This window comes from Choloepus didactylus, chromosome 2 (genome assembly GCF_015220235.1).
Source record: "Choloepus didactylus isolate mChoDid1 chromosome 2, mChoDid1.pri, whole genome shotgun sequence".
NCBI classification, from domain to species: Eukaryota; Metazoa; Chordata; class Mammalia; order Pilosa; family Megalonychidae; genus Choloepus; species Choloepus didactylus.
The window spans coordinates 3522232-3662949 of NC_051308.1; the positions used below are offsets into that span (position 1 = coordinate 3522232).

Here is a 140718-nt window from a genome sequence, read left to right on the forward strand (position 1 = left end):
CAGAACCCATGAATCTCGAAGACAGTTGTATAAAAATGTAGCTTATGAGGGGTGACAATGGGATTGGGAAAGCCATAAGGACCACACTCCACTTTGTCTAGTTTATGGATGTATGAGTAGAAAAATAGGGGAAGGAAACAAACAGACAAAGGTACCCAGTGTTCTTTTTTACTTCAATTGCTCTTTTTCACTCTAATTATTATTCTTGTTATTTTTGTGTGTGTGCTAATGAAGGTGTCAGGGATTGATTTAGGTGATGAATGTACCACTATGTAATGGTACTGTAAACAATCGAAAGTACGATTTGTTTTGTATGACTGCGTGGTATGTGAATATATCTCAACAAAATGAAGATTAAAAAAAAAAAATTGAGGACACCAAAGAGCTTTTGTTTATATGATTATATTTACTGATATTTGAAATTATGATTGAAATTAAATGAGTAATTTAGCAAATATTTATTTAAATAATAAATACATGGCATGTTACCATAAGCAGCATTTTTAATGAAAAATAATATTTCCCAAAACAAAACAAATATAGTGAGAAGTGGCAGCTTTTTACATTTTTGCAAAACTCCTTAGAAAACAACTGGATTCTGCATTCACTCTGTTGTGATATGTTTTGGTTGAGTAGTGAAGAAAATCCAGCCTTACCTACATATATAGTTGGAAAGGGGAGGAATATTTTAATAATCTTTTCCAATAATTGTGGATATTGTTCTTTGATACTGCACTGAAACTCAACAAGTGGTAGTTTCTTAAAGCTTAGTTGCAAGATTTGAATTATACCAGTGAATGAACTTTTCCTACTTTATTACAAAAAAAGTGACTGGCCTATCTTGCATTTTGAATGGATCTTTCATCTAAGCATGCTTTTGAAACATCATCCATTGACCGTTGGGAAAATTTAGGCTGAGTTATGTTGACTCTCACAATGATAACACATTTTGTCAACAAAGTGAAAAAGGCAAATAGCATCTTAGAATTAGTATGAAACTATTTCGACCTCACAGAACCTTGAAAAGGTCTTGAGAACACACAGGGTCTGTGGACTCCACTTAGATAACCACTGTTCTTGGGAGGGCACTCCAGAGTCACTGTGGGGACTCAGAGAATCTGAATGACTAGGTCTGGGTAGAAGAACAAATATGCACTTTGAAATCATTCTCAGGTGATTCTGATGCTCATCCTTGCATGGTGAAGTACTTAGGGGGTGCACACTTTTAAAGGAACTATAAACTAAAACTTCCTGTAACATGAGAAGGTAGCTTTGTAAGTACTCAGCCAGATATACATGTGTTTTACAATTCTTATCTTTGTACATCGAACTTTGTTGAAGTGAGAATCAAAGTCATAGGATGCATACCTCATGCATGTGACCAGAGGATATGTCTTAAATACCAGCCTCTAACTTGGCTCCTGTACTATAAAAAAACTGCCCTAAATGTCTTGGACTGCCCACTCCTGGTGAGTGTTCTATGGCTCCCAACTCCATATTTTGGTGGCATATTAGCCCTGTAAAAGTGCTGAATCTGATTTCCCATCAATTCAAATTATTTAACAATAAAATTATAACTTACTTGATCATAAAAAAGGTTTGTAAAAGTGCTCTTGATCTAATGCTTAGAATGTTTACCATTTTTTTTTTCTCCCAGAAAAATGAAAATTTTCAATTCCCTTTCAGGTTTTAGGGTCATATTTGGAGACCCGAAGAGCATAGGTAGAAGTGATAAATGCCCTTTTATCAGGTACATTTTGAAATTTGTGGGGTAAGTCTCAAGTGGACCAGCAGTTCTTCCAAGCGCCCTAACAGTCTGGCATTTGCCCAACTCCTCAAAGTTACGACAGGGAAAATGAGTGGGTATAGAGAGGAAGCCCCAATTCCAAAGAGGCTGATCCTAACCAAGTTAACACCACATATCAGACACTTTAGAGGTTTCTTTCACTTTCTACCTCTATTTTAGTATCTTGTAAACTGGAGAAAGCACATCCCTTTGTTCAGGAACATGCAGAGGGTACTTGAAATCACAGGATTTCAAGATGAGTCTTTTTAGAGGTTTGGGGTAAACATATTTTTGTATTATTTTATGCAAATTATATATACTAAAAAAGTGAATTCTGGAGCACAGTGCCAAATTCACATTAATTCTTAAGACAAAAAAGAAACCGTCAAGAGTGGCAGCAGCTTTTATTCTATGACCTAAGACATGCCTAGGGCTTGTTCTCTGCAGCTGGAGTACACAGGTGGCAAAGCTTGTGGAGCACCAATCTATTTTACACCTTTGAAGAGAAGCTTTAAAACTGCAAGTAAGTGTTTGGCCTGCACAACAAAGTTTTAGGGATGGTTTATACACCACCCATTAATAGGCTTTTCCACTATTGGTTTTGGTGGCACTTAATACACATTATCCACCTGCAAATCATCTCTTGTCCTTTTGGACAATAGGACAATTTTGTTGGCTAGAAAATAAACTTACACAAACCACAAGTTTATTAAAGAACTGCCAGTTTAAAGGAATTTAGTATTAATGGTAAATTAATTTTTCTTTTCTGCAAATTAGGAAAGATTTTATCTAATGTTGGTGGAAGTCCTTGCCTGTTCATAGATTCCAGTCCAGAATGCAAGAGGACAATGCTACCTGCACATCTGATTTATTGTTGAGCCTGACCTTCTTCTTCATTGCTAGACAAGTCAAAATTGAAAATCCTAGCTCACATATGTGAAATTATAATCCCGTTGAAATAATATATATGTCTAGGTCGTATAAAATCACTTTCACGCAATCACCTTTTAACCTTTTCAAAACGTCCTGGATACACACCACGAGGGTTGTTATTCAGAATACAAAATAAAATTTACTTACTTTTAATTAACAATTAACAAATTAAGGATTAATTTTGTTTTGTGATAAATCAGAAAAACGATGATCAAAATGTCTCAGTTCTGATTTTCTATTAACATTTCAGCCTCTCAGACTAACATGTTCGTGACGTGTACACCCAGCTCCGGAGCACCGGCTCTGTCAGGATCGAGGTACGGCCGGGCAGCGGTTTTAAGTAAACCCGGACACCCCGGAGTTAAACGTGAGCCGGTTAACTCTGACCTTCTTTAGGCTTTCTTTTACTAAAAACAGTACACCTGGGAGAATGGATCGACTTGACACACTAACCGGGTCCGATGTGGGATGCAGCAGCGAATGAACAAAGAGGACAAGACAAGGGCGGCTGGGCAAAAAGCAGGGGCTATTTCCCGGAGTTGCAATTGAAGTTTGCGGAGTTGGGAGTCTTGCACTCGGGGCCGGAGGACTAACCAGAACCATCTCCCCTCTGCCCGTTCACTTCTTGCCAGCTCTGCAGCCCCTGCTTCCCTCTTCAATAGCCTCTTTCATTTACGACCAGCTAAAAGCGACGAAAGCATCGCTTCCCATGCATCTTCAGTACGATCAATTCTCTGCAACACTGCCTAAAAATTCCCGGTCTGGGCGTTTCGCGGCCCGGAGAAACCAGGTCCAACCCCGAGAAGCAACCTCCGCCCGAGCCCGCAGGACACACTGGCGGCGGGCGGGAGCGCTAGGCCCGGGTCGCAGCGGGAACCTGGAGGCCCAAGGCGTCCCGGCCCAACCGCCGCCCTGAGGGAGGGGGTAGCGGGGACAGGGTGGGGATCCGGAGGGGGGCCTGGAGAGGGGGCGGCGTCCACGAAACAGGGTCCCCAGGCATGGCCCCAGAGGGCCTAGGCAAGGAAAGCGAAAAGGGGAGGGAGGACAGGGAGTGGGTGAGGGGAGGAGCACTCAGCCCGGCCCCGCGCGCGCCCGCTTGAGATCCGCGGCGCCCAGCACAATGGCTACGCCCACGCCGAGTGCGCCGCGCCGGCGCCGGCGCCGGGGGGGCCTGCCGGGGGAGCGGGCGAGCGCGCGCGAGAGCCGCAGACAGCGCGAGAGCCGCGCTGCCGGAAGCGCGCGTGCGCGCCCCCGCCCGCGCGGGGAGGCGGAGCCGCAGCGGAGCGGCAGCAGCTGTGGGAGCCGCTGCCGCTGGGAGAAGCGCCAGGGAGGCCGGGCCTGCTCCGGTCCGACCGGATTCTCCCCTCCCCCCTCCCCTCCCCCAGCCCACTTCCGCAGCCCGCGGCCCGCGGCCCGCCGCCTGGGCGGCAGCGGCGAAGCAGCAGGGCGGCGGCGAGGCGCCGGAGGAGTACGCACCTGACTGGCCCGCCGCGCGGCCCCAGCGTGGGACACTCGCAGACCGCCGCCGATCGGATGCCTTCGCGGTGGCGGCGGGAAGGGAGGGACCGGCGGCGGGGAACGGACGCGGTCGCCCCCTCCCTCCTCCTCCTCCCCCCCCCCCCGCCTCACGGCCGCCGCCCGCCCTCTCGGCTTCCGTCCCCTCCCTCCGCAAAGCCCCGGATGGAGCCGCCGCCGGCCCGGGGATGGTTTTGTCGGGTGGCCAGGCCCGGCACCGCCGCCCCGCGGACCGCGCACCCTACAGCAGCTCCGCGGCCGGGCTGGCGGCAGCCCGCACCAGATCCCCATCGGGCCGCCGTAGGCTTTGTAGCCGGGGCCACCGAGGGCCCTGGCACCCCCGCCCCCCGCGCGGACGGGCCGGGGGCGGCACGTGGGCCCGGCCGGGGGCGGAGCAGCGCGCTTACCTGTCGCCGGTGCCCCGCGGCGGAGCCGTGGAGAGGCGCCGGGACGGCCTGCTGAGCTCCCTCCCGCTGCCGCCCCTGTTTCTCGCTGCTGCTGCTGCTGCTGCCGCCGCGGTCGGTGTCTCCGGCGCGGCGGCGGCGGCGGCGGGGCTTTTCCTGTCCGGTTACGTTAAGGTCACATGACCGAGAGAGCGGAGCGACTAGTGCAAAGAGGCTGCGAGCGGCTCCCGCCGGAGGGGGGGGGGAGGCGACGAGAGCCGTGGCGGCAGGCGCCCCCCCCCCTCGCCGCCTCCGCCTCCGCCTCCTGCTGCGCCGCCGCCGCCACCACCACCACCGCCGCCGCCGCCGTCCGCAGCGCTCCCTCTGCTGCGGCTCCCACCCAGGCTCTTGTCGGCCCCAGCCAAAGTTCTGCAAACCATGTGCAGCCGAGGCGAGGAAACTTCCTCCACTTATTGGGGCTGGAGGCTTGACTCGCAGGTTCCTTGTTTACATTAAAGTGTTTAGGTAGGACACCTTGGAGATGCTCAGGGGAGGGATGCACAGATTCTTCTGCAGGCTTCTCCTGGTTGGCTGCTCTTGGCCTTTGTCCCTTGGCTCCCCGTATGCACCTAGGTTGTGAGATGTGAAATTGAGTGGACTGTAGGTATTGTACATCACTAATAGTTTTCTGTCGCCACTGGTAATTGAAAGCCTTACTGAACCAGAAGTGCCTTTGTGTGCCATGCATAGAGGAGATGATCTTCCTTACAGGCTACTGGAGTGTGATGGAAGGTTTCTGTTAGGGTTGAATTTGATGCCTATTTTAGTAATTGGATTTTAATTGTGAAGCTGTGGTCCAAAACAAAATCTACAAAACGTTTGTTGTTTAAGAGTAACTGACTCTCTGTTTTGGTCTTTGAGGTGCTGTTAGGTTGGATTTCAAAGTTGGCTATTCTTGCTAGATGTGGTGATCCTTAAACAGTAGCTATGGCAGGGGAGTTAGAATTCTTGATGGTAATTTTTAACATTTTAAGTTTATTGTTGCCATTTTGCTAGAATTTTATTTACATCTTTTCTTTAGAGGTAGAGTCTACTTCGTCAAGGTCTGGAGTTTAATAATGTCTTGATTTTATATATCTAGGATTTTGATGACTTAAGATTTCTAAGGAAAAGGAGATGGCAATTTTCAGGCTACCCTGGTTTTAAAGCATGCTCAATCATCCTTGATTTGTTGTCTAACCCATTTTGGTTTCCCCAGCCAGACCCTACCACAGTACCTGGTATATAGTTCTCAAAACATTTAAGGCAAGCTACTATCTTAAAACAATTTAATATATAGAAATGTCCCTCTTAAAAATAAGAGTTTGACTTAGCAGTCCAGTTATAACTGAGGCTACTGATGACTAATTCCTTTTTCTTTGAAGGCAAGATAAGCAGCTGTGCAACTTTGTGGCCCCAAAATGTGTAATAGATTTATTATATACCTGCCTTGAACTTTCTTGTTCTTTGATCAGCTAGATAAATGACTTGTCTAGTGGATAAATGTCTGCAAAACCGAATTCTGACCCTGATCTGAATATTCTAGTGCACTATGATAAAAACATCAAAGTCAGCCTTCATACTGGGGGATGGTGGGCCAGATTCCTTGGATTGGCTCTAGAGTTGAGATTTCTTTCATCTCACATCTTACTAGGAAATGAATGTGATTTTGATTGCTTGATAGAGAATCAGATCTTTAGGCTCTTAATTCTTTTGGACCTTGCTTCTGAAAACTTTCAAGTTTATCATACCGATGGAGTGCTCATGTGGAATGTAAACAGATTTAAAAGAAACTAATGGGAAAAGTGGGCCAAATTCATGCTAAAGTTTTAGGTTGAAGCCATGGGGCAGGAACTTGCCTGTATGTCTAGAGTAATTGGCCTTGAGTCAAAGTAGCTACGCTTATTCTTAGGATCAGTGAATAGTTTCTCGGAACTTGACTCTTTGTTTTTAGAAGTAGTCTCAGAGTTAAGCCCTGAAACTCTGAATCGGAGTCCTAGAGAAAGTGCTGTCAATGGCATCCTGTTCTTCCCTTCAGGAACTCTTGCAAGGCATGGGCAACCATATGTGGATTTTGCCAAGCATGCCTGTTATTTTCATTTTTAGTCATCATCATCAAGTAATAGCATTTTAAAGAGAGCTATATTGACTTTATTTGCATTCTACATATTGTTGAAGTAGAAACATTGATATGAATAAGTATGTAACGGTTGAGGAGAAAACAATAGCTCTTGTAGAGAAGGGAGGATAGTTTGGAAATGTGGCTCTCGGTAGGGCTGGGGAATCCATCAGTTCTTAAAATCTGGTTGTAGGAGAGCCACAAATGCCCTGTTTTGAGTAATAAGAAAAATATATTAAATCATTTGTTTAGTGTTTATGTACTGATTTATTTTAGAATTTTGGAAACAAATGTAGCCACAAATCAGGAGTTCAAAAATAGTTTTACACATTTTACTTAAAAGAAAATCACAGCACAAGCCATTAATCTGAGTGGATTCATCAAAAGTAAAGTTATGCATAAATCTTCAAAGTCTTGTGCTGCTGAAAATTCTGATTTGTGTAATGCTGAGCTGGTTTCAGTGAGACTTGGACACTGTGCTGCAAACGGCTTACTATTACTATATTTAACTTTTTTTGGGGGGGGTAGGGCTTAGTTTTTGTGAAATTTAGTTTTAGATTTTGTAAAAAATTGTGAGGGTGAATGCTTAGGTTGAGGATGGAATTTCCATTAACATTGATAAGAAAAGTAATGGGAGGAGGAGGTAATAAATGTGGGTAGAGCCACAAAGCAGCTTTTTCACTAAGCAGTTTTATGAAGGCTTTCCTGTTGGGTAACCTCTCCAGTGAGGTAAATGACATGCTTTTACTTGCTAGACTCCTTAGTTTGATGGTTCCTTGCCTTCTGTGTTTTGTATCAAGCTTAACATATAAATCAGGAAGGATATAGTTTGAGTGTCTTATGTTGCATTGGTGTTACCATAAAGTTTATAAGAAAATGCTTGTTTTTATAGAGTTGGTTGTTATTTAGACCATATTCCCATAAGGAATTCCCTAGACTTTAGGGAATTTTTTGTTTTAAATCTGGTCTAGAGCTGTGGAGTGCAAACTGGTTTTTGACTGTAATTCTAAAATACATTTCACGTTGCTACCTTGGACATACATACACATAAAACTGAAACAGTTTCCACTTACATAAAAAAGTTATCAAATATTTTGTTGTTACTGTTTTTTTCCTAGTTTTTTTTTTTTTTTTTTAAAGACTGATCGTGTTGCCTTAAGTTTATTTCATCAATTGCTAGTCAGAGTATTAGTTCTCTGTTAAAAATTATCCGAAACTTAATAGCTTAAAACAACGAATATTTGTTATCTCATACAGTTTCTGTTCTGGGTCTGGCTCTTTCAAGAGGTCACAGTCAGGATGTTGGCCAGGGCAGCGGTCTCTGAGACTTAACTGGCTCACACTTCTGACAAGTTAGTGTGGGCTCTTGGCAGACGGCCTCAGTTCCTCTCCATTGGACTGCTTGAGTATCCCATCAACCTGGTGGTGGCTGGCTTCCCCCAGAGCCAGTGATCCAAGTGAGAGCATGGAGGAAGCCACAGTGCCAGTAACTAGTCTCAGAAGTCACACACTGTCACTTCTGTCATAATTTGGGGCTTTTTTTTTTTTTTTTTACACTTTAAAAAAAAAATAATTTCAGATTTATAGGACCGTTGCAAAAATAATGCAAAAACAACGCAGAGAACTCCAGTATATCGTCCACCCAAATACCTAGATTTACCAACTGTTAAATTTTGCCTCATTTGTTATTTTATTTTATCTGTCTGTTGTGCTCTGTTTTCTAAATATTTGAGAAGGTTGCATACACCTTGCTCCTTAAATAGTTAGTACTCCAACATATGTTTTCTAAGAACAGGGATACTCATTTATGAAACCATGTATGTACACATTAAGTAGTTACCAAGTTTAAGACATTTGACATTGATATAAAGCATACAGTCTGTATTCCAAGCTATTTTTTTCTATTTCCCAATAATATCTTTTTGGGCATTTTCTCCTCCATTGTTAGATCCAGTCTAGGATCATGTATTGCGTTTAATTGTCATTGTCTCTTTTAAAAAAAATATAGTGCTAACATATATACAACATAAAATTTCCCATCTCGGACACTCCCAAGCATACCATTCAGTGGAATTAATCACATTCACCATGTTGTGCTACCCTCATCACCAACTAATATCAAAACTTTTCCATCACTCCAAGTAGAACCCTGCACCCTTTAAGCATTTACTCTCTATTTCCCCTCCATCCTTGACCCCTTGATCCTGGTAACCTGTACTCTATTTTCAGTTTCTGTGAATTTGCATATTCTAGTTAATTCATGTAAGTGGAATCATACAATATCTGTTCTTTGTATCTGACTTACATACTGAACATGATACCCTCAAGGTTCATTCATGTTGTAGCATGTTTTAGCACTTCTTTCCTCTTTATGGCTGAAAAATATGCCATTGTGTGGATATACCACATTTTGTCCATTCATCTGTTGATGGACACTTGGGTTGCCAAACTGATTTTTAGAGGAAACAGAAAATGTACTTAATAAATGACTCCATACTACTTTCTTTGCTGTTAGTTCCAGATGTGGCCTGTATACTCACCGAGAGGTTGTACTGTGCAAATTATTCCAGCTAGCACATATCCAGGAGCTCAAGGAGGATGCATGATTTAAAGACCATCACATGTAGAGAAAACCACATCATTTCTTTCTGCTCTGAACTTTCATGGAAAACTCTGGATCTGGAAGGATTAGTTCTAAGATGAGTTTTGGCTTATCTAAAGATACCAAGGAGCGGTATGAGACCCTGCTTGGTAATGTGAGTAAAGGCAGGATAAATGTTTAAGGCCTCGGTCTGTTGTTTGTTTTTCTTTCCTTTCTTTCTTTCTTTCTTTTTTTTTTTTTTAAATCCATTTGGCTTTTCTGAGTAGTAGGTGGGGATACAGTAAATTATCTTGTATTTTTGGGTATTATAGAGTAGGCAAATGGCTTTTTTCTTAACTGCTTCCTCTTAATACCAGGGTTTCTGACAGTTACTCTTCTGACCCGAAGCACTTGTTTGCACCCATTTATTTTGATTGCTCTACCTGTTACTTGTCTACCTATATATTGTATGCCCCATCCCCATTGTAAGCTCTTTGGTGTCAGTGACTTCTTTTATGTATATTGGTGGTATGCAAATGCTTGGAGACTTGAGTTTAATTTGTAGTTGAAAGGCCTAACATGATAATCTAGTGGGGACACTAGAACGGAATGAAAAATGCTTTATTTTTCTATGTCTCTGGAATAGGTGGTAGGTGCTAGTTGTGGATAAGAATGATCTCTGCTCTTAGTTGCTTCCAGTCCAGTGGGGGAGAAACCATAGATACTTAATAGACATATTGTTCTGTACTACAGATGTGCAGATTGCTGGGGTAGTATAGATGACGCTGATACTGAAGCTGAAGGGTGAGTAGGTGGTTCAAAGGTAGACTTAGCTTTGTGACATATTATAATGGTTTGTATTTCTCAGCTTCAATCCTTCATTATACATCTACCTTGAATTGTCTTTCTTTTATTGTTCAGTAGTTGCCACCATAATTTGGTAAGTCGCTTCTTTCTGTGGTGTATATGTTCTTTTTATATTCCTCTAGAACTATGCTGCCCAGTCTAGTAGTTATTAGCTACGTGTGGCTTTGTAAATATAAATTAATTAAAATGAAATTAAGTTATTTAAGAGTTCCTCAGTCATATTAGCTGCGTGCACTCAATAGCCGCATGGGCTAGAAGCTACCATTTTGGACAGTGCAAACGGTCGTAGAACACCTCTGTTGTCACAGAAAATTCTGTTGTACAGCGCTGCACTAGAATCGTGTTTTGTTTTTCTGCACAAATAATTTTCATATTATTTGTAGTGTGTTTCCTTGAGTTAGGAAATGGAATTGGGAAACAATAGCTTCCTGACATCATTTGGAGAAACAGAATGCTCTGTGGTTGGTATTTAGGAACAGAGGGGAGGGAGCATAATATAGTATACTGTACTATAGTGGTTAAGAATTTAAGAATGTGTTGTTTGGAGTCAGATCTAGGTTGGAATTCTGCTCTACCTCTTACTAGTTGCATGGCTTTGGGCTTGTTATTTAATAACCGCCGATCCTCATTTTTTTGTTTTACTCAGATAGGGATAATATTTATCTCATAGGGTTGTGTGAGTGTAAAATAAGGTAGTGTATGTAAGGGGGCTTAGCACAGTTGGATCATGAGTATATTTTTGGGATGTACGCTGCTTTTTAAATTTTTTATTATTAGAATTAAACAGTAAAATTGCTGTTTTTTCATTTGTACAATTCTATGAATTTTAACACAGGTATGTATTTCTGTAACCATCACGATCGTTTCAATAATTCCTCATGTGTCTTTATAGACACACACTCCTCCACTCCTAACCCGGTGTAACCACTGATCTGTTTTTTTATCATACATTTTGTCTTTTCTAGAATGTTATATAAATGGAATCATTACAGTATGTAACCTTCTGAGACTAGCTTCTTTAACACAGCCTGATGCCTTTGAGATTCATCCAAGTTGTTGCCTGTATCAGTAGTTCACATCTGATTTTTTTTTAACATATATTTATTTTGATTTCAGTGCATTATTTCTTAAAGGAAAAAAAAAAGAAATTGGAATCCGAATGCCTACTTATAGTTCTTCAGGTTGTGTTTGACTCTTGGGATTTATATGTTTAAAAGTAAAATAAATGATGACGCTTACAGGGAAAAAAAACTTCCTGCTTGATGATAACTGTGTATGTGTGTGTGTATGTATATGAACTTCCTGTGTTTTTCTTTATTAAGAAGATTTATTGTTGGTTTGGGGGAGTTTCTAATTTTTAGTAGTTTATCCAATGTTAAAGATCTTCAGAGTTTCAGCAAAGTCTTGCATTTAAAAAGGGGGCTGTTGAACTACATGATTTTAATCATCATTCTTTTCTAAAATGTGGTTTGAAAATAAGGTGACCAACTGCCCTGGTTTGCCCAGGACTGTCCCGGTTTTGATGCTAAAAGTTTGACCCCCAGGAACCACCTCAGACCCAGGCACACCAGGATAGTTGGTCACCGTATCTGAGGAGAGCATATTGGAGTTAGAGGATTCTAGTTCATTGGATTTGTTATAGATAGTGAATGGTTGGACAAGTATTTTGACTGATCTTAATTGCCATCAGGGTGCTCAGAGTCAGAGTCACTAAGATAACCAGAGCCCAGACCACATGAGACTTTTTAGATTAAAATCAACACCTTGAGTTTAAAGACTTGTGGCAGAGTTTAGATTTGACTGGAGTTATTACAATACCATGAATGTTTGTTAGTTTGCTGCCCTGCAGAAGTCTTCATTGGATAAGCCCATATTTTTATATTAGCAACATTTAAAAAAATTGTTAGACTGAGCACATTCCCAGTTGGTAAAACACACACACACACACACACACACACACACACACACACAACCTTATGTGTAGACCCTAAATTAAAACCTGTATTTATACATATCCAGGATCTTTTCTGTTTTGAGTTTTTCACTTTAAATAGCGATGTCTAAACCTCAAGTAAATTTTAAGTTCTTTATTTTATTGGACTATTTCTGTGCCCCTTCTATGACTTTTCATACCCCTTCTTCCTCACTTCTGTGGTTTTCTTTATAGCACATCTGTATCCAGCAGATAATTTAGAGAGTCAATGGTTTATTGGTTTTTCTCCTGCCTTCCTTAGGGTGTAAGCTTCATGAAAGCATGGGCCTTTTTTGTCTTGTTTATCACTGTGTGTTGGAGTGTGGAGTAGCACCTGGTAATTTCTGAAAAAATAATTGAATTGGATGAAAGAATGAATATCTATGAGTAGGATTTACAATACTGCATACTTTCCAGCTTATTTTATTGTAACAGTCTAGAGATGGTGAAACATACTGTTTGTTTGCTTTTAAAGAAACATTTAATTTCATGTTTTGTTTCAAATTGTGCAGAGGGAGCGAAAATGTGGCCTTAAAAAAAATAAACCCTGTTATGTTAATCCTCTGTGAGGAAAGCTACTTTGAGGAGAGGGAATTTAGAATAGTGACCTTAAATTTTCTTTTTAAATGGCAGTTCATAACCAGTAGAGCTGAAAGTAAATAGATTTGGATCAGAGGTATTCAGAAAAATTCCCTCTACTTCTCAGCTCCTTCATCACCTTTGCAGACACACACGCATTAATTTCAAAAAAATTTTTTTTATTGACATGGTTCACATACCATACAATTTTCCAAAAATCCAAAGTGTACAATCAGTTACCCACGGTACCATCATACAGCTGTGCATCCATCACCACACTTAATTTTTTTTTCAATTTTTAGAACATTTTCATTATTCCAGAAAAGAAATAAGATAAAAAAAAGGAAACTCAAATCCTCCCATACCCCTAACCATCCCCCTCCATTATTGACTCGTAGTATTGGTATAGTACATTTGTTACTGTTGTTGAAGAAAGTTAAAATACTGCTAACTATAGTATATAGTTTGTAATAGGTATATTTTTTCCCTATATGCCCCTCTACTATTAACTTCTAGTTATAGCGTCAGACATTTTTTCTAGTTCATGAAAGAGATGTCTAATATTTGTACAGTTAATCATGGACATTGCCCACCTCAGGATTCACTGTTTTATACATTCCCGTCTTTTAACCTCCAGCTTTCCTTCTGGTGATACACGTGACTCTGAGCTTCCCCTTTCCACCATATTCACACACTATTCAGCACTGTTAGTTATTCCTGCAGTGTGCTCCGTCACCTCTGTCTGTTTCCAAACACTTAAATTCAACCTAGTTGAACATTCTGCTCATAATAAGCAACCGCTCCCCATTCTTTAGCCTCGTTCTATATCCTGGTAACTTTTATTTCATGTCTATGAGTTTACATATTATAATTAGTTCATGTCAATGAGACTATACAATATTTGTCCTTATTTGTCTGATTATTTCACTCTGTATAGTGTCCTCAAGGTTTCTTCATCAACCAATTTTTGTATAGGTGGTTGTGTTCACCCACCATACATTCCATCCTAAGTAAACAATCGATGGTTCCCTGTATAGTCATGTATTTATGTATTCACCACCCTCACCACTATTTAAGGATATCTCCGTTTCTTCCACAAAGCAGGAGGAAGAGTCAAAGAAGGTAGAGAGATAAAAGAAAAAAAAAAAAAAAAAAGAGAAAAAAATAAACATGATAGCTAGGAAGCAACAAAAGGAAAGATAGAATTAAACTAAAGTTGAATAAAGAGTCAGACAACATCACTAATACCAAGAGTCCCATACCCCTCCCTTATGTCCCCCTCTTATATGCATTTAGCTTTGGTATATTGCCTTTGTTACATTACAGGGAGCATAGTACAATGTTTCTGTTAACTGTAGTCTCTAGTTTGCATTGATTGTATTTTTCCCCCAATACCACCCTATTTTTAATGCCTTGCTAGGTTGACATTCGTTTTACCTCATGTCAAAACATATTTGTACATTCTGTCACAATTGTTGAGCGTTCTGGGTTTCGCTGAGTTATATAGTCCCAGTCTTTTATCTTTCCTCTTTCTTTCTGCTGCCCTGCATGTTCCTAACCTTCCTCTTCCAACCATATTCACAGTTATCTTTGTTCAGTGTATTTACCTTACTGTGCTACCATCACCCAAAATTGTGTTCCAAACTTCTCACTCCTGTCTTTTCCTGTCTGTCTGTAGTGCTTCCTGTAGTATTTCCTGTGGAGCAGGTATCTTGTTCACAAACTCACTCATTGTCTGTTTGTCAGAGAATATTTTAAACTCTCCCTCATATTTGAAGGACAGTTTTGCTGGATATAGGATTCTTGGTTGGTGGATTTTCTCTTTCAGTATCTTAAATATATCACACCACTTCCTTCTTGTCTCCATGGTTTCTACTGAGAAATCTGCACATAGTCTTATCAAGCTTCCTTTGTATGTGATGGATTGCTTTTCTCTTGCTGCTTTCAGGATTCTCTCTTTGTCTTTGACGGTTGATAATCTGATTATTAAGTGTCTTTGCCTGTTCAGATCTATTCTGTTTGGGGTATGCTGCGCTTCTTGGATCTGTAATTTTATGTCCTTCATAAGAGATGGGAAATTTTTGTTGATTATTTCCTTTATTATTTCTTCTGCCCCTTTTCCCTTCTCTTCTCCTTCTGGGACACCCATGACATGTACATTTATGCGTTTCATGTTGTCATTTAGTTACCTGAGACGTTGCTCATATTTTTTCATTCTTTTCCCTGTCTGTTCTTCTGTGTGTAGGATTTCAGGTGTCTTGTTCTCCAGTTCCTGAGTGTTTTCTTCTGCTTCTTGAGATCTGCTATTGTATGTCTCCATTGTGTCTGTCTTTCGTCTCTTGTATAGAGCCTTTCATTTCCTTAGATTCTGCCAGTTGTTTTTTTGAACTTTTGATTTCTACCTTATATTCGCCCAGTGTTTTCATTATATGCTTCATCTCTTTTGCCATATCTTCCCTAAACTTTTTGAATTGATTTAGCATTAGTTGTTTCAATTCCTGTATCTCGGTTGAAGTGTAAGTTTGTTCCTTTGGGCCATAACTTCATTTTTCTAAGTGTAGATTGTAGTTTTCTGTTGTCTAAGCATCTGTTTTCCTTGGTTACCCAGTCAGGTTTTCCTAGACTAGAACAGGCTAAGATCTCAGAAGGGGGCAATATTCAGTATCAGGTTTCCCTGAGGGTGTGCCTTAGAAGATTGACACACCCTGTGAGGCCTGTAGCTGCTGTGATTTTCCTAACCTGCCCAGCAGGTGGCGCCTGTCAGCCTGTCCCTCCTGACTGGTGTAAGGAGGTGTGGCCTGCAGTTTCTGATTTGGCTGTTTTCCCCCAGGCTCTGGGGTCTGGTTTTGAAGGGAAAGCTGGACCCCACCTCCTTCCTCTTAGGGAAGATGCACCCCTTAGGGAGTTAACATCTGCATTTAAATAGGTTTTTTTGTCTTTCTGACTCTGCTATCTCCCTTGTCTGGGTCAGAGCACTGGGAACTGAAAATGGCTGAGGCTTTCTCCACTGAGCCACTCAACTGAGCCACTCAGGTTAAGAGAGAGAAAAAGGGACAGAAAGCCCCCTTTCAGGGTCAGTCCATGACCCCCAATTTCACTCGTCGGCCAGAGGTAACACCTGGTCTTCTGGCTTCCCCCTCCTGGGACAGATGAGTCCTCTGGTTCTTTAAGGTCAGTTGTAACTAAAAACCTCTGTTGGGAATTGGTAGCTTGTATTGAGCAATCCACATTTGTTAATTAAAACCCCAGTTGGAGCTGGGCTGAGGTATCGCTTGTTCAGAGAGGGCTGCTCTCTATCACAGCGAGGCTTTGCAGTTCAGGCTGCCATAGGGGGAGGGGGCTCCTAGCTTTGAGTTTGAAGTTTCTACTCCCAGATTCCACACTGCGATCTCAGGCGTTCCTCCCAATCCAGGTTGGTGCACAATGTGTGGACAGTCACGGTTGTCCCCCAGTGGATCATTTACTAGTTGTTCCTGGTTGTTAGTTGCTCCAGGGGGACTAGCTTAACTTCCATTCCTCTCTATGCCACCATCTTCTTCCGTCTCCAAACACATTAATTTTTAAAAATGGGGAGAGGAGGGAATGAGGAGATTGGGTTAGGGGAAGAAAGAGGAGAATTGAGTCACTTGAGGACATTTAGTACTTAGTACATGAAATGGAACGGGGGAGTGCTAATGAATTATTTAAAATCTATCTATAAATTAAGTACAAACCAATAAATAAGTTTTAAGTTATGGTTCTCAGAGTTTAGTGAGCCTAAGAATCTCCTGCAGAGATCTGGCTGTAGCCCTGAGCTTCTGATTGAGTGTGATGTGGAACACGGGAATCAGGTACCATTAATGGACCCCCAGTGTTTGCAGATGTGGTTGGTTTGACTACTGGTAGCCACACCTTGGAACAACTACTCCAGGTGCTAGAAAGAAAGGATGATAATAAAAATAGTTGAATATGGCTTGTTTTGTTAAAGCACGATAAAATATAAACTAATCCTTTAAGTAATATTTTGATTTTGTCTGTATTTAAAAATCCCAGTTTCTGACCATGTGATTATTCAGGAAAGAACCCAGAAAACCCTTGGCAACTGTCTGATACACATAAAATGTATGGTTGTTTAAAACCATTTTAGGCTTGCACTGAAAAGCCAACGCACTTAAAACAGTGGAAATGGTGCTTTATATGTTAATGAAGCACTCGATTCTTTAAGATAGAGGTTTCGCTACCCTTTAAGTCTCAGTCATGGTGTTTCTTAACTTTGGATTCAAGGGGAAATCTTGGGTATTTGTTTCAGCTTATAATCATTTAAGGATGGACTTCCCCATATGAATTGTAGTAGTAGTAACACTCATAGCTTCACTTACATTAATTCCATTAATTCTTATGGCAGCCTTTGGAGGTAGTTACAGATGATGCACAGAGCCAGGAGATCCAGCCAGTAAGCAGTGGTGGAACAAAAATTTAAATCCAGATGGTCTTCACCACTGAGGTCTCCAGAGTGGTAGAAATTCGGTATCACATTGAAGAGGGCTTTGGGATGCAATAGTGAACATAGTTACTTTTTAGGCATTTTTCAATATCCTGGTATAATTTCTTGGCCATTTTTGTTTTTCTTGGAGTTGTTGATAAATCTGTATAGAATGCCTCTTACTGCAAGTTGCTTTTTGACACCACCTTACGTTTATGTATGTTACTTTAGGAAAAAAACTGGGGAAAAAGCTAAAAATAAATGTTTTGGATGGGGGTGGTATTCATATATGGCCTGTGTAATTACCGTATTGCATGAGTGTAAACAGTGCCTGGCACCAGAACTAAATACCAGACAAGGAAGGTGGCCAGCTCCCCCCAGGCCTGTGGCTACAGTCCCATCCTGTCGTCTCACTTCCTGTTTCTCTTCTGTTGACTAAAGGTAACTTTTCTATACTGTTAACATCAGTTAAAGGGTTGGCCTGTAGCTTTCACTGCTTGCTATGTATTTATTGATGTAATGAATTATTTAAACTTCAGCATTAATTTGCTAAGGCTTGAGCTTAAAATTTGAAGGTTAAAAATGAGCTTAATATGAACATGAGCTTGTGTTTTTTGGGTGAAGGATCCTGAAATCTATAAGCATTTCTTAATCTTAGAATGCTAGATTCTTCAGTTCCAGCAGTCTGTGTACTACATGCATGGGAGAACATTTTCCTGAACATGTCAGAGAAAACTTCAGAACGTGGGAAGTTACGCAGTAATGTAGGATCCTGGTTAGGCTGGTTAGGCTGGTTAGATCTGCCTTTATTAGTGGTCTTGAGCAAGTAAGTTAGTACAGGACAGAAATACCTATCATAAGTTTGTCGAGGACTAAATGAGATACCACACATAGAGCTGATATCAGGGCACATTATTGAAGGACCAAAAAAGTCACTGAGTCAAGGAAAAGAGACTGGTCAACCAAGGGGAGTGGGGCAGTATTTGTCAATACAGCAGACTTCTAGTAAGGCCAACTGCTTGCTTATTAGTAAAATTTGACAGTATTTTTGTTGTTGTTAAATCCCTAAATTCTGTTTTCCTTCTGTAAGTAAAATGGTTATCTATTAGTCTTAACTTTCAGAATATTAATAAATACAGTCAATTTAGGCAACTTTGCCATATTTGACCCAAGCTAGGAGGAGAAATTTTGTTGACTATTTACATACAGTCTTCTGATATAATACTCTAAAAACCCAAACAATTACTCTGACATAGGATTGGTGAAAACTGATTTTCAGCTTACAGACAAGACGTTCATCATGAAATGTAATTTGCTTCATTCTGATTGACAGTATCTCAATCATTGTGACAGGGAATAGGAATAGTGGCTTCTGGGGCAGGTTCCCCTGTTGTCTCTTGTCTTTCACATGGCATAGCATGATTATTGTTTATAGGCAGGAACATATTCAGAGGTAATTACTGTATAGTTTGTGTTTCTCTCAAAAGATCATTTTTTTTTTTCCTAAAAAGGTAAAACATGCATCAGACATTTAAAAATCTGAGTTTTTTTTCCTTTATTTTAAATGCCAAACCAAAGTTCAACATAATCATTGGACAGTTGCCTCTCTGGACTTCATTTACTGTGTCTTTTAAAATGGAAAGAAATTAGGAGTTGACTAGATTTTTTGATATTTCTCTCAACTCAATACTACAGGAGAGTTCTCTGCGTTCGGTTTTCTTATCTATGAATTAACTGTTCTCCTGGTGTTCTTTAACCAGAATTTTAAGTAACACATTTTATCTTAAAATAAATATAATTGGTCAGTTTGGTCAGATCATTGGGCAGTTCACAAGTAACTTACGGCCTCTCAAAAAGATTACTCTAATATGAATATATTATATCACAAATGTACCTGTAAATGTCTTTGAATTCTGGCTGTCACCCAAGCAGTTTTTGTGATAACCTTAAAATATGCAAAACATGGCTGAGGATCCTTAAGTTAGGGTTCAGGCACAAGTAAAGAACAAAGCCCAGTTTTTTTAGTTAAGGAGTAATTGCTTTTAAAATTAATAAAACATAAAATTCTCTTCAGGAAATGCACAGTCGCCACCTTTCAGAATTCAGGTGAGAACTGTTTGGCCTCTGACCCCCAAAAAAGGTTCACCTTTTGCAGAGTGTGAAAATTAGTCTTTCAGGAGATAAAGGGAAATTGTAACATCTTCTCAAGTATGTTTAACATTGTCACTTTGCTCAGTGAGAACACGGTGCCCTCTGGGGAGTCACACGTGACTGCAGTCTGCACTTGTCAGGGGACTTCCTTTTGAATTGTTGGTGATTTCAGAAGGATTTTGAAGCGAACAGTTATGGACAGTAGTTTTAACAGCCAATTAATTAGTAGCCAACCAACAATGTAACTGTAGAGTGGTTTGGCAAAAACTGCCAGTGTATTTTTAAGTGCGTTTTTTGGGATGTGTGATATATTTTTTTCCTTCAGTTTTTAAAAAATAATTTTAAAAATTTTGAGATAATTGTAAATTCATGTGCAGTTGTGAAAAATAATACAGAGAGACTCTGTGTACCTTTTACCCAGTCTTCCCTAACGGTAACATCTTGCAAAACTGTAGTACGGTATCACAACCAGGATGTTGACTTTTACATTGGCACAGTCAAGACACCAAAGGGTTCAAGGCTCCCTTGTGGTTGAGGTTTAAGGTATGTGTACTTGGGATAGCACATATTTATTGAGCACTAGATGCACGGGTTACTGTTCTAAGCAATTTATGTGTTACCTATTCTTTGACTAATCTTACGAGATTGGAACAAGAGGTCCAGAATCCCTTATTTACAATTTGGAAATCGTAGAAACTGGTAACAGGTACCATTTCGATAGAAAATTTTGCCTGAACTTAGTGTGAATGTTTGTAAGTTTTCCTTTAGAAATAGGAGTATGTTTGATCATATCTCCATTTTATAAAAGATGAGAAAACTGAGGTGTGACGCTTTCGGACACTATGTTTAGCTTCAATCTATAGAGTCTATATAGTCAAATATAGGCTTTCAAAATCTTAGATTAGATGTGATACATACCTGGATCTCCCTATATGATGTCAATTAAGTATGAGGAAAAACCATCCAACTCAAGCAGCTGTCTACAGTAACCCAGATAAAGTGCTAATGGACAACAAATTTTACTTTTTAATTATTGTTTTATTCAGTCAACAAATATGAGTGTTTAGTACATTGTAGCAGCTGTGTTAGGGACAAGCATATGACAAGGAATGACACAATCCCCACCTTCCAGAATTCAGTCTGTAAAAGTAGTTTTTATGCTAAGGATAAAATTAAACTTTGGGGGGAGCAGGTTTTCCTCAGATGTAGGCCGAGGAAGGTTAGAAGGTAAAGGTGTTAAATGTAGAAAAAAGCAAACCAGGGGTAATCAGTAATAGCTATTTAATAATTAAACGGTAGATTTTGTCTCTTTTTTTTTGTTTTAAATTGAATAACTGTGTGCTGCCTTACTTTCATGAATTCATTCAATCTTCAGTGTCCTTGCTGGGTAAAAGTTCCTCTGTTGTACAGACGAAGAAATTGAGTATCAGAGATTGCTTAATGTGTTACTTGATGTAACATAGCTAGGGAGAGCCAGGATTTCCATTGAAGCCTTTAAAACCCTTGTTTTTTAAGAGACCAGGGGTATGTACCCGTTCTTAGACCATAGTGTAATAAGTATTTTAACACCCCCATTACTATCCTGAAATGAAATTCAGTTATTAAAACCAACATATTTATAATTTAAACATACAATGCCCACCTGTATTGTAAAGGAAAAGTTAAGGATATTTTATAATATAATACATATTTCAATATGTAAATATTCTGGCACTGACTGTTATTAAAGATTCCAGGGATGTCACAGCTACAAAAGCAGTCAAGTATTTCAGAGTTGGTTACTTAAACATGGTGAACAGTGCTGCCTCTGGTGATGTGATTTAGAGAATGGTGGAACGGTTACTAATAGAAAAACTTCAACACAATTATCCCTCACTATCTGAATCTATTTTGATTTGCGAATTGGGATAGTAATATTTTGGATGGTGTTATCCACACTTGTTGGCCTCTTGAGTTTGGCTACTGAGGGATCACTCAACCTTTGTTCATGTGTGTTTTGGTCCTGAGTTAGTTGGATAGTGAGGGCACCTGTGCAGTCTTCTTTGCTTTATGTGGTCTTTTCAAACTTGGAAAATCCAGGGTATAATAAAACAGTACAGAACATACTTAATGTGTTTATATGTAAAGTGGAATTAGATCCTAGGGTGCTAGTTAGAAATAGGATTATCTTACGTCATGTGGGCTGTGGGGTGACTTTATTGGCTGGGACTGTCTAGCACATGGTAGGATGTCCAGCATCTCTGGCCCTTACCCACTTGGTGGGTAAGGGGAGAAAAGGGAATCGTTGTGTCAATCCAGGTTGCTCTCACAGCTTTCCAAAATGCTCAGCTGGTTGAGAAACACTGCATTATACCATCTTTTTCCTACAGATGTTAGCTGTTATCCCATAGGGCAGTAACAGAAAGGTAGACTCAGTTCAAAGGAGATGGCACCGTGCCTTCATATATGTGTGTGTGTGTATGTATGTATGTATGTATATATATAGGTCTTCACTATTTTAAAATGTGCATATATATGCACACAAAAACTCTTAAAAATGTTTATAGAAGATTTTTAACCATGGTTTTTGATCTGCATGCCAGGATTATAAGGGATTTTTTCCTTTTTTTGTCTCTGTATTTTCATGTTTCTATAATGAACCTGGATTATTTCCGTAATAAAATATCTACATTAAAAAGGGCTTTTTCTATTGGTTTCATCACCATTGCATCACACACACATGAAAAAAAGAGATGGCAAGGTTCAGGTTGAAATGAGGTTAGGTATAAGAGAATTTCTACCTGACAGAAATGCACAGACTCTAATACCATGTGGCCTAGGTTGGGATCGTGGCCAAGTAATTTAGTCTTTATCTTACAGGGTGATTGTGAGGAAGGAATAAGTTGGGGGTAATGCATATAGAGTGCTCAGAGCAGACTTGTTGCATAGTAAGTAGTAAAGAATGGATTACCTAGAAATATTGGAAAGGCCCATTCCTAACAAGCCAGCAGTTTCTAGAGCAATTTTGCCCCCAATGGATAGTTAGCTGGAGACAGTTTTGATGGGGAGGTGCTCCTGGCATCTAGTGGGTAGAGGCCAGGGTTGCTACTAAATGTCTTACATACACAGGACAGTCCCCCAAAGCAGATGACATAGTCCAAACGTCAGGAGTGGAAAGGCTGAGAAACTGTTGTAGAGAAGTGGTGGTCTTGAAACTGTTTTGCTTGTGTTATGCCTAAAATAATTTTTCAAAGTCTTCCATAACATAAGTTGAAGATTTCATCATAAATAGTTGAAAAAGATGTAATTTCCAATGTATTGTAAATACTGATATTTTAAAATAAACTTTCAATTTCAATGTATCTGATGGAATGTAATACCATAATTTGATGTCTACCATAATCTATTTAAACTTAACTATTCAAATTTTACATTGTTCTCTTTCTCTTGGAAGTTGTATTCGTTATTTCCCCCATTATTTTATCCTAATAAATTTTTATGCTTGAAAGTCTTTTGTTCATCCTTTTGTTCTTTGTAACATAGTTTTACATATGTACAAATACACAAATTGAAATGTTAAATTTTAACTTGCCATGACCATACAGCACTGTGTTTATGTTTTTTTCTGGATTGAATTGTTAAGTTATTACTATTAATATACAAGTGATCAAACAACAAATTGTACACACTGTTGAGTAAATCTGGAGTAACATTTTATTGGAACTGCACCTCTTAATGGACAGAGGACAGGAGGTTGATCTCGATTAAAGGAGGCTTCACTGTTGAGTATTTCAACTTGTTCTTGTGTTTGGCTTCCCGAAGGTTTTGAAACATTGGGGTGGTGGACCAAAATAAGATTCAGGACTGGTGAGCTGCCTTTCTTTTGCAACGTGTGAGAAGGGGGTGGGAAGGGAAAGACAGGCTTGATAACTCTGTGCAAGTGCTGATGTGGAAAAAGAGGGTCTTGAATGTTCCATGCCCAAGTGGTCCTTGGAAAGTGAGGGACATTGTATGGTCCTTCAGAGGGAGACTGCTACTCATGAAGAACTCTTTGCTGTAGGCTGGAAAAGATCAGGATGTTCACCATAGAATTATCTTACCAAATATATATGTGTGTGTGTAAATCAGTAGGCTACAGAAAAAAAAAATTCTCTTGGTGGAATACTATGTAGTAGTAAAACAAGTTCCTGAATGATAGAATTCCCATTTCAGAACAAAATATTATGTGTGGGTATACGTATAAAAGAAAAAGAACGTACCGTTAAGTTCATCCAGATGTGGAGGGTAGTGGAGTGAGTGGGCTCACACATAGAAATCTGGCAACTCAACATAAATGGGACTTTGCTTTTAAAAAGGTGCTAATTCAAGATGTTAAGTATCTACAAGTTTGTACTTGATATGTTTTAATGTCTCTAAAGTACATGCAAAACTGAAAAAATCTGCATAGAAGTATATTTTGACTGACTTAATGGTGAAAAGATGGAGAGTACTGGTTGATAAAGGGAAAGTGTTAGTGAGGAGTCAAATTCTGCCTTCCAAAAACTGTATAAAATTCATTTCTGCCATCAAAAGCCTGACTTCTTGCTTTATGTATTTGTTTCAACATTCCTGAGTTCCCTTATGGTTCTGTCTTAGCCAGGGCCATGACTGGGAATTCCCTGGAGATAGATTAAGGAGTAGTGTCTAAAATCTAATATGCATTTTTGGCTTTAAGAGTCATATCTTTGCATAGATTTTCTGGGTGCTAAGGTTATCCAAGGTTTTTAATCTGAAATAAACATTTTCCTTTTGAACTGTCAAGAGATTCTTCATAATTTTTATTCAAGCAGCAATATATTTAGGAGCTGAAAAAAGATCATTATAACAATTTCTTGGTTTTAAAAATTAAATACCCATAGATCACCCAATAGTGAACATCTATTTTGATTGTAGAACTTGAATGTACCTTGCAGTGGCACTTTCCTTTGAGTATCATCACTTGATCAGAAAAAGACTCGCCCCATCTCAAACATGACCTTAGGGTAATAAAAAGTGAAAGTTATTCATTTCACAGCAAATTATTGGTACCAACTAAAATGACTTTTCTGAGATGGTAATTGATGAAAAATGCTCCCAAAGTAAAAGTCAATATTTGCCCTTCCCACTTGGTGAGCTACAAGTCTGAGACCTGAGTACTTGAAGGTGGGCTACACATTTCAGCTGGGCCTTTTTCCAAATGCTATCTTGAAAAACCTGGAACCTTTTCCAACATTACATTTAATGCATTTGCAAGATATTCCCACTGTCACTTGTGACTTAGCTCATTTCTAAAAGACTGTTTAGTATTAGAACAAAGCCATCTGTCTCCGGCTACATTTTCTATCTTACTTGATCATTCTCATAGCATCCAATTGGCAGGCAGCCCGGCTCACCTCTATGGTGATGAGGACTACAATCATCCACTCGAGGCGCAGCGCCCGCTTCTCATTCAGATGGTTTCGCATTAGGTCTGTCAGCTCCATGCAGTGCTGAAGCTTCTCGTTCATGACCTGCATGAAAAGATGCTTAAAAAGCAGCCTGTATTTATGTTTGAAAGTTTAAATTGATTTAAAAAAATAAGTTAGATGCTTCAAAATTCTCCTGGTTTTAAATCAGTAGGAAGTGGGAAGGAATCCCTTCAACTCTTAACCCTGGCCCTCTTCCCAAAGGCCACCAGCCACTGGTATTAATTTCTGTGAATCCCTCCAGAGACATTATATAGCGTACAGATTTAACTGCAAAAAAACCAAAAACAACAAAAAAAAAACCTTTGCATATTAAAGCTCTTGTATTTGTAAGATTTTGATTAAAGAGCTAAGAATAAGGTTTGGGGTCCTAGTTTTTGGTAGCTGCCCTTGGAGTTTCAAGGAGTTAAAAAGGCACACTTGAAAATGTGACATGATTCTCTTAGCATGGCCTGAAGATGACAAAAGCAGCCATTACCTTCTGCAAAAGAAGGGTTCAAGTCTCACTGCCCCCAAACCCACACACGTAGCCTTGCTGCCCTCTCACCACTAGATGGTACTGCCTTTGACTCTGAACTGCAAAGGTTCTGGGTTCTGGTGCCTCAGAACATGCTAGTTGACGGGGTTCTAGAAATAGAATCTCTGAATGTAAGATTTAATTTGACTACTGGCAATTTATACCTCCTTAATCTTTCTATAGAAACTGGAACGTCTGGAAATATACATGTTTTAAATAGTTTGGTTCCCCCTTGGTTACTTCTGGGGTATGTAAAGGTTCAGGCTCAGTGAAAACTGGAGTGACTTAGTGAACTTAGCGAAAACAAATCAGAGGCTGCTCGCATTACAGGGGCACAGGGTGATGGAAATGTGTTAATGTACCACGTTCACTGGGATTCTGCACAGAGCGCTCAACTGCTTTACTAATGAGGGATGGCACTTCGAGCCACATTGATAACTTAATTTCCAGACTTCATGATCACCCAGTAGTTCTCTCATCTGTATAAATGCTTAGAACAGTGCCTCTTTCCTTCCTTCCTCTCCTTTCCCCCTCCATTCTCTCCCTCCCTTTTTCTGCTTCTCTTGCCTGCTCGATCTTCATATATGAACATGCTCACCCTTAAGCTTGCTTCTCTCTTCAAACCACTGAAGCAATCCTCTCCCATTCACTTTCAACCTTGACTAAAGGACAGACAATTTCCTCATCACCCAGCTTATTCCTTAACCCTTTAGAAGTTGTATATATTACCACAATTCTGGAGCTTCTAAAAACCTAGTTATTAAATCTAATGACTTTGCTTACTTCTAAATCTCAGTTTACCCAAGCAGTCAACAGTATCTTGAAGTGCATGCTTCCTTTGGCTTTTCCTCTCCTAAGAACTAAGCTTTCCCTTTACTGCCATCATTCTTTCTGAGTCTACTCTTCCTCCTTGTGCCATTAGTTGACACGTCCCCAAATCTGACCTTGTGTCCCTGGCATGATCGCAGCCTCTTTGGTCATTTGCCTCCAGTCATCACTAATCTCTGTGACATACGCATGCCCGCTGTAGTTAACGTCATTTCCAGAAGACTTTACTTAGAAATGTTTATTTTTAAAGGAAACAGCTTTAAGTGCAGAACCAGTATGAGGGAGTGTTGCCTGTTGCAGCCAAGCCCGGCCCTTTAAACTGGGGGATCAGCCAGCATTAAAGGGCAGGTCAAGAGTCACCATCGCCAAACCAAGCATTTCTCTTTGACAGTAACCAGAAATGTTACTTGCTTAAATGTTAGTTAATTGAGGGTGCATGTGTCACCTAAATACATTCCCTGTATAACTCTACCTGTGTATCCCACGTTTGGGGAAAGACTGATTTAAACTATGCCCTCTTCTGATAAGTCCCAAATATAAACACCTAGTCCTGATTTCTCCACTGACTGAATTTCTAACTTCCCATAAAATATCTTGTTATGGGTTTCCTGCCAACACCCCAAATTCAGCATTTCTCCAACTAAAATTGACATCCTGTAGTCAAACCTATCCCTTTCTTTGTCTAAATCAAGTCACACTGTCTTCTCAGTCACGCAGGAAAGAAACCTTTGTTACTCCGATCTCCCCTCGCTGCCACTTCAGTTATCCTCTGCTCTGAAAAGTCTTGAATCTATTCCCTTCTTATCATTTCTTAAAAAGTACCTGGCAGACCTTCACCAGCTACTTCCATTACCTCCAAAAATGGTCAGTCTGGTGGTTTTGTTTTCTTTTGGGTCTCCAAACCTCTTTTGTTTTTGCACTGGCATACAGAGTTCTCATCCTGAACAAAGGCTGGCTCCTAACACTCCCCTCTTCCAACTCTTTAAATACCTTACCATTAAATAAAGTCCTAAGACTCAGATCATTTAATCCCATCACCCTTCAGATGTTGGCATCCTCTTTGACCTTTGTGAGACCTGTCTCAGCCACCTGCTCTTTCCTCAGTGCTCCTGGGCACTGTTCAGCCCTTACTTCACTCTGCCTGAAGACTCTTCATCTTTTGTCTGCCCAGCACCCTTCCCTCCTGCCCCAGTTCTTGTGGTGTGTTCCTTTTCCACTATTTCCAACCCTGTGATGCTGCCAATCATGATACCAACACCCCCCTGACCCACCTAGCCCAATGGTAGAAGACCCTGGCTTGGCCAACCATCATGCCAAATTCCCTCATCACGACGACTGGTCAGAACTTGGGCACATGTCCAAGTGGACATGGCAACTGGAGTCCCGGCCTCAGCTGAAGTCAGGATCTCTTTATCCTTTTAAGTTGCCAGGGTGAGATAGAAGCTTGGCTCTCCCCTCTTCCCACACCCTTTTCTCCCCACTCCACAGAGAACACCATGGAGAAGGAAAAGGTGCGGCCAGAGCACCGAAGATGCCAAGGAGAGAGAAATGGCCCTGATGACCTGTTAGGCCTTCTCTGAGCACATTCCACCACTCTTCTCAGGCACGTGAGCCAGTAAGAAGTGACAAACAATACTGTTGAAATTGTTCTTCTATCATGTGTGCGTGAGCATGCTTCCCAAAGCATGCTCTATATTGTTTAGCTCTAAGAGTCCTGAAGTAGGACTCCACTCTAGGTGAGGAAGCAAGGAAAGACAGGGAATGGTTCACAGGGGTGGTGAAGGTGAATCAGGCTTTACCTAGGCAGTTGCCAGGAAGAAAAGGTGGGTGGGACGAGGACAGGAAGTGGGGAGAGCATTTCAAGCAGAGGAAACAGCATGGAGGCAAGGAGAGCTGGCTTATGGAAAACTCGGAAGGACGTGCTTGGAAGTGAAGTTAAGGGTCAGTTCGTATCAGATTGTGAGAGGTGCTACATTCCAGTATGGTGGGCAGAATAATGGCCCCCAAAGACGTCCAGGGCCTGATCCCTGGAACCTGTGAATATGCTGGGTTACATGGCAAAGGGGAATTAAGGTGCCGATCAGCTGACCTCAAGACACGGAGATAATCCTAGGTTATCCGGGTGGGCCCAGTGTAATCACTGGTGTCCTGAAGTGGAAGAGGGAGGCAGAACAGGTCAGCCTATGGCAATGTGAGGAGGAGTCAACTTGCCCTTGCTAGATGGAGGAAGGGGCTATGGCCAAGGCATGCAGGTGGTCTCTAGAAACAAGAAAAGGTAAGGAAACAGATCCTTCCCAGAGCCTACAAAAAGGAACACAGCCCTGCAGACACCTTGATTTTAGCCTGATGAGAACCATGTCAGACTTGCAACCTACAGAACTACACGATAAATTCACGGTCTTTAAGTCACTAAATTTATAGTAATTTGTTACAGCAGCATTATGCTCGTGCTAATGTTACAGCATTAGAAAACCAACACATCATTCTATAATGTTTGAACTTTATTCTGCAGTTAATGGGGAGTACTTTGTTCAGACATCAAAGATTTAATCATGACTCTACCGCCGTGGGGGAGGAGACAGAACGGTGAACAATACAGATCCGTCGCCACCTCCCAGCCCAAGGGAGCAGGAGGGACTGGAGAAGGGTCTGGCCAGGGGGCTGGAAGATAGTGAAGAAGATGGAAGAAGAGCCCAGGTGAGGGAAGATGAGTGGCAGTGGGGGCTCGAAGGCAGCTGTCAGCAGAGGATCCCTCCCTGTTTCACCAGGGTCTAATGTAAAGGCTTTCAACAAACACCTGTCAATGAATGAATGCCACATGGTGGAAAATGAAAAGATTGTACAAATGACTGGATGTGGAGGGTGAAGGCAAAGAGGACCCCAAAATGTCTCAGTTTTCCGATTGGATGACCAGGTGGGAGAGGCTGGGTGGTTGAGCTGTTGATGGAAGTAGGGAACAGAGGCAGGTCCATCCAATGCTCTGTGGGAGAGTATAATGAGCTTCATTTTGGAACCTCAGTCACTGGTTAATTCTACAATATTTATGAGCTCGTGCCATCTGTGAACCTTTGCCAGGAACAGAGACCACAGTAGGAAAGAATAATCTCGGCCTCTGATCTCACGGAGCTTACATTCTTATGGGAAGGGACATGCAGAAGTCATTCTAAAAAGGATGCTACAACGTATGTAAACTGGGAGGATCTGTGAGACTTAGTAAACAACTGGAAGCATCTGGATGGCCAATGAGATTGCGGTTCAAGGTGCCTATTTGAAAATCATCAGGATCACAATGGGGATAGATGTCATGGAAGTGAACAAGGCTGCACGTGGAGTAGGCAGCACGAGGGAGGAGAGAAGGACCCAGGGAAGACTCTCGGCATGTCCCAGCTCAAGAAGCTGGAGCAAGGGCTCACTGCACTCCTGGAACTGCTCTCTGAATCCTCATCAATGACACAACCTTACCTCAGTCCTCATTTTTTTTTTTTTTTTTTTGACTACTTTGCAGCACATCTCATGCCTAATCACTCCTATTTTTCTCAAGACTCTACTCTCTCTTCTGAGAAAAACAAACAAACAAAAAAATAAGAAACAATTTTCTTCCAGTGCTGCCAGCCCTCTTCCTTTGTCCTACATGTCTTCTTGTAAGGTTGCAGGGCTGTGGAAGGAGGGGCCAGATCTCATTTTTCTTTTCTGTGACTGATAGTATCAGCATGGTGCTGAGCACAGGGAGGCAAAAATCCACTACCCGCCTAGATAGCACTCACATGATCCAACTGGTCTTAACGGCCTTTGAGATGCTAAGGACACACTTGGAGAAAAGCAGTTTGGGAACTTTTAGGTATGCTTCATAACTCATGAAGGATTTAATCCCAAAGAGGGGTGTCTGTTAGGGTGAGTCTGGGGAATAAAACGAAGGACAAATGGTTGTAGTGACGGGCCGAGGGGATGACAATGGTAATGAGATCAGGGCATCTCTGACATTGGGAGGACAACTGCAATGGAAAGTTGAGGGGAGTTCCATGAAATTTGTCAGATGCCAGAGGAATTTTAACAAGCATAATTTTTAGTTGTTTCCTAATGGCAGTGTTTCAGAAACAGATTTTGCGAATATGTTATGTAAAATGAAATGCAGTTTAATCCCACGTGGCCATCATGCTAAGGCGCCCGGGCATTCATCTATCATTCATCTATCCCAAATCCACACACCTCATGCTCCAGGCCCTTGAGCCAAACCATTCCCATGCCTCTGGTGTAGTCCATCATCTATTTAGGAGAGAGACATCTTCTATCATTCTAACAATTGCTTCAGGGAAGAAGAGTGGATTCCCAAGGGCGCAGTGCCAGTTTCAGAGAAATCCCTCTCTTCCCTAATATACTGCTATTTCTACTTTTGGCTAGCCTGCCCCAGTTCCTAACATAGAGTCAAAAGAATGTGGTGGAAATAATATGTGATTTGTAACGGTAATTTAAACGAATCTTGAAGAATTAAAGTGGATTTTCAGGGACTGTTAGATATTCCTCAAGTGTTGGAGGTACACATGGTAAATCAGATTTAGTTTAAAACCTATAGTGTAAGGGGACCATCTTCAGGGAGGGTGTTTGTTTCCCGGGGTTGCTGTAACACGTTACCAGAAGTGGTGGCTTAAAGCAATGGTTTTAAACTATTGCTCCTCCCACAGTTTCTGTAAGCCACAAGTCCAAAACCAAGGTGTCAGCAGGGCCGTGCTCTCTCCGAAGGCTCTGGGGACAATCCTTCCTTGTCTCTTCCAGCTTCTGGTGGCTTCAGGTGTTCCTTGGCTTGTTGCTGCATAGCTCCTACTTCAGCCTCTGTCTTCCCATTACTTTCTCCTCCTCTGTGTCTTGTCCTCTTCTTTAAGGACACTTGTCATTGTATTTAGGGCCCACCAGGTAATCCACGATGGTTTCCTCTTGAAATCCTTAACTACATTTGCAAAGACCCCTTTTCCAAATAAGGACACATTCACAGATTCCAGGGGACTTGGATTTTGGGGAGTCACCATTCACCCCTTGTTCTGGTTTGCTAATGCTGCCATTATGCAAAACACTGGAAATGGACTGGCTCTTATAAATGTGGTTTATCTGGTTACACCATGTTCTAGTTTGCTAATGCTGCCAGAATGCAAAACACCAGAGATGGATTGGCTTTTATAAAAGGGGGTTTATTTGGTTACACAGCTACAGTCTTAAGGCCATAAAGTGTCCAAGGTAACAACACATCAGCAGTTAGGTACCTTCACTGGAGGATGGCCAGTGGTGTCCGGAAAACCTCTGTCAGCTGGGAAGGCATGTGGCTGGCGTCTGCTCCAAAGTTCTGGTTTCAAAACAGCTTTCTCCCAGGACATTCCTCTCTAGGCTGCAGTTCCTCAAAAATGTCACTCTTAGTTGCACTTGGGATATTTATCCTCTCTCAGCTTCTCCGGAGCAAGAGTCTGCTTTCAACGGCCATCTTCAAACTGTCTCTCTTCTGCAGCTCCTGTGCTTTCTTCAAAGTGTCCCTCTTGGCTGTAGCTCCTCTTCAAAACATCACTTACAGCTGCACTGAGTTCCCTCTGCCTGTCAGCTCATTTATATAGCTCCAGTGATTTAATTTAGACCCACCCTGAATGGGTGGGGCCACACCTCCATGGAAATTATCCAGTCAGAGTCATTACCCACAGCTGGGTGGGGCACATCTCCAAAGAAACACTCAAAGAAATCTGATCAACACTGATAATGTCTGCCCACACAAGATTACATCAAAGATAATGGCATTTGGGGGGACATAATACATTCAAACTGGCACACACCATTACAGTCTTAAGGCCATAAAGTATCCAAGTAAGGCATCAACAATTGGGTACCTTCACTGGAGAAAGGCCACTGGCATCCAGAAAACCTCTGTTAGCTTGGAAGGCACGTGGCTGGCATCTGCTTGTTCCCAGGTTGTGTTTCAAAATGGCGTGCTCCAAAATGTTGCTCTTGGGGTGTTTTGTCCTCTTAGCTGCAGCTCTCTTCAAAATGTCGCTCTCAGTTGCTCTGAGGTCCTTCTGTCTGTGAATTCCTTTATAGACTCCAGTGATCCAATTAACACCCACCCTGCATGGGTTGGGGTAACACCTCCATGGAAATTATCCAATCAAACTTTTCACTCACAGTTGACTGAGTCACATCTCCATGGAAACACTCAATCAAAGGATTCCAATCTAATCAACCAATACATCTGCCTCCACAAGACTGCATCAAAGAATGTGGCTTTTTCTGGGGGACATAATCTATACAAACTGGTACACCCCTCTACGGGGCTAAGTGGCTACTGAATTTCTCTTTCCATGACTACAAAAAAATCCATTATTAATTAAAAAGAAATTCAAGGTCAGTTTTTAGAGCATCCTTTAGAGCTTTTAGATGTCTCATGACATGATATGGCTGTCTCTTGGTTAGGTGTAATTTTTACATAAACCTTTTTTAAGAAATAAAAATAGAGGTTTTAAGTATCCCAAAACTTGAGCATATATCTGACAACAAGGAACCTGTTAGTGGTGGCAGTTATCTTTAAGGCTGCCTCTAAATTATCTGACCAATCTGGGATCTCTGCAGGGCAGGAGGGCAATCACCTAGCATCTTAGAAGTAGAGGGGGCAGGGGCTTGGATAGCGCTCTTATTCTCATTGGTGTCCTCATGCTTGCACTTGATCTTTGCCATGAAATGATGGATCATTTGGCTGTTAAGGTATTGTTTACCCAAGTGGATGTCTTTCATTGTAGACCTGACCTCAGCAACTTCATCTTGAGGAGTGAGGATGGACACAGAAGAAATGCCACATCGCAGGTCAAAGAGCAGAATGTTTCTTTTGGCACCACGTGGCTGTGGCATTTGGTTCATGGATGATTCTGAAGTCAGCGAGGCCAGCAATGGTTCCATTATCTTTGCTGGCCAGAAGCTGGGAATCAGTCAAGGAATCTGAATGATTAGAGGGTGTGTGGATTAGTGTTCACAAAGGAGGTTTCTAACATTTTCTCCATTTTCAGAACCACTGAGGTAGGCGGGCTTCAAAGATGCCTCCCTATGATCCTCACCTGCTGGTATTCAGGCTCTTACAGGATCCCATCTCCCCTGAATGTGAGCTGGACCTAGTGACTGGCTTCTAATGAACAGAGTAAGGCAAAATGATGGGATGCTACTTCTGTGTTTAGGTTTCAAAACACTGTGACTTCCATCTTGCTAGCACTCTTGTTTGTTATGTTGAAGCTGGCTGCCATGTTGTGAGATGCTCTACGGAAAGGTCTATGTGGCCAGGAACAGAGGATGGCCTGTGGCTAACAGCTCATGAGGAACTGAGGCCTCCATCCTAACAGGCTAAGAGGAACTGAATCCTGCCAGCAGCTATGTAAGTGAGCTAGAGGTAGATCCTTCCCAGTTGATCCCTAAGGGGACTGCAGCCTTACAAGAGACCCAATGCTGGAGGAGCCAGTTATGCCAGACCCAAATTCCTGACCCACAAAAACTGTGAGGTAAGTATTATTTTAAGCCACGAAGTTTTGAGTAATTTGTTACACAGCAATAGCTAATACAACCATAAGAGATACCCCCTTATGTATAGAAGCTCTTAGTATCACCTTTTTCACATCCCCCTGTATTTTGCCCTGTGTGCACAGTCCACAATCACAAAAGCACAATGCTTCATGTCTGACCAGACAAATGGATTGTCTAGTCGGTGGTATCTAAAGCTGTGTTGATGGAGTCGCTGAAATTTAATTCTTTGCAACATCACTGTTCAATCTATCTCTGTCAAAGGCAACATAGCTTGGGATTCATTCCTTTCCTCATTCCCTGACCACTGCTGATAGATACCTTCGACATGGTTATTCATGGGGAAAGAGTCTGGCTTGGAGAACAAATGTATTTATCAGAGTTGCCATTGCAGTCAGTGAGCCATGGTGCATTCCTGAATGTGTTAATTTTTATGGGGCACAGGGTGAATGTTGGGATGTGGGGGCAAATGAGATTGAAATGGGGACAGAATATGAAGGGTCTTGTATGTCTAGGAAAAATACTTGAACATTATGCTTTAGGCAATGAGGAAAATGGAAGTATTAAAATTTAGAGGGAATTAGAAAAGATAATCTACAGATGCCAACACTGAGATAAATCAGATGTTGGGATTATCTAACAAGGATTTTAAAGGAATCATCATAAAATGCTTCAATAAACAATTATGAACATGCCAGAAACAAATTAAAAAAAAAAGTCTCGTTAAAGAAATAAAAGATGTAAAGGAGAACCAAGTGGAAATTTTAGGACTGAAAAATATAATTAAATAAAAAACTCAATGGATGGGCTCAACAGCAGCAAGGAAGAATCAGAAAACTTGAAGACAGAAAAATATAAATTACCCAATATGAACAACAGGGAGAAAATAAGACTGAAAAAATAAACAAAACCTCAGGGGCCTGTGGGACCAGAACAAAAGATCCAACATTCATATTACTGGAGACCCAGAAGGAGAGGAGAAAGCCTGCAAAGTATTCAAAGAAATAATATTTGAAAACATTCTCAAATTTCACAAAAGACATAAACTTACAGATTCAAGAAGGTGAACGAGCTCCAACAGGATAAATGCAAAGAAATCCACGCTAAGATACATCATAATCAAACTTCTTAAAACTAAGAACAAAGAAAAGATCTTGAAAGCATTGAGAGAAATGAGAGAAAAGCAATTTTAATGTCAGTGGATTTCTCATCAGAAACCATGGAGGCCAGAAGGAAGTGGAACAGCAGATTTCAAGTGCTTAGAGAAAAGAACTGTCAAGCAGAATCATGTATCTAGTGAAAATATCCTTCAGGAATACAGGGGAGGAAAATCTAAGAAATCACTGCCCAACACAAGGTCCTGAAGATGCTTCTCTATGTTTTCTTCTAGGAGTTTTATAGTTCTGGTTCTTATATTTAGGTCTTGGATCCATTTTGAGTTGATTTTTGTATATGGTGAAGGTAGGGATCCACCTTCATTCTTTTTATAAATGGACATCCAGTTTTCCCAGCACTATTTGTTGAACAGACTATTCTTTCCCAATTGAATGGACTTGGCACCACTGTCAAAAATCAGCTGGCCATAAAAGATTTAGGTGTTCTTTTTTGCTTTTTATTTTGGAGTAAGGAAAAGGTTCAAAAATTGATTCTGGTGATGAACACACAACTGTATGATGGTGCTGTGAATAACTGGTTGTACACTGTAGATGATGGTAGAGTGTGTGAATATATCTCGATTAAACCGTATTTTTTAAAAAAAGTAAATGGACAATGCGGGGAGGAGGGGAATGGGATGTTTTGGATATTCTTTTTTACTTTAATTTTCATTTTATTTTTTGGAGTAATGAAAATGTTCAAAGTTTGGTGATAAAAGCACAACTATATGATGATACTGTGAGCAACTGACTGTACACTTTGAATGATTGTATGTTATGTGATTATATCTCAAAATTGAATAAAAAATCAGCTGGCCATAAATGTGAGAGTTGATTTCTGAACTCTCTTTTTAATTCTACTGATCTATATGTCTGTCCTTGTGCCAGAACCACAATGTTTTGATTCCTGTGGCTTTGTAATAAGTTTTAAGATCAGGAAGTATGAGTCCTCCAACTTTGTTCTTTTTCAAGAAGGCTTTGGCTTACCATATAAATTTACATCCACAGCACAAACAACAAGAGAAAAAAACTGATAAATGGGACCTCATCAAAATTCTAAATTTATGCATCAAAGGACTTTATCATGAAACTAATATGACAAAGGACTTTATCATGAAACTAATATGACAACCTACCCAAAGGGAGAAAATATTTGGAAACCACATATCTGATAAAGGTTTAATAACCAGAATATATAAAGATATAAATGATATAAATAAATCCTACAACTCAGCAATAAAAAGACAAATATCCCAATGCAAAAATGTGCAATAGACTTGAATAGACACATCTCCAAAGAAGATCTACAAATGGCCAAAAAGCACATGAAAAGATGCTTACCATTAGCCATTAAGGAAATGCAAATCAAAGCCATGAGATACCATCTCCCACCCACTAAAATGGTTACTATTAAAAACTGAAAGTAACAATTGTTGGAGAGGATGTGGAGAAACAGAAACACTTGTTCGTTGTTGGTGGGAAAGTAAAATGGTGGGGCTGCTATGGAAGATGGTTTGGCAGTTCCTCTGCAAGTTAAGCACAGAATTACCACATGACCCAGCAATCCCGCTATGTATATACCCACAAGAACTAAAAGCAGGGACTGGGACAGATATTTGCACACTGATGTTAACAGCAGCATTACTCAAAATTGCCAAAAGAAAGAAGCAACCCAAGTGTCCATCAACTAATGAATGGATAAATAAAATGTGGTACACACATACAATGAAGTATTACTTGGCCATAAAAAGGTACGAAGTTCTGATACATGCAGTAAGATGGATGAACCCTGAAGACATCATGTTGAGTGACATAAGTCAGACATAAAAGGACAAATATTATACGATCTCACTTATACGAAAAAACTGGAATAAGCCAACTCATACAGTAAGAAATTAGAATACAGATACTAGGGGCCATGGTGGGGGTGAGGAATGGTGAGTTAATGCTTAAATTATTTGGGGTAATGGAAAAATTTTGGTAAGAGATGGTGCTGAGGATAGCACAACATTGTGAACTTAACAGCACTGAATTTTATATTTGAATGTGGTTAAAAGGGGAAATTTTAGGTTTGTCTATATGTAGCTAGAAAAAAAACAACATAGGACTATATAACACCAACAGTAAACTCTAATGTAAATCATGGACTATAGTTAATAGCACAATTATAAAAATATTCTTTCACCGACTGTAACAAATGTATCACACTAATGCAAGGAGTTAACAATAGGGTTTGTATAGTAACTCTATTTTATGCATCGTTTTTCTGTAAAACCTGCAACTTCTCTAAAAAAAACTATAGAGAGAAGATGACAAAAAAAAAAAAAACCTATACTCCAATGCATCTAGAAAACAAACTCTAATAAAAAGCAATAATTGACTTAAAGGGGGAAAAATAATATAGGGGAAATCTAGAGATTCTCAGGTGAAGGAAAACTAAAGAGAATGGGTAACCAGCAGACTTACCCTAAAAGAATGCCTAGAAGAAATTCTTGAAACAGGAAAGAAATGATAAAGTAAGGAATCTTGGCACACTGGGAAGGAAGACAGAATAACAGAAAGAGTAAAAATACAGGTTAAGACTTTCCTTATCAAACTCTTGCGTTTTCTCCATTTTCTAAATTTGGCGGTTGAAGCAAAACTTACAACTGTCTGATGTAGTTCTCAATGTCCACAGAGGGAACAGTTAAGACAGTTATATTTTAAATGGGAGAAGGTAAAGGGGCATAGAGAGAGGTAAGATTTCTATACTTCACTGAATCTGGTAACATGACAACACCAGTAGACAATGATGAGTTATGTATGTATAAATGGAACACCCAGAGCGACCACTAAAAAAAAACTATACAAGGAGATATCCTCAAAAACGCTACAGATAAATCAAAAAGGGATTCTAAAGAATGTTCAGGAAACCCACAGGAAGGCAAGAACTTCGATGTATCTCAAGGGCATATGCTGAGCAAAAAAAGTCAATCTCAAAAGTCACATATACATTCCACTTATATGACATTCTCAAGATGACAAAATTATAGAGATGGAGAATAGATTACTGGTTGCTAGGGGTTTGGGATGGCTGGAGGAAGGGGGTGGGTATGACTATAAAGGGGAAGCACGAGAGGAATCTTTTGGTGATGTAATAGTTCAATAAACACAAATACGTGATGAGTTGTATCATGAGCTCTGGAATGTTGACTGTGGGATGGATACTTGAACCTACAGGTGTGATATGATGACATAGAACTATACACATGCATCGTACCAAATCAATTTCCCAGTTTTGATATTCTTAAGAGAGTTATGTAAATGTAACCATTGGGAAAAACTAGGTGAAGGATCAGAACTTCTCTATACTATTTTTTTTTTTTGCAATTTCTTGTAAATCTGTATCTCAAAATTAAAAGTTAAAAAAATGAGTTGAAGGGATGTTGTGATATTGTAGGCAAGAGATGGTGAGGATTTGCCATTCTTTATGTAGAAGCCAGAGGGAACTTTTTAAGACAGATGTTACTCCCTGACTTAAAATTCTCAAAGGCTTTCCATTCTACTTCAATTTAGAATCCAAAGTTCTTAAAATGCCCTACAAAGTCCTTTATAAACTTGCCTTTTACACCCTTTCCTGGCTCCAATGATAGTTGTCTTTGTTACTATGCCTTCTTTTCAGTTTCTCATTGGCACCAAACCCTGTTCTTGAAGGGCCTTCCAAATGAAACACTTCCCTACTTTGCACCTGGATAAATCCTACTCACTTCTCAGTTAAACATCAACTGAAAACTCCCTTCTTCAAAGAGGCCTTCCTTAATTCTTCCAAAATACGCAGCTCCCCCCTACCCCGATCACTAGCTTATACAGCATTCACAAGAATCTGTCACCATGCATTTGTGTTCACTGAATGTCCCTCTCTCCCATTTTACTGGAAATTCTATGAGGGCAGGCCAGTGTCTGTTTTTTTGTTACTATTTCCCCAGAACCTAACACAGATATGTATTTAGTGAGTGGGTGAAAATGCACAGGCAGAGAATCTAGAATATGAAGAGCAGATTCTAGACCTATTTAGGAGGTAGAATATACAGGACATGAGATATAACAGGTTGTGGGGTGAAGATGAGGAAGATTTAAGAATGATGCAGAGGTTTCTGGCATGGGCAACTGCATAGACAGTAGCTTTATTAAGTAAGACAGGGAAGATAGGAGGAGCAGGTCTGGGGTATCTTTAGAATATCAGGTGAGAGATATCCAAGAGGGAGACAGGCATATGCGTGAGATCAAATCCCTGCAGAGTGCAGTGGCTGTTACAAGTGGAGATGCCCCACGTGATCCATAAAGCCCATCCTCCCTTGCTTACTCAAAAGACACTGCAGCACCACATTTTTCCTCTCTGTGTCAATGCCATGAGGATATAAATATGCCATAACTTCTCCAAAAGTAAAATAAAGAGGAAAACCTCTTGATCCCACACCTTTCTCCTGCCCATTTCTCAGCTCCACATTACAGCAGCACCACTCAGAAGGGCTATCTGTGCCTGCTCTACTTCCTCACCTCCCATTCGCACGGAAGCCCACTCCTGGCAGGTTTTCACTCCCACCATGGGGCCGGAACTGCTCTAGTCCAGATGACCACGGTCTTACAAAACCCAAAGGGCAGTTCTCAGTCCTCATCTTCTTGACCTATTGGCAGCACACCTGAACACTGGGCCCTCACTCTCCTGGTGTGGTAGGGAGTGTTTCCAGAGAGCGCTGCAACATCATCTCCCAGCCCACATGCTCTTTTGCAAAAGGCGGGGACTGTCTGCCCTCCCCTTGAACCTGGGCTGGCCCTGTGAGGGCTCTGACGAATGTGATGATGTGGCAGAAGTTACCTTCCGGAATTCTGAGCCTGGCAGCTTCTGTTGTTGTGCTCTTGGGGAAGCCAGCTGCCATGTAAGGATGCCAACTCTCCGGAGACCCCTATGCTGTGAGAAGGCCCAAGCTAGCCATGTGGAGAGGCCACGTGGAGAGAGTGAGCCAGCCATCCCCACTGAGGTGGCACACACGTGGCTTATGAAGCCAGCTCAGATGTCCCACCCCTAGCAGACACCATGTAGAGCAGAGCTGAGCTGTCCCCACTGAGTCCTGCCCCAATTACAGAATCATGAGTGAATGAATTTGTGGTTGTTTTAAGCCACATCTTGGTTTGTTAGATGGGATTGTTTGTTAGGTAACAATAAACAGCAAACTTTTTTTTTTCACTTGGCTTCCAAGACAGCACCCACTTGGTTTTTCCCTCTAGCCTCTTTGGCTGCTGCTTCTCAATCTCCTTTTCTGGCTCTTCTTTACATCTCCAAACTCTAAATGCTGGCATCGTGCCCACTGCTTAGAACCTGGACTTTTGTATCTACACTTACTTCCCTGGTGATTTCACGCAGTCTCATCCCTTAAAAAACTTATTATATGTTGTTATGCATCCCCGCCCTGCAAGATTATACCTCCAGCCCAATATCTCCCCTGGAACTCCAGCCTCATACCTCATTGGCTCCTTGACATCACTGTCTAGAAAAATCTCAAACCCAGCGTTTCCAAAAACAAACTCCTGTTCTTTCCCCCCACACCAGCTCCTAACACCCCCTACCTCCACCCTGGAAATCACAGCTGCTCAGGCTGAACACTCAGCCTCGACTTCCTTCTTTCCCATGTAAGAATACATTTATCAGCAATTCTGTAATCTAAACCTGAGAAATATATCCAGAATCTGACCCCATCCTACCACTTTTCCACTGTTACCCCGGTCTCAGCTTGTCCCACTCTCACCCAAGACAGCCCTCTATCTGGCTGCCTGGATCAAGACATCATTTATCAACAATGTTTAGAAATCTAATTCAAATTGTTTCCCGTCTTTGTTCAAAACCCTCCAATCCAGAGGCTAGGCCTGCCTATAATTGTGCCTAAGAGCCTCCTCCTGAATGCCTCTTTGTTGCTCAGATGTGGCCCTCTCTCTCTAGCTAAGCCAACTTGGCAGGTGAAATCACTGCCCTCCCCCCTACGTGGGATCAGACACCCAGGGGAGTGAATTTCCTTGGCAACGTGGAATATGACTCCCGGGGAGGAATCTAGACCCGGCACTGTGGGATGGAGAAAATCCTCTTGACTAAAAGGGGGAAGTGAAAGGAAATGAAATAAGCTTCAGTGGCAGAGAGATTCCAAAAGGAGCCGAGAAGTCACTCTTACGCATACAATACAGACAAGCCTTTTTAAGGTTCTAATGACTTGGAATAGGTAGCAGTAAACACCTGAAACTATCAAACTACAACCCAGAACCCATGAATCTTGAAGATGATTGTATAAAAATGTAGCTTATGAGGGGTGACAATGTGATTGGAAAGCCATATGGACCAACTCCCCTTTGTTCAGTATATGGAAGGATGAGTAGAAAAATGGGGGCAAAAAAAAAAAAAAGGCACCCAGTGTTCTTTTTTACTTTAATTATTCTTTTTCACTTTAATTTTTATTAGTATTATTTTTGTGTGTGTGGTAATGAAAATGTCAAAAATTAATTTTGGTGATGAATGCACAACTATATAATGGTACTGTGAACAACTGAATGTACGCTTTGTATGACTGCATGGTGAATATATCTCAATAAGAATGAATTAAAAAACAAACAAACAAACAAACAAAACCCTCCAATCAGCTTCCCACATCAATCAGAGTAATGGCTGAAGTTTTACAATGGCTTGAAGCCCAACCCCCCTTTCCCACCCCCATCTTTTGGCCACATCAGCATTTGGGCCTTACCTCCCCCGACTGCCCCTGGTGCTCTCTGCTCCACCACTCTGGCCGCCCCACTGCTGCTTGAACCAGGGCCTTTGCATGGCCATTTCCTCTCTAGAACACTCTTTAGCTCTTCCTCTGATCTCCACTTGATTGCTCCTTCCTTCTGGACTTCAATGTCCCGCCTTCTCAGGGAGACCTCCCCTGAGTATGCTTTTTGCAACTGCAACCTGCTTCTACTCCATATCTACTTTTTATTTCCCAACAGCATTTAAAACTTCCAGCTTCTTCATGGGCTGCTTAGCTCTGCTAAAACAACAATGGTAAGTGCAGTGGCAGTGGCCACTCCCTTTCCTGGCCATGCCACCACACTGACAAACAGCCCCCTCTTTTCTTTCTTCCATAACAACAATTTTTTTTTAAAAGCCTGTACTGACTACCTCTATGCTTTTAAAAACCAGCACGCACCACTTGATTATCATCCATTAGTCCCTTGCAATGTTTATTTCCCTAATAGCACCTAGAAAGCGTTCTCAAAGATCACCGACGGAGTCTTAACCACCAAATCCAACAGCGCTTCCATCAGTTACAATCGCTCTGTGGCATCAGGCACTGCTGAGCACCCCTCTTTAAAAGTGACCCCTTATTTTGTGTAATGCTGTACTCTCCTACCTTTCTGCGATTCCTCCCTGCCTCTCTCCCAGGCCCCTCCCTGCTCCTGCCCTGCAGACCCTGTTCTGGGGCCTCTGCTGTGTGCTCCTGCTCAAGTTCTTTACCCACGTGAACTTATCCACCTCCATCCTCAGCTGCACACAGATGTCTCGCTCTCAGCTTGGCGTCCAAACCTCCTTTGGATGTCTTGCTGCTACCCTGATGTCAACAGGTCTTTAATGGGCTGCCTTCCCCCTTTCTTCCAGCCCTACGTGGGCCACCTCTCCACGTGTCGCCTAGAGGCTAAACAGCAGCCGTTCTTACCCATCTCTCTCCCTGGCCTTCCGGAGGCCACCCCTTGATTCATCTCTTAGCTGTCTCTCTTCAACCCAATTCCATTCTCACTGTCACTACGACAGTTCAGGATCCCCTTAAGACTTGTCAAGAACTTCCTAATGGACCACTGGGCTTCTGAACACTCGCCAATCTTATCCTGTCCACAGAGCAGATATAAAAAAGAACCTTTGACATGAAAAGTTGAAAATGATCTGTATATAGGACAAGAAGGGGAAAGGGAAATCTAAAGCCACCCGAATAGAAATCAAACAAGGTATTTCCCCTAAAGCAGTTAACTCATTTCCTTAATTTAAATTAAAAAAAAAATTCTCTCCACACAGTCGTACAAATTATGAGCAACAACACATCTTTCTCCTTCAGGAAAAGTGCAAAATACATACCTTAACTCTCCGAGCAATGCTAAGGAACTGACACATTTTATCATAAAGTTCTTCCAGGTTTTCTCTGTCCCAGTAGAAATCAGGGGTGATCAAGAAGTCCGAACTCAAGTTTATACGGTGTCTTAAACAAAGGTGAGAATTATCAGTGTTTTTAATTTTTTTTAGGTTGAATTTAAAAATCATCTCTATTACATTTGATATTTACATGATGCTTTATGAAAACTTATTCTTTAATTGTGACCTTTGTAATACTTCTGAGAAACATGTTAATAAAAACATTTATAAAAAATCTCAAAATTTTCAACTAAAGTAGTTCAATCTTTAATACTAGTATTATTTATGAGGTAGACAGAAAAAAATCCCTTCCACTTTGTGTTCAACTTCTAAGTCTGTTTCTTTCTCATGAAATCATTAAAAAAGTATACAAGTTCACATATTTCGGCTAGGTAGTATATACACACGGTTCAAAAGTAAAAAAGAAGCAAAAAAAAGATAAAACTGATAAACCTCACTTCTGTTCGTCTCCCCTCTCCACACCCTCTAGATAACTAATGTTTACTAGTTTCTTCTGCCTCCTTTCATTGTTTCCTTATACAAATACCAGACAAGCAAATACACACATGCATACAAACACATTCTTGATTTTTACTTTTTTTTATGGTAGAAAAAAATTTAATTAAATGAAAATTTAAGTTATAAAAGAAACATTAAAAAAAAAGGTAACACATGAATAGCATTCATTGTAAGGAACATAAAACACAAACAGTGGAAAAGGATATGGAAAACCAGTGGTGGGCCCTCCCACCCTCCACCAACTCTAATCCCTTACTCTCCCCAAGGCAGGCCCTGTGAACAGCTTGACTTGTCTTTCAGATGTTTTTCTATGCATATCTGTGACATACGCATGTGAATATTTATTTTGGTATGTTTACACAAATATATCATAACCTGTGACAACTTTTTACCATTATAACTTGTCATGTTACTATTCATGGTTACCATGTTCCTTTTAACAGCATACATATATTCTTATTATAAAGGTAAAGAAAAACTAGGGATAGAAAAAGTAGGCCTTAGAGAAACTAGTCACCAAATTAAGCCTAGTCTGAATTTTGAGTATTATAACTCGCTATATGTCAGTCTGCTTGAATTACCCAGAAGAGAGCGGGATCTCTGTATCCTACTTCTCAGAGAGCTCAGGCTTTCATTTCTTTGAAAGGAAAAACTGTGGGATGCCCCTGATGAATGATGGCTTTTTATTTTTGTTAGTGCCCTGAATTAGGGCCCCTGAGCTATGAGAAATGCAGAGATGCATAAAACTTTTCCTACCCAGACAAAGGAGAGGAAAGGAGAATGTGGAAAAAGAGCTCTTAGTTAAACTCTGTTGGCAACTAACTCTAGTAACTATTCCACACACTAGAAGAGAGGGAACACTGGACACTGCTGCCCAGTGAGAATGACAACAATATTCAGGACGTTTCATTCCATAAAAATTACTAGAATAAAATACGCTGAAAACCTTTTCAGGTATTTATTTTTTAAAGATGCATCACTGTATTTCATCAATTCTAAGACACAATTCTTTACATTTTAGCATCTCTGAGAAGGGAAGGCATGAACACATTGGTGGTGTCTTAAAGGTGGCAAATGTGACTGAACTGTCATTGCCTAAAACCATTTATTTCCCTTATGCTCTCCTTTTTTATATATGCCTAAGAGGGAACAAGACAGGATCTACATCTAAATAAGACTAAAAGAGCAATTTCCACAAGAGTAAACTTAAAATTCTCTGATAAAAAAGCATTATATCCTGGTTTAATTGGCAGCACTTTTCCTTTCTTGTGGTATTTTATGGTATCTCAGATTCAATTAAATATTGTACATAACTTTTCTGTGGCAATTAGGGTCTACATAGCATTTGATGCAGCCATATATTTTTACTGAGAATTCCCATTACCCAAATTCTAGAACATATCTTTCTACCTTCAAAAAACATCTGTGCTCCCTGATGTGAATTTAATGTAGATTAATTATGACCTCTTGCAAATGCAGAATTTCTTCCAATAGAGTATTAATAAAGCCCAATTCTGTCAGCTTATAATCAATGAAATGAAAATATAAGTCACATAAAGGTATAAATGTTTGCTCTTGCTACAGAACTACAGGAATGTTTTCTTGAGATTACTAAATTTATGAAATATTTTATTTGTAGAGAAATTTTTACCTTAGGGCAAAGAGTTCACCCATTTTCTGCATAACTTCTTCATGAGATAGTTTCACTTTCTTCCCAGCTTTTAAAGCCTATTAAAAAAATGTTTAATAATCCAATAGAATTCTAAAGCAGCATACTTTTGATTCCATGTAAATAATACTCTTGGATGTCTACCTCTCGGATGCATTTCTTACTCGTCCTGATATTTCAATATTTTATCAGGCAAAAATTTTATATTCCCTTTTTCATTTCCCTTCTCTTCTGCATTTCCTTTGATACACATTCCTAATCTCTTATTGGAAAAGCAGGGCCTCTCTTCCCAAGTATAATTAGAATATTCAACATAGTAAAAACAATAGTAATTACAGTAAAAATTATTTTTAATATATTTTGAAATTTCAATATAACTATATGTATTTTTCAGGACAGTATTTTTCTCATAATTTAGCAAAACACTCTTTTTAGCCAAGAAAGGTGATAATTTCCTTCCTAACAGAAGAAACATTTCACTTTTTTCCTTTAATTTGATTATATTAAAAATATTGCACTATTAGAGAAAAATAGATGGTTGAAATTTAAGTTTCTAAACATCAAAAGAATCAATATGAAACAGAATACTATTTTAAATGTAATTGGAGGTTCTTTTTGCTTTAATTCAGTGTAGCTTTCCTAGAATACACTCTTATTCTATTGTACTCCTAAACATATTGTTATATTGGGAAATTTGTATTTTTCCCCAATAGAAATCAATCCTTGAAAATGAGTGTAACATTGATATACTTACCTCTGGAATAGACTGAATAGATTCAATAAATTTATCCAACGATGCTTCCCAAATAGCTAGTTTCACTGGGGGTGAAAAAGTAACAATGGAAATTTCTTTATTATCATCATATTGATATTTATATAAAAATTCAGAATTGCAGAGTGTTTTCACTGCCATTTGAACAAGAGTGTAAGAAGCGAAGCAAATGTGCTAAAAATTTTAAACTGAAATTTTACAATAATTTATTATTATTATAAAGGATAGCACCAAAGTATAAAAAAAAAATTGAGGAAATTGAGTAGATTTCCAAGCCATGCTATAGCTCAGAGCATGTCTGGTGGAATTCCTAATTTTCTAATTTTACTTTCCTCTGTAGACCAAGCAAGAATGGGACTTTTGGCCGTGCTCTCTGTGGGGCTGTGAGGCGGCTCAGGATCTCTGTTGCCCTGTAGTTTGGTGTGGGGGAGGGGGTGGGGAATGAAGGGTGGGGGGGCCCTGCATCACATCCCACTGCAGAGTGGCAGCACATGGGAAGTGTGTGATCAGAGACCTGGAGGTGCCCCCCACCTGCTTTATTCAGATGCATGGTTCTTTCAGGAAGAACCTGGGGCAGCTGTGACTCTGTCCCAGGCCTGCAAAAGACCACAATCTGTTTTCCTCTTTTGCAGAGGCCTGTGCCTAAGCATACAGTCAGGACTACAGACTACCTACAAATAAGAATCACCCAGGGATCTGTTAATTTCTGATGGGTATGGTAGGAACAAGTTCACAGAAATGTTGCTATATTAGGTTATTTTCTCGGGGTAAAGTAGGAACATGTTAGAAGTAAAGTAGTTATCTTAGGTTAGTTGTCTTTTTCTTACTCCCTTGTTATGGTTTGTTTGAAATGTTTTTTTTAATTGCATGTTTTTTTAAATTTTTTTTTTTTTGATAGTTGATTTAAAAAAAGTTAATTAAAAAAAAAAAAAGGAAAAAAAAAATCACCCAGGGAGAAAAGGAGACATAAAAGAAAGGTGACAATAATAAAAAAAATATTTTTGGAGAGAGTAATGCTTTAGCAATACAATTAATAAGGAATGAGTAACTTTACCAAAGATACTATTTTTTTATACCATATACTACATTTTTTCTCTTAGAAGAAAAAAAAAAACAAAAAGGAAAATGAGTGCTAAGGCTTTGTTGAGCATCCTGTAAAAAAATGGCATAACCATTACTAAATATTTAAACTTCCCTTGATGAAATGAAAGTTGTGTAATACTGTCTGATAGAAGTGGTTAACTTACCTGAAAGGCAAAGAGCATTTGAGAAAGCAAATTTCTCTAGAATGGCGTCATCTAAATCTAGCTCTGAATTTAACTTGATTTCCCCTCTGTGAAGTTTTGACTGCCCTCTGTAAAAAGGAAAAAAAAAATCTTCTAAATTTTAAAGAACACTTTAATTTTTTCTTTTGAAAAAGTCACCTGATAATCATTCCAGAGGTTATATGGGCAATTTGTATCCAGGTCTTATACATGTTCTCATACCCTTTGATCCAAATAATTCTATTTCTAGAAATTTATCCTAAGGAAATAATCAGGTGCAAAAGAAGTATCTTCAAAAGACATTTTATGGTCACATGTTTAATAGTAAAAATATTAGGAAAAAACTAAATGTTTACTAGGATATTGGCTCAATGATGGCATTTCCACACAACAAAATTTAAAAAGCATGATTTAGAAGGATATTTAACAGAAAGGGAAGATGCTGGCAATAAGTCAATAAGTGAAAAAAATGCTGAGAATACAGGTCTATAAGCAGTGTAACCTAAATCACACTGATGAGGTGGGCATGAGGAGGGAGGCTGGAAGTTATCAAAAACTAAGGCATACACGAAGAGAATTGAGAAGGGACTGGAGCGAAGAGGGGGAAGGGAGGGTTTGTGAATATAAATGGCACATATAAATGGAAAAAAATATAGATTAAAAGAACTGTACAGGGTAAAAATATAAGAAGATGGACAAGGAGGCCTGACTGGGGAGTTTGCTGAGAGGCAGAATCTGCTCTGACAAGCTCAGGTGGAGAACAAAGAAGAGAACAGAAAGGAGAGCAGAGTTGACAAGATGCTTTATGGATGAGCCTGGCCCATAGCCCAGAGCTGGGAGAGACAGCAGATGCCTGGAACCACAAGCAGGACTCAGAAAACCCCACGCCCCTCATGGGACAAGGGGGCAGCCGTGCTGTCTTTTTGATGAGAAACCAAATAGCTGACCCTGGGACCTAGAGTTGAGGACTGTATTCCTCCACAGACTTTTGGGTAGTGTGTGTTTATCTGAGTGCCTATTAAGCAATAGCTTCATCTGGAAGGAGAGTGAAGTAGAGAAGGGGAATTTATGGGAACAAAGCTGAGTGTTAATAAGATTAATACAATTCCATTAGCTCCTCACTTCCTGCCTCTCCAAGGCTCACATCCCTGCTTTCTACTTGCCACCACTACAAGTCCAGGCTGTCACTTACTAGCCACATGCCTTTGGGCAAGGCATTACATCTCTGAACCTCATCTGAAAACCAGAACTCTGGTGAGGATGAACTGAAACAACGATGGAAGCCACTAGATGGCCTGGGTACAAATTAGCATTGGCCATGGTCACTTACCTCCTAGCCCAAATGGTCTTTCTAGGGCTAGTGTTTCTTCCAAGTTTTCTTTTTTTTTTCCCTTTAAACTCTTCCAAGTTTTCTTAAAGCTCTGCTTTCATCATTTCCCTTCTTAAGAACTTACAAAGACATTTCTATTTTTACTGGATAGAAAAGAGCCCTTTCTATCTTGTTCATACTGCCTCTCTCTCCATTGCAACATCTCTCTTCATTTTCCTCCCCTGCTGACACACATTAAAGGGGAAGCCAGCTGGTCTACAGCCTACCCATATATCTTCCCCCAGAATGGTGCATCTGGCCCCACTTCTCGCAGGTGCCCTACATGTACAAGTGGCTCCCTAAGACAACTCCTGAGGCCCTCCTAGTTTATTATTCCAAGTGCTCTTTTCATAGATTTGGTAAAAAGCTGCTCACTCTGTTTTTATGTAGTTAAGCTCTTCATTTTCCCAGTGTACCAACGCGATTTCATAGGGCTGGATTTCGTGTTTCTCTAGAACTTGCATCACATGCTTCATCTAGAAGAAAAGGAGATTCAACCAGTAATTAGAATGGACGCCTCAGTACAAGCAGGCCATGGTGCTAATGTTCATAACATTTTCCACTACATTTAATGATCTCTCTTCTGTTGCTTAGTTTTTAAGGAATAGTCAATTTCACTGTCATATTACACATACAATTTAAATATTGCAACTTAAACACTGCACTATAAAACTAATCAGGATGACATACTCATTTGTATGTAAATTTGAAAAACACAGATGAACATGAAGATAAAAATCACCATTATCCCACAAACCAAAAATCACCAGTAATATTTTGGTTTGCAATCTTCAAATATTACCAAAAAAAAAAAGTTTAAGTACCATACTGCTCTCCAAAATAGTTTTTTCCAATTTTGGAAGCCAAACACCATTTATGAGTGCCCTCTTAAAAACCATTGGATACTAGCCATTTAAATCTTTGCCACGTCAAACAATTTGCATTTTTTTAGTAGTAAAGTTAGATAAATTTTTCTTATATTTATCAGTCATTTATATTTCTTCTTCTTCAAGATTTTCCCTGTGTGTGTATGTGTGTACATGCTGTGTATTTCCTTTTAGTAAAACTTGGATTACATGATTTTAAACCTACACTGGTACAATACTGGTTATATTTTGTAACCTACTCTTTTAATTTAACTGTTTCATATACACAGGCAATTTTCTAGGAATAAATCTTTTTCACATGATTTTTCAGATTATAGGATATTCTATCTTATGGATTTATTTAATAAACTTTCCATTGCTGCATATTGGGTTATTTCTAATTTTTCTTATTGTTAAGTAATGCTTGGATGAGAACATAACTCATAATGCATAACTGTGATTATTTCCTTTGGATAACTTTCCAGGTGTAAAACTGCTCAGTTGAATATAAAGCTTTTGATTCATCCTCTAAAGAGGTTGTATCAAACAAATTCTTATTCGAGTACTGAAGAAACTTTTCCCCATGAGTAAAACAGTTCTAGAAACTTGATTTAAAAGAAGACTCAGCACAATGAGCTCCAAGTAACTGTGGGTACATTTTTCTTTCGTAGATTATCAAATGCAAAGTATATTTCTGTTTGCACTGTAGCTAGGATGAGGTTCTGAGCCCCATAAATTAGTATGGGCCCACCGAATGGAAAATGTAGGAAACTTAAAAATAAGACAAAATACTTTGGAAGCTGAAATTGCTAAGATAAATATCATGTAATGCAGAGCAAATAAATTATGGAGTATCTGTTAATTTATCTCCCAATAGCTCCGATTGTTGACAGCTAACTATTTTACTTTTAACAATGTGCAATTTACTCTTAGAACACTGAATTTTTATACTTTATTTATACTTACAGTTTTGTCTTTCACATTCCAAAATACAGCAGCTCCTTCCCTGATTTAAAAGAATGAAAGAAATCAACTAAGTCAAAGGCAGAATGTTATTTAGGGTCACATATAAAGCCATGCTTAGGTAATTTCTCGACTCTATTCAGAAGGCAATTAAAAACTCTGCAATTTATTAATTTGACATTGATTAATTAATGATGGATTTGCTAAAATAAGTGCTACTTTTTTGACTCTTGACAAAAGCTGACCTCTCCAACATTCATGACTTCTCATGTGGTGTGCAGAATAAATAACTATATTGTCATAGTGTATAACTTCATATATATAGACTGTTTCCTACCTGATTCAATTCTGATGAACAGAAGGAAATCAGAATAAGGAAATTCTGAGACCCCCCTCTTAGCTCTCATTAGGCAGACTCTGCCATGGGAAAAGAATAGAAGACCAGGCTTGTCATCACTGTGGAGTGAAGAGATGGGGACGAAGTGCAGCCTCAGCAGGCTGGAAGCACCACAGAGCAATGCCACCCACCCTTTGTGCTCAGAGCAGAAACGGCCTGAAGCCCCAGGCATCTGATATTGGCTTGGACAGAATTTAAGATCTAAAAACCGTAACCCAACAGGTTTTGTCTGATTTCTGAAGTTGGACATGTTAAGCTGTTTTGAGTAGTAAATAAAAAGAGGAGTTATGGCTGTGGGCTACTGCACTGGAGGAAGGAGTGGTGGAGATGGAAGGCACAACTCAGTGGCCCCACACCCTTCTTTAAACACTCTTGAGTAAAGTGCACAGTGTGTGCCTGGGTCTGCACTCAGTATTTGGAAGACAAAGGTGAGCACGGTCTACTTCCTGTCCTCCAGGAGCTCCCAATCTAGAAGAGACTGGCCCTTACCTCACCGATTATAATAGAGCGTAATGAGTGCTATGACAGTTATGCCGAGTATACTATGGGATGTGCATGGGAGCGACACCCACTATACTATGGGATGTGCATGGGAGTGTGATACCTACCCCAAAGCAGCAGAGTTCCCAACGAGGAGAAGAAAGGAGGCAGCACAGCAGAGCATGCATGTGAGCCTATAGCCTGGGCTCAGGGAGGGAATGCAAGGGGGCCAGGCCAGGCCTTGGAAGAGCTGTGGACATGGGCAAGGAGTAGGCACCAAGGTTAGCGGGGCAGGCAGGAGCCAACCCCTGCAGGAATGTGATAAGGAGTTCAGTCAAAATCCACAGAATTTTAAGCAGGAGAGATGAAGTGAAAAATGACACTGCTTACAACAGACAGACTGTCAGCAGGTCAGAAGGCAGGCAGGGAGACCAGTGAGCAGATATATAGTCCATAGAGGGCCCAAGGGTAAGGAGTTGGAGGTATTTAAAGCCACAGCCAGAGCACTGGTGCAGGGAGGCACTTCCAGGCAGAACAGAGGTCTAGTGAGCTGTGCACCCTGTGGTCTAGAGCTGCTCTGTGCAATGTGGGACCCAGAAGCTGCATGTGATGACTGAGCAAGTGAAATGTGCCTTGTACAAGCTGAGATGAGCTGTAGGGTAAGGAATACAAAAGATTTCAGAGACTTAGCATGAAAAGAACGTAAGACACCTCATTACTTACATGTTTTATATTCTTACATGCTGAAATGATAGCATTTTGGATATGCTGGGTTAAATGCATTATTGAAATTAACTTCAGACAACCTGCAATATTATTATTCATGTTCAAAAGTAACTTCACCTGTCTTTTAAAAAAATTAAAAAAAAATTTTAAATACAGCTATTAGAACATACGGAGTCTTGCATTTGTGGCTGACATATTTCTACTGGACAAGGCTGGTCTGGAGATCCTCAGAAATCCAGGTTTCTAACTTGGGTCAAGGGGTATGCCATTGTTCTATTTGGAGTAAACGTTAACATCTTGATTATCTCCAAAGTTAGGGTCAAAGGAAGGTGCAGCATTGACAGGGAAGAAGAGACGGCTTCCAGTCATCACTGAGTGTGGCTTCTCACGGAAGACCCGCATGGTCCCGTTCTGCCTGTCCCTGCCACATGACCGTGGGTAATCCACTTAATTCCTCTGACCCTCGGTTTCCTTGGCTGCGCTGCGAGAGTAATATCATCGTGAGGGTACTATGAGATTATTTAAAATAAACAATGGCTTCTCTCATCGTCGTCATTCCAAGTCAGCTGCTCTGCAGTACTTGGTATTAAAATCCTTCAAATAAAAAGAGCATGTGTGTATGAGTCAGGGTCCTAGTCTGGAGTCTCTGGGGAGGGAACTTTAGATAAAGAGCTACTGAAGGAGAAGAAAGAGAAGGAAGGAAATGGCAAGGAAGCGAAGACAGCAAGGGAGGTGGCAGGAGTCGGATGAAGGGCACTGTGCCAGTTTGAATGTATTGTGTCCCCCAAAACACCATTATCTTTGATGCAATCTTGTGTGGGCAGATGTGTTAGTGTTGATTAGATTGTAATTCTCTGAGTGTTTCCATGGAGATGTGACTCACCCAACTGTAGGTGATAACTCTGATTGGATGATTTCCATGGAGGAGTGGCCCCACCCATTCAGCATGGCCCTTGATTAGTTTACTGGAGCACTATATAAGCTCAGACAGAAGGGGCAAGCTTGCTACAGCCAAGAGGGACACTTTGAGGAATGCACAGGAGTTGAGAGAGGAGCTGCAGATGAGAGACAGTTTGAAGCAGACTCTTGCTCTGGAGAAGCTAAGAGAGGACAAACGCCCCAAGAGCAACTGAGAGTGACATTTTGAAGAGGAGCTGCAGCCTAGAGAGGAATGTCTTGGGAGAAAGCCATTTTGAAACCAGAACTTGGAGCAGACGCCAGCCACGTGCCTTCCCAGCTAACAGAGGTTTTCCGATGCCATTGGCCATCCTCCAGTGAAGGTACCTGATTGCTGCTGCGTTACCTCGGACACTTTATGGCCTTAAGACTGTAACTGTGTAACCAAATAAACCCCCTTTATAAAAGCCAATCCATTTCTGGTATTTTGCAAAAAGGAGGAATTAGCAAACTGGAACAGGCATTGAAGATGCTTTACATAAACTCAGTGAATGAAAATCCAGATTCACAAATAAAGACACACAAGAGAAGATTCTTTACTTGTTTTAATAATTCTTTATAAGTAAAGAATTAGGATTTACCAAAAAAATTCCTAAAACTGGCAAACTCTCCTAGGTCAAATAAGAATTGAATGACAAAACTTCAAACCACAAACAATATTTTGAACCTCTTTCCTGTTAAAAGAGGTATGTCTTTTCCTTTACGTACCAGCTACCTGACCATGAAAGTGCTTCTTTTCTGTCTTACCTGAAAAAGAATATTGTTCCAGGATCACCTTCTTTTGCAGAATTTTCTACACCCATCACCAAAATATTTGCTGCATCTGCAATTTAAAACCAATGAAAGAAAGGCTAGGTCCCAAGGTGACGAAGGTATAAGTCACCAATAAAAATTTTAATAAAGTATTTATGAACATTTCTCTATGAGCTATTAAGAGCTTTCTAACACAAGGTCTATCATTCTGCTAAGGTGTCTGAAATTATTTAAAATAAGAAAATGAAAAGACCCTAAGATATCACCTTCACAAAACATTCACACAACCTGTTCCTTCAGTAATCACTAGCCCAATTAATAAAGTCTGAATTTCCATATAACCAAGGCTCAAGAATTAACTTATTTCTACAAAAGTAACTTAAAATAAAAATATAAGAAACATCAGTATATACTCTCCCTTTAAAGACCATTTTATTCATAATATAATTTTAATAAAGCTTCTTAGATTACTCATTCTGCTGTATTTTAAAGTATATTGCATGAAGTTTGGCGCAATATGCAGAAATAAAGACACTGACCATTTCAAAACATCTGATTTCAAGGTTACTCATGAGAACTGCCACTGTAGTCATCTATAACTACTTACATATTTTAACAATTTAAATATAAAATGCTTAGAAGTACATGTATCAGATATTCATCAATAAGTACTTAATATACAGAAATATAATATAGCATTATATAATTAAATTAAACACAATATGTTACTATAGCAATATTAATATGTTAAAAAAGTTATACATAATTTTTTTTAATTCAATTTTAAACCTAAAATTAGGATCCTCAAAGCTTAAGAATTCTTGGTAGAGGTTGGGAGGTGGGGGATAGGGGATCCAAATGAAGACCAAATCCTAAACTACCTTCTGATGGTGAACTCTCACTTCCCTTAGTACTACATTCTATACAAGACAGAGCTCATCTATGTAGCCAAAAAGCAACATAAAATGTAATGAAAAGACCCTGGGCTGTGAAAACGGTACACGATAGCCCCTGAATGGGTAAATCCCGTGGCCATTCTGACGAAAGCCTTTGGTATCCAGAAAGGAAACCCCTGATCAAATTTTCATCTTAGAGGCTCTGGACATAGCTCTGTATTTCCACTGACTTTGTTTCGTTTTGCCACCAAATAGCAAAAATAGTCTGTTCGGATCATCAAGTCTGAAGAAGCACAACGATATCTCGACTGTATCTGTGGGTCAGTGGGGTCTGTAGCAGGGAGGTTTTCACCCTACTTGTGCTAATTTGAAGTAATTTCATAAATTTTTTAGGTATTGGGCAATTCAGCTATACAGTTTCACTATAAAATTGTCTTCTATCGAAGTGTTTCAAGTTATTTATTTATTAATGTAAAGCAGGCTTTCTCAAAAATCCTTCTGAATCTGATCCTGAAATTCTCAATTATTTTAATTTTCTTCTCAATATTCATTGTACTCATTTCTTATTTGAATTAATTTTGCTAGTTTTATAGTATAGATTTTACCGGTAATTTTTTTTAAAGGCTCTACTCAACATTTCTACCAATTCCACGATTCTTCTGTAATGCTAAAATAATCTTGTAATGTGACAGACATGAAGTGACATGGCTTTTGATCACCCAAGCAACAGTGATCCTATAAATAAAGTGTAAAAAATCATATTGATTTTAACCCATGAGAGGCAAGTTCTCTGTGAATACATTAAATCTTAACAGTGTATGTCATTTGCATAAAGAGATTCAACACCACTTTTATGATATATTACAATTCTTCAACTAAAAAATTAGGTGAAAACAAATGTATTTAAGGCAGTATCATAAGAAAATTATCCCCTAACACATGTTAACATACTTGGCCCCAGGTTCAAGAAGACGTACCTCGAGGCAAACCTGTTACTTCGATATAACCATGGTTGGCCAAATCTTGAGAGAGCGTTCCAAGGTGATACTCGTCTGCCGTTGCAAACGCTGTGCAGTGCATCAGGTCCTGTTTCAGTGAGATGGGCACACATGGGTTAGCAAAAGGCTATTGGGTCCATGCAGCTGGTAGTCACTTGACAGAACTCAATTTTGCAAAGAGAGACTTTTCAAGCATCTCAAAGGCTGATGAAACAAGGGATAAGATAATAAGGGAGACAGATTTCAGCTCAATCTACGGAAGAAATTCCTACTGCTAGTGAAAAGGATGCAATGAGCTGTGCTGAAAGGGAAGCCATTCCCCAGTTGGTGTGTTTAGAGCACAGGCTGAACAAAAGTTGTAGAGAGGATTAAGGCATCCTTCTGGGGCCTGGAGGAAGTGGTATTTCAAGTCTCTCCAACACTGAGTTTCCATGATCCTATGAAGAATAAAGTTTAAAACTAAGGAGCTTTTTCACAGTGACATTATTCTTTGAGGTCATCTTATAATTTGTCACTAGCTTCTCCATGCAAAATTACTTAAAATCTATAAAGAGATTCCGTGTTTTTACTTTAGCCAATGTTAAATAAAAATGTCTGCAGACCTGAGGATGTGGGTTAGGGCTTTGGCTGATTGCTACAATACATACACAGTACATAGTAGGGTGCAGAGCTGTGGTTTTTCCAAACTACAGGTCCTGCCCATCAGTGAGTCCTGATGTCCATATGGTTGACCAAAAGCAGCTTTTCCTTTTTTAATTAAATAAAACAGAAAAACCTTACAGTGTATTACTTATAGTAACGGTAAATGCTATTTTAGAAAAGTTCTGTGTCACTTAGATGTGTCTTTGTATATATGGATACCAGGTGTCAGAATGTAAAACCTATTTCTCACTATGGGCTGTGGTCAAGAAAGTTTGAAAACTATTGGTGCAGCAGTTAACAGTTCAGACAGAGAATCTGAATAAAAAAATTCTTAAAAGTCAGAACAGTAATGTCAACTTTACAAGGTTGTTGTGAAGTCTGAACAAGCTGAGAAAAGCAAAGTACTCAGGACTGACGCTGGCATAAATGTTCAACATTTGCTAGATTATAGTCATTATCAGTGCATTTCCATGTATGTTTTAAACCACCCAAATTTATGGGGGATTAAAAGGTTTATTAGAAGTCATTTACATCTGAATATTCGTAAGTTCACATTTTTGTATTTTAACACCCACTGGTCAGAACATCATGATCCTACTGTCTTTTGACAGACACAGTGTCCTGGTCTACCACTGGTCAGAAGAAGCTTATGAGTCACTAAAATGAACAACTGTTCCTCAGACTTACCATCTCAATGCCCAAATCCTTTCCCTTTCTGTTGCATCCTTGTCTGAAATTCTGGAGAAGCAGTACATGAATTCCTTACTTCTTCCTACTTCTATTACCTGACTCCTGGCTCTATTTCAAGAAATGGGCTAACCTTGTTCTGTCTTTTTATCAATCTTTATGCTATTTTAATGTATGGATTCTAGAACAGCAGAGGAATAAACAAAGGACATAAGAGGACACAGACCAACTGAAAAAATCTGAAATTAATCAAATGTCCACTCATAAGCAAATGATTTTAATTAGGAAAAAAAATCAAGATAAAAGCCAGACAAGTTGACACTGTTGGAGAACGTGAGAATAAAATGGAGGTTGTACCCTCCTCTTGCAGACATCTGACAGCTAATTCCCATAGTCACACATGAAGGTAAGAACACACCAAGATGCAAAGCACATGGACTGGTAAAGTCCAAGCACAGTTGGTTCTTGGAGTATAGGAATCTGTGAGGTGCTTAAGATTTAGAAGTGCTGGCATTATCTAGTATTTTAAGGTTCCATGGAGTTCAAGGAGCTGACATGATATGAGTGGAGAGATTCCACTGGCTGAAAGGAAAGAGTCCTGTTAAAAGCACCAGGGAAGGCCATAGCAGGCAGGCTCTACCTGAGAGACCACACAAATGTGCTGAAGCTTGCTACGGAGAATCACAATATACGAGGCTGCAAGTCAGAACTACTCTAGAAGTGGCTGCTATAGCCAACATGCTTAGTTTGGGCTGGAGTGGAAAGAGCAGGAGGCACAAAAAGAAGACAGATGAGGAGGAGGTTCAAAGCTAGTCCAGCGGAGGATCTTCCCACAACTGTACTGAAAATGGCAGAGGCCGTCTCGGTCTCGACTCAGCCCAGAGAACTCTCCAAATCGAGAGGTGACCTGTACAGGGTTTTTAAAATCTGAGTTAACTGTAAACAATATATTGAGAGATTTTGTGCTACCCCCAGATGGCCACCGTCTTTTGACCCACTGGAAGATCAGACAGTGATGGACTAGGAGTAAGTGGGGGTGCAGGTTCTTGAGCCCACGCAGTCCCAGGCCCTCCCTCACTCCTCACTCGTGGCCACCTGCCCTACCAACATTCATGTTACTGGCCAGCCAGCCCCATGAAGGTTTTTGAGTTTGTGGCTCTGCTCTAAGAATTTAAACTATTTTGAACACTCAGGGATGGGACAAGGCAAGGCATTAAATCACAGCTTCTATGAGAAAATGCATTCTGAACTCCACAGTCAGATTATGAATAAATTTTAAACACAATCTGCTTTTATTTGGCCATTCCAAGGATCTTATTGGCAGATTTTCTGAAGACTGTCGCATTTCCTTCTCTCAACATCGCTTTAGTTTGGCTCAAAATGCTATCCAACATCACAGAGCGTAGATGGCTTGCTACACCACTTTCTGTCCTCCTTGAAAATTTTGGATCTTTGTCTCTGTTCAATTTACATCTTTTTTTATCAATAAGAGTCACAGAGTCTTTTAATTTGATTGATTAGACATACCTTCTTTTGATTTTATTTCCTTTGCTTTTAAATGTCAAGTTCTAATTTAAGCCCATTTGGGAAGAGAACCATGGAGTATCTTGTCTTTGCATTTTTTTCCCTATTAATTAAAGACACTGGTCCTTTGTGAGAAGCGTCCATTGTCATTTACGTCTTTTTCTGGATTTTTATAGCAAATCATTATATAATAAGCATTAATTATTTTGTGATAGCAAATTTCTGGTTTTAAGATGGGAATCAACACCTTGTCTTTAAACAGACATGCCAAACTAACCTAAAATAGTTACTGAACTGATGGCCGCAATTTAAACCTATTTAAAAATCTTAAAAAAAAAAAAGACAACAACAAAACCACTGTGTTTCAGTATGTTTCATTTTTCTAGCCACAAAAAACATGTTCCAGCAGATGGGGCTAGAAATCTATGGAAAAGGGGAAACAAGAAAGCATTTTATTATATATGATTCTTGCTTCGGTAGCATCACACACTCTGACAGAACACTTTTCATTAAAAAAAAAGTTTATTTTTATTCAGTCTCTTTTGCTGAAGAAAATTAGTGTATACGGCAATGTTGCTTCTATACTACTAAGGGGAAAAATGTATTTCTTTCCTGCTAGGTACTGGTTGTAGATAAAAGGTATAGATCACTGACACACTGTATATTACTGATATAATGCATTAGCTTTCAAGCTTTTCTTGAGGACAACTTGTGGTAAGAAATCATTTTATATACACAGTACAATACACACATACATGGAAAACAGGTCAATAACCAAAACAAAGCTCCATAAAACACTATTTACCTTTACCATGAGCAATGTGTTCTGATATATTTTCTATTCTATTTCATTTTTTAAAATACTATGAGCAATGGGATAGTATGCCATGGTCCATCCCCTGCTGACCATCCTGCATCGTCCGTCTCCCTGCTGCCCAGACCTGGCACGAGCCTCCTTCAGCAGCCCTGAGGGACAGCATGTCACCAGCAAGAAGCACAGCTGCTGGTCTTATAAATTATGGTCAATGGGATGCGGGTGACTTTTCAGTAGGTTTTGATCTCTGTGAATGAAATTCCAACAGAGAAGACAATTTACGCCTCATTCAGCCAATTCCAAGGGCACGTTGGTTGGCAGAGGGAGAAGGATGAGCCCAGAGTAAGTGGGCGGACTGTATAAAGTGCACACACTTTCTGATAGGGTAGAGCCCTTTCACTGTTTCAGTCAAGAGTGGTAAAAAGGGGATTAGGCTATCACAAAGGATTCAGGAGGACCATGTGAAAATGGAGTGGTCCTCAATTTGGGGCAAACGAAAGGCTGTCTTCAACTCTGGGGATATATTGACTAGTCAGACCTCAAGACTGTTTTTTCCTACAAAATGAAAGATCATCAAAAAATAATGTTCCATGCTAAGCCCTCTGTCTTGGGGTTTGCCCCTATGAAGCCTGTTACTGCAAACGAGAGGCTAAACCTGCTTATAATTGTGTCTAAGAGTCTCCCCGAGTGCCTCTTTGTTGCTCAGATGTGGCTTCTCTAATTAAGCCACCTTGGCAGGTGATCTCACTGCCCTCCCCACTGTGTGGGTCCTGACTCCCAGGGGTATAAATCTCCATGGCAGCGCAGGATATGACTCCCGGGGATGAATCTGGATCTGGCATCGTGGGATTGACAACATCTTCTTGACCAAAAGGGGGATGTGAAATGAAACAAAATAAAGCTTCAGTGGCTGAGAGATTTCAAATGGAGTTGAGAGGTCACTGTGGTGGACATTCTTACGTACTATATAGATAATCCTTTTTAGGTTTTAATGTATTGGAATAGCTAGAAGTAAATACTTGAAACTACCAAACTCCAACCCAGTAGCCTTGACTCTTGAAGATAATCATATAACAATGTAGATTACAAGGGGTGACAGTGTGATTGTGAAAACCTTGTGGCTCACACTCCCTTTATCCATGGATGGATGAGTAGAAAAATGGGGACAAAATCTAAATGAAAAATAGGGTGTGATGGGGTGGATGATTTGGGTGTTCTTTTTAATTTTTATTGTTTATTTTTATTCTGATTCTTTCTGGTATAAGGAAAATGTTCAAAAATAGATCAGGGTGATGAATGCACAACTACATGATGGTACTATGAACAGCTAATTATACACCATGGATGACTGTATGGTATGTGAATATATCTCAATAAAACTGAATTAAAAAAAAATGTTCCAAAATGATATCATCTCAGATAACTTTTGGAATGCTTTCACAAACATAAGATTTCATATTATTTTCCTGGGCTTTTATAGAGACAGCATACTGTTTCTGTTTTCTGCAAAATCCCAACTGAAATCACTGCCTATAATGCTACAAAATATCTCCCAGCTAAGGACCCATGAAATAAATGACCCCTTAAATTTAGCACTGGAAAAAGTTACTTCTCTTAAGACATTTATGTTTTTCTTTTTATTCTCCTGTCAGATGAGAAATGTACAACCAATTTTTAAATTATTGGGCTTCTCAGAATTAAGTGCTCAGCTAGATTCATTACACATAGCAGGTACATGATCACGTTTATTTCTGTTCCTGTCAATCGTTTGCTATCTTAAATGTGAATGCTTCTATTATTTCATATTGTATTGAATTTTGAAAATTTACTTCAAATCTTTTCTCTGAAGGAGGCAGAAAAGTAATCCTAAAGGAAAAAAACACACACACACAACCACCACCAGAATTCAGGAAAACTGCTTCCAAGACTAAGGACAGCCCAAAGAAACAATGTCTTTTTGATACATTTACAATCAATAACCACCAAAAAGAGACTTCTCTGACCATATCAGTGTCTGTATAAGAATCCTGATTATTCACTGTGCTGCTGGCAATAACACAGGAAAAAATGAGTTGATCTTTCTTCTCTTTGGATCTACCATGAGTCAGGTACTTACACTTAATTTCATGTTAGCCACTTGAAAACTGAGTTTCCCAGACTACCACAGAGCTGAACAATACAATTAAAAAATAAGGAGCTAGGAAGAAGAAAAGGGTGAGATGGTACATGCACGACACTTCTGCCCTTTACATCCTTGGATTCAGAGAAACCATACGAGAATTCCAGCAAAGCTGGAATCCAAAATAAAAATCATCAATTAACTCCTACCTTCATAATCCGAAGCTTAGTAATGAAGGACTGTATACCTTTTCAAAGAAGTCAACTGCACTGCAAAAAAGCAGCCAAATTAAATATTTTTAGGGTCCATATCTCAGAATCGGATCTTAAAAAGATTACCTGTGTTCTGACAGATTCAGAAGGCCTAATCAAGTTTTAAATAGCCTGCATTACTATTTCTAATGTTGACGACTGTAAACATCAGTGGTCTCTTTGTCTCCTTTCTATCCTTTCCCACCTTTTAGCCTTCCAATTCAATAAACATTTATTAAGCACAACACAAAAGTGAAGAAGGCTTGGTCCTAACTCCTCAAATTGTTGATCACTTAGAGGGGAAATGCAATTTATAGATGGGGAATTCCCATAAACCTCTTAACAGTGAATAAAAATACCCCCTCCAACCTTCCAAGGATAAAAGAACAAAAATCCCCTGCTTTTTTATTATACCTTGAGCTGTCAATTCATCATCCCATCCCATGTCCAGTTACCACAAGCCAATCAATATTTACTGCCTGTAAAGTGTTTAAAAACAATTTCTACAGTTTGATTTGTTTTTTTAAAAAGTATTTTTTTTTTACAGCACCATTCCTAGATGGGACTTAACACTAGTCTTCAAAGTTTCCTTAAGCCAATAACTAATTAATCCTTCATAAACCCTATTCTCTATATTTTATTGCCTATATTAAGTCTTGGTCTGTATCACTAATTTTTTTAAAATTAAGATTCTGATTCCTTTGCACATACATTTTCCTATTAAGCTTCAAAGATTCTGATGAAAACAATTTTGAGTTAATCGCCAGTTCTCTATGTTAGTGATAGGCTGGGGTGCAATGCCCGCTAGCTTAGAGAGTGAGTGATGATTACCAAACAGAAGTGCAACAATCACACGTACTTTTACCTCATCAACAGACAGAACCGGAAGGTTGGTCCTGGATGGCTGCTTGGTCCTGGATGGTTTCAGTGGTCTCTTGATTTGTGGAAAGTCATGTTTTGGAACCAGAGTTTCAGCTGGTATAGATGAGTAATGCTTTTTTAGTATTTTTATAAACCACTTGGAGCCCAACAGATTTGGTTTGTGAGTCACTTTCCTGTGCATACCAAAAGACTTCATAGTTGGGAGGTGTGCTTTTTCATCTCGGCAATGCAGGACATTTAATGGAGACAATATACGTGTACTTGATATTTTCTGGTTCATTTGCAGGATCTGAGATTTATACAAACCACCGGCTGCTGGAAAGAACAAATCCAAGTTTTGATTTATTGTCAGAGTGCTGCATGCTGTATTTTCAAATTCGTTAAGCGGTTTTAATGTTAGATGAACAAGTCTTTGGTACAGATGTGCAGTAGATAAAATACAGTGAGATCCGGCCAGCACTCTGAGAAGTCTGATTGGCATCACCACATTCCAAGCTGAAAGAAAAGAATGCAAAGTTCAAGTTTTTGTTGCTGCTGCTAATGCTTTAAAATATAATATTCCCCCTAGGTAATAGGCATTCAGTAAATATTTGCAAGACACCTATCTCTTAAGCCTAGTAAAAAAATGAGGTTAAAAAAATAAATGAGTGCTTCTTCTACTTTTCTACTACTTTTCTTTTAAAAGTCAACCTTTAGCCTTCTTTATGGAAGAGTGTAAAGTTGTTGACAGGACAAGGACATTAAAACATAAACATAGTGTTGGGGTCTCTTCATTTACTTTATCGGCATATCAACTATTTTTAGAATCTGTACTAAGTTATTACAGATTTTAATAGTTAATTTAATAATTATTAAATTATTCAATATTTATTCAGCTTTATAATGAGCTAAGCAAGGAGCTAGGGCCAGGTGTGCATCCATGAAAGGACGGGGACAGTCCCTGCGATCTGGGTGCAAGTTCCAGTGGAGCAGGCAGGCATTCAACTGCTCCTTCTAGCCCAGCGCAAGCGGCCTTGCACAGAGCTCTAGAACAGATGCTGAGGAAGCACACAGGGAGCTTGCCCTGTTCTGAATGACCCTTCTTGAAGGGGAAGGTGTTTGCAGGTTGGGGCTGGGCATAGGCGTGGGGGTAAGAGACATCTCACACACACACAAGTACGCACACACACATTCTGGACAAAGGAAACAATCTTTATAGATAATTTCCCCCTTATTTACAGTACGAAACACTTGTTATTTAATAGTAGGTTTACAGATCACTGCCACCTCCTTCTTCTGACACTCCTGGTGCTGCTGTGTGCTAATTCAATGTAGATTTGATACCTCTTTTGTGAAGCGGCTCTTGCCTTGGCTGGTGAAAAACACAAAGAAGGAGCCAAGATTGAGAACAATGATCATATTAACTTGTGGGTGGAGGGGCAGGATAGTTCTGTGGTGCAGTTTAAGAATAACAGGAATATACCACTTAGTAAACTAAGGAGAGCCCACTGTGAACAACAGGGTTTGTCCATGGAGCAGATCAGATTCCAATTTACTTGCCAGGCAGTCAATCAATGACACAGATACATCTGTACAGTTGGAAATGGAGGAAGAAGATACAGTTGATGTGTTCCAGCTGCAGTCCAGAGGTGTCTACTAAAAAGGAAGCTTGCTACTTCACTCCAGAACTCTGTTCCTACGGACCAGGAATACATTTCCAATCAGTAAAACCGCAGTTTGGTTCCACTGCATCCTGACTACTACAGTATAGTTTTTCTCTATTCTTTCATTGTCCTCTTTCCCATTCCTTTATGTAACTGATGTAGGTGCACAAGCACATTGTTTTGTTTTGTTTTTTTAATTAAATTCAGTTTTATTGAGATATATTCACATACCATACAATCATCCATGGTGTACAATCAACTGTTCACAGTACCATCATATAGTTGTACATTCATCACCCCAATCTATTTTTGAACATTTTCCTTACACCAGAAAGAATGAGAATCAGAGTAAAAAATAAAAGTAAAAAAGAACACCCAAATCATCCCTCCATCCTATTTTTCACTTAGTTTTTGTCCCATTTTTCTACTCATCCATCCATACACTGGATAAAGGGAGTGAGATCCACAAGGTTTTTACAATCACACTGTCACCCCTTGTAATCTAAATTGTTATACAATCGTCTTCAGGAGTCCAGACTACTGGGTTGGAATTTGATAGTTTCAGGTATTTACTTCTAGCTATTCCAATACATTAAAACCTAAGAGGTGTTATCTATGTAGTACATAAGAATGTCCACCAGAGTGGCCAACATCAACTGGAGATGAGATTGGGGAAAATGCTGGTTCTATAAAAGTAACCCTTTTCTCCACAAGAGGCAGGCTCATTCAGCTCTTAGCTTTATAAGCCAGTATGTTATTTTGCTCTCACTGTTTAACAAAACCAACAACATAAAAAATCCTTCCATACTTTGTTTGATTGGAGAATTTTATATCACTATAAAATTAAGGGCAATTTTACAACGTTTTTTGTATGTAGCTAGCTGTTACAATCTTTAAGCAGGACTAATTATCCTAAAAGAAATGAATCCTAGATAGTCTTCCCTTCAAGTCGAGCATCATATTGTTCAAACAAACTTCTTGTTTAAAACGGAAACAAAAAGAGTAGGTTTATATAACCACAGTAATTTTTTTTTTTAAGTAGGCAATCAATAATAATAATTCTTAAAAAAATGTGTTCAGTGCTGGAGATACAAGTATGAACTGATGATCTCAGAGTCTACAATCTAGCAGGGAAATAGAATAATGTGATAAATACCAAAACAGAGACATATACAAATTGCTCTGGAGCCCAGTGAAGGGAACCTGTGGGTGTGAGGGGTGGGTGGGGCCCATTCACAGAGGAGACATTTAAACTGAGTCTTGAAAAGGCAGAGGGATCGGCAAACAGCCCAGGCATGTATTATTATTTATCTGACAAACCAGGTGCAACTTTGGGGTGGTAGGAGTGAGTTGCAGGAGCAAAAGACTGCAAAGGAGCCAGGGGCAGATCACCAAAAGGTCTGTGAACCACACTAAAGAGTCTCTAGAGGTAGGTGGAGACAGTAAGTAACATCTTAGTCTCTCAGTCTCTCCTCCATGTTGTCACCAAAGCCAAATTTCTTAAATATACATTTGATCTCGTCTCACACTTAAAAGCTTCTGAGTGTCTTCGACACAGCAAGTGCTGTGCTTCACCTCACAATAACCCTGCCAGGCAGTTTACAGATGAGGAAACTGAGGCTTACAGAGCCTAATTGCTCAGTTAGCAAGTTGTAGAGATGTAACCTGAACCCAGGCTTTTTCAAATTCCAAAGACCATAGGGGTAATCTTACTCACTCACTATATTGCCTTCCTTAAGAACCCAAAGGACAAGGATGAGTGGCCCAGGTACTTTAGGGGGTAGAACCTGCTGTTGCTTGCTATCAAAGTATCTTCAAAAGCTTTTATTCTGTATCTGGTTCTAATCCAATTAGCTATTTAGTTTCCCTTTAATGAGAACCATTCCTTGCCAGTTAAACCAGTGGGTTTTACTTGTAAAGATTTTTAGGAATTTGTGAACGCAGACCTGATTCTTTCATTCTCTTCTAGGAAATTCTTTGTCTCCAACTCTAAAGACTGCCTTAATGTGGAGCTACAAGAAGCATTATTACTAAGAATATAAAAGCCATGGGAAAAGCAAGAATGCGTCTTTTTTCTCTCTTGGCTGAGAAAGAAGACTGAGGTGTAGCACTTACGGTGTCCAACACATGCAAAATCTCTTTAGGCTTTGTTACAAACCAGAACACATTACAGAAAAGTAAAATTTTAATGAGACCAAGTAAACTTAAAGGTAAAAAGTATAACAGATTTTGAATTACCCCAACAGCATTATGTAACATTTCTGGCACTGACTTTCCATACTCCCCACATTATCTTTGTTGCAATTTTTGATGGTTTCTATATTCATGTAGATCGGTGGTGGATGATCTTCCAATACCTTGGTCTCCTAAATTTCTTAACCCTCTTTCCCCCATGGATCTCTCCATAGTCATTTGCTCCGAACTGTACAACGCAATAGCCACCAGCCACATATGGCTACTGAGCACTTGCAATGTGGCTAGTGAAATCGAGTGTGCTGGTTTGAATGTATTATGTCCCCCAGAAAAAGCCATATTCTTTGATGCAATCTTGTGGGGCAGACATATTAGTGGGGATTAAGTTGGAACATTTGGATTGGGTTGTTTGCATGGAGATGCGCCCCACCCAACTGTGGGTGATGACTCTAATTGGATAATTTCCATGATGGTGTTACCCCACCCATTCAAGGCGGGTCTACATTAAATCACTGGAGCCATATAAATGAGCTGACAAACAAGAAATTCAGTGCAGCTGAGAGTGACATTCTGAAGAGGAGCTACAGCCAAGAGGGACACTTTGAAGAATGCACAGAAGCTGAGAAAGTAGCTGCAGATGAGAGACAGTTTGAAGACGACCGCTGAAAGCAGACTCTTGCTCCAGAGAAGCTAAGAGAGGACAAACACCCCAAGAGCAACTAAGAGTGACATTTTTGAGGAACTGCAGCCTAGAGAGGAATGTCCTGGGAGAAAGCCATTTTGAAACCAGAACTTTGGAGCAGACACAAGACACGTGCCTTCCCAGCAAATAGAGGTTTTCCAGACACCATTGGCCATCCTCCAGTGAAGGTACTTGATTGCTGATGTGTTTCCTTGGACACTTTATGGCCTAAGACTATAACTGTGTAACCAAATAAACCCCCTTTATAAAAGCAGATCCATCTCTGGTGTTTTGCATTCTGGCAGCATTAGCAAACTAGAACACCGAGTTTTAAGAATTAACAAATAATTGCCAGCCTTGACATATGTTAGCCTTTTGAAGTAGCCACACTTACACATTTCCAATTGAACATATCAATTACTGTCCCCCAATGTCCCAATGTCACTATCACCGCCTCCCTTTGTTTGAATTTCATAAAAATCCAAAGTTTCCCCAATTCAGCAGGGAAAGATCTGTGGTATTAACCTCGTGTTTCTCCTTGTCTTGTGCAACTGCAATAAAGGCTCTTTCTTTCTTTGAAATACTGGTGTACCAGGGTTGATCACTGACCACATCAGACATCTTATCCTAGTGCAAACTGAGACTTAGGAGACACACACACACACACAAAAATGTAAAATATCTCAATAATTCTTTATTGATTACTCCTTGATATGATAATTTTTTGGACATATAAGTTAAATAAAATACATTATATTCAGACTAATTTCACCTATTTGGCTTCTAGAACATTTAAAATTACGTATGTGGCTTTACATTAAGTTTCCATTGCATAGTTGTGCTCTACACCTTGTCATCACCAATTACTGCCAGCCCTCATAACCTCAATTTCAAGCATTTTCCCCACTCACCTATCTTTTCAGCTCACTCCTTCTACTGCCCGATTCCAACAATTCTTCAACCCCAACAGGACTCACAATTCACTGATCCAACTACCCTTTCACTCTCCCTTCCCTTACTCCCTCTGTTTTATACCCCTCTCTCTTCTAGATACCCATTTACCAAAACCTCAGCCATAATATATTTATTATAACTTGGCCTGATTTGTGCCTGTACTCCTGTGGGTGAACATGGCTAGAGAAGACTGACCAACTAACCATGCTGTCTGGTCTCACTTTATTGTCATGACTACCAATCTCAGGTGGGCCTTTTGTGCTGCTCAACACGCTTACTACATTTTCCTACTACATTCTACTCTCTCTCCCTTCTCAAACCTTCAATGCCTCCTCCTTTCTCGTTCTCAATGACTTTGCTTCCTCTGTCACTGTAAAATAGAAACAATCAGAAGAGAATTCTCACAAGCTGTCACCACCAGCTAGCTGCTCACCCATTGTGTCTGTGCCCATGCACTTTGCCATCCTTCTGCTACTACAGATGAGCTGTCCATGATCCTATCTGGAACGAAGTCTTCTATCTATACACCGAATCTCATACCCCCTGCCTACCACAGGAACAGACTGAGCTATTCTCTCTCCCATGCCATTTATTTTTCCCTTTTTACTGGAACATCCTTATTGGCATACAGTATGCTATAACTTCTTCCATCTTAAAAAAAAAAAAAATTTTCTCCTGACCCCATTTTCTCTTCATATGCCACACCTTTTTCTCTGAGCGCCTTTCCAATAAAACTTTTTTAAAAGGAGTTTTACTCACTGTTTGCAATTATTCTCCAATTTCTTTCTAACCTGCTTTAATCAGGCTTCTATCCCTAACATTTCACAAAAACCCACTAGTCAAGGTCAGTAATAACCTGCAAATTTCTCAGTCTTCATCTTACTTGACACGAGATACAGTGTTAATCATGCTACTCTCCCTGAAACACCTTCACTTGGCTTCTAGGGTTAACACACTGCTCAGTTTCCTCCTATCTCATTGGTTGCACCTGCTGTCTTTTGGTTGACTCCCTATCCTAGTAAGAATGGAGAATACCAGGGCTTAGTCTTTGGACCTCTTTTCTGCTCTATTCTCAGGTTCCTGGTGATCTCATCCAACCTCATGGTTTTACATATCACCTACACAGTGATGAATATCAAATATTTATCATTAAACCACTCTAATAGCACATAAGTGTAACACGCTCAGAACAAAACTTCTGAATTCTTCCTACAAAAACCTAGTCTTCCCTGTTCATAAAATAGCAATTATATCCTTATATCTGGTAAAGCCAAAAAACTAGTCAGCCTTGACTCTTCATTCCTCAAGCTGCCAGCAAATACCATTGGCTTTATTCTGACTAATTGTGCAGATTTGAATCTATTATGTCCCCCACAAAACCCATGTTCTTTATGCAATCTTGTGGAGGCAGACCTATTAGTGTTTTGATTAGGATGGGACCTTTTGATTAGGTTGCTTCCAAGGAGATGTGACCCACCCAAGTGTAGCTGAGATCTTCTGATTAGATCATTTCCATGGCGGTGTGACCCTACCCATTCTGGGTGGGTCTTAAGTAGATCACTGGAGTCCTATAAGAGAGCTCACGGAGAGAAGGAACTCAGAGAAGCAGAGAGAGACATTTCAGAAATAAGCTAAGATAGGTAATCCAGAGGTTGCCCCTGGCAGAAGCTAAGACTGGACACAGACTCAGATGCTTGGAGATGCATCTGACAGAAAGACGTTTGGAGATGCTAAGCTAAGAGATGAAGCCCAGAGTTTGTCCCGGAGAAGCTAAAAGAAGACCCACAGATGCTTATAGAGAAACATCCTGGGATAATAAGCAAGGACGCAAAGGAACTGAGAGAGAGAAGCTAAGAGAATCAGAAGCCCAGAGACATTTAGGAGAAAGCCATTTTGAACAGAACTGGGGAGCCAAGGTACAGCAGATGCCAGCTGACAGAGGTGTTCCACACGCCGTCAGTCTTCCTTCAGTAAAGGTATCCTCTTGTTGATGCCTTAGAACTGTGAATTTGTAGCCTAATAAAACCCCTTTATAAAAGCCAATCCATTTCCAATATTTTACATAACAGCAGCTTTAGCAAACGGGAGCCCTAGTCCTCACTGCCAATACTGCTACCTCCCTTGTCCATGTCACTACCTTTCGCAGGGATTACTGGAGTAGCCTCCTAACTGGTCTCCCTGCTTCTCTGCTTGGCCTCCAACAGATTCTTTCCAACACAGCCACTAAAATGATCCTGTAAAAATTTAAGTCAGATCACATCTTTCCTCTACTCAAAACTTAACAATGGTCCCAAATCTCACAAAAAAAGCTAAAGCTCTTAGCAACCTCCTACATGGCCCTACCATATCTGGCCTTTTATTAACACTGACATCCCCCAAAGCTCGCTCTCTCTTGATCATTTGCTCCAGCCACTCTGGCCTCTGGATCTCTGCACTTACTGAGTCTCATGCTCTTCTCTCAGGTGTCTGTAAAGCTCACTCTGTCTCACTTCCTTCAGGTCTTTGTGCCAATGTCTCCTACATAGTGAATCTTCCACAACCACTTCAATTAAACTGCACAACCGGCACTCACTCTCTTCCTTCTTCCACTCTATATTTCTCCACTGCATTTAGCATCACTCGCCCACCTTGTATTTTTGATTTATTAACATATACAACAAATACCACCTGAGTTCCCAATGTGTGCTAAAGAGGCACTGTCCTAGTTGCAGGTGAAAATAAAAAACATGAAAATTCCTCTCTTTTGAGCCTAAAATTATATTGGGGGTGACAGACAATAAACATGGTAAATAAGTAAAATGTATATTGGACGATGACAAATGATAAGGGGGAAAAAAATGAAAAGGACAGAATAGAGATTTTTGTCTCTCTCCCCCGCTGGAATGTAAGATCATTCAAGACTGGGATTTTTGGTCTGTTTTGTTCCGTTGACTCTAATAGCGCCTAGCACAGAGGTAAACACTTAATTGATATTTTTTGAATGAAAGACAAGGCACCTGCCCAGCAATTGGCACATGTTCAACTTACAAAGAACAAAAATACTGATGAAGAAAATGTTATTAACTAGGCAAGGATTCAATGGATAAGTGGTATTCATATTTAGGAGCATGCTATCAAGTTCCTTAAACTCATAACTATTTTATTTAAATTTGCAATTACCGCTAGACCCTGGCTCGAAAAAGGGTTCAATGAGCGTTTACTGAGTAGGTGCTTTTTGCTTCCAGCTAAGTCGACCAAAGATCAGTGGAAGAGGAAGGGGTCAGAGAAATCCCGGAGACACCTGCGACGCGAGAGGGTGAGGGCAGCCGGGATCCAAGGCGGAGAGCTCTGGCCGAGACCAAACAAGTGGCTAGAGAAAGGTAGCGCACTAACCTCTTCGCCGGGAGAGAAGATGGAAGCGCAGTGCCCGCAGCCGAGGCGCAGCACAGCCGCCCACAACCTGAGCCAAGACCACGCCCACAAGCGCGCCCTCCCAGCGCCCGCCGTCGCGCAGGCGCAAAGAAGTGCCGACCCCGCGGAGAGCGAGCCGCCCCGGCCACGTGACCTCCAGGCCACGTGACGCTCGCCGCCGCGACCTCTTCCGTTCCGGAGTCCCTGAGACCTAGAGGTCCGCGCCTGCTACGCCTTCCGTGCACTGCCAGGTTCCGCCTTCGTCCCCGGAAGTCTCCGCCTTCTCGGGTTCGCCGTTGTCCGGTTTCCTAGGGCGCAGAATAAAGTTTCTTCATTCAAGATTTTTTTTTTTTTTTTTTTTAACTTTCTCGGCTCCTCCTACATATTAGGACCGCCACTCTGGCTGCGGCTGGCGAGCCCAGCGTGGTGGGGTCGGGAGCGCGGAAAGATGGCGGGGCTCCCGAAGTCTCTCTCAGGCCAGGACGTAGGGTTCGTCTGCTCTTCCACTCCAGTCACTCCTAGGTCGTACGGGGCCTGTCGGTAACCTATGGGGATGCGCCCCGCCGGCCGCCCGGTTCCCAGGGCCGCCCCTCGGGTTCGCGGATGCCGGTGGAGGCGAGAGCGAGGCCCCGGGCAGTGTGTGAGCTCCGCGGCCGCGGCTTGGTCTGGACTCACCAGCTGGCGGCGACCCCTGGGCTTCTGCCCCGACTGCACCGCAACGGACTGCCAAACCCTCCACTTATCCGGTTCCGGCGTTATAAAGGGCTTAAATAGGAATCTGTATTGGACCGCATGCCTTTCTTGAGACTTTATCCCCCTTCCTTCCCCTTACGGGCTGTTGCACAGCATGGCTTTCGTAATATTTTATTTACTTGCCTTAAACGCATTTGGGGTGTGTGGGTGGTAAATTCTCAGTAAAAGAAGTTGGGAATCTCAGATATATCGAGGAAATGTTTAATTTATTGAATTCATAGTCTCACAGTTAAAAAATTAGTTTTTTGGAGTTTTTTAAGACATCATGTTAAAGAGTTCAGGTCAAGTTGTGGTTGACCGTAAAATTAACATAACATCCATTTGCATGAATGGCCAAATTTATATTTGAGATAGGTCCTTACTCCCAAATATTCCCAAAATAAGGACACTTCAAAGAAATGTCCTTACTGGGCCACAACTAGGGTGAGGCGAGAGAGGCGCCTAGGACCCAAAATTTAAGGAGGCACTCACTCTCCTAGTGGTGCGAATGCAGAGAACCTCTAAATTTTGTGCTCTAAGTTATTCTTCTACCACATCTTAGTCCTGGCTCTGGACCTTATTCCATAGATGCAGACTTCTGGCTGAGGAAATTTACAAGTTAAAAATTAGTAATAATTTCCAATTCAAGTCCAAACCGCAAAGGATTGTCACCTCTGGATCTGGTGCCTTGGAAAATTTGAATGTCAATTGGTTTAAATTCTTCCCTTCCTCAACCTTCAAGGATAGTGCCCTTGCTCCCAAGAGAATTAGTAGTGATTATTTAAAAAATTGAATTTGTTCAGAGTAGTTATTATGCATATTAAAATCTAATAACTATTTTAGGATACTTAAAGCACTACAAAATCAGATGTTTGCTTTTGTAATTTTGTTTCTTAAATTTTTATAGCTGTCATTTGAGGAAACCTTTTGAGGAAATACTGTAAAACCCAATATTTTAAAAATTGGAATTTTTAGAAACATGATGACCAAAAATTAAAGTTATAAGAAGTGATTTGGGCAGAGCTATTCTTTTTCAAAATTATTTTTTCAGCTTTCTTGGTTTTACTTTTTTCTGACTATCTGAAGATACAAATGAATGGATCAACTAAGTTCTGTGCTCTATATTTAAAAACTGCAGAATTTCACCACCTAATGAAACTTATTTATTCCCTAACTGAATCAAATGTATGCATTTCCTTAAAAATCTAATTCATTATATAAAATGATCATCTGTAAATATTGGTTTTTGTAGGTCTAAAATCAAGAAGATTGTTATTTTTTAGGCAAGTGAAATCATTTTTTTTCTCTTCATTCTTTGATGTTTTTAGAAAATCTCTAATTTTTTGGTTGGGAGATTGAGATACCATGCATTCATTTTTTGTGGGGCAGAATAGGATGGCAGGCATCACTGAACAGGTAGAGAAGGCAAAATTTTTGAAAATTAAGATTGAATAAGAATTAAGATGTAGACAGAAAAAAGAAAAATGAGTTCAAAGTATTTTCAATTCTTTGTGTTCTTCTAGCATATGAATGTTTTTAAGGCAGTTTTACATTTATTGCCTCATTTACCTCTAAGTAGGTGAAGTCACTTTAGTAAATAATTAGTAGTGCTTACTTACTAGACCTTGGACTAGAGCCTGATTTGATTTCTAAGCTAGTCCTTTTTCTATCCTGTCACATTGTAGTTTCTGATTCAGGGAAAAAAAAATTATATGTAATGGGGAACATAACAATGACTAAATAGACTAGGGGATAATTTAGGGTTAGAGGCACAAAGACTGCTTAGCTTCGATGATACCAGAGAAGTTTTCAGATGTCCCCAAGTCTTAATATAATAATGGACATTTACTGGTCTCTTACAAATCATATGAAAGGAATTTAAATTTAAATTATATTTAATTTCTAGAAACTAAAAGATGGTACTCTTCTAGTGTTAATGCTACTAATACACTGTGTGTGACTCTCTTCTAGATCATTTGCATATCTTACGATTAAAGACAGAATACCACAGATCTTAACTAAGGTTATTGATACATTGCATCGACACAAAAGTGAATTTTTTGAGAAACATGGTGAGGTAAGAGTTGTGTTTTAACTAATTTTTGTTAACTCCTTAATAGAAGCACAATAAGCTATTTTATTGAAGGTTTTCATTTTCATGTTAAAATGAATACATATTTATCTATTTTGCATGTAATGTATTGAAATGAGAAGTACAATCATGCAGTAGTAAAGGGTGGAACAGCCAGTCTCCAATTTACAAAAGAATTGGGTTCCAACAATTTATCCTGTCAGTTATTTGGACCTCAAGGACACATTTTCTAATATATACAATGTTAATAAATTGTGATTAGGCTGTGGACTTGCTTAGGAAAAACTTCTTAAATTTCAAATTTAGCTGAATTGCCATATTTATTACTAATTTGAGGTCTGAGTGCTGGAGGCTCAGGCTGCTTTGCACGATTCAAAGATGAAGACTGATGTGAATGATGATTGGCACATTATGCTGATTTAAAGATTTGAAAGACTCCCTAGGTCTTAGAGCAGAAAAGGACCTTAGAAATCACTTGGTGCATTCATTCAATTAAGAAATGAGGAAAAATCCTGAGAACTATTGTAAATACAGACCTTCAAACTTCCAAATCCAGTAATCTTTCTGTTACACATTTCACTGTAAAAAACCATGCATACACCAGCTCATGTTAACACTTTACAACAAATATTTAGAGAAATGGTGGTCATTTGTTCTTAGCTAAATTGAAATAGAGCAAGGCAGCACATGGGCAATTTGAGCTCAATGTCTTATTTCCTTCACTTCTTTTATAATAACATCTTTGACACAAATCCTGACATAATACAGGTGTCTCTTATTGGTCTTCATTCCTGAGGTGCAGCTTATCCTGGACCTTGACACTTGTGTTGATGAATGTTCCATTGTTCGTCACACAGACATGCTTTTGCATTGATGAATGCACGCATTTATCACACAAGCATCATTTGGCAAAATGTGGGTAGTTAACTTGAGCATTTGGTCACACACATTTCAACAAATTGCGTTAATACTTCTGAATATTGACTGGAGAATTCCAAAATTTAGTAATGAATCAAGTCTTACTGTATTGCTTCTTCACCTACATGGTCTTCGTCACGTCAACATGATTATGTCCAGTCATAGGCAAGAGTGAGAATAAAAAGGGTCTGTTGTCCCCCCACCCTGCTCACTCCATTTCATACTCTCCAAGCCTAATAAAACGTTGATGTAAGTAAAGTCTCCCTTTGGTACCCTTTCTCTTTCCTTTTTTTCTGCCTCTTGTACCTGAGGCCCCATGTGCTCTTGTACTTGGGTTCAGTAAATGTTTGAATTTAATCGAAGCAAGTTAACAAGCTGACACTGACATAAATGTGAGTCCATTAGCCCTCATAGGTATTTGCTTCTTTAACAGAGAATGCTTATACTCCCAAATAAATCTCAGTTTTTGTAATTTATAGTTAAATAATCAGTTGAGGTTAAATAATTCAAGGTAGGGATTTGTGGTGGGGAAAGTACTGACTCGAGAGTCATCTATGTTAGGAGTCTCTTCTCGGGCTTAGCACCTATAACTTTTTAATAACTTTTTCCCCTTTATTTCTGAACCTACGGAATATCTAAACTTCAGCCTTTCATTTTAGCATCAAAAGAGATTCCACTTAAAAAGCAAAAATTGAAAGGGACTAAATTCCCTAGTACCAATATTGTAATGATGATTAAATGTTCAGTTAGGCTTAATGTTTATTTCCTGTATCGTATTCTATATGTGTCTTAATAGGCTTAATTTTTCTTTTGTTTTTTTTTTTTTAAATGGAGCAAGACTCTTGGTGGTGTAAAACCAAAGGGACAGTGTCATTTTCGCTTTATTCTGACCCCATATCATTTGTCCGTCTCCAACTGGCCTGTTAGGTGAGATGACACTGTAGCACCTTAACTGTTAGGGCATCTCATCTACCTGACACTCCGTGGAGAAAAAGGAATTGCAAACATCCTCTAAGCTGCCAAGAGAAACCTCAGGAAGGCCAGAATTCCTTTTCGGGTAGTGTCCATGGTAAAAGATTGATACAGTTGGAAGCAAGAAAGACATGGAGATCTGGTGGGTTGTTCCTTTCTCTTAGCAGTAGCGGTCATCTCACCTGAGGATAGGAAAGGCAAGAATTCTCACTCATAAGATGAAACTTTAAAAAAAAGGGGGGTAGGGGGTGTAGATAAGGCAGGATCTTTGATTTTCAACTTTAGAATTCTAAATTTAACTGTTTATGAAAGTTTGTGAAAGACATAAAATATAGTTTTAAACCATGGTATTTTTTTTTTCCTTCTTCAGTTTAGGTCCATAAAAAAAATGTGTCACCTAGAGGAATTATTTAGATGTTTATAATTTTTTTTCATATTTCCCCAGAAAGGCCTGGAAGCTGAAAAGAAAGCTATTTCTCTTCTTTCTAAATTACGGAATGAATTACAAACAGATAAACCAATTATCCCCTTGGTTGAGAAATTTGTTGATACTGACATATGGAATCAGTACCTAGAATATCAGCAGAGTCTTTTAAATGAAAGGGATGGAAAACCAAGGTGGTTTCTCTCACCATGGTTGTTTGTAGAATGCTACATGTATCGTAGAATTCATGAAGCAGTTATCCAGAGGTAAGTCTATAACCATCAAATAGCTAATATTTAGATAATTTATGCTTATTGTATAAACAACCAGTGGAAGACTGAATTCAGGTCAGTTCAGCAAATACTAAGGGCACAGTTGGACATTTTGGCAAATCTTATCAATATAGCAGATACTTGGCAATTAAAACCTACTTGCCTAGATAAACATAAGATTGAAATCTGAAGTATGAACTAGTTACAAATTATTTTAAAGGCTTAATAGCTTATTTTTCTTCTATAGTAAAATGAACTTACTGAGCAAAAATGTTAATTTGAAATAATTACATATATAAAAAATCAAGATGGAACAAAGTAAGCATGTTTTATTTATCAAAATAGATAATATATCAGAATTGGGCATAAAGATCATCAGAGTAGTGAATCATTGTATTGTTCTATGCATTATCTTAATGAAGGTTTAACCTTTTTTTAAATGACTAGATTAGAAAAAGACTCTAAAAGTTAAACATGGGTTCCAAAATAACTTTCTATAGGCTTGTTTATATTAGTTTGCTTTTTCCTTAAATACTGGTATAGAACTGGATTTATACAGCAAAAGAAAAGGTAAAGTATATTGTCCTTTTAGCTTACATGTTCCAAAAATATAGGTTTGCTGAGTAAGAGCTATCCTTTGGTGTCTGTTTCTAAACATAGGATAGAATAACCTAAAGTGATCAATCAACCAGTCCAAAAAATAAAATAAAAAAATTATTTGGGAAAACATGCATAACATTGAACCTATTTATTCGTGAACTTTTTCTGTCTTAATCTTTAGAAGCTGGAGAGCCAGAATTGGAGCCCTGGTCTGTGTTAACCCAGATCAGAGCCCTCATCAGCCTACCCACAAGTAGGAGTTAGATTTGGGTGCCTGTCAAGGACTTAAGAGCAGTCAGACATTCTGGGTGATGGGTTCATAATTTTGGAAAGTACCTGTGGTATTATTCAAAGCTGCTGAAGGGTTGAAGGACTGGGTGGCACCCTGATCAGGTTTGTAATTTGAAAGTTTGGAAGTGGGTGAGGCAAAAGGAATGCTGTTTCTAAGGTGGATTTTCAAAGTGAAGTTGGGTTCACATAATAAAAATCCAGGGTGGAACTTCACAAACCTGGCTACACAGGAACAGCCCGGTTGGGAAAAGGGTGAGTTTTTTTTTTTTTTAAAATACAACTTTAAAAATATCTTAAAATAAATACTGATCATTTTAATCAGTCTGGAGGGTGGAATCTGGGCATCAGTTTTTCTTTAGGTGCCTCAGGCAGATTCTACTTTGCAGCCTGGATTAAATCCACTGGTCCAGAGAACTGGTTGTTCAGAGGAACAGAGGCAAAGCTTAGCTTGAAGTTCAAAGGGCTGGGAGGCTAGAATGTCAGGCATGGATGTGGATCCCTCCCAAATTGATTTTTGTGGCAGTTATTTGGAGTTCTGGGGATTTGTTTGTTTGTTTTAAATTCAGTTTTATTGCGATGTATTCATGTCATACAATCCATGGTGTACCATCAACTGTTCACAGTACCGTCATATAGTTGTGTATTCATCACCCCAATCTATTTTTTGAACATGTTCAATCAGTTGGATTTAATACAATCTTGAAGACTTTTAAGGGAGAAGAAAGAATATTCATTTATTCTTGGGCTAGCTAGCCTTTCCTGGGTAGTTCACTGAGGACCTTCATTGGAGTTTCCAGTCATGGCCTGCCCTATGGAATTTGGACTCATTCATTCCCACAGTTGTGTGGGAATCTCATATTTAGAGATACCTCCTTTTGGTTCTCTTTCCCTAGAGAACCCTGACTAACACACCTCCCACCCTAGAAACTTCCTTCTGTCCTTGGGGAGTTGCAAGGGATCACAGATTCTGTTCTCTTGATCCCTCTTGATACAGGCAGTCAGCCCAGAGCTCATCCTGATCTGCCCATGTCTCACACAGAGATGAGTGCTGTATACAGGGAAGGAGGCTTCATGGAGGCATTGACTGGGGATTTGTTTTCTCTTATACTAAAACTCAGGTAGGTTTTAGATCAGTAAAGGGAAGAGCTATCCTATAGTGGGAGCATTGGTGAAGTCATTTTTAAATGTCCAATTTGTCAGGGTCCTTGTAGGGGGTTTCTAACCTCTTTAAAGTGAACAAGCAAGGGTCTTCCTACTTTTACAGGATCCTCAAGCACACATTAGCTTTAAGACATGTTATGGTGATTTTGCTTCCTATTCTGAGACATAATGCTAATTTTCTTTGTCAGGATATTTGTTTTGTTTTTTTATAGAATTAAACAGTTGAATAGTTTACAAGTTTAAATGTTTTAGCCATATGTGAAATTTAAATATATTAAGTAAATATATTTCAGATATTAAAAATTAAGAGTACAGAGAAAATAGCAGACTTGTAAAACATTTTATGAAAGTGTAATATACATATAGAGAAATGCATATGTCTTAAGTGTACAGTTGAATACAGTTTTACAAGAACACACTCATGTTACCCGGTGCCCAGATCCAGAAGCAGAAAATCACTGGTGCCTCAGAAGCCCCCCTTATGTCCCAATCCAGTCACCACCATCACCACCCTTCAAGGATAGTCACTATCCTGACTTGTATTAGCTTTACTGACTTTAAACTTTAGTTTAAATGAAATTATACAGTATCTAGTTTTGTGCCTGACTTCTTTCACTCAACATTATGTTAGTGAGATGTGTCCGTACCAAAGCATATAATTATACATCATTTGTTTTCATTGCATTGTACGAGTATTTCACAGTCTAATTTACCTATTGCATTATTGATGGATATTTTAGTAGTTTCCAATTTGTAGTTATAAAGAGCACTGCTGTAAACATTCTAACACATGGTTCACCACATGGTTTTGGTGAACATATGTGGATGCCCACATATATTTTGGGGATATATGCCTAGGAAAGAATCACTGGGTTGTAGTAGATGCACATTATACAGCTTAGATTCTAAAATAGCAAACATTTTTAAATCAGAAATGGTATATGTAGTTACGTGAATTTACTCTTAAGTTTGAGGAATAAAGGTTCTCCCTTAATATGAGGTGTGACTTTAAACTAATGACTGACTTGTTATTAAAACACCAGAACAGGAGTCAGCAAATTTTTTCTGTAAGGGGCCAGATAGTAAATATTTTAGGTTTTACGGACCAGTCGTCTCTGTCACAATTTCTCAGCTCTGCTGCCGTTGCACGAAAGACGCCACAGACAGCACCTAAACGAATGAGCATCGCTGTGTTCCAATCAGAGTTCATGGAGGGACACTGAAATTTGAATTTCCCGTCACAAAATACTCCTTTTGATTTGATTTCAACTATTGAAAAATGTAAAAACTACTCTTAGGTTGTGGTGATGGGTGGAATCAGGTCCCTGAGCTACACTGGAACCTATGCACCTGATTAATTTTTGCCCTTTTAAGGCACCTTGAGAGACGGACTCGCTTCAGCAGTGCTGCCATTGCTAAAAAACATCTGTGAATTCTTTCAGAGCCAGTTTACAAGCCTCTAAAAGAAAATTGTGCTCATTGTTTTTCAATCATTCCTCATTTTTGCCCAAAATGTTTTAGTCAATTTGATCACACCCCTCATTCAACTGAAAAGGCCCTGAGTGACTTTGGGCTGTTTCCAAAAATAAATTAACTCCAAAGGAGGAAGATAGGCTACTACTGAGGACTGTCAGTAATGTGCCGCAGGCTCTGAAGAGAGTTCCAAAAGAGGAATTTCAGAGCACTTTGTGCAATGGCAGCATCCATGGAAAATGAGGAGAGGGTAGCTTCCCAAGGTGACTGAAGGGGGTAGCAATCATTTGGAGCTATACATTCTGGTATTTTGTTGTTTTTTAAAATAAATCCCATTACTTCAGTATTATATAGTTTTTTACTTTAATGTAGGTGGCCCATTGGAAGAGTAGCTAATTTGGAAGATCCGATCACTTGAATGTCTTTTATATTTGATTCTGTAAAAGACCATTATATTAGTATTTATACCTTCTTGGTAATGCATGAAGATGTAGCCATGGCACATGTTTTACCTGTGGTCTGAGTCAATCTGGGATTAAAAATTGACCAAAAAAAAAAAAAAGTACACGTAATTCTTCTAAATTTGTCACTATAATAAAATTAACACTCATGTCGTCTGAATTATTTCAAATTCTTGTTGTGTTCCCATAATACTCTATGTTTGATGGTTAGCATTTTCTGCATTGCATTGCAATATTCTTTTTATATCCATGTGTTTATTACTTGGAACCCTGCCACATTAAGTGCTCAAAAAATGTTTGTTGAACTAAAGCATTTATCTTGAAATTTTGTTTCTCCTTCCCCTTCTTTTGCCCTGGAAGGTTTACGTGGACATAGTCACAATAGTTACTTAATTCTTTCAGTAAAATATTTGATTAGGGAATGTTTGACAAATAATTCAGATGAGTTTGGAGGATTTATTCTTGTGTAATTTGACTATCATGCTAGCATGTTTAGTGGTATGTTTATTGTCCATAACCATTAAATATTGAGACTGGATGGTATTGTTCTCTTTCCTTTAAATTACAGTTACCAAAATATATAAGTACAGGGTTATATCAGCACTTCAATTACATTTTTCTCTTATGTTTTCATTTATTTTTTTCTCCTACTTTAGTCCACCAATCGATGACTTTGATGTATTTAAAGAATCAAAAGACCAAAGTTTCTTTGAGTCACAGGAATCTATCATTGCTTTGTGTACTTACCTGCAAGAATTGTTGAGCACTCTTGAAGACCTAGATGAAAATCAACTGAAAAATGAGTTTTTAAAACTTCTGCAGGTAAATATGACTATCTGAAGAGTATATATATTTGTTTATTTAAACAGTTTTTTGGAAACTGGGCACACAGTTAACAACAAAATGTGTGTATTGTCATTTAGGTTATAACTGATTCTTTTTTTTTATCTTTTTAGTAGTGGTGTTACTTGAGATGAAAATTCATTTATCTTTAAAAACCAGTTTTGAAATCTATTCTAGTCCAACTGGAAATGATTTTATTTTTATTTTTTTATTTTATTTTTATTTTTATTTTTATTTTTTCCATTTTAAGGACCTTTTAGTAATCAATTGAGAATGAATGGAGGAAGATTAAATTATGCTTCTAATGTTTAGGTGTGTTATATAACATACATCTTCATTCTTAATCCAAAACCTGTACTGAAAATAAGCACTGTCATTTTTGTGATACACATGTGGTTCAGAACCTTGAAATAATTTGTCAAGGACATTCTTCAATTCTCACATTAATCATCACTTAGTCAATAAAAGCTTTTACTTGTCTCTTGGAGCTGATCTGCAATTCTAAATATTAAATTCTTTCTAATAAGGAATCTGTCCTCAGTAGACTGGTAAGTTCCATGAGGTCAGGAGTCCTGTCTTGTTCACCACTTTATCTTCAGTGTGGAACTCATTAATATCAGTGGTCTTGAGTTGCAAACTTCAGTTGGGTAGTCAGAGTGTTTTCCACCAGCCAAGCTGTCTCACTGGCGGACAGCTGCTCCTTTTTTAGTAGGAATTCTCTTTCCCTTATCTTCAGTATGTCTTATCACTACTTACACCCCTTCAGGCTTCTCTGTCCTTTCCTTCACGTCTCTGTCTTTCCCTCTTCCATAGTGCTGTAGCCCTTTCCCAATCTAATGCATCATCTCTTACCAATGTCCTCCTTCCTGAAGAAAGGCTGCTGGTGATCCTTACCTCCTCTGCCACATGGTAAGGCGCATGGCAGTGTCTGCTGGTCTCTCCCTTCTCACCAGGGTTGCATTGCTTTTGGCTTCTGGCTTCAGTGGCTTCCTTTCTGTTTCTGTGACTTTCTTCCTCAACTTCTGTGTCTTCTTCTCTGTCTGGAAATGGTTTTAGTAACACAGGAGTCCCCTAACTTCCTTGGTCTCTGCCATGCCTGAGAGAAAACTGCACAGTGATTTCATCTAGCCCCAGCCTGCCGTGGGCATGATGCCTGGCTCTGTTCATTTGTAGTTGGACCTGGGGCAAGTTCATTTCTCTGGATTCAGTTTCCTTGTCTGTAAGTGAGGAGGACAAACTATTCCTCATAATTTACTGTGAGAATTGAACTAGAGGCACGAGAAGTGTGGCACTCACAGCCTGGACCTGTAATGCTATTATTGTCATCAGGTGATGATACTTAGGTGGCCAGGCATGGCCAGGCAGACTTTTTAATACTGTTTTACTATGTTTCTGCATCTATTTTGTCTTAAGTTAGGTTTATTCTCGTTCAAAGCACATTCTAAAATTTAAAATACATTATTGGGGTCAGAACTCTTTGAAAATGTATAGCGCATAGCAGTATCCCTTTCATTAGAAAGTGCTCTGAAGGGAAATAAAGTAGGGAAGGGGAGTTGAAAATGTTGGGGCGAGAGGGTTGGGGTTATGGTTGTCCATTGGGGCTGCCAGGGAAAGGCCTGCTGAGAGGGTGACTCAAGGGAAAGCCTGAAGGAGGTGGAGAGAGTCATGGGTTTACCTGGGGATGGGGTGTTCTTGCCGAGGTCTGAGGTGCCAGGGGATGCTGTAAGAAAGGAGATGAAAGCTGAGCAGGTGGAAGAGGCACCCAGGGTGTTGTAAGCAAAAGTATAGACGTTGCTTTCTCTAAGTGAAGACTTTTTAATAGGGGAAGCTATTAAAGGTTTTGAGCAGAGGAATAATATATGCTTATTTCAGGGATTACTTCTGAGAATAGACTGAAGAGGGCAGGGTGGAAACAGGGTATGTGTAAGGAATGTTGGTGGTTTGGAACAAGTTGGTAGCATGTGGTAAGATGTGGTCAGATTCTGGATGTAGTTAGCAAGTAGAGGCTTCAGAATTTGCTGACGGACTGTGGTGCATGACAAAGTCCTGATGAAATGTTAAGGGCGAGCAGAGTAAGCTGAAAGATTAAGAGGTAAAAGTGTATTTGAGTTTGGAAGATTGGGTATTGTAACTAATGAACCTAGTTGCTTTTCCCTCTGAACTGTCCTTTATGCTTAGCTTGGAATTACGGAAAAGGAAAGAAAATGAGCATGCCAGCTCTTTACCCCCAGCTAGCCCATCCTTTCAGGGAATAGTCTTCTTGGATGAATATGAACCTTGGCCCATGAGTATAATAAATTGCAAAGAAAAATGAATATAAATCAATTTTCTTTTACCTAATTTGGCAAACTTCCCCAAACTGCTACTTTGCTCCCAAGGAGAGGAAGCCCAAGTTGCCTCCTGCTAATGCTCACAATAAGCAACCGGCTAATATAAAGCCTGAAGGGGTTTTAGTTTGCCCTTTATTGCTGTCCATGCAAAATATTTCCGTGCCCACTGTATCAGGCACTGTTGTAGGTACTGGGCATGTGAAAGTGAAGAAAACAGAACAATCCTTGCTGTCATAGAACTTGTAATCTTGAGGGACTATAGACAAACTAATTGGACAAATAAATATGTAATTACAAACTATAAATGGGATGAAGGAAATGTACAAGAGGTCAACAGGAAACCTAATCTCATCTGGGGAATGCCATCACATAGACCATCATATGTTTTTTCATCAAAATTGTGACCTTGTAAACTTTCATGTTTTTTTTTTTCTTATTTAAAAAATATTTTATTATTTTTCAATAGCTTTGAGATATAATTCACCTACCATACAATTTTCCCATTTAAAGTATACGTTTCAGTGGTTTTTAGTATATTCATATTTATGTGCATCCATCGTTACCATACTCAACTCTAGAACATTTTCATCACCTCAAGAAAAAACCTGTATCCTTTAGCTAGCATTTCTCTCCTCCCTCTGCCATCTTTCCCCACCCTTTCTGGTCCTAAAAAACCACTAACTTATTCTCTGTCTCTATAGATTTACCTATTTTGGATTTTCATATGAGTGGAATCATGTAGTATGTGATCTTTTCTCATTGGCTACTTTAACATAACATAATATTTTCAAGGTTCAACCATGTTGTAGCACATAGCAACTTCATTCCTTTTTATGGCCAAATAATTTCCATTATATAGATATACCACATTTATTTTGTTTATCCATTCATTTGTTGATGGATATTTAAATTATGTCCACCTTTTAGCTATTGTGGATAATGGCACTATTAAAATTTGTATACAACTTTCTACATGGTCATGTGTTTTCATTTCTCTTAGGTTTATAGCTAGGAGTGGAAGTGGAATTGGTGGGTCATATAGTAACTCCAACTTGAATCATTTGAAAAACTGCCAGACTGTATTTTAAAATGGCTGGACCATTTTTACATTCCTGTCTGCAGTGTATGAGGGTTTTAAATTCTGCACATCCTCACTGACCCTTACCTGAGATTTAAAGTTTTAGCCACTCTAGTAGATGTGAAGTGGATCTCACTGTGGTTTTGATTTGCATTTCCTTGATGACCAGTGATGTGGAGCATCTTTTCATGTGCTTATTGGCCATTTGTAGATCTTCTTTGGTGAAATGTCTATTCAGATCCTTTGCCTATTTTAAATTGTTTTAATTTTTTAATTTTTTTTTTTTTTTTTTATCTTTGTGTTAGTTGTAGGAGTTCTTTATAAATTCTGGATACAAGTCTCTTATCAGATTTATGATTTACAAATACTTCTTCCATTCTGTGGGTTGTTTTTCACCTTTTTGATGATGTCTGTTAATACAAGTATTTTCAAATTTGATGAAGTCTGATTTATCTGTTTTTTTTCTTTTGCTGCTCATGCTTTTAGTATCATATCTGAAAATCTTTTACCATGCCCAGGGTCACAAGTATATACCCCTGTGTTTTCTTCTCAGCACTTTATAGTATTTGTTATTACATTTAAGTCTGTGATCCATTTTGAGTTAATTTTTTTGTAAATGGTGTGAGGTAAGGGTCCAACTTCATTCTTTTGTATGTGGCTATCTGGTTGTACTAGCACCATTTGTTGATTATTTTTTCCCCATTGAGTAGTTTTGTCGTCCTTGTCAAAAATCAATTGACCATAAATGTATGAGTTTATTTCTGATATCTCAGTTCTATTCGATTGGCGTGTACGTCTGTCCTTGTACTGATACCACACTGTCTTGATTACCTTTGCTCTGTAGTAAGTTTTGAAGTTGGTGTCAGCCCTCCTACTTTATTCTTTTTGTTTTCAGGATTTTTTCTGCTATTCTAGGCCCCTAGAAATTCCCTATGAATTTTAGAATGAGCTTCCCAATTTGTACAAAGCTGGGATTCTGATCTGCATTGAACGTGTCAAGCAGTTTGAGGAGTATTGCCATCTTAATAATGTTAAGTCTTCTAATCCATGGACATGGAATGTTTTTCCATTTATTTAGTTCTTTTTAAAATTTCTTTCAACAATATTTTGTAGTTTTCAGAGTATAAATTTCAGGCTTCCTTAAAAAATTTATTCTAACGTGCTTTACTCTTTTGATGCTATTGAGTATGGAATTGTTTTCTTAATTTCATTTTCAGATGGTTCGTTGGAAATGTATAGAAATACTGTTAATTTTTGCATATTGTTCTTGTATGCTGCAACCTTTCTGAACTCATTTAATAGTTCTAATAGATTTTTAGTGGGTTCTTCACTAGGATTTAGTGTACATTATATATTAAGTGCTTTGTGGAAATAATTTTATGAATATTTTTAGCAACCATTTCCCTTCATTCCCGCACCATGCATAACAGGGTTTTTGTTGGTTATTCAAAAGAGGGGTGAATGTTTTGTATTTTTGTTTTTCAGATTTCACTGTGGGGAAATAAGTGTGATCTGTCTTTATCAGGAGGGGAGACTAGTGCTCAGAAGAACAATATAATAAATTCTCTGGAAGACCTAAAACCTTTCATTTTAGTGGATGACATGGAACATCTTTGGTCATTGCTTAGCAATTGCAAGAAAACCAGAGAAAAAACATCAATGGTTAGAGTGGATGTTGTTTTGGATAATTCTGGGTTTGAACTTGTTACAGATTTAGTATTAGTTGACTTCTTACTGTCCTCTAAACTGGCTGCTGAGATCCATTTTTATGGAAAAACTATCCCATGGTTTGTTTCTGATACTACTATCCATGATTTTAAGTGGTTAATTGCACAAATGAAACAGTCTAACCATAAGTGCATGTCCAAGTGTGGGGCTGACTGGGAAAACTATATCAGAACAGGTAGATGGGTGTACCAGGATCATATCTTTTGGACTCTACCTCATGAATACTCTGCAATGTCTCAGGTTGCCCCTGACTTATATGCTGAACTGCAAAAGGCCAATTTAATTTTATTCAAGGGTGATTTGAATTATAGGAAGTTGACAGGCGACAGAAAGTGGGAGTTTACCATTCCATTTCACCAGGCTCTGAACGGCTTCCATCCTGCCCCTCTCTGCAGTGTGAGGACGTTAAAGGCTGAGGTTCAGGTGGGCCTGCAGACTGGGCAAGGTGAGCAGCTCGCGGCCTCCGAGCCTGGCTGGCTGACCAGTGGGAAATATGGCATATTTCAGTTTGATGGTCCATGTTGACTCAGTTTAAGAAATCTCAGTTTTGGAGAAAGATGTGATACTCACTTTTCCTCCCCAGACAAGAAGTGTGTGAATTCCATCACTTGGCCTACTCTCTTAGCTCTGGGAAGCTTAGCTCCTCAGTGCTACATACTCTCTGGATGATTCCTTTATTTGAACATTTTGCCAATACATTGTTTGGGGATGGATGGTTTAAGTTAGTTACAGATATTTACATTTATGTTAAAGTTTTAGTAACATTTCAGAATAAACACATCATTTCAAATGACCTTAATGAACTTATTTTTAATTGGGTAGAAGGCAAAAAAATATGTGAATTCTTAGTTAACCCTATTTTTTTCTTTAATACTTTACTGCATGATATTTAACATTCTAGGAAGCATGGAATTTTATTAACTTGATTTGGGGCTCCTGAAATAAGGGTTCCATGAAAATATATATTTTAATGACTTTGTAAAAAGAAGCATTTCTTACAACCGTGATGTTTACTCTTGAAAGTAAAACTTACCTCATAAGTTAATTCTAACTTTTGTTCTTCTTGAATTCTATTTAATTTAAAATAATAGATTGTTTTGTTTCCATGCATTTGTGTTTTGATTGGCTTGTGGATGGATGGTAGGAAGCACAAAATAAAACAGAATGAAATGAATGCTATTTGGAGAAATGTAATATTTTTACATTCTATGTATAATACCCATAATCAATTGAAATATATTACTTTTCACAAGTGTTTTCAATGAACAGATTTTTATTTGCACTGCAGTTTTTAAAAATGTGTTAGATAGAAAAGATTCTTGTGCATTGAATTTGGAATACTACCAAGTTAATTAACTTTTTTATATTCTTACACATTTGTTGGTGATCGCCACAGATATTTAAGATTATAGAGGTCAGTTTGTTTTCAAATTGAAATTGGAAATAAGCCTGGAAATGTTTTCTTGCATTAGAATAATAAATGAATTGTACTGAAAATCTTCTTGGTTTTATATTTCCATTGGTGGAAAGTCAAGAATGAAAGATTAAAAATGAGGTCTATATGATCAAGAAACTCATGTTGTGCATTATAGATGATGTCAAAAGCAGTTCCTTTTTTCTCTTTTTTTTAAATTTTAAACTTTTTACTTTGATATACTTTCAAATTATAGGATGTTTACAAAAATAATACAAACCCTGTACAGAGAATTCCAATATTCCCCTATCCCCCCAGATACACACATCTACCAAGTTTAACACCTTGCCTCCTTTGCCATATTATTCTATTTATCTGTCCGTCAGTCTATCAATCTATCAATGTGTGTGTGTATTCATTCATTTTCAGAACACTTGAGTATAGGTTGTATACATCATGCTCCTGGAACACTTAATGCCGCCATGTACATTTACTAAGAACAAGGATATTCACTTATATAACCACATTAAGTAAGTTCAAGAAATTTAACGTTAATATGAAGCTTACAGTCTATATTTTCAACTTTTTCATATGTCCCCATATGTCCCTGTTCTCCTCCCTTGAGTGATCCTGTGTAGGATCACATATTGCACTTTTTTTTTTTTTGTTCTAATTATGGTAACTTATATACAGCACAAACTTTACCATCTCAGCTACTCCCAAGCATACCATTCAGTGGGATTAATCATATTCATAATGATGTGGGACCCTCACCACCTTTCATTACTAGATAGAAATCCTACACTCATTATGCATTAACTCCCCATCTCCCGCTCCCGGACAACCTGTACTCTAATTTCTGTCTCTCTCTGAACTTGCATGTTCTCTGAATCTTTCCTTGTAGTTACCTTGGGCCTTAAATTTAACAGCCTAAATCTATAACGTTCTCATTTGTTTAGCTACCACCTTAACTTCAATGATATTCACAAATTATCTTCCTGTTCCCCTCTGTCTCCCGCCTTTATGAAGTTCTTGTCACCGATCGCATGTTTATACATTATGAGTCACAAACCACTGATTTATCATTATCTAGTAGGGCCCTGGGGACAAACAAGGGGGTAAACACTAGCGAGGTCTACTAGTCTTAAGGTGGCTCCCAGGAAGTGAGGAAGATGTCTCCCTAGAAGTGGGGGTAGAGGGGTGGAGGATGGGGAATTCAGGGACAATGAGAAATTGACGGGACACTAGAATGTCTCCAAGCCCACAAAGAGGAGGGGTAGTGAAGTTCTTAGTTTTGGCTTTACTGTCAACTTCCAAAACTAGGCAAGTCCAAGTGGAGGTAGGTCCAGAGTGGCAGTTCAGGACCAAGTAAATGGCTCCAGTATTGTTTTTTTAATGAAACTAGATCATCGCTTACAAAACCCTGCCCAAGCCCTTGTGCCCATCTCTTCACAGTTCCCTTAACTCAGCCTCTCCTCATCTCTCAGGAACAGAAACAAAGTGGGTGTGGAATGGCCAATCCCAGCAACTCAAGACCACCATGTGGGGAGAGGCCCCGGGCTATGACCCTGAACCTTCACACAGGGTGCCAGTTCTTCCCTTCACATCTGATCTCCTTGGGACCTGGAGGATGCATGGCACTCAGGCCGCCATCCAGACCAGAGTGAAATGATGCAAATGTCCCACCCCACGGACCTCCTCCCTCCCATAGTCTCTTGCCCCTTCCTCCCCACCCACCCCCAGCCCTAACTACCCCACTACTGAGATGAGGCCCAGCTTCCATCAGAAGGGGCAGGCCTACAGGAGCTGTAGAACTTGAGGCACCTGTCCATGTTGATTGAAGCGATCAATTTGGCATGGTGCCCAAAGGCCACCCCTGTGGTCAGGCCCCTATGCTCTGTAAAGTGAAGAATCTCTTTCCACTGTTTGCAGATGTAGATCTCGACATCCATGCCCCCAAGGGCCAGGTAGGTACCGTTCTGATCAAAGATCAGTGACTTCACCTCAAAGTTGTTATCCAGCAGCAGTGTCTTAAAATTCTTAAGCTTGTGCAGATCCCAGAGTTTGACGGAGGAGTCATCGGATGCTGTAGCCAGATAGTAGCTGTTCTCTCAGAAGGCAAGCTAGTGATGGGGCCCGAGTGGCCAGGGAAATTAGCTACAATGGTGCGCTCCTTCAAGTCCCGGATCTTGATCTGAGAGTCCATGGTTCCTGTTCCAAAAATGAATCCATGCAGGGTGCAGGTGAGAGAGCAGCTGGAGGTCTCATCAGAAACCTTGGTGAGCACAAGCCTGTCTGGATATCAGAGAGGGCCCGATACTGGTTGTTGGAGCTCAGGAGATAGTCACCACTGACATGGAGGCTGAGGCCTCTCGTAGCACTCTCATGGGCCCAAACAACCTGTACACAAGAGACATTCTGGACCAACCAAATTCTGATAGTGGCATTTGGGGAGGCAGAAAACACCTGGTCCTGGGAAGGGTGAAACCCTACACTGGTGACTTTCTTGGTATGGCCTTTGAGAGTGGCCAGGATTTGCTCAGAAGTCTTGTCAAAGATGACAGAATTTTTATCTGCCCCACCAGTGAGGATCTTGTTGGTGTTGAAGGGGCAGAGGTCCAGGGTGAGGATCCTTGGAAAGCTGGCACTGTGCAACCCCATGTAGGGGAGGCCACCTGCCAGTATTTACTGAGCTCTTCTGGCTACACCAACTCCTCAGGCACAGTCTTCCCCTCTTCTTAGGCTCTGTGTTTAGCACAATGGCCTTGTCTTGAAGCTTCTGGATAATCTCTCGGGTCATTCCCACCAGCTCACCCAAATCTGTTGGCTGGCCTGCACCCACAACACTCAGCTCTGAGCTTGGCATGGCTTAGGGCACAATGAGACCAGCCTGTGGTTTCAGGGTAACTAGAGCTTCTCGGGCAGCAGTGGCAGTTCAGAGTGGGAGTTCAGGACAGAGTAGGTGGCTCCAGGGTAAATTAGGAAATCAATAATCTTACCTGCCATAGTGAGTGTCACCCAAAAACTCCTCTAGGTTGATGGTCAAATGTGAAGTCAGTGGAGCCATATGCAGCCTCGGGCACCCTCAGTCTTCTTCACTTGCTATAAGCAGAACTCAAGAGGTTGTCCTGTCCACCTTCGGGGCAGTCCTTGGCCCAGTGCCCATGTTGGTGGCACTTGGGACAAGGTCCTTGTAGATCCTGAGGTCAAGGGTTGTCTCAAGGTTTCCGGCACTCTCTCTGCCAATGGCCCTCTGACCCACGGTTGAAGCAAGGTCCTTGATGCTTGGAACCACAATTCTGTTGACCTCGAGGGGATAGGGCACTTTTAACAGTGACTGTAATAGGCTCAGCCTGTTCTCTGGTCTTCTGTTTATCTCTCTGCCTTCTCCTCCTCCTTGGCCTTGTCCCCATTGTTAAAGACAGAAAAGGCAGTTTCTAACAGGTCATTAATGGGTATTTGCGAGCCCATGGAGAGCTTTTGCACATTTCTCCGAATAGCAGGGGCAGACTGGCTGATGAAATGAGTGCCCAGCAAAATCTGACCTTTCCAGGAATCTGGGCTTACGTTAGTATACTTTTACAGAGCTTCCACTAACCTCCTTTCTCTTGAGTGATCTCCCTTAACTTATTATAATTGACTGGCTTGGCAGTATATTTCTGATGCCTTCTAGCAAACAGGTGACCAATATGGTGCTTATTGACTTAAAAGGGGATCATCAAGAAGATCTCCTCTAAGGGAATTTGAGACACAGGCATAAAACAAGCTACAGGTCTATCTCAGGTCCTTGTCTTGATAGACAGCCATAAACATCTGGGCATAAGGAATCTCTGACCATTTTCCCTGTCTTTCACAGACTGGAAGAGTCGCACTGGAGGGCTAAGCACTCCCCATCTTTTGGCTTATATTTACTGTTGGCATTTCCAATTTTCTCTGGGAAAGGAAATAGAGAAGCCTCACTAGTGCCAGTCTGACTGCTTGCTTGGCATCCCAACATGTATCAGAACTGGGCTGTCCCCTCTCCACTGGTCCAATGTCTTGGGAGCACAGGGAATAAAGTTGCCAGGCATCCCTGGACACCTTTCCTAAGAGATTTCTGGACCTATGCTTCTGGGGAGGTTTCCCAGACCTTGACAAAGGTACTCTTGAGGAGTACCTTCGTCTTCTACTTTTCTGTTTCCTGAGGACTAAAATGTGAGCATGCTCTAGTAGAAGGGAAGCTTTATGTTCAGCCACAAAGGGTCTCAATAGAGACTAAAGGATCAAGGCCAGGAGGGGAGACTCTCCCATTGGAAAGTACTCATTTCCCATGGGTATAGACCAAAGGTGACTCCCTATAATGGCAAAGACAACACCTTGCTTTGTACAAGAGTCTTTAGCCCAAAATCCTTTGTTACAGAAGATGGAATGTTTCAGAAGGCATTGAAATCCAGACGGAGGAGAAAGGAGACTCTCATGGAGGGGAGAGGATCTCTGTCGAAGGGTTTGAAAGAGGAACAGATACAACAGAAGGAAGGGTCTTAAGGGCAAGGAAATGCTATCAGGTGATTGAAGATCAAGAGGTGGTCCTCAGAGGGGAGGAAAGGAGAGGGTGTGAGGAAGTCTCAGAGAATCAAGGAGAGAGAGAGAAAAAATGGGGGACTTGATTTGGCTCCCATTGTACTTCTGCAAGACAGGGTGGATAATCCCCAATCAGGTCTCAAGGGCAGAATCATCCACATCTCTGAGTCTCCTTGGATCTGCATGGTGTGGAGACAAGCTCCTACCACCTATCAAGAGGGAGCCCGAGAACTCAGAGTGGACCGAGGTTATGTCCTAAGGGAGCCAGGTCAGAGTTCCCAGATTCATTGATCCAAGTGAGAAGAAAAGTGAAAGCACACTGCCAAGCCTCCTGGTCAGTAACCATGACTCACCAGTTCAGATGGTCAGAGAGGAGAAGTACCTCCTGGCTGGCTCACCAAACAATGTTGCTGGAATTGAATTCCTAGGTTCTTGGTCATGCCATGAGAAAGAATTCAAGGGCACAGCACAGATTGAGCAAGCAGGTAGAAAGTTTATTAAGTACATATGCAAGAAGGGCATATGGGCTCTCTTGCAAGAGAAGAGGGAGGCATGAGGTGAGAGGCATGTGACACTGTGGGAAGGGTTTGCTTTTATAGTTTTTGTTCCTTTTGTAATTTTTATCAACTATTTTACTACCCTCCCCTTCTTCCTCCTTTGTTGATGCTTGATCATAGATAACTGACTCAGGTGGGGTCAGTTGGCCCCAGATGCTGTTTACTGCTTGTTCTAGTTTGCTAATGCTGCAGAATGCAAAACACCAGAGATGGGTAGGCTTTTATAAAAAGGGGGTTTATTTGGCTATACGGTTACAGTCTTAAGGCCACAAAACGTCCAAGGTAACACATCAGCAATCGGGTACCTTCACTGGAAGATGGCCAATGGCGTCCGGAAAACCTCTGTTAGCTGGGAAGGCACGTGGCTGGCGTCTGCTCCAAAGTTCTGGTTTCAAAATGGCTTTCTCCCAGGACGTTCCTCTCTAGCAAGCTTGCTCCTCTTCAAAACGTCACTCACAGCTGCACTCCGTCCAGTCTCTTTGAGTCAGCATGTTTTATATGGCTCCACTGATCAAGGCCCACCCTGAATGGGTGGGGTCACACCTCCATGGGAGTAACCCACCAAAGTCACCACCCACAGCTGGGTGGGGCATATCTCCATGCAGACAACCTAATTCAAACGTTCCAACTTAATCCCCACTATTCTGTCTGCCCCACAAGATTGCATCAAAGAATATGGCTTTTTCTGGGGGACATAATACATTCAAACTGGCACACTGCTGTTCTTCTCTGAGATATCTTTCTCCTTACTGCCTGACCACTTCTTGGACTTTGCTTTATGCTCATCAGTCAGCCACCATCCTAATTCTAACCCTGCTTCAGTTCTTTCTTTGTGTTTTCCTTTATCTCCTAGAGCATATTGAGGATCATTCATTTTAAGTCTTTGGTATGTTTAAAGTCTGGTTCTTTCCATTGATAGTTTCTGGATTTTTATTTGTTCCTTTGGATATGCCTTCTTTCTTCTTTCTTCTTTCTTTGTTCAGTAATCTTGTTGCACACTGCACATTTTAATATTATAAAGTATTAGCTCTGGGATTTAGTCCCTGAGCTATCTGTTCCTTAAGTTTGTATCAGCTACTGATATGAGAGAGAGTTCCTCAACTGCCAAGAGCTAACCAAAACAAACCAAAGCAGAAAGCACCTTTCAGTCTTTGAAAATTGACTGTGCTTTGGTTTGTGGTCAGAGCTTAGGCTTCCTATTAAGAAGATCAGCCCATAAGAGATTTAAAATAGCGTCAAGAGGTCATTCTGGAGGTTATTCTTATGTATTATTTAGATATTCCTTTTTGGTTTCTAGTGTATTAGAATAGCTAGAAGGAAATACCTGAATCTGTTGAACTGTATGTAATCCAGTAGCCTTGATTCTTGATGATGATTGTATCATGTGACTGTGTGATTGTGAAGACCTTGTGACTATCTCTCCCTTTATCCAGTGTATGGACAGATGAGTAATAAAATAAAGACAAAAATATGTAAATAATAGGAAGAGATAAGGGGTATGGGATGTTTTGGGTTCTTTTTTCTTTTTCTTTATTCTTTATTTTGGAGTAATGAAAATGTTTTAAAATTGATTGTGGTGATGAATGTACAACTATATGATGATACTGTAAGCCATTGAATGTACACTTTGGATGGATTATGTGGTGTGTGAATATATCTCAATAAAATTGCATTAAAAAAAGAAAATCAGCTTGGGGCAAATGTGAATTGCAGGGCCTCTCTTTCTCATCTCGGCCTTTCTGGAGCTGTGAAGCCTGCTTCCTTTCTGGGGCCTGTATTTGCTAGTGGTCTTAATGAATTCCCTCATTTACAGTTTACAGGAGTTGGAATGACCCTCTAATCCCTTTAAAATAGACTTTCACCCACTCCTGTGCGTGCTATTGCATGACTTAAGGCAGATAGTTCTTTCCCCAGGCTGCTTCAATGTAATCGTTTCTACCACTGCCACAGCTGACTGCAAGCCCCTTCTCTGCCCTCAGGACAAACTCTGGGAGGGCCAGCCCAAGAGAAGTTCCCTGGCTCAGTTCCTCAGACTTCCACCAGATAGATCGGCACGATATACATGCACCCCAGTATGTGCACAGGGGCTACTCTGCTCACTCTGGTGCAGGGCCATGCCTTACGATGGGACCACAGGTTGGCTCCACAGGCACCTGGTTAGGGGTGGGGGAGCAGCCAGCAAGGGCATCAGGAACTTCTCCTACGGCTTTTCAAACTGCCTTTTCTTTTTTTTTGTTAATGCCATTTTATTGCGATATAATCACATAACATACAGTTATGTGCACAATCAGTTGTTCACAGTATCATCATATAGTTGTGTTTTCATCACCATAGTCAAACTTTGAACACTTTCATTACTCCGAAAAATAAAATGAAAATTAGGGTAAAAAAGAGCATCCAAAACATCCCATTCCCCCTCCTCCCCACATTGTTCATATACTTTTTAAAATACAGTTTAATCAAGATATATTCATACACCCTACATCCACAGTGTACAATCAGTTATTCACAGCACCATCATACAGTTGTGCGTTCATCACCAGAATCAATTGTTGAACCTTTTCCTTTCTCCAAAATAAAAATAAAAGCAAAAAAGAACACCTTAATCTTTCCATCCCCTCCATCTCACTCTATTCTTCCTAATTTTTGTCCCCATTTTCCCACTCATCTGTCCATATACTGGATAAAGGGAGTGTGAGCTACAAGGTTTTCACAGTCACACAGATACACTATGAAATCTACATAGTTATACATTTATCTTCAAGAATCAAGGTCACTGGGTTACAGTTTGACAGTTTCAGGTATTTCCCTCTAGCCACCCAATACACTTAAGACTAAAAGGTGATATCTATATAGGGTATAGGAATAACCTCCAGAGTGACCTCTAGACTCCATTTGAAATCTCTTAGCCACTGGAACTTTATTTTGTCTCATCTTTCTTTCCCCTTTTGGTCAAGAAGATCCTCTCAATCCCACAGTGCTGGGTCCAGGCCTATCTCCAGGAGTCATTTCCCTCATTGCCAGGGGATTCACACCCCTGGAGTCACATCCCATGTAGCAGGGAGGTAGTGAATTCACTTGCTGAGTGGGTTTAGAGAGAGGGGGACACATCTGAGCAAAAAAGAGGCTCTCTGGGGGGGACTCCTAGGCACAGTTATAAGTGGGCTTAGCCTCTCCCTTGCAGCAACTAGCCTCACAGGGAGAGGCCTCCAGATTGAGGGCTCAGCCCACTAAATCGGCAGTCCTCAGTGTTTGCGGGAAAATCAGCAATAGTCCAGGTGGGGAAGTCCAACACTTCCGCATTTCTCCCCAGCTCCTCGGCGGGGGTGGGGGGACCTGCAAATAAATATACTCTCTGCCCATATCACTCTGGGATGTGTTGGGATTTCACCCTAGCCTGTACAAACTCACCAAATCCCACTTCCCATTCACTGCTCTGTTCACCTATGGTATTCAAACAAATTGATCGTACAAATTAGGTCATCTAGTGAGCTGCAGAACGTATAGCTCCTACACCAGATAAACATCTCCTCCCTTGCTCTCACACAGAAGTTGTAGTTTGAAAACCCAGTCAGTATCATCCTTTACCCTTGAGCCTGATTTGCCTTAGTCCTAACCATATCTTCTTCATTCATATCTCTAATTAAAGTCTGAATTCTTTTTCAGCTCTTTCAACAGTTGCCTTATGGGGTAATACTGACATTCATAGCTGCCAAGTTCTAGCTATGAGTCTTATGTGTCACACAGATACCCGAAGTTCCAGAGACTACCAGGTTATACACAAGGAGCTCAGCATCTCAGGATTTAGAGGTAACCATTACAACTCAGGAATAGATGTGACTGCTATAGGAGCTTACAATCTAGGGATCATTACAATAAGCATTTTCCTGACAAGCTGTGCTCTAAGATTCAAAACTGCATTTTCTTGATTCCACACTTGCCCAGTTACAGCAGTCCTTTCCAAAGTTTTGAGGAAGGGTGCTCTCTTTAAGATTCCTTTTCTGCTTTTGCCTGAGGGGGTTTGGAACAATGGCTGCCCTCGGGACCACCCCCAATGATGTGAAGTAGCTGATCAAAAGCTGTGATCAGTGGTTAGGCCACACACTCCTGGAGTTTGGAGGACTAGAGCCCACCCTGGCACCGGCAAGCTGCACCAGGAGCCCAGGCTGAAATCCCCCTGCTGCCTGTCCTGAGGCTGGGGATGGGAGATGGCAGCCCCTATGGGGGGGTGGGGGTGCAACTCACTGGGATTTACCACAATTTACCAGCTTCTTCCAGTTCTTCCTTGTTTTCTGCACAGTGTTCCACTAGACTACGGAGTTTCAAAACAGTTGATTTAGATGGTTCTTGCCAGTTCAATAGTTGTTTTGATGGAGGGACTGATTCCTGGTCCTTTCTTCACTGCTGTTTTCCCACTATCCTCTTTCTTATGTTACTTTAAAAAAAACTTTTTTTTTTCCTAAGTTTTATCTAATTGCTCTTTTCTTACATTACTTTTTTTTTATTGAACAACAAATGGAGAAGATTTATTAGGATTATTCTGCTTTTCTTTCTATTTTGAGGTAGCTTTTGTGTTTGATAAAAGGCAATGGGGCGAACCTAAGATGGCAGCTAGGTGAGACAGGGCAAAAAAACACCTCCATGAAAAATACTACATAAAAACCAGAAAGTGACCCAGAACACCAGTTCCAGCAATGTACTCATCAGACAAGGTCTGCTAAATCCACAGGGACTGTGCATTTGGTGAAACTGAGAGTCTGCATTCTGAAACGAGTGACTGAGCTGGCTGAAAGTCCGGTGGCCACGCTGCGGTGTAGGGAAATGGTGGGTTGGCATTTGGAGGTGGACTAGTTCTTTTAAAAAAAAACCTGGGAGTGGCTGCGGATATGATGGGGAGAACCTCACAGTGAAGCACGGCAGGAGTGGGCTGGGCCAATGCCTCGGTGCCTGGCATGGAGGATAGCCCTCCCCACACCCGCTGCTGATTGTCTCAGGGCCAGGGGAGCAGAGGGGAGTCAAAAAGGAGAAAGAAACCGTGCCCCTTGCAGCCATCTTCCCAGTGGGCTGGGGACACTCCTGCCTGGGGCCAGACCCACAGCCCAGAGCCACACCAAGAAATCCAGTGTGATGGGGAGTCTTTCCCACAGCATCATGCACATGCCACAATATCAGCCATGGACAGTGGCCTTTAGTGCACCCACAGCTAATTGTCCCAGAGTTGGGAAGGCGGAGCTGTGCGAAAAGCGGGAAATTAACACGTCCCATTCAGACATCTTTACAGCAGGCTGGGAATGCCCCTGCACGGCCTGGTGGCCCAGGGCTTTCCTGGCAGGCCGGTGCACACTTGTGACATGGCACAGCCTTCCCTCAGCAGAGGTCCTGGAAGAGCACGGCTGAAAAGGGGGACCCACTCGGAAATCCCAGGGACCATACACCAATACCAAGGACTTGTGGGTCAGGGCAGAGAAAATCTGTAGCAAGACTGAAATGAGGGCTTAGGCTCTTGCAACAGCCTTAAATCTCCAGGAACACCTGGGAGGTTTTATTATTAAAGCTGCCCTGCCTCCCTAACCACCCAGACACACACCCCACATTCAGGGCGGACAGCAGCAACAACACACCCAAACTGGGTGCACCAATTGGACCCCACAAGAATCAGAACTCCACACACCACAAAGACCAAGTTGAGGAGAACTGACTTGAGGAGAATAGGTGACTTGCGGACACTATTTGCTGGTTAGGTAGAGAAAGAGTACGCCACCAAGTTGCAGATCTGAAAAATTAGAGATCAAGTAAAGCAGATGCCAAGAGGCCAAAAACAACAGAAAATCTTAAAGCATATGATAAAACCAGACGATATGGAGAACCCAAACCCAAACACCCAAATCAAAAGATCAGAAGAGACACAGTACTTGGCGCGATTAATCAAGGAACTAAAGACAGACAACAAGAGCATGGCACAGGATACGAAGGACATGAAGACCCTAGAAGAGCATAAAGAAGAAATTGCAAGAGTAAATAAAAAAATAGAAGATCTTACGGAAATAAAAGAAACTGTTGGCCAAATTAAAAAGACTCTGGATACTCATAATACAAGATTAGAGGAAGTTGAACAATGACTCAGCCTCCTCGAGGACCACAGAATGGAAAATGAAAGAACAAAAGAAAGAATGGGGAAAAAAATAAAAAAAATCGAAATGGATCTCAGGGATACAATAGATAAAATAAAACGTCCGAATTTAAGACTCATTGGTGTCCCAGAAAGGGAAGAGAAGGGTAAAGGTCTAGAAAGAGTATTCAAAGAAATTGTTGGGGAAAACATCCCAAACTTTCTACACAATATGAATACACAAAGCATAAATGCCCAGTGAACTCCAAATAGAATAAATCCAAATGAACCCACTCCAAGACATATTCTGATCAGACTGTCAAACACTGAAGAGAAGGGGCAAGTTCTGAAAGCAGCAAGAGAAAAGCAATTCACCGCATACAAAGGAAACAACATAAGACTAAGTAGTGACTACTCAGAGGCCACCATGGAGGCGAGAAGGCAGTGGCATGACATATTTAAAATTCTGAGAGAGAAAAATTTCCAACCAAGAATACTTTATCAAGCAAAACTGTCCTTCAAATTTGAGGGAGAGCTTAAATTTTTCACAAACAAATAAATGCTGAGAGATTTTGCTAATAAAAGACCTGCCCTACTTCAGATACTAAAGGAAGCCATACCGACAGAGAAACAAAGAAAGGAGAGAGAGATATAGAGAATTTTAACAGACATATATAGAACATTACATCCCAGGTCACCGGGACACACATTCTTCTCTAGTGATCACAGATCTTTCTCCAGAATGGACTGTATGCTGGGACATAAAACAAGCCTCGATAAATTAAAAAAAAAAAAATTGCATTTGTTCAAAGCACATTCTCCGACCACAATGGAATACAAATAGAAGTCAATAACCATCAGAGACTTGGAGAATTCACAGACACCTGGAGGGTAAAATTGAGGGGGAGATGAAAACATTCCCAGATAATCGAAAGCTGAGGGACTCCATTACCAGTAGATCAGTCGTATAAGAAATGCTAAAGGGAGTTGAGCAGGCTGAAAGGAAGGGACACTAAACAATTGACTGAAACTACATGAAGAAATAAAGATTTCCAGTGAAGATAAACATGGTAAATATAAATACCATACTACTGTATTTTTGATTTGTAACTCCACTATTTACTTCTTACAGGATCTAAAATACGTAAACCGTAATGATAAATCAGTGGTTTTGGACTCAGTGTAAAATATCTAATTTTGACAAGAACTACATAAAGGTGGGGGAATGACGGAGTATAGGAACATAGTTTATGTGTCCTATTGAACTTAAGCTGGTATCAAAGGAAAATAAGATTGTTATAGATTTAAGAGGTTAAATTTAAGCCCCATGGTAAACACAAAGAAAGTATCAGAGAATATGACCATAGAGATGAACAGTAGAGTATGGGTTACGAGAAGTGGGGGAAGGGGCAATGGGGAGTTAAGAAATGAGTGTAGGGTTTCTGTTTGGGGTGAAAGGAAATTTCTAGTAATGGATGGTGGGAAGGTGATAGCATTGCAACATTCTAAATGTGATTAATCCCACTAATGGACTGCTAGGGAGGGCGTGGAATGGAAAGATTTAGGCTGTATATATGTTTCCACATTTGAAAAAAAAAGACAGTCTAAACAGAAGACAATTAAATGCCAAGGATGATCCTGGATGGGATCTGAGGATGGAGTAGAGGAGGCTCAAAGGGACATGGATGGGACATAAGAAAAAAAAAAAGGGAATATAGAATGTAAGCTTTGTATCAGTGTTGAATTTCTTGAACTTCTTAGCTGTGCTTAATGGGATTGCATAAAAGAATGTTCTTGTTCATGGGAAATGTATATGTGAATTATATTGTTTGTTCAGAGATGTGTGCAGCTTACTGTCATATGTTCAGAGGACAGAGCAATAGATGATGGATGATAGGGAAGGAGGGAGGCAGGGAGAGAGGGAGGGAAAGAAAGAAATGGTGGTGTGACAGGATGTTAAAATTGGTGGATTGCAGTATCGGGGGAGGGGGGTTGGGGTATGCTGGAGTTCTGTGTATGGGGTTTGTATTGTTTTTGCAACTGTTCCTATAAATTTGAATTTATTTCAAAATAAAATTAAAAAAAAATGCTGTGGGGAAAAAAAATGCAATGAAGTTTGTGAAGCATTATAAAGCCAGAACCCATACTGTTCCATCTCAAAGTTGTGTCTTTATAAAAGAAATACCCACCAGCCTCAAAAAGCAGTATCCTAAGGTGTTCAAACCCTATACTTTCATTTCTAGCAAATCTCAGGGATCCCAAACACAATTTATAGTCATAGTTATGAAAATTCCCTTTCCCACCCATTTTCCAACTTTTCTTCTCTTCTTTCTTCTCTATTCTCTCCTTTTTTGACTAGATAGGGGATGAAGAAGGAGAGATTTTGAATGCTTGCACACATGCATGTCTTTTTACCTAGGTAAAGTGCTACTGTAATGCCTGACACTTATGGTAAGCAATAAGTGATATCTTCAAATTGTACAAAATTCATAAACCAGAGGGGAAAAAAAAACGGGAAAAACAGTAACAACAAAATCACACCACCTCTGGATACCTCTGTTAAGGTTTAACATTTTGATGTATATATGTGTGGGTTTCCTCTATGTATAGACATTTAAAAAAAATTGTAAATAGAAAAAGCAACATCATACTGTTTAAAGTTAAAAAAAAATGTGAAGTGCTTTTCCACCTCCTGAAGTTTTTGCTGTTGTTATTTTACTTTTATAAATTTTTTTTTCTGGTTTGCTACTTACTTCCTGCTGGAGCGCTAGAAGACTTTTTTTTTCCCCTGGAATAGCAATGTGATCTGATCGCCTGGGGCTCATAAATATGATTTAAAGTTTGCAGTCTCCCATTAAATGTGTGATCTAAGTCACATTCTCCCAAATATACTGGAAAAGGAGACGTTATTTCTAGTCAACTTGAACTACATTCAATTTCCAACCCCAGACTACCCTGGGGAAGTTGGAGTCATAGTGAGAGATATCAGTATTCTGGCATCCCCTAGTGGCAACCTGGATATTCCACAAAACCCTATCTTCCTTCCTTTCTAAATTAGAGATGGGAAGTACTTCTGCTTTAGGAGCACCTGTTGGCATCCTTTGAGCCTTTATTTCAGAGACCACCATTCGCGTCCCACTCATTTCTGTCTTTCTTTGTGTCATATTTCCCCCCTTTAAATTTCACTCTCATATTCAGATCTTCCAAAAATAAAAGGGAAAAACAGTTCATGTAAGAGACCTTCTAAAGTGTGGATCCCACTAGTTGCACATTTCTTGGGGCAGACACTGACTGAGCTTTCTTCTGTGTATTTGCCTTGCACGCTGTTGAGCACAGGGTGAGTGTTTAGCAAATGACTGATTGACGGATGATGAATTCCAGAATTTGAAATAATTCCTTAAACCTCAGAGGTGGTGCTATTTAAATTGAGTTCTGAAGGGTGACATTGTTCTTCCAGAAAGCCTTACATACATTAGGAGCTCAATTAGAATTTGTTGAATCAAAAAAGAAATGTATTTAATTGGAATTTCCAATGAACATGTGCATCTTTGAATACTGTTTATTCCTTCAGTATTTTATTGTGATCTTTTGTGAAAAATTCTTCAAAAATGTGATTTTTTTAAAAGGCTGCAAACATTTCATCATATGGCTATATCATATTTTCTTTTGTCGTATAGATTGTTTGAAAATTTTGCTATTATGAAAAAGACTGAAATGAATGTCTTCATATGATTAATACCTATTAAGATTCAGGTACCACTAATTATTTGAAGCCACCCAATTATCCCAGTCTTCCTGGAATATTGTTTGCATCAGACTTACAACCCCAAATCCTCAATATTGAGTAATTGTTTTATATGGGAAAGGGCATTGCTTTTCTCCTTACCTTTTTTTTTAATCAATACCATAAATCATGCTGATATCTTTCAACCCTGCTTGAGAATAATACAAAGTTTAGGCACAAGGGGGAGATCCTTTAGCACAGTAAAGTGACCAGATTTTTCGTCTGTACTATTTATATAGGGATTTCAGCTAGAAAAACTGGCAGAGCATAATTATCATTGTTCACTGTGCACATTCTTGTGGTTTCAACTTTAAAATCATTGCATTGGAGCTAGGATTCTAGCGTCTACCACAGTAACACCCTGTAAGATCAATGAAAAAAAAAATTGGGTCCTCATTGATTTATTGGCTTGATTTTTAGGTATATTTGTAATTCTTGCAACATAGTATCACAGTGGTTTAAAACATAGAAGTATATCCTAAAATGGGTGAATTTTAAAATATTAAAAATTCAGAAAAGGTAGAAAAACAAGAAATAAAATTTTGTAAACAATGTAGAAAAGTCACACTAGAAAAAAACTTTGTAAGAAAATAAAAATAATTCCTTTCCATTTGCTTAATATTGGCTTGGACATTGCACACAAGAAACTAAAGGAAAGAAGCAATATTTTATGTGTTCTCTCAATTCGATAATTACAATACAGCAAACTAATTTTTACCGTGATTGAGAAGATTTAAAGGAATGGATATTTCAATTCTCTCTTAGATTTTAAAAAATACAAATTGGGCTTGTAACCCTCTAACTCAGGAATTTTTGCACTGGTATCCAGGGAGACCAGCAGATAAAATCCAGGTGGCCTGTAAACATGAGTGGGAAAACATTTTTGTCTTTATTTTCATTAACCTCTAATGGAAATTTAGCAATTCCTTCCATTCTGTAGATGGGCCACAAACTTCAGCAGAATTAGCAGGACCTGTGCCTTTGTTGCCAGTACAAATCACGTTTCTTCTTATATTACATTACTATTATTTTCAGCCATCTTAAAATATTGTTTCCCCACTATCTCAAAATTATAAGTTATACCCAGTGTTAGATCTTGTTATTTAATGTTACAATAAATAAGCACATGCAATATATAACTTTATTACAAATTTATATTTTTAATGTTTTGATAACTATTTCAGTGTAAATTTTCCTCTTTATAATTTAGGCCATGTAAACATTTTTTGGAGAACGGGTCCACTGCACAAAAACAGGTAAGAACATCTGCTCTTATTTTTTTCTCCTTTCCCCTCAATTTTCCTTCTTTCCTTCAACAAAGTTGGTAAAAGGCATGATTGAGTTTATGTTGTTTGAGGCAAAAAAGGAGACACATTATAGTGTATTTTTTTTCCGCATCTCAAACCGCACTTATTACTAATCTTCTCTTGTGCAACTTAATGCCTTCAAGGGATCCTTAAAAGAAACAAAAGATTTCACATGTGTACATGGATTGAGTCATTCTTAACCTCATCATTAGGAGATTTTTAAAAACCGGTGAAAAAGTATTTGGAATTTTTTTTCCCTGTTTAACGGTATTATCTTAAAATAATTTAAAGATTCTGAAAATGAGAGCTCTGGAAGAGCTCTTTAAACTATAACGTAAGAAGCAAAATTCACAAAAATTTCTTCCATGTATGTTCTCAATTTTTAAGATGGTTATTGATTATCAGTGGATATCAAGCACATACAGATACATTATAATCAGAATACTTATCAATTATGAGGTACTAGGTACAGTGCCAAGTGCTTTACTTATAATGTGGCATGATATCTCATAAAAACCCTGGAGGCAAATATTTTTATTCCATTATATGCTTAAGGAAACCAAGCCTCAGAAACTTCAAGTAATTAGCACAATGCCTCTTGGCTAGTCAATGATAACCAAATTTAAACTCAGATCTGCTGGACTCCAAAAGTCAATTTATGGCTTTACATATAAGGTAACTATGCTTTTAGCATATTTTGTAGCCATGTAATCAAAATTTTTTTTTTTAAATGAGAAGCTATGCCATCAATGGAAATTCTTTTCCCCTACCTACATCCCATCCCCTGGTAACCTATATTCTAGATTCTATTGCCACGAATTTGCTTATTCTAATTATTTCAAATCAGTTTAAAGTCTAGGAAACTACTGCTTAATACTAAGTCCTGAAGATGCCTCCCTACATTTTCTTCTAAGAGTTTGATAGTTCATACAATATTTGTTCTTTTGCATTTGGCTGATTTCACTCAACATGATGTCTTCAATATTAATACACATTGTTGTATGGATCAGAACTTCATTCCATTTTACGGCTGAATAATACTACATTGTGTGTATATACCATATTTTGTTTATCCATTTATTGGTTGATAGACACTTGGGTTGCTTCCTTCTTTTGGCAATTGTGCATAAATGCCTCTATGAACATTGGTGTGTAAATATCTGAGTCTCTGCTTTCATTTCTTATGGGTACATACCTAGAAGTGCAATTGCCAGATCACTTGGTAATCCTATTTTTAACTTTCTGAGGAACCACCAAACTGTCTTCACGGTTGGCTACACCATTTTACATTGCCACCAGCACTGAATGAGTGTTCCTATTTCTCCAAATCCTCTCCAACACTTGTAATTTTTTTTTTTAATAGTAGCTATTCTAGTGAACATGAAATGGTATCGCATTGTGGTTTTGATTTGCATTCCCTAATTGCTAATGCTGTTGAGCATCTTTTTATGTGCTTTCTGGTGTTTTGTATATCTTCTTTGGAGAAATGTCTATTCAAGTCTTTTGCCCATTTTTAAATTGGGTTGATATTCTTTTTGTTGTTGAGTTGAAGGATTTCTTTATATATTCAGGATATTAAACTTTTATTGGATATGTGGTTTCCAAGTATTTTCTCCCATTGTATAGGTTGTTGTTTTAGTTTCATGATAAAGTCTATTGAAGCACAAAGTTAAACCTTTATTTATTAAAGATACAAATAACCTGTCCAATATGGAAGTTGGAATCATCTTCTTATGGAATCACAATAGTAATCAGCCAATCTTCCAATGCAGAGAAAAAAAAAAAAGTAGTAGAGATTTTCATTAAGAAAGGATTGAAATAATTTATATGAACAGAATTTTGGATCTCACCAAGACAGCAAAACACAATTTCTAATCATCCCTTTGGCAGGAAGAATCAGCCAGTTTGCCCTCATCAAAATCACTTCCATCTGTTCACAAAAACAATTTCCCTTCAAAATGACTACTTACTGATTTCCAACTGCTTGGTGGCCTGAAACGTGAGAAGTGCCCAGCCCTCTTTTCCAATACTGGGTTTGCTGATGCACAACCCTCCACATAAGCATTCTGAGAGAAGACTCCCCTCTCAGTATGTTGTTCAAGCTGTTGTAACAATCTGTGAAATCATACGTGCCCACTGATGCTGGTCTGATGATGGGCACAAATAATCCTCTTCCTGTCCCATTGCAGATCATTATTTTAAAACATAAAAGTGGTATTTGTTCTTTCTCTTCCACTAAGTCATCAACATATCAATAACACAATATTTCTTATCACCCACAAAATCTCATGGCTCAAATGTCCATTGATAGCCAAAGTCTCCTTGAAAAAGAATGAAGTCTCAGGACTCACACTTCCCGATCTTAAAACTTACTGCAAAGCCACAGTAAACAAAACACCATGGTTCTGGCAGAAGAAGAGACACATAAACCAAAGCAATTGAATTGAGAACTCAGAAATCAACCCTCACATTTATGACTAAATGATTTTTGACAAGAAGGCAAAGACCTCTGAATTGGGAATGAGAAGTCTTTTCAACAAATGATGCTGGGAAAACTGTATCTCCATTAGCAAAGGAATGAAGGGGGACCCCTACCTAACACCATATTCAAAAATCAACTCAAAATGGATCAAAGACCTAAATATAAGAACCAGAATCATCAAACTCTTAAAAGAAAATGTAGGGAGGCATCTTCAGGACTTAGTATTAAGCAGTAGTTTCCTAGGCTTTAAACTCAAAGCACAAGCAACAAAAGAAAAAAAAAGATAAATAAGGTTTATTCCTAGGTACTCAATATTTTTCATTGCTATTGTGAGTGGAATTTTGTTTTTATTGCCTCTGCAGTTAGGTCATTACTAGTGTATAGGAATATTACTGACTTATGTGCATTAATCTTATATTCCGTCACTCTGCTGAATTTTTTTATTAGCTCAAGTAACTTTGTTGTTGAAGTATCAGGATTTTCTAAGTATAAGATCATATCATCTACAAATAATGACAGTTTTCCTTCTTCCTTTCCAACTTGGATACCTTTATGTCTTTGTTTTGGCAAATTGCTCTGGCTAGAACTTCTAGCACAATGTTGAATAATAGAGGTTGACAGCGGGCATCCTTGTCTCGTTCCTGATCTTAAAGGGAAGGCTTTCAGTCTTTCCCCATTGAGTACTATGCTAGCTGTGGGTTTTCATATATGCCCTTTATCATATTGAGGAAGGATCCCTCAATTCCTATCTTTTGAAGTGTTTTTATCAAAAGGAATGTTGAATTTTGTCAAATGCTTTTTAGCATCTATCAAGATGATAATTTGATTTTTCCCTTTTGATTTGTTAATGTGTTGAATTACATTAATTGATTTTATTATGTTGAACCATCCTTGCCTGCCAGGAAAGAACCCCACTTGGTTGTGGTGTGAATTCTTTTACTATGCCTTTGGATTCAATTTGCACTATAGGACAATCTCCCTATATTCATTTGGGAGATTGTCCTATAGTGTTCCTTTTTTTGTAGTATCTTTACCTGGTTTTGGTATCAGAGTGATATTAGCTTCATAAAATGAGCTAGGTAGTGTTCCTTTTTCTTTAATTTTTTGAAAGAGTTTGAGCAGGATTGATATTAATTCTTTTGGAAAGTTTGGTAAAATTTCCTGTGAAGCCATCTGGCTATGGGCTTTTATTTGTAGGTAGTTTTTTGCTGACTGATTGGATCTCTTTGCTTGTGATTGGTTTGTTGAGGTCTGTTTCTTCTTGGGTCAGTCTAGGTTGTTCATGTGTTTCTAGGAAATTGTCCACTTCCTCTAAAGTGTCTAGCTTTTTGGCATACAGTTGTTCATAGTATCCTCTTATGATTTTTTTTTTTTTTAAATTTCTTCAGAATCTGTAGTAATTATCCCCTTCTCATTTCTGACTCTGTTTATTTGGGTCTTCTCTCTTTTTGACTTCATCAGTCTAGCTAAGGGTCTGTCAATCTTGTTGATCTTCTCAAAGAACCAACTTTTGGTTTCATTTATTCTAATTTTTTTGTTATTGTTGTTCTCCAGCTCATTTATTTCTGCTTTGCTCTTCATTATTTCTTTTCTTCTACTTGCATTAGGGTTAGTTTGCTGATCATTCTCCAGGTTCTTCAGTTGTTCAGTTAGGTCTTTGGTTTTAGCATTTCCTTGCTTTTTGATATACTCATTTAGAGCTATAAATTTCCCTCCCAGCATTGCCTTTGCTGCATCCCACAGGTTTTGCTATGCTGTGCTCTCATTTTCATTCATCTCTAGATATTTACCAATTTCTCTTGCAATTTCTTTTTTGACCCACTGGTTGTTTAAGAGTGTGCTGTTTAACCTCTACGTATTTGTGAAAGCTCTTGTTCTTTGGTGGTTATTGGTTTCTAGTTGCATTTTATTATGGCCAGAGAATGTGCTTTGAATAATTTCAGTATTTTAAAATTTATTAAGACTTGTTTTGTGCCACAGCCTATGATCTATCCTGGAGAATGTTCCATGGGCACTAGAGAAGAATGTATACCCTGGTGCTTTGGAATATAATGATCTATATATGTCTGTTAAGTCTAGTTCATTTATCATATTGTTTAGGTTCTCATTTTCCTTATTGTTCCTCTAATTGTTCTATTTATAGAAGAGAGTGGTTTATTGAAGTCTCCCACTACTGTTGTAGACATGTCTATTGCTCCCTTCAGTTTAGCCAATGTTTGTCTCATGTATTTTCGAGCTCTTTGATTGGGTGCATAAACATTTATGACTGTTATTTCTTCATGGTGAGTTGACCTGTTTATTAATATATAGTGTCCTTCTTTGCCTCTTATGACATCTTTGCATTTAAACTCTATTTTTTCTGATTTTAGTATAGCTACCCCAGCTTTCTTTTGGTTGCAGTTTGCGTAGAATATTTTTTTTCCATCCTTTTCACTTTTAGTCTCTTTGTGTCACAGGGTCTAAGATGAGTCTCTTGTAAACAGCATATCAATGGGTCATATTTTTTAATCCATTCTACCCATCTGTATCTTTTACTTGGAGAGTTTAATCCATTCACATTCAAAGTTATTACAGTGAAGGGAGTTCTTGAATCAGCCATCTTATCCTTTGGTTTTTAGTTGTTAGATCAATCTAGTTGTTAGAAATCAATTTTTTTCCCTCTCTCTCTTTTTTTTTCCTTTTAAATTGCCCTTACTAATACTTTTCAGTTCTGTTCTCTTCTCCAGACCTCTCTCTCCTTTCTTTTTTTCCTTAGCTGGTAGAGCTCCCTTTAGTATTTCTTGCAGAGCAGGTCTCCTGTTAACAAATTCTCTCAGCATTTGTTTGTGAAAATTTTAAACTCTCCCTCAATTTTGAAGGAGGACTTTGCTGAATAAAGAATTCTTTGCTGGCAATTTTTCTTTTTAAGAATCTTAAATATGTTATATCACTGCCTTCTTGCCTCCATGGTGTCCACTGAGTAGTCAGTACTTAGTCTTATGTTGTTTCCCTTGTATGTAGTGAATCACTTCTCTCTTGCTGCTTTCAGAAATTTTTCTTTATCTTCAGCATTTGACAATCTAATCAGTATATGTAGTTTTATTGGGGTTTAGTCTATTTGGGGTTCATTGGGCATCTTTGATTTGCATATGTATGTCATTTAGAAGGGTTGCGATGTTTTCCCTGACTATTTCTTGGGACACTCTTCTTAGCCCTTTACCCTTCTCTTCTCCTTCTGGGACACCAGTGATTCTTATATTTGTTCACTTCATACTACCCATCATTTCTCTGAGATCCATTTCAAATTTTTTGATTTTTTTCCCATTTGTTCTTTTGTGTTCTCACATTCAATTACTCTATCCTCAGGTTCACTTATCCTTTCTTCTGCCTCTTCAAATCTGCTCTTGTGTGTCTTTAGTATATTTTTAACTTGATCCACAGTGTGTTTTATTTCCATAAGGTCTGCTATTTATTTACTCTTTCAAATTCTTCTTTATGCTCTTGTAGAGTCTTCTTGATTTCCTTTATGCCTTTAGCCATCTCGTTGAAGTTGTTTTGGAGATTTGTACTTCTTTAATTAATTGCTCCAAATTTTGTGTCACTTCTGGCTTTTTAATTTGTTCATTTGTTTTGTCCATATCTTTCAGATTCTTCAAGTGCTTTGTAATTTTCTGTTGGCTTCTGGGAATTTTCTTGTCTTGATAAGGTTATTTGGGGAAATGCAGGATTATTTGAGCATTTATATATAATTCGGTAAAGCTACAGCTTGCTGGAGTGCAGTTTCCCAATCCTACCAGCAGGTGGTGCTCTTGAGGTACAGCTTGCTGGAGTGCAGTTTCCCTAACCTACCAGCAGGTGGCATCTCAAGTAGGTCTTCCCCCCGCCCCCAACTTCTCCTGTGAAGTGGGTGGAGTCCAAACTAGGTGGGGAACCAGTCAGTGCACGGGTTCTCCATGTGCACTGGGAGCTGCCTATCCTGGGTCTGCGATGTAGGCTCTGAGCAGGCAGGCAGGGAGTCCAGTCAAGGGCACCCGGCAGCTGAAATATGGGCCCTGCCTGGCCGCTCCCTGCCTGCCTTGTGCCTGTGAGTCTCTGGGGTGTGGGAGGGGCTCCTGATAGTCAATATGGCGCCTCTCCCTTCCCTGTTTCTTGCCACTGCATCCCCCGCCCTCATTCTTCCATGGGGGGAGAGCAAACAGTGCTTGCCCGGTTCCCCCACAGGAGCTCCCTGCTACCTGACTGTGGAGGATCACCTCCCCAGCTAACTGCCGATGTAGGTGGACGGGAGTGGAGAGCTGCTGCTCACTCCCTTGCCTGGTGTCAGTGTTTTGCTGCTGGCTGGGAGGTGGTCCTGTGGGAGCACATTCCCTGCATCCCTAGAACTGCTGTCTTGTGTTCTTACTGATGTCCACTCAGGTACTGTGGGGGACCCTCTATGGTGGGTCACACCCCAAAAATGCGATCCTGAGTGTCCTCTGGTCCCTTTCTCTAGTTTCTTTCACAGAGGAGAAGCCTGTTCTGCCTCACCTACTCCACCATCTTCCTGGAAGTTCTTGTGCTGTTGGCATCAGCTGCTGAAGAAGAACTCCGGGCATGGCCCCTGGTGCTGTAAAACCATCCTGTGACAGCCCACTTCAGTCCAAGGTCTCTTAGGAGAATCTGTTGGCATCAGCATCCACTGTCTCTTAAATGCTTCCATTTCTGTAGAATTCATATTTCCGGGCGTTGGCATCCCCGTGTGTATTTGCTGAAGTGGTTGCTGCTGGGATTAATTTTTAAATTTTATTTTTAAATGCTTATACAGTAAATGTGACTATTTTCTTTTCTGTCTATACAGTTTTATAGATTCATGTAACTCCACTATAATCAGTATACAGAATAGCTCCATCACCCTCCCCAAAACTCCCTTGTGTTATTCCTTTATAGTCACCCCTCTCCCTACCCATAACCCCTGTCCAGCACTGTCCCTACAGTTGTGTCTTTTCAAGAATGTCTTATAAGTGGAATCATACACTAAGTAACATTTGTGATTAGCTTCTTTCACTCAGCCTAATGCTTTGAGATTTATTGATGTTGTTGCATGTATCAATATGCATAAGACTCTGAATAGGGAAATAGGCTGTAATAAGAAGTTGAGGACTGATGATGTCATGGCTTGAAAGGTTTTGAACTGGAAAGGGTAATAGTTGCTACAAATTCTCCAGTGAATTCATTCATTTTTTCATTTATACAATTCTTTATTGAGCAACAAATATATGGTTGATACTGTTTTAGGAACTGGGGATTTAGCAATGAACCAAATAAGAATCCCCACTCCTAAGGAGTTTACAATCTATTGAGGGGAAACAAACAAATAAATACATATATGATTTAATGTCAAGACACGGTGAGTTCCGGGTGGGAGGATGGAGGGAGAAGAGGCTATTTTGTATAGAGAGGTCAGGAAAAGTCACTCTGAGCAGGTCTGGGTTGACCAGTGACCTGAATGAAATTCACGAGGGAGCTCCACAGCTATCTGGGAAGTGAGAGCTCCAGGCAGCTGCAACCCGGAGTGTAAAGGCCCCGGGGTGGGAGGTGCTCACCATGTTTGGGGACGAGCATGGAGGCCAGTGTGGACTGAGCCCTGGGAGAGCCACTGGAGATGGGATCAGAAGGAAATAAGAGGCCAGGTCATGCAGGGTCTTGGGGACCAGTGTGAGGACTTTGGATTTGTGTTCCAAGTGTGATGGGCAGCTGGTGGGGGTTTTTGAGCAAAAAAGTGACCAGATTTGATTTATATCCATGAAGGTCCCTCTTGCTGCTAGACAGAAGAAAGACTCTGAGAGAATGCAAGCAGGATGGATTGGGAGGGTGGGGGGAAACTGAGGCAAAGGAGTTATGTTGTAGGTTACTGAACTAGGCCAATGGTGGAGAAAGAGGAAGAGAGGAATGCAAAAAACATATTTTAAAGAAACATGGGATTTCTTACCTACGTGGTTACACTGGTTGGAAATTTAAATAGTGTCTGAAAGTACAGGTCAACTGGTAGGTACATGATAAAGCCAGTGTAAGTAAGGATGTTTGTGTGACCATCCCTCCAATTTTGAGATTGCATTAATGTAAATAGCAGCTTTCAGAGTATGTTTCCCAAACTGCTGGGATTTTGTTTAGGGATTTTCCAGGTTCCAGGGCTGCCAGGAACAGTTTGGGTTAGAGCCATGTTCTCAATCCCAACTTTAAACTGAGTGGTGCCAAAATTTCCTATTTTTTATATCTGCTTCCATAAAACTTACTGTAAGAAAGTGTTACACAGGAAAAAAGGAGGGAAATTTCTTGCTGGGAAGCTGTACACTCAAAAACTTCTTATTTGATGAATGGAGGGTCTTACTGTCCCTCCAGACAGAAGCTTTTCTGGTCCCACAGCTTCCTGGGCTAGTTATATTAGAAGTCTGGCCCAGTGAAGAAAAAAAATGTCCCTCATATAACTTAATTACTTCATGTTTTCTTCCAGCTGTATCTACATGGATGGATAGTTTTAGTTATACTCACTATACAAGTCAGTTTTATTCTTTTACTTTTAAAAATTAAAATGAATTTATAATATATCTTGTTTGTATGCAGTTTTCATAAGTTTCTAACATTCTCAAACAAAATCCTGCAGGATCACATGTATATCCTTTTTTTTTTTTTTTTTTTGCTTTGGCTTTCTTTGTTTTAAACAGTATATGTTGTGTAGTTAAGGTTGTGCTAGCTGCTGTAACAGATAAACCCACAAAGCTCAGTGGCTTACCAGAATAGAATTTATTCATGCTAAGTATAAGTGGCAGGGACATGTGTGGGAAGTTGTGGGGTTAGCAGCTATATGTATTCAAGGACTAGGCTGATTGAGGCACTTTCAGCTTGAATATCCCACTTCCAAAGCCTTCCTGGAATCAGCTAGAAGATGAAGGAAGAGAGAGAAGACAGAGTCATACAGGAAGTTTCTATGGGCCGGATTTAGAAGTGGCAAATTTCACTTCCACCCTTAGGCCAAAGGACAGATTTCAAAGCCTCACCCAACAAGAGTTTGATGAGCAGCCAGCCAGTCTCTACCCCACATATTATCATGATACAAAAATTGGAAAACATAAGCCTGGGCTCTGGATTTGTTGTTTCTGCCTTGGGCATTTTAGCTGCATTTACATCTGTGTTTCTGTGACTCTGTGTGAGCACTGATGTATCAGAACAGATGCAGAGAGCTTTGTTTACAAATATGGTACAGAATGGCCATCTCTGAAGCATGATGTTCTGGGAGTAGGAAAATTCTTGTTTTTTCTCGTTTTATCTTTCAGAGTTCTGCCAAGATTCACCTCCCCAGTACAGTCCTGTGCAACCTTTTATCAGGTGTCATCCTAACTCCAGCCAGTACTTAACATGTTTGCAGTATTTCTCTGTGACTAATTTTTTGGGGGTTGTGCTTCATGGTTTTTTCTCTTTTGCAAATCTAGTCTGTTTATTACCCCTCATTAACTTGCAGATCCTTGAGGATAGAGTGAAATACCTTTTAACCCTCTTCTTAACTCCCTGTGCATTCTCATCAGTTCTCCATATCCAGCAGGTATTAGGTAATTGTGGCTGATTTATCAAATGAGATAAAGGCAGCTTGCTCTCTTAAATCAGTCCTTGTATCTAATAATCCAAATTTTAGGAACTACTTCAAGAGACATGTGCCCTTGGGAAGCCCAAGGCATTCATTTCTTTAAAATATCATAGCCGATTGCTGAGCTTTCTGTAACTTACTTCCTTCTCGTTCTTTTTTTATGAGGAAGTTTTATAGACTAAGTCAATTTATGGCCGCTGATGTAAGCTTGTAAATAGGGGATTTTAATTGAGGTTGAATCGATGAATCAGCAAATGATAAAATCTCTTTCCAAAAAATTAGACTAACTTATTTTTATGATGTTGCTGTGAAGAATAGATGAGGATCTCTTTATATATAAATGTAATTATACAAATATAGCTGACTAAATCTCAATTGTTAGTAAAATCTGGCCTGAATCAGAAAAATCACTGAAATGTGTTTGAGGGCCCTGGTGATGACCTTCATCATACGTCAGAGCCAACTCAGAGAGCAGAATAGCACACATGAGAACCGGTCTCTGCTCTTAAAAACTTTTTATTGACAAGAAGTATCTGTTGCTTGTAGAAAGGAAGCTGGCACAATTTTAAAAGAAATCTAAAGCATGTCTAAAATGGGGTCAGAAACAGAGCACACTCCCTCATGCAAAGCTGTAAGATTTTCCAAAATAATAAATGCATTTTAAAGATTCCCCAAGAAGCTGGGGTTTTGCTTAATTTAGAAACCACTTTTGCTTTTGAATGTTGAGCTTAATGGAATGTCTGGCAAATTATCCTATTCTTTTTGAGAAAATTTTAACATTGATTCTTCAAGAATTCCAAAAGACCCCTAAAAACCACATTAGTTGTTTCTTTTTTTTTTTTTATCACTCCCTTAAAGTTAACTGGAGTAACCTGACTCAGGCAGTTACAGCTTCAGCTTAATTCCTGTTCTCTGGGACTTGCATGGACATGTCCTGTAAATAGATCAACATCCTGCCTGGAAGGGAAGTACCCTGGGGAGGCTTCTGTGGCCTCAGGCCTGTGGCTTGTGATTTGTCTGCCCACTGAGGGTGGAATCTTAATCTTTCAAAATCTGAAAGCTTATTTATTAATTTAGAAGAGAAATAAAGTTATCCAATGGACAAGACACTAATGTTCGAGGTTCACAATCTTTTCCCTGGGGTCCCATTATGGAATAAGCCTTCTTGTGATTACCATATTTTATCTTTTTACATGCTAATATATTCACTTAAATTATAGCACTATGTTGGCTTGAGAGAGAGTGTATCTTTACAAGGTGTTTTGTACATCTCTGCTTTGGTTTAACCCCATGAGCCCAATTGATTTCTCAGAGTTCTTGGAGGTGAAGCACCTTCTTTGTTGCTTTGTTACTACCTACAGCCCCTTTCTAAAATTCTTGTTTTCCAAAAGTAAAGAAAATGCTTTAGAAATTTGTTCTTGTAAGCTGAATAGTTAAAAAAATAATTTAAGCCTATGATCTTCCAAAGTTCCGAGTATGGGCATACCTTAGCGATATTGTGGGTTCCAGACCGCTTCAATAAAGCAAGTCACACAAACTTCTTGGTTTCCCAGTGCCTATAAAAATTATGTTTACACTAGATTGTAGTCTATTAAGTGTGTAATGGCATTATGTCTTAAAACAAAAACAATGTACATGTCTTAACGTAAAATGCTTTATTGCTAAAAAATGCTAACCATCATCTGAAACTTTGGCGAGTCATAATCTTTTTGCTGGTGGAAGGTCTTGCCCGGATGTTGATGGTGGTGACTGTCAGGGTGGTGGATGCAGTAGGCTGAGGTGGTTGTGGCCAGTTTCTTAAAATAAGAGAACAATGACAATTGCTGTTTCTTAGCTAAATCTACTGAATAACTTGCTGCAGCTTCTACATCAGCACTTGCTGCCTCACCTTGCACTATTTTGTTGTGGAGATGGCTTCCTTCCTTAAACCTCATGAGCTAGCTTCAAACCTCTGCTAGCTTCAGACTTTTCTTCTGCAGCTTCTTTACCTCTCTCAGCTTTCATAGAATTGAAGAGAGTTAGGGCTTTGCTCTGGAGTAGGCTTTGGCTTAAGGGAATGTTGTGGCTGGTTTGATCTCTACAGACCACTAAAACTTTTTCCGTATCAGCAATAAGTCTGTTTCACTTTTTTATCTGTGTGTTCACTGGAGTGGCACTTCTCATCTCTTTCTAGAACTTTTCCTTTGCATTCACAATTTGGCTAATTGTTTGGCACAAGGGACCTAACTTTCAGCCTGTCTTGACTTGTGACAGGCCTTCCTCACTAAACTTAACCATTTCTAGCTTTTGATTTAAATTGAGAGACATGGGACTCTTCCTTGTACTTGAACACTCAGAGGCCATTGTAGGGTTAACAATTGGCCTAATTTCAATCTCGTCATGTCTCAGGGAATAGGGAAGCCCGAGGAGAGGGAGAGAGACGGGAATGGCAGGTAAGTGGAACAGAACACACACTACGTTTATCCATGAAGTTCTCCATCTTAAATGGGTATAGTTTCTATTGCCCCCAAACAATTACAATAGTAATATCAAAGATCACAGATCAACATAACAGATACAATAATAATGAAAAAGTTTGAAGTATTGCGAGAGTTACCAAAATGTTACATAGAGATTTGAAGAGAGCACATGCTGTTGGAAAATCCGTGCTGACCGACTTGCTTGTTGCAGGGTTGCCACAAACCCTCAATTTGTAAAAAAATGCAGTATCTGCAAAGTACAATAAAGTGAAGTGCAATAAAATGAGGTATACCTGTATTTTTAAAATTTAAAGATATGCACAGATCAGCGCATCAGTCAGAAAACCAGTTCCTTATTTAAAAGCCTAAGTTGTTTTAGATATTGTTCATTTATCAAACATTCCTTCTATAGATCAAAGCAGATGGTATATATCTAACACTTTACTTCCATCAGTTGAAAAATGTTATCATAATGTACAAATTGCCCATTTCAAAATAAACAAAAGTGTAATAAAAATATAAAGAAATAAAAAAAAAAGTCTTTGCAGTAGGTGTTGTCCCTCAGATGTGGTGGTCTTGTGCAGTGGACAACCCGATCCATTGTACATTGCAGACTGGACTATAGCACAGGTTGTGCAGGGAAACAGGGTAGGTAGCATGGATGGGTCCGACTTTAGAGAAATACTGACTGCTAGATAACACTGATAGCAAAAAGAGAAGAGAATTTGGAGGCCAAGAGAACCTTCTCGAAATACCTGTTCTGCCATTTGTGGAGTGTGAATATGAGCAAGCTGCCTCTCTGGACTTAAGTTTTTATATCTGAGGTGTTAACTTGAAGAGCAAAAACAATTAACTATGCAAATTATGAAAAAACAGGCATATGATAGCTACTTAAATGTTAAGATGTTCCTTTTTTTTTTTTTTTTTTTTTTGTATAAGGAGTTGGGTTTCATTGAACATTTTAGAACAGGGGAATGACCTGATCAGATTTGGGTTTCAGAAAAGTAATTTTGGTGTTGGCTTGAAGATGGGTTAGAAGCAGGCTGGTGTAAAATCCCAGATTTAAAAGATCTTTTAAGACCTATTCTAAGGCAGTAATAGCAATAACTGAGAAAGAAGGGATGCCCTGAAGAGTTACTTCTGAGATGGAGGTGCGTAGTTGAAGATCTTGGTGCCCTTTTCATTGTAACCATTTTCAAGTGTACAACTCAGTGGCATCATTTTTTTTTAAATTAAATTTTATTGAGACATATCACGTACCATGCGGTCATACAAAGTGTACATTCAGTTGTTTACAGTACCATTATATAGTTGTGCCTTCATCACCAAAATTAGTTTTTGAACATTTTCATTACCACACACACAAAAAATAATAAGAATAAAAATTAAAGTGAAAAAGAACAATTAAAGTAAAAAAGAACACTGGGTGCTTTTTTTTCCCCTCATTTTTCTACTCAAACATCCATACACTGGACAAAGGGGAGGGTAGTCCATACGACTTTCCCAATCACATCGTCACCCTCCATAAGCTACATTTTTATACAATCATCTTCAAGATTCAAGGGTTCTGGGTTGTAGTTTGATAGTTTCAGGTGTTTACTGCTAGCTATTCCAATTCATTAGAACCTAAAAAGGGTTGTCTATATTGTGCATAAGAGTGCCCACCAGAGTGACCTCTTGGCTCCTTTTAGAATCTCTCTGCCACTGAAGCTTATTTCATTTCCTTTCACATCCCCCTTTTGGTCAAGAAGATGTTTTCCATCCCATGATGAGTGGCATCAATTATTTTTACAAAGTTGTGCTACCATCATCATCTTCCATGACCCAAACTTTTTCATCACTCCAAGCAGAAACTCTGCACCCATTAAACAATAACTCCCCATTTCCTAGCCCCAGTCCCTGATAACCTCTAATCTGCTTTCTGTTTCTATGAATTTGCTTATTCTAGATATTTTATTTAAGTGGGATCATGGTATTTGTCATTTTGTGTCTGGATTATATCACTTAACATTATCTTTTTAAGTTTGTCCATGTTGTAGCATGTAGCTATGTCAGAACTTCATTCCATTTTATAGCGGAATAATATTCCCTTGTAAGGATATACTAAATTTTGTTTATCCAGTCATCTGTCGATGGTCACTTGAGTTGCTTCCACCTTTTGGCTGTTGTGAATAATGCTGCTATGAACATCAGTGTACATATATCTGTTCGAGTTCCTGCTTTCAATTCTTTGGGGCATAAAAGCTGAGAGTGGAATTGCCAGGTCATGTGGTAATTCTTTGTTAAACTTACTTGGTGCTCTTCCTTAAACCTCTTTCCTTAGTTGGGTTACTCCCTTTCTCCTCAGATGCTGTGAGCATGGGCTGTACCCTTCTCTTGCCAACGACTGACTGACATGGAGGTGCCTCAAAGAGGGACCAACTCCATGGAGACAACATGTGTCCACAGCCCCTGTGAGACCAGGTGAGACTATCTCCTTGAGTAGCATATTTCTCTCCCAGTCCTGCTTTAACCCCTTTACCCTGTGTTCCAGTTTGCTAATGCTGCCATTACGCAAAATACCAGAAATGAATGGGCTTTTATAAAGGGGAATTATTAGGTTACAAATCTACAGTTCTAAGGCCATAGAAGTGCCCAAACTAAGGCATCAGTAAGAGGATACCTTCACAGAAGGAAGGATGATGGTGTCCGGAACACCTGTCAGCTGGAAAGGCACATGGCTGGCATCTTCTGGTCCTTTGCTCCTGGGTTGTCTTTCAAAATGGCTTTTTCCAAAATGTCTCTGGGCTTCTGTTTTTGCTCCTCTCTGTCAGCTCCTGTGTGTCCTTGCTTCTTTCTTCCAGGGCATTTCTCTCTAAGCATCTGGAAGTCATCTCTTAGCTTCGCTGGGGCAAACTCTGGGCTTTATCTCTTAGCTTAGCATCTCCAAATGTCTTTCTGTCTGCATCTTCAAGAGTCAGCAGGCATCTGTGTTGGCTCTTGAGCTCTCTTAAGTAGTCCAGTGAACTAATCAAGACCCACCTTGAATGGGTGGGGCCACACCTCCATGGAAATAATCTAATCAGAGTTCTCACCCAAAGTTGAGTGGGCCACATCTCCATGGAAACAAACATTTCCACTCAACAATATTGGATTAAAAGATCTTGGCTCTTCTGGGATCCCTAACAGTTTCAAATAGGTACCACCCTGAGAGCCTCCTTAGTTCACTATGTCCTTAAGAATCCCTGAATCAAGCTCTTCTAGGGAAACCCCAAAGGGAAAGACTTTGGGAATAAAAATAGCTGCAAGGGGGTGGAGGAAAGAAGAGTCAAAGGTGGCCCTTGGGGCTCTTGCTTCACCCCAGACTTTCTGTAAACCTCCTGCTGGGTTGACCCTTTTCCTATAATGGGACACACAGTGAGGGGTTTCTTCAGGCCATTTGCCAAAAAGTGTTCTCTCCCATTGTATAGGAAGATATTAATACTGATTGCCCAATTAATCCCTCCAAGTTCTCTCTAAAGTATTAAGCTATTTTAAACGTGCAATTTTACAACTGAAAGATTGCTTCAGTAAGGCCATAAAGGATGGTGGTATTATGTACAACAAATATTTTGACTAGTTGAAGAAGCACAGATTAAAATTGAATTAAAATGGATTGAATTTATAGTCAAAGAAAGATCATATGGGTCCATAAAATATGTGTATTGTGGGTGTTTTTCGGAATCTTATATTTACCCAGTTAAACTATTTTTAAATGTACTTTACATGTTTGATAAGAAGAGTTTTGCTTTTAAACAGAGAAATCTGTAATTTATCTTAATGGTTGCTCAGGTTTGGTAATGCTGCCAGATTGCAAAACACCAGAAATGGATTGGCTTTTATAAAGGGGATTTATTTGGTTACAAAGTTACAGTCTGAAGACCATGAAAATGTCCAGATTAAGGCTTCAACACGAGAATACCTTCACTGAAGGAAGGCCAGTGGTGTCCAGTAAACCTCTGTTCCTGGGAAGGCACATGGCTGGTGTCTGCTGTCCCCAGTTGTGTTTCAGCTCCTCTCTCAGATCCTGTGCATTCTTCAAAATGTTGCTCTTGGGGTGTTTGCCCTCTCTTAGCTTCTCTGGAACAAGACGTTAGCAAAAGTCTGCTTTCAAAGGCCATCTACAAAACATCTAAGCTGCAGCGAGCATCTGGGCCTGTGTGGCTCTTTTTAGAGTACTCCAGTAAATCAATCAAGACCCACCCTGAATGAGTGGGGCCACACCTCTATGGAAATAATCCAATCAAAGATATTACCCATGGCTGGGTGGGTCACATCTCCATGGAAACATCCTAATCCAAAGATCCCACGAGATTGGATTAAAAGATCATGGCTTTTTTGGGGGGGACATCATATATCCAAACTGCCACAATGGTGGAACAAAAGGCTTGATTTGGTTATTTTCCATAAAGTAAGCTCTCCATAGTTCTATAAGCTTAGCATATAGCAAAGTTATAAAATGGATCACATTTATTTTAGGTGGAAACAATTGTTTGTATGGGGAAAAGAGAGAAGGAAAAATAGACCTTAAAATTAAATGAAATGCAAATTTATGAAGATCTTTTGAAGTGACATTGATAAATTGTTTTATGACTAGCTGTGTGTCAAGAGAGAATAAATAAGGGACAGAGGAATTATTTGAGGATGAACTGATAAAACTAAAATCATTACTAAAGAGGGGCTCATTTATTAGAGGGATCAAAGCCATCTAAGAAAGTTCTGGGAATGGCTCTAAAGACCTTTAAATGCTTTGGTACATATGGTAACAGTGGAAGATGCCAGGCTGCCAGGCATCTACATTTCACCAAACATTCTTGTGTTAGATGACTAAAGTGGTTGTTTGCAGCCTCTGACAACATTCTGTTCAGTTAGTCTGGAAAATATTTACATTAAGCATTTTCTTTTAAAGACTCTCTAGACAACTAAAATGTCATAGAAGTGGTTTCATCAATAAGCTTTCAAACCTAAGTCAAAAGCCGCAACTAGAGAAAGTTATTGTGTTACAAATGCTCCTATGAGAAAATACTTTTATTTTATAAAGCTAACAAACAAATGGAGGAAACCAGTAATAAACTTGTGACACCACATGAAAGCTACAGAATGAAAGCCACAGGTCAGAATGGTATAGCTCATCACCTCCCAGAACTACTTACATGGTGATTTTATCTTGTCTTATATATCATGTTTATTTAACATATATTTCAGCAAGTCTGGTTTATAAATATATTTCTGGATGAAATTTAATATCATAGCAGAGCTGGATATTCTGGCTTATGCTGGATGTACTTGGGGTTTCTTGTCCCAAACTGCAACATGTTTGACTTCTCCTATCAGCATCTAAGACTAAATTCATCCCAGACTGAACTCTGTTCTCCTGTTATCACCTGCTTTCTCTCCTTGCTGTCTGTTGTGGCCTCACTGGATTTTCAGCCTGGCTGGTAAGCTCAGATTCTGGGTTGATCACACCTCCAAATCTTTCCACTCTTCTCTATCACCATTTCCATTTCTTTTGCTCCAGCTTTCACCCAGCTTTTTATGACATTCACCTGAAGTCCTTCCCTCTATGCCTCTCCAACATAGTCTACCCATTGCTGCCCAGTTACGATCCTTTGGGTGCAGCATTCGTTATGTTGCTCTTAAAAACTTGACCACTTTAGGATTTCCTACACAACATGGCCCAAACTCAGCCTGTTCCTAATCTAATTAGGAACAGTATCATTACTCTTCAATAAATAATCAGTTATATGATTTGCACAAGGTCACAAAGCTGGCAGCTTCCTGTCTCTGTTGTCATTATAAAGAAAAATAGAAATCTGCACTGAGGTTCTATAGTTCATAATATATTGCCCACACATGGAGTTTTGCTCATTGTCCCTGTACTGTAATATGCTTTGTGTGGTTTTACTTTCCTGCCTTGCTTAAATTGTATTCATACCCTCAATTCCCCACACTTCCAGCCGGGAATGTTGTACCATCATAGTCCCAGCTGATCCAAATTCTGGTCTGCTCCAGGGTATACCTTAAAACCACACCTGGACCTCACAGCCCCCCCCCACTCAACTCCCTGGACTTGTCATTGGAACTGCCTTGAAGAGTCAGTTGGCTCATGTCTTGATAGTCCACAAAGTTTGAAGGCACAGAAGTAGCACCTAAGCCAAGCACTTTTTCTGCCACCATTTACCACAAAGGCACATTGCTTTACATGGAGAAAAATCTGTTTAACACCAATATTTAATGACTGAGAATTCACATCTTTTGTTCTCATGAACAAGAGGTACAAGGTTAACTGGAGTGACCAGAAGTTAGACTTTCTGAAATAGTATTCTAGAACAATTGATGTAGAGTTGATAAAAAGGGGCTTTCTCAGGTTGGTTCTCTTCTAGTACTTGAGTTTTCGTCAACTTTTGTTTTTCCCTTCACAGGTAATTTAGCAAGTTTGCAGTGATTCCACTAAAAGGAAAAACTGCAACTTGAAAGCATGTGGACTCCAAAATATACAATTAACAGGATATTTCAGAAAGCCTTAGATTCAGTTAAGGACTTTTTTTTTTTTAATGTCTTTGCAAGTGAGAGCTTTAAGATGATTTTGGATTGTACGTGTGGCAATGTTCCTGTAAAATCAAAAATCCTTGTCAAGGCCAAGAACTCCTGAGAGACAGTGGAGGTATGTAGGATGACTGGAGGGTATCCAAGAAAAGCTGCCACTTCCCCAATTTTATTTGAGTTTAGAACAGCACATGGGTCTACCAAGGGCTTTAAGGTGAGGTAACTGAAGTTCCGTTTTCAGATTTTGCTACTGAATTGTGGAACCCCAGGCAGGTTACCGTCTCTGTACTTTATTTCATGGTCTGGGCCTGAGCCTCCCTCTGTCACTGTGATGGTTGATTTTATGTGTCAGTTTGGCTAGGTATGATGTCCACTTGTTTGGTGAAATACTGGCCTTACTGTGGACATATTTCGTATATGGGACTAGCAGCTACAATCAGTTGACCTTAAGTAAAGGACATGGCCCTCCAGAATGTGGGTAGGCCTCATCCAATCAGTGGGAGGCCTTAAAAAGAAAGCACTCAGGGTTCCAGGATCAGAAGAATTTCTGCTTCAAGACAACATCAACAACTCCAGTCTGACAGCTTCCCCTAAGGAATTCAGACTCAGGACTTCAACATTTTCAGTACTGCCTTTACCAAAGTTTCCAGCCTGTGGCCTGCCCTAGGAGCTGGGCCTTGCCATCCCCCACGCTGAGTGAGCCAGTGCGTTGTAATAAACCTTTCTGTCTCCCATCAAAGAACACAGCAGAACATGAATCCAAGGGCAGGACGCTTCTGAACGCGGGGCCCTGGTCAAGTGCACAGGTTGTGCGCCCACGGAGCTGGCCCTGAAGCTTGCAGAAGCGACCGATTGTCAGCAGGCTCCTACACCTCCAGCGCTCGGCACGGCTAACGTTTACCACTCACTGTCACTCGTCCCCGAAATAAGGACCAGATCTGGAATTGCGCTCACCGTGGATTCCCACCGTGAGGCCCAAACTCCAGCCTCGCGGACTCGCCGCTAGGCTGCTGGTCCTGGCCCGAGAAGACCCTGGAGAGGATAAGAGTCCATCCCGCGCGCCCCGGGGCCCGTCTCGGTGGCAGAAAGCGGCCTAGCAGTCTCACTTGGTAGCGGCTCAGCCGGGTTCCGGGGAGTGCCACCGCCTCCAGGACTACCCAGCCTAGCCGGTGAGGACTAGCGGGTGAGGACGCGTTGCCCGGGAGACGGCGCCAAGCTGCGCACCGCGAGCTCCGGCTCCCAGCCCCAGCTCCCCGCGCGCCGCCCGCCTGGCCTTCCGCGCGTCGGGCGGGCTCCCAACTCGGGTCCGGGGATCCGCACCCGCCTCCCCGCGCCCGCCGGGCTCCCCGCACGCGGCTCCCAGCGCACAGCCCGCCTCGCCTTCCCTGCGCCGCTGCCGGCTCCCCGCACCCGCCTGCTCACGCCTCGCCGCTCCTCGCGCGCTGCTCCCGGTTCTCCTCGCGCGCGGCTCTTCCCGCGGTGTCCCGGGAGGCTCCTGTGCGGGCGCCGCGGGCTCCAGCCGGCATGAGCGGGGACGGCGGGGGCGCCTCCGGTTCCTCCTCCAGCTCCTCCTGCCGCTCCAGGCTCCTCACCGCGACCCGCGACGCCGCTGTCGGCGCCTGCCGGCCCGCACCGGAGGTACTGTCCCAGCGCCCGCCGCACACGGGGAGGGGGCCGCCGCCCCGGTCTAAACACCCAAAAGATCGGACCCAGCCTAGGAAGGCCGGGGCCGGCCCAGGGGTGGACGATTCCCAGGGCGGGCATGGGCGCCTCTTGTTGGTCTTGGCAGAAGTCAACTTTTCTTTTTGAACGGGGAGGTGGAATTATAGCAGAGAGGTCCCTGCGTTGGAAGTGGGCTAGAATGGTCGGCCGCTGCTAGTTCTGGGAAATCACAGACAGGAAATGATGAGTTTGCGAAGGGTGTTTGAATTTTAGGTGAGCTGTGCTCCTCCCCTTACCGTTTAAATTGGTTACATTTGAAAGACAGTGTGCTTGCCCCTGCAGCCCCCTTCTCTGCCCTTCTCTCTAAGGAGCGAATATTTCCTTCATTTAACTTACTGTACTTAGCTACTAAAGCATTCTCTTCCTAATCTGATATGGTAGGATGGATGCCAGCCCTGAGTCAAGTGGCTGGCCTTTTCGCAGCCAAACACTCCAGAAACGTTACAACTCATTTGTCTTGGGATCAATACTCATTTACTCCCAGTAGTCATTTTGGTATTGGGGACTTTCAGGTCTCAGATATGCTAAACAGACAGACAGACACACACACACACTTTCAGGTCTCAGATATGCTAAACAGAAAGACAGAGAGACAGAGAGACAGAGAGACAGACAGACAGACAGACACACACACACACACACACACACACACACACACTTAACACAACCCTGGTTGGCTTGTGTTAAGTATCCACCTCTGGATCTGGTTTCAGGTGTGGACCCCACTACCACCCACCACCATCCTTGGTTTCACTTCTTTTGGATAGAAGTGGGATTGCTGGGTCATATGGTAATTCTGTGTTTAACTTCATGAGCCAAATTTAATGCTGAACTTTTCTTAAGCTGGGTTCACCTATAATCAAATCTACAGTCAAATCAGACCACAGAGCTTTACTAGACTAGAAAAATGTGATTAGCAATAAGAGCAATATTAAGTGAATTGAAGTGGAACAGCTCAAGCATCAGAGAGAGAAAACATGGTTTGAAGAAATTTGCAAATATGATTTTGAAGAAAACAATATAACTTTGTCATGCATTTGAAGTGAGATATGGGAGCTGAAGAAACATTGCTGAATTATGAAGTAGTATCACCAGTTAGCAAAAAGCTGTAAAAATAGTTTAGTGGAAAGTGCTTAGGTATGGGGTCAGAGGCTGAAAGGAAGGACATAAACCTGTGGCGGCTTGCTTTGTCATTGTTTTCATACACTTAGAGGCCCTGAACCAAAATTATGGCTCCAGTAGATACCATCAATGGGCCAGTTTCTTTACTCTCTGAAAAAAAGGGTGAATTAGAATGACTGTGTGATGGATCATTATGAGAAGGAGATGTAATTAGCAGTGCAGTCTATCAACATCTCTAAATTGCTCAAAGCAAAGGAGTTAGAGCTGGTCCTGATCATTATGAAGGAGGTCAAGTCTCTTCCCTTTTATTTCATGCTTTGTACCTTTTAAAGAACCCTTTTCTTCCTCTTTTGGCTCTCTCTCTCTCTCTTTCTCTCTCTCTCTCCTCCTTTTTATCAAATTTAAGAAAGGATATGGTTCTAAAACATGTCTTCATATGAATAAAGGAAAAAGCCACAACCCCCCTCCACCCCCAAAAAAAGGCCAGAAAAGAGAGAAAAAGAAACAGGAAAAGCAGAGAAAAAGGAAAACACAAAATGATGGTGGAAAGAAACATAAGTATATCAGTAATACAATAAATATACGTGGACAAAATGGTCCCTTAGAAGACAAAAATCATCAAATTGGATTTTTAAAAATCCACTTGTATGCTATTTATGAACAATGTATCTAAACAAAGGATATGGAAATGTTGAAACAAAAGTTTATAAAAAGATTTACCAGGCAAATAATCAACTAAGGAAAGCTGATTAGCTATACTAATATTATATAAAATACTTTTAAGGCAAAAAAGCTTTACTATAGGTAAGGAGAGTCACTACAGAATAATAATTTCCACTTATCAGGAAGCTGTAACAATTCTAAATATGAATGTCCCTAATAACATGATCTCAAAATACACAAAACGAAAATTGACTGGAGCAAAAATCTGTAAGATGAAATAGTCAAGTTCACAATTAGAGTAGGATATTTTTAACATACCTCTGTTGATATTTGATAGATCAAGCAGACATTAATCTGGTAATATTACAAGAGCTAAAAATGCAAACTTGGTTAAGTGATTCCAAAGAAGAAGAAAAAAATGAAATTTTGGGGCTATGGCTGTAAAAGTTAACAGATGATTTATTTCCTTTGCCCATGGGAATAAATATCTTTAGACTATGAGATCATCAAATGGACAAGATCTTAGAAGGTATACTCTTTGGTAGGGATTGAACTGGATAAGTAGTTTTCTTTTTTTCCCTGGCTTTAAATGGAAAAAAAAAAAAAGAGCATTATCTTTATAACATTAAAAGTACATTATGGCAATCTAATCACAAGAAAACATTAGACGAATCCACCTTGAAGGGCATTCTACAAAAGAATTGACGAGTACTCTTCAAAAGTGCCAATGTCATGAATGATTAAAAAAGATGACGAAAAGTCACGAATTAGGGGAGACTAAGGTGACATGACAACTACATGGAATGTGGGATCCTGGATTGGTTCCTGGACCAGAAAAAGGATGTTAGTGGAAAAACTGTTGAGATTTGAATAAGGTGTGTAGTTTAGGTGGTACTAGTGTAACAATGTTAATTTCCTGGTTTTAATAAAAATGCCTTGGTTGTGTAAATTGTTAGCAGAGGATGGTAGGTAAAGGATAGACAGAAATACCCTGTTCTGTTTTTGCAACTTTTCTGTAAGTTTAAAATGTCAAAATGAAAAGTTTAAAAATACAATGGATCAGTTAATTCATTTGCACATCCAATTTTATAATCTCATATGTTTTCTCTTAGTTTTTTTTTTTTTTTTTGGTAAGAGTTGGTGTCTCTTGGTAACAATTAGGTCAACATTAATTTCTCTTGGTAACTATTTTCTGACCACCTGGCTTTAGAATGCAAACTGGGATAAAGCATTCAAAGAACAGGTAGAAGAGAATTTTTTGAACACCAAAGAGAGAGTGAGTCTTTATTTGCATATTTTAAAAAGATTATGTGTGTATTTACTTGGTGTTTCTGAATGTAATATGTAGTCTATTTCAAACAATAGTGAATGCTCCTTAGTTTGTATTTGAGTTAAGTTGATGAATTATAAAGACTTACTTTTCTTCATTTTCAAGGGCAACTTTTAAAAATAAAAGTTAACTGAAAAGGGGAGTAACATTTGCTGAAGCCAGGAATTATTTGCTTCCCTTTTCCCCCTTTGTTTTGCTTCCAACTTTTTCCTTTGAAATTGTGGCCTTGGAGGCTTTGATCCAAGGCAGAGAAGTTCAAAGGCGTCACAGAGGTGGAGCACAGCCTGCATCGTTTCACTCACTGGTGCCAGCACAGCCATTGATTAAGTTTCCTATTCCTCCACATTTAGATATTGCTTGAATAAAATATTTTAAATATTGCATTTAAAAGTAAATATCCAAATTATATTTTTGAGAAACTGAAATGACTTCCTTTTCTTCAACTGAATTTACCCTTACATGTTGCCTCCTAAATCTTACCTATTAACTTTGTACAGAAATGTATTTTTCAGCATACTCAAGTCATCAGAGTCTAACCTCAATGCCAGTGCAAAGGGAAACCATTTTAACACCTGACTATATTTATCACCTTTCCCTGTATCACTTCTTCATCAGGGTAAAAGAAATGGATAGTAGTGGAGAATACCAAAAAGGAGATCTTGATGTCAAAATCTTGTGAAAGTTTGAGTAAACAAAATTGAAAACTTAGGCAGAAATGTTGTGCCAGTTTGAATGTATTGTGTCCCCCAAAGCCACTATCTTTGATGTAATCTTGTGTGGGCAGACGTTATCAGTTTTGGTTAGATTTCTTTGAGTGTTTCTTTGGAATGCGCCCCATCCAGCTGTGGGTGATGACTCTGATGGGATATTTCCATGGAGTCGTGGCCCCACCCATTCAGTGTGGGCCTTGATCAGTGGAACTATATAAATGAGCTGACATAACAGAAGGAACTCAGTGCAGCTGTGACTGATGTTTTGAAGAGGAGCTACAGCCAAGAGGGACACTTTGAATGCACTGGAACTGAGAGAGGAGCTTCAGCTTACAGAGACAGTTTGAAGACGGCCATTGAAAGCACTCTTGCTCTGGAGAAACTGAGAGAAGACAAATACCCCAAGTGCAACTACCAGTGACATTTTTGAGGAACTGCAGCCTAGAGAGGAACGTCCTGGGAGAAAGCCATTTTGAAACCAGAACTTGGAGCAGACACTAGCCACATGCCTTTCCAGCTAACAGAGGTTTTCCAGACACCATTGGCCATCCTCCAGTGAAGGGCCCCGATTGTTGATGTGTTACCTTGGAAACTTTATGGCCTTAAGACTGTAACTGTGTAACCAAATAAACCCCTTTTATAAAAGCCAATCCATCTCTGGTGTTTTGCATTCTGGCAGCATTAGCACACTAGAACAAATATGATCCATTAATTGCAGCATAACTGAATCATATGTTGTATTACCCATTTGACAAACATTTATTGAGTCGTAGGAATTCTGATGGGCACCAAGATTCAGACATTTTTTCCTTTGGCAACTATGAAATGGATGCATATTCTAAAGCAGGCACTGTTTTAGATAAGGTCTCATTTTCATAAAAGTCATGTTCTAGTGGGGAAAATAGGCAATAAAAAGTAAGCAAATAGATAAACAAGATAATTTCAGATAGTAGTAAAGTCTTTGGAAAGAGCATAAAACAGGATAACAGGATAGAAATTGAATGGGTTGAAGGGTAGGGGCTACTTTGGGTAGGATGGGTATGGACAGCTCTCTAAGGAAATGACATCTGTGCTCATGAATCATGTTCACAGTCATGAATGGTGTTGGGAAAGAGTATTCTTAGAAATACCAAGAGCTGCTGAAGTCCCTTAGGTGGGAAGGAGATGGATGTGTTTGAAGGGAGGACAGATCAGCTGGTTTGTAGAACATCACTGAATTTGGGTATGTTTGATGTTTACTCATGATCGGATGCATGTTAATCATTTTTGGCACCTTTGCCAGTTCTCAGTGCATCCCTGCAGGAGCCTCATGCAGTTTATTTCATTATTGATGTTATGGAAGAGAAAGAAAGGCTGAAAAATGGTTCCAGATTAAATAGATTTAAGGTCCCTGACAACTAAATGTTGCTCTAAGGGACACTATTGGGCTAACTGGCAAATAATAAGGAATCAATGTTGAATTTCTTGAGTTTGATAACTATATGAAAAGGAACATCCTTGTTCTCAGGAGATATATAGGGGTAAAAGGCCATGATGTCTGTAAATTACAAATGATTCAGCTATAATAATTGTAATATGCAGTAGAGAAAGAAGAATCCAACATGGCAAAATAGTCATCATTTTTTGTGAAGTATACTGCTGAGTTCATTGGACTATTATTGCATCTTTTCTGTAAGATTGAAATAATTTTTTTCAATCATGTGCTTGGCAGCAAATGGGGTTAAAAGATGGAAGGCACTGTTTCTAACTTTATTGAGCTTACAGTTTAAGCCAGTAATAAATAGCAATACATAAAAATTTGGAAAAAGGAAGAAGGCAAGTGTGGCTGGAATAGATATGACTCAGATAAGGATCTAGATGGACAGACAGCCAAGAGAACATAATGGCACAGGACACTCTAGTGGACCAGGGAGTGGCAGGAGTGGAACTGGGAAACTTTGCTGAAGTTCCTGGGGGCAGTGGTGGTGGTGGGGAGGTGATGTTGACTTTGTGTTCCAGCAGGATATGGAGGTGCTGTTCAGTAGACTGCTGGAAATGGGAATCTCCAGTGAAAGATGCAGGTTTGGGAGCCTCAGATTCTGGAAGTGGTTGCTATCACAGGAGGGCATGAAGTAGGCCAGTGATGGTGTCTTGAGTGATGAGGAAGGAAGATTGAGCACAGAGCTCCAGGGAACACCCAGTTAAGGAGTGGGTGAAGGAACGTGGGCTCTGGGAGGGTGGCAGGGACTGAAAGGGAGGGCCAGATAGTAAGAGATGTTTTGGAAAGACCGGTGGTACGTGAGACAAGAAAGGTGAGTCTCAAGGAGAGGGTATGCTTCATGTGCCACACACCAGAGGAAGGTAAAATCAGGTAAGGAACCAAGAGCATCCCCTGACTTGGCAGTTGGGGCAGTCTTCTGAAATTGGAGCTGAGCTTTGGAAGGTGAATAAAGATTAGGGTTGGGAGTGCTGGGAGAGGTTTCTTCACAGAACAGGAAGCCTGTGTGAATAGTGGGATGGAAAGAAGCAAGGTCTGTTCAAGCAACCATGGAAAGCCAGTGTGATTAGAGGGTCACTGGAGGAGCAGTGAGGTGACAAAGACATGAAGGATGGGGCTGATCAGGTTGGCAGGAGTAAAGTCATGTAGGACTTCACAGGAGCTTGGATTTTATCCTCCAGGCAAAGGGCAGTTCCTGGAGAATTCCAAGGCTAGGAATAAGTTCTACGTTTTAGGAAAGACCTCTTTGGCCATAATATGGGTAATGGACTTTGGGTTCGTGGGGAGGTGAGGAAGGGCAGTAAGTTTGATGTCTGGGAGACAGTCAGGAGGCTACTGCGGTAATCTAGACTTTGTAGGGGACTACTTAGGGTAGTCCAGAGGCCCCTCCAGGAGATCTAGATTGAAGAGTTACTTAAGAGTGAGAATAACAAGACAGATGCATTGAAACTGGGGAGAGGGAGATGGAGATTGTAGAGCATGACTCATGCTTTACTTTAGCTCCAGGAACTGGGGGCAGTTGATGTCATTCACTGAGATGGAGAACCTGGGAGAAAGAGCAGTTTTGGGGGCAGTAGCATGAGCTTAGTGTTAGATGTGTTGGGTGTGAGGTGCCTGTGCAATATCCATGACACATCCCACCTGCAGTTAGATATGCAGACCCTGAGCCCCAAAGAGAAGCTTTTGCTGGGTAGCATCATATATTTGGGGACCATTGGCACATAGATGATTCTTGAGGTCATGAATAAGGGAGAACCAGAGAAGTAAGGGCTTTTCTAGGGAGAGAGGGGAGGTTGGTGGGGTGGGGCTGGGGGTGGATTTTTAAGTTAATATTGGATTTTACCATGTGTTGGTTGCAGGTTGAACTGACAGGGAAGCTGATACTACCTGAAGGGAATAGAGTTTTATTGTTATAGGCACCTGAAAAGGAAATCAGTTACTCATTGATGATGAACAAAATATTTGTTGACTGGGAAGAATATTAACCTGGGAGTCAAGAGATCTGAGTATCATTGACTCTGAAATGAGCTGACTTGGTTATCTTAAACACATTTCTTTTTTTTTTTTTTAAATCTTCATTTTATTGAGATATATTCACATACCACGCAGTCATACAAAACAAATCGTACATTTGATTGTTCACAGTACCATTACATAGTTGTACATTCATCACCTAAATCAATCCCTGACATCTTCATTAGCACACACACAAAAATAACAAGAATAATAATTAAAGTTCAACACATTTCTTAATCTCTGGTTTCTTCATGTTTTATGATTCATTTCCATGTCAAATTTTCTAAGAAATATTAATAAACTAATTATAAGTTCCAAAATAATTTGAAGAGGCTTATAATAAAAACATATATAAAACAGTTACGAGAGAGAGAGATGAGTAGAAGCATTTGGTGGAAGAGCTGGATATGGCAGGAAAGTGGTATAAAGCTGTTGTGCCAAATTGAAGGTTTCTGACAGCATATGAAACAAAGAGACTTTCAAGATAAAAATGATGTACATTCATATTCTGGTTTGCTAATGCTGCCATTATGCAAAATACCAGAAATGGATTGGCTTTTATAAAGGGGGTTTATTTGGTTGCAAAGTTACAGTCTTATGGCCGTGCAAATGTCCAAATAAAGGCATCAATAGTAGGGTACCATCACTGAAGAACACCGATGGCATCTGGAAAACCTCTGTTAGCTGGGAAGGCACCTGGCTGGCATCTGCTTGCTCCTAGTTTGTGTTTCAAAATGGGATTCTCCAAAATGTCTCTCTAAGCTGCAGCTGCACTGAGCTCCTTCTGTCTGAGCTTATATAGTGCTCCGGTAAACTAATCAAGACCCAGGCTGAAGGGGTGGGGCCACACGTCTATGGAAATTATCCAATTTGAGTTATCACCCACAGTTGGGTGGGTCACATCTCCATGGAAACAACCTAATCCAAAGATTCCAACCTAATCAGCACTAATACATCTGCCTCCACAAGATTGCACCAAAGAACATGGCGTTTTGGGGGACATAATACATGCAACCGGCACAATTCATTTGGAGAGATCATTTTCTATTCCTGGTTGTAAACCATGGAAGGAATTTATGAACATATCTTTCACATAACCTTGAGGAAAGCCTTGGCTGACAAGTTGGCAGATATGGGTCTGAGCCATTTGTAAATGTGGGACCTCATGAAAATTGCCTTCCCCGTTTCAGCCTCGGTGTTCTCAATGTGAAAATGGTGTATTAAACCATGCTCCAGGCTTTTGACTCAGGATAATGGACTGAGTATGTCTGTTTTACATCTCATCTTAGTTTCCTAGGGCTGCTGTAACAAAGTACCACAACTTGGGATGGCTTAAAACAAGAGGAATTTGTCGTCTCCTGACGTTGGAGCCCCAAATCAAGCAGTTGGCAGGGCCATCTGCTCGTGCCTCTGTCCTGGTTTCCGGCAGTGCCTGGCCAGCCTTGGACATCCCTGGCTTCAGGCAGCATCACTCCAATCTCTGCTTCAGTCATAGCATTTTTCTCAGTGGTCTCTGTCAGTGTCTCCTCTCCCCTTCTCATAAGGACCCCAGTCCTAGTGAATTAGGGCCCTGATCCTGTTTGGCCTCATCTTAATGACATCTTCAAAGACCCTATTTCCAAATAAGGTCACATTCATGGGAACCAGGTGTTAGGATTTGAACATATCTTTGGGGAAGGCACAACTCAACCCATAATGCGTCTTTTGCTTCTCTAAATCCAATTAAAAAGAGGATAAAAATTGTGAAACAGAATCAGGCCACAGGAGTGCTAGGAATAAGTCACTGGCAACCAAGTATTTTCACCATCTGAGAAACACAGAGAGGGCAGCTTCATGATGGTGAGTAAGTGAGAGGACAACCCCCCCCCCCACACACACACATAAGAAAGCAGCAGCAGAGGTTGAATTGTTTCTCCCAGAGGATTTCCAGGAAGGTCCATGGTTGGAATCAGCAGATAGGGATGTGGATTAGGAAGCAGGAATTGATCAGGGTGATTAACTAATGGGCAATGTGTGGACCAGCTGCTTCAGTCATCAGTGCCCCTTCAATTCCCAGGTGCACATAGATCTACCTGCTCCCAATGTATGCAATCCCACCCTGTGCTGTAAGTTAGCACCCCACCCTCCAGCCCCCACACTCATGCACACAAAACATGCAGCCTGCCCTGCCCATTCTGGGCCAAAGCCTTCAAAACAAATAGAAGATGTGTCTATGTAACATGAAGGTCTGTGCCCCTGATAGCAGAAACTTTCTTCGTAAGACAATTTCTCGTAATATTTACCCCTAAAGGCTGAAGTATATTAAACGGTATCTTAGTGAAGCCCCTTCTCTGGAGAACAAAACTTTCTGGGACTCTAATTTAGAGAACCTGAAATGTTAGCTGGTTAATCTATTTCTGATACTTTCTTGTTCACATGTCAGTTTTCTTCAGGTATTTAGCAGATAACACACAGCTCTTTTTGGTGAGTGCCTTGTCTTAGTTAGCCTGAGCTTCTAGCACAAATACCATATAATAGGTTGGCTTAAATAATGGGAATTTATTGATTCCTGGTTTCAGAGACCAGAAATCTAAATCAAGGTGTTGACAAGACCGTGCTTTCTCCATGAAGACTATAGTATTCTTGTACTGGCTGCCTTGGCTTGCATCGCTGCCTCCAGTCACATGGCAACATCCTCTCCTTTCTTGTGTCTGCTCTTCTGGTTTCCACTGACATTTGCTTCCTTGCTCTTTATAAGGCCCCTTGTAATCCAGGTTAAGACCCATGCTCATTCAGGTGGGCCACAACTTAACTAAAAATAACATCTTCAGGAAGTCTTATTTACAATGGGTTCACCCCCACAGGAAGGCTGATTGCGTTTAAGAACCTGTATTTATTGGCGTCTATAATTCAGTCTACCACATGCCTGAAGTACAGCTACTACATACACAGAGAGTATAAAGATGAGAGATTATGTAATTTAGTTGGCCTCTGGAGACAGATTTCTTTCTATAGTAGATATATACCCTTTTACCAATTCAAGGTAATTCATCCCAATCGTCTTTCCCCCCTCCCCTTCTCCCCTAGGGGAGCTAAGTCTCTGCTGTGAAGTGGGTGGGGTTATGACTCATCTTGGCCCTGGGAGAGGAGCCTTCAGGCTGAGAGCACCATCCTCTGCCCTCCTGGGCCCCCTCTTCCCTCTTAATCTTGGCCATCAGTCTCTGGGGAAGTCCTTAGCTTTGCCTGGTTTCTGAAGGTCCAGATGTGCTCCCTGCTCCTTGTTCTCATCCCAAGTCCCTTGAAGTCTGTAGCCCTGTTTAAGTCTACTTTTTGGCTTTTCTTGGGAAAATGGGGAACTAGGGTGTCCATTCCTTACCTGAGACGTGGGTGCTGGGTGTACAGCATGGAACTCCAGTGGCTCAGGGACTTCCCCCACTGATAGTGTTTCTACTCCTAGGAGCTGTGCTGCATGCAGGGCTTCTCTAAGAGGCTTCCATATCCACTGATGCATCCTGGAAGCAGGAGAATTAGCTGGAATGTTGTGTTATCCTCCTCTCCTACCACTCGCCTCAGGTGGTGTGTCCCCAGAGGCAGCATCTAAAAGCACTGGCTATACTCACCCTCCTGTGGTCCTTTTTCCCATGTGTTGGTACCACACGTCCCACTCTAGGTGGGGAATGGCTCTTCATCATGGTTTGTTGTCCAGTCTGTGATAGAGAGGAATAACTTCTGCACTGGGAATTCTCAAGGCTTTGATGTTTATATACAAAGCCATGCTTTTAAATTAAAAGAAAAATTCAGAAAGCCGGTTCTTAAAAATCAAGAGCTCTGTAGCTTTTGACAGCTTCTGTTGATCCTCTAGTATGGGATTGAGCTACATCCTCATGAGCCCACCAGCGGTACTACCTGGAAAATATTCATCCAAGTAATGGAATGAGTTGATGGGTAACTTTATTTAGATTTGACAATTAGCATCAGGAAATAGCTGCCAGATATATTGGCTGTGATGCATTTCGTTCTGATAGTAATTAATCAAGTACTTAAGGTCATTTATGGTTCATGATTTTAAAACCAAGAAGACTGTTTAGATTCCTGTTCGTGAAAGCAAATGGACAGGCCATCATATAAAGGGCAAAATGAACACACTTGCTTTGTTCGAGTTTACAAAGCTGGATTTGTTCAAGACACAGATGAGGCAGTTTTGCTTTGCACCATTTTGACCCACAGACAATTTATTCCTTCTCCGGTTCTGGCAGTAAAATTTATATGAAGACTCTTGTAACCTGATTTAATAGCCTGGTATCAACCTCAAGATCACACACCCTTTTGGAAACACAGGGTAACTTCACTTTGAGTCCTTCTGTACCTGACGAAATTTTTGGAACGGATGGGTTTGGAATCACAAAGACAGGCTGTAGCTAGGCCTAAGATGCTTTCCATAGGCACTCAAAGGCTGGTGACAGATGGCAGCTCGCTGGCAAGGGTCGGTTTGTAACTCCTGCCTGATTTCTTAGAAAGTTGGGGCTGACATCTTCATCAGTATCCACTGAGGCCCCTGATAACTTAGGGGCCCATGAGAATGTTTAAATTTCTTTTAAAATCTGAAGGCAAAAAATGAACATTTAGGTCAAAGAAAATATTTTAATACTCAATATTCATATATTTGTCTTCATACCAATGCAGTCATAAAATGTAATTTTTAATATTTTTATGGAGGAAGAGGCTCTGAAGGCAAAAATACATAGGGCCACAAAAGTCCTAATGTGGTCCTACAAAGAGATGAAACTATGTATAGAAATATATATAAAAAGAATTGATAAGTAATAGAAGAGTTAATACTGAGAGGTAATAGAAAAAGTTGTCATAAAATGGATTGCTCCTTCAATACATTGATGTGAAACCCATGTGTTTTGAAATGAAGTCCAACAAGACTTAAGTCTCTCTATGACAATTTTATGTTGCTAGAGAGTTCCCCTTTTGCAAGATGAGATAAACCATATTTCACGTAAGGGAAATATTTTTGGGGAGCTAATTTGAATAAATAGCTTATTAAAGTTTGAAGCATACCACTTATCATAGGAGCTGAAATATCACATCTTGGAAAACTTTCACTTTGAAATAATTTTTACAGTGTTTTATTAGATGGAGTGGAAAAAACCCATTTGGGAAGAACTCTACAATTTTTCACATGTGGAAAGAAATATATAGGATAATTGTAAATAAAATGTCCCAACTAGTTGTCAGTGGAGATTTTTTGTTTCCCTCATTCATCTCACAGAAGCTTATTCCATATGGAACAATGTTCCTAAATCTGCATTCTTTATTAGCCCTGACAGTTACATCTAATACCTTCCATGGAGATATACCCAATAAAAATACTAAAAAACTGCTAGTTGCATGAAATAGGACTTGTCATTAATTAACTTGCCTGTGACTTTCTTTGAGTCCAGCCCAAGAAATTATTTAGCTAACTTGAACAGATTTGTGTGTGTGTGTGTGTGTGTGTGACAGAACTTTACGTTCAAGTAAAATACAACCTCCTCAATTGACTAGACCCAATCTGTACATTTATGAACGAGTAGAAAGCAGGATGCATCTACCAAAAAATGGTTGGAAGGGAGATTTATGAATTTATTAAAGTTAAACTAATTCTTTGAATTTAACATTAATTTATGGAAATGTAAGTCATTATATCAATGGCTAAACTTGCAGACAGCGGCATTGAGAGTCAGAAAATAATCAGGTTTAGGGAAAAGCGAGCATTTCAACTTTCAGCCAGATATCTATGGAACAATAAAATAGTGATTAAGAGCATGGGCTTTGGGGTCAGGCAGTGTTGGTTTTGAATTCTGGCTGTGCCAGTTCATTCATTCCTTCATCCACTCCTCTGGTACTTACTGTTGCCCTATTCTGAGTCAGGCTCTGGGAATGTGGTAAACCAGACAGACTTTCTCCTGCCACTGTGGACCTCTTGGCCTAGTGGGGGAAGCATATATTAAATAAATAGTCATGTAAGTTAATAATACAGTCACAATGAGTGACAACATGAAGGATACATACGGAGTGCCAAGAGAGCAAATAACACAAGAACCTAATTTAAATTGAGGGTCAGGGAAGGCTGGTTTAAGGACCAACACAAGGTCACAGTGCTGGGGCAGAGTGAGAAGAGGGAGAATGGTCCAACTGTGGTCCAGCCTAGTGATGGAATATTGTGCAGCTGTTAACATTTAAAAATATATAAAAATATTAAGTGAAAAAGATAGGATCCAAAACTGTAGTTATGGTATGACCTCAATTATGTTTTAAAAAAGCCCAAACAATATGTATGTATAGGGAAATATATCAAAATATAACAGTGCTGTCTCCGATTATTGAGAATATGGGTGGTATTCTTTTTTTTCTTTTCCCATGATAGAGGGCTCAGCTCACCAAACCACCAGTCCCCTATGTCTGTGAGCACATCAGCAACCATCGAGGTGGGGCAAGTCAGTACCCCTGCATTCTCCACCAGCTCCTCAGGGGGGCTCTGCATATTATTTCCATGTTTTTTTTTAATTAACTCTTCTTTTTTTAAATTAACTATATCAAAAAAATAAAAAAAAAATACAATAAAAAAACATTTCAAACAAACCATGACAAGGGAGTAAGAAAAAGACAACTAACCTAAAATAACTATTTTATTTCCAACATGTTCCTACCCTACCCCAAGAAAATAGCCTAATATAGCAACATTCCTGTGAATTTGTTCCTACCATACCCATCAGAAATTAACAAACCGTAGTCCTTCCTGGGCATTCCCAGAATGCTAAATTTACCCATGATAGCTTATGTGTTCTTATTAATTAATTAATAAGATTAATTAATTAATCTCTATTGCTAGTTCCTCTACATTCTACATTACAAACCATTTATTTTACATTTTTCAATGTTCATATTAGTGGTAGCATGTAATATTTCTTTTTTTGTGCCTGGCTTATTTCGCTCAGCATTATGTCTTCAAGGTTCATCCATGCTGTCGTATGTTTCATGACATCGTAGTTTGGACACTTTTATGACCTTAGCAATGTAAATTTGTAACCAAATAAACCCCCTTTATAAAAGCCAATCCATTTCTGTTATTTTGCATAATGGCAGCATTAGCAAACTGGGACACCTTCACAGGAAAGGCAACTCTTGAAATGGGCCCAGACTTTCATCAGATGGAGAAGGAGCCTGGGGAGGAAGCAGATGGTACCTTGAGCTTGTGACTTGGAATTCAGGCTAGACATTGGGCATTAGGGCAAAAACACCGGGAATGTTGATTTTGGCCAGGTGAGAAGAAATCTGCTTACCTTAAATAGCTTATTCCTTACCCTTCTACCTGTTCTTAGCTACCTGCAACTTTTGTAGGTGGGGAGGGACCTGTTCGGGTCTACGTTTCAGGATGACTGCACTGGTGGCTAGATTAGCACAAAGGGAGATGGAGGGAAAGGAGAAGAGTGAGGAGACTATATTTATTTTCAGTTGGAGCTTTGGCAGAGCCATTTTTAATCATAACTTTGAAATACCTTTAAATGATTACATCAGTTTAGCAGACATGAAATTTGAGAGCTTAGTAAGTTGAGGTTAGATATCTGAGGCTTAATATACCCACCCGGACATATTTTACTAGTCTCAGCAGGAAGCTGGGTCAAAATGATGAAGAATGTGTTCTTAATACCTGGGCAAGGGGTCTCAGAAATAGTGTTTCTGATATTAACTAAATTAATGTGCCCAACAATATAACTGAGGATTGGCTGAAGAATATGCATTTCATTCATTCTACTCTCTCCTTCAAAATGACCCTTGAAAAGCCATTATGAGCCTGCTCCAGATGGCTTACTAAACAGGGGCGTGTATGCCACCATTGGATTGCTTTTCAGGGTTTGAAGCTTGTTGTGATTTCCTTGTAGTGAATAGTTGTGCTGTCACTGGCAACTTGTTTACTTTACCTCATGAATGCAGTGAATTGTGTGACTCATGTTTCCCTGCTGGGAAA

The 140718-nt window shown here is 40.0% G+C and overlaps 5 protein-coding genes and 1 pseudogene across 14 annotated transcripts in view; 3 read left to right on the forward strand and 3 right to left on the reverse strand.

Moving 5' to 3' along the window:
- Window positions 1-4884, reverse strand: part of ZBTB2 (zinc finger and BTB domain containing 2) — a 23699-nt gene extending 18815 nt beyond the window's left edge. The window contains exon 1 of one of the 3 annotated variants that reach the window (XM_037819485.1): window positions 4642-4884. The gene's annotated coding sequence lies outside the window, so the exon portion shown is untranslated. Of the gene's footprint in view, window positions 1-3313; window positions 3902-4195; window positions 4303-4641 lie in introns of those variants that run through there. The other 2 variants (XM_037819491.1, XM_037819501.1) reach the window with 2 other exon arrangements.
- Window positions 4885-17257: 12373 nt separating this feature from the next.
- On the reverse strand, window positions 17258-71696 carry RMND1 (required for meiotic nuclear division 1 homolog). Of its 4 annotated transcripts, none has more exons than XM_037819531.1 (13): window positions 71457-71690; window positions 62590-63107; window positions 55673-55781; window positions 53794-53869; window positions 50490-50529; window positions 49033-49133; window positions 47271-47377; window positions 46006-46070; window positions 45234-45310; window positions 43010-43130; window positions 24778-24894; window positions 24312-24381; window positions 17258-17298 (listed from the first exon to the last, which is right to left on the reverse strand). In XM_037819531.1, exons 2-12 carry the CDS (start codon window positions 63091-63093, stop codon window positions 24349-24351), a joined length of 1350 nt encoding a protein of 449 aa, XP_037675459.1. In that variant the 5' UTR covers window positions 63094-63107; window positions 71457-71690; the 3' UTR covers window positions 17258-17298; window positions 24312-24348. The 4 variants fall into 4 exon arrangements, with proteins under 4 accessions (XP_037675459.1, XP_037675451.1, XP_037675467.1 ...); XM_037819523.1 differs by lacking the exon at window positions 17258-17298 and adding an exon at window positions 23080-23427; XM_037819539.1 differs by lacking the exon at window positions 17258-17298 and having other exon boundaries at window positions 24169-24381; window positions 62596-63107; window positions 71457-71696.
- Window positions 63685-64251, forward strand: LOC119528224 (small ubiquitin-related modifier 2-like). Its single transcript, XM_037828853.1, has 3 exons — window positions 63685-63706; window positions 63949-64113; window positions 64175-64251. Exons 1-3 carry the CDS (start codon window positions 63685-63687, stop codon window positions 64249-64251), a joined length of 264 nt encoding a protein of 87 aa, XP_037684781.1.
- Window positions 71697-71857: 161 nt separating the features above from the next.
- On the forward strand, window positions 71858-88396 carry ARMT1 (acidic residue methyltransferase 1). 2 transcript variants are annotated; one of them, XM_037819552.1, is made up of 6 exons: window positions 71858-72330; window positions 73459-73489; window positions 74178-74283; window positions 76634-76878; window positions 81527-81692; window positions 86607-88396. In XM_037819552.1, exons 1-6 carry the CDS (start codon window positions 72267-72269, stop codon window positions 87372-87374), a joined length of 1380 nt encoding a protein of 459 aa, XP_037675480.1. In that variant the 5' UTR covers window positions 71858-72266; the 3' UTR covers window positions 87375-88396. The 2 variants fall into 2 exon arrangements, with proteins under 2 accessions (XP_037675480.1, XP_037675489.1); XM_037819561.1 differs by lacking the exon at window positions 73459-73489 and having other exon boundaries at window positions 71858-71963; window positions 86607-88395.
- A 1624-nt stretch (window positions 88397-90020) lies between these two features.
- On the reverse strand, window positions 90021-91198 carry LOC119528225 (annotated as a pseudogene).
- A 33664-nt stretch (window positions 91199-124862) lies between these two features.
- CCDC170 (coiled-coil domain containing 170) overlaps window positions 124863-140718 on the forward strand; it is a 107097-nt gene continuing 91241 nt past the window's right edge. For all 4 annotated transcript variants that reach the window (XM_037819572.1, XM_037819598.1, XM_037819581.1 and 1 more), the window contains exon 1: window positions 124863-125320. In XM_037819572.1, coding sequence (XP_037675500.1) covers window positions 125207-125320 — 114 coding nt within the window. In that variant the 5' untranslated portion in view covers window positions 124863-125206. The remainder of the gene's footprint in view (window positions 125321-140718) is intronic.

Bases quoted from the DNA above. Each gene is read 5' to 3' on its own strand.
- RMND1 (XM_037819531.1), bottom strand. From the start codon at position 63,093: ATGCCAATCAGACTTCTCAGAGTGCTGGCCGGATCTCACTGTATTTTA. The intron at 53,870-55,672 runs GTACGTCTTCTT...TTTAAATTGCAG, and splicing joins AGTAACAGGTTTGCCTCGAG to ATGCAGCAAATATTTTGGTG. The intron at 46,071-47,270 runs GTAAGTTAACCA...TTTCACCCCCAG, and splicing joins AAATGCTCTTTGCCTTTCAG to TGAAACTAGCTATTTGGGAA.
- LOC119528224 (XM_037828853.1), top strand. From the start codon at position 63,685: ATGACCCTTCTTGAAGGGGAAG. The intron at 63,707-63,948 runs GTGTTTGCAGGT...TCTTTTGTGAAG, and splicing joins GACCCTTCTTGAAGGGGAAG to CGGCTCTTGCCTTGGCTGGT. The intron at 64,114-64,174 runs GTTTGTCCATGG...TCAATGACACAG, and splicing joins AGCCCACTGTGAACAACAGG to ATACATCTGTACAGTTGGAA.
- ARMT1 (XM_037819552.1), top strand. From the start codon at position 72,267: ATGCCTTTCTTGAGACTTTATCCCCCTTCCTTCCCCTTACGGGCTGTT. The intron at 74,284-76,633 runs GTAAGAGTTGTG...ATATTTCCCCAG, and splicing joins TTTTTGAGAAACATGGTGAG to AAAGGCCTGGAAGCTGAAAA. The intron at 76,879-81,526 runs GTAAGTCTATAA...CTCCTACTTTAG, and splicing joins CATGAAGCAGTTATCCAGAG to TCCACCAATCGATGACTTTG.